Source organism: Ovis aries, chromosome 1 (genome assembly GCF_016772045.2).
Source record: "Ovis aries strain OAR_USU_Benz2616 breed Rambouillet chromosome 1, ARS-UI_Ramb_v3.0, whole genome shotgun sequence".
Lineage (NCBI taxonomy): Eukaryota > Metazoa > Chordata > Mammalia > Artiodactyla > Bovidae > Ovis > Ovis aries.
Genome location: NC_056054.1, coordinates 54,472,504 through 54,616,682, shown reverse-complemented (window position 1 = coordinate 54,616,682; position 144,179 = coordinate 54,472,504). Strand labels below are relative to the sequence as shown.

Genomic DNA, 144,179 nt, shown 5'->3' with positions numbered 1-144,179 from the left:
GCCACTCTTTCTATTAAGAAAATCACCAAATCATTAAATTTCAGAATTCTAGGATTCCTGCTATTATGTCATTCTCAAATCTTTCCTGTATCATCTTTATGTTTCTCTATAAACAAAAATGATGAGAGCTCTCATCATTCATCACCATTCATTAATTCAATAGACATTTTTAAGAGCCTACTAACATCCCTAAGAACTTAACTACATTTGGAGCTAAGGATAAAGGCAAGTAAAACAGTTCCTACCCTCAAGGAAAACATGGTCTATAGCAGTGGTCCCCATCCTTTTTGACAACAGGGACAAGTTTCCATGGACAACTTTTCCGTGAACTGGGTCATGGGATGATTTTAGGTTAATTCAAGTGCATTACATTTATTGTATACCTCATTTCTGGCAATGGTACCCCACTCCAGTACTCTTGCCTGGAAAATCCCATGGATGGAAGAGCCTGGTGGGCTGCAGTCCATGGGGTCGCTAAGAGTCGGACACGACTGAGCAACTTCTCTTTCAATTTTCACTTTCAACTTTCACGCACTGGAGAAGGAAATGGCAACCCACTCCAGTGTTCTTGCCTGGAGAATCCCAGGGATGGGGGAGCCTGGTGGGCTGCTGTCTATGGGGTCGCACAGAGTTGGACATGACTGAAGCGACACAGCAGCAGCAGCAGCAGGATATTCTGCCTTGACTTAGGGTTCGGGTTCAGGCTCCTATAAGAAACTAATGCCGCTGCTGTGTGACAGGACATGGAGCTCAGGCAATAATGTGAGCAATGGGGAGTGGCTCTAAATATAGATAAAGCTTCACTCACTCGCCCATCACTCATCTCCTGCTGTGCACTCCAGTTCCTAACAGGCCACAGACCAGTATCAGTCTGTGGGACCCAGGGGTTGGGAACCCCTAGTCTATAGTTCATGGTCCAGCAGAGGAGATAGTCTATAGCTTACATAATGAGGGAGATAGGTAAGTATTAAAGAGAATGCACTGATATAATCAAGCACCAAGACAGCCACTGAGTCTGAGGGAATCAGAGGAGGCTTCCAGGAGGAAGTGGTGAATCGCTGAATCCTGGAGAATGAGCAGGTTCTAGCCAGGAAAAGAAAACAAAGGGAATTCAGGGGAGCTTGTGTAAAGGCACAGAGGCAGGATGGGCCACAAGGTGGAGAACCACTATAAGAAATTCGGTTCAGTTGAAGCACAGAGTAGGGGAGAGGACAGACGGTGGTGAGAGACTGCATTACGGAAAGAATATCCCATCTTTACCCTCAATGAATGCTGACAAAAATTGATGACAAAAAGGCTATTCTTACCCTCCTCCTCCATCTCACAAAGAAACAAGCCCAGTGAGATTAAGTGACTTGCCAAGGGTTGTATATTTCACAAATGACTAAGATAAGATTTCAGTTTAGAGTTTCTAATTCCAGAGCCACAGCTCATCTGCTCAGCATGAACAGATTTTATACTATGCTAGGAATTAAAATTTGACCTGGGGGTGATGGGAGGCCAAGAATTTTGGAGAATGGCATGGTCTACTGTGCCTTTCAAAAGGATGGCCCAAGTTCCTGAGGGGAAGAAACAGGGCTACATATGAGATGGAACCACTACATACAGTTATGTGCGTTGTATCCTCTACAAGCTGGGAAGAGTCATGAAATGGCACCTTTGACATGGTGCAGCGCCTGACCTACACGGCCAGATTTAGTGCAGCTGCGAGTAAGGAGGCTAATAAGGTACTCCAGACATAAAATGTAGGAAGAGTTGAATTAGAAAAGGGCAGTGGCAGAAACAGGAAGGGTTCGTAACACAGAAAAATGATATCGAATCAACGGGAGTTGGCTTGTTGAATGAAGAAGGTGATGCCGAGAGAATAAACATAAAATGGCTTTATTTTATGTGAATCTTAAGTTGTAATCGCATTTTAGAATCCCGTTCCCTATTTAATTCTGAGTTAGATGTGGTTCTTTTTTTTTTAATTACTTTACAATATTGTGGTGGTTTTTGCCATACATTCACATGAATCAGCCATGGGCGTACATGTGTTCCCCATCCTGAACCTCCCTCCCACCTCCTGTGCTAGAAACTTGCACGAACTTGCACAAGATTTGGAAAGTGAAAGGAAGCTGCAGCCCTTATGCTCTGAAGGTCACCACAGTTAGAGGTAAGGTGAGGCAGACCCAGAAAGGTGGCAGACGCCAGTCTGCCCTCTTCCTCCTTCCCCACACTACAGCCTTCAGGGCCAGCTGTTCATCCTGTCTGCCTCCTCCGCTGACCAAAGGCTGGAATCCACAGAGGCTATATCTAGGAGCAGGTCCCAGCCTTGCACAGACTTCTACACGCGGCCCCTTACAGCAGACTCCCCTCAAGCTCTGACTTGACCATGCCACTGCTACCGAAGGAAGACTTAGTGACTCCCTGATTCAGCCACTCTCCTTTCTGCACCCCTCCTTTTCCAGCTTCAGTTTCTGGTCCCAGCAGGCTCTGCTGCAGCAATTTGAATAAACTGAGTCTTGTCTCCTGCTGTCCCTGACAGCACTATGGGGCCTCCATCCACTCATGAGAGGAAACGCAGTACTAATGCAAAGAAGTTTGGATCAGAGGAAAAGCATACCAGGGCCATGCCAGTCCTCCAGGAACTGCAGGCCCTGAGGCTGCCTAACCTCCCAAAGTGCCTTTGCAACCAGATGGACAGGAGAAGGACCTTGCCTTCATTCTGGAGACCCCTATCTAGAGATTAATACCCAGACAAATACCATGCCTAAAGGATATGCTGAAAATCCAAACTCCAGAAAAGTATGAAATTTCTCTTGGAACTGGGCCTCTGAATAATTTTCAAGTCAGGCTTTTCTAAGAAAAAGGTGCTTAAAGATCCAGTAAGCTTGGTTACTGGTGTTCTTAGCAGGATTTTCCATTCTCTTTCATTCTCAGTCTCTTTATTACAACTTAATCTTTTTAAATCCTATTTTGGATCATTTGAACTTCTCAGAAGTACTTTGGATTATTGGAATTACAGACTTCATTTTGAAATTGCTTTTCATGGCTCAAAAAGTCTTATTATAGTGGTGCCTTCTTTCATCCTGCTTTTTAAAGTCAAAGGTTCCTGGGGTATGCTCTTAGAAGAATTAAGTCAATTTTACTGAATTTTATCCCCTATCAGTTTTGGTTTCATTACCTTATTTGCCTCAGGGAGTTTAATAGTATAATTAAATAGGTTCTTTGGATATTACTTGCTTTATTCTACCTCATTTTAAAGCTTTTGGATTTTTTGGAAATCTAAGAACTTTCAGATAAGTTTGTGAATATTTTTTACACAACCAAGTTACAGAGTGACTTATTCAGATGTGGGTGATACTTGTTCAATATGTGAAGCTGAATTTCAGAAAAGTATTCTTCCCTTCTGTCAGCATATATTTTTTGAAGAGTGCATTACCTTATGGTTTTACAAAAAAAAGTATGTCCAGTGAACAAGACTGTGATTTTAGACAATAATCCCAAATGGAAAGATGGGGCTGACTCATCACACCTTCAAATATAATTAAGTATTATAAACTATTAAAACCAAAAAATACCAATTTCATTTGGTTACAGTCACTATTGCTAAAGGCATTAGGATGGATTTCAGTACTAAAAACTAAGAAAAGTATTTCCAAACATTTTTAGAACACTATAATAAGATTTAAGCATGTTTTAATTTTTTTAATTTAAATTAGTGAAAGAACACTGTTTTTGAAAATGTAATAGTCAACCTAATTTGTATGTCAACAATACTTCTTCAGTCCTAATTACTTGACCTATGATTGCCATGTAAAATTGTAAATATGTTTTCTTGTTAACTTTACCAAAATCAGCAACTGGATAGCTAACTAGAACTAATTGTTTTAGAGAAATTTGGGCCTTCTTTTCTGACACTGTTTTAGAATAATGAATATTTTTCATAATATTTTAAGATAGATTTCTATCCAAAATCTGAAATTTTTTAAAATTTTCATAAGCTATATGTTAAATGAAAGTTTCATATGCTATATTTTACCTAAAACCATTAGATTTTCTAAGTGCATGTTAATTTACTGAGGATGATATATTTTAATATTGTATTATTCTTTGTTATATGATTGGAAATCAGTAAGAATTAACCATTAAATTATCTCAAAACCTCAGTGTTAGTGCAAAGATTACATTATGATGTGGCTTCCACCCAAACCTGTTGTCCTCAAGGTAACCACCATCAAGCTGAAACACAAAGGCATAGGGGCAAGCAAGCAAATAAATAAACTTGAGAACAACATCTAGGCAAAACTTTGAATATAAATACTGGCAATTGGAACTGACTAGAAACTAACAGATCAAATACGTTTTAAATGTCTGGGTAAACTGTACTGCCAAATAAACATTATTTTAACCTGAAAAAACCTTTGGCTGTTGCCCCCCAAAACTGAGAACATGAAATGTGATCACTAAGCTGACAACAGCTTTTGCAGTCTGCTAAAGCTACAACTCATACCAAAATGGATCCTGCTGAATTCAATAAGAAAATTAAGAATCAATAACCTTGAGAAGAAAAATTCTTCTTTTTAAAGAAGTTTTTTTAAAAAGATTTTTAAAAAATTTTTAAACCTGCTTCTTTATGAAACTGTGTATATGCACGCATATACACACACGTGTGGTATGTTTCCAGATAATGAATGATATTCACACAACAAAACATAACTTGAAATGGTCTTCATTTAATGCCACATTTTTCAAGCTCCCTCTTTGTGGCAAATATCCTGCAAGGTGTCTATGACTGGAAGATAAATAAATGATTTACCAGGACATAGAATCACTCACAGACTAATACAATTGGTAGGCACATCGACAGCTTAACCAGGATACATGAGGGCACATGCTATTATAAAAATAGAACCCACCAGAACTACAAAGGTTTGGAAAGAATCAGGAGCAACTGAATTTCCCTAACCCAATAATGAAGATCATTCTTGATCAGACCCAATCTGCCTTTGAAGGCTGAAGCCTTACTACTTTTCTTCACACAATTACTTGCTCTCATACCCAAGCTCCACTTTTCCACTTCCATGCCTTGCCCTCTGCCTATGACCTATTGCTGGGCACCATTTAAAGTGCTACTAAAATTTCACCCATGAAATCATCTCTTGTGCCAGTGGGGTGGACTGTTCCCTCTCTGAGCTCTCATCAGCTCTCATTGCCTCTCAGGAAGTTACCGTTCTCTGCCATGTATCATAGCTGTTTTCTGACTTGCTGGTCTTTTCTATGGAGACTAAACTGTAAACCCCCTGAGAACCAGGAAACTTTCTAGTCATTTTTTATATTCCCAGTACCAGGTATGGCACTTTGTAGTACATAGTGGATGTTCAATAGGTATTTTCTGAATTTAGAATTTTAAAGCCACAACTCACTCCTTGAGGATGCTGACTCAGCACATATCAGTAGTCACTGTATGCTTTGGTCCAGAGCCTAAATGTTGGTTGATATATCATGTTTTCTCATGGGAGGAGGGCAACTTTGTAAGAGGATTCAGTGATAATGAACAAGAAAGTAAAAATAATGCTTACTTGTTTCACAAAAATTAAGAAATTTCAATAGACAGTAGTTTACTGGTTAGAAAAGATTGAAATCTCCAAGTTTTCTCTACTGTAAAGGCATCTTTTCTGGAAGAATCTCTATTAACTTTCAAAATATCATGGTCAGCATTTGCTCTTGAACAATCAGACAGAAGAAAATGGGCAACTGTCTCTCTTTTGAAATTCAATACCATTAGCAAATGCTACTGGAGTGAGGATAGGTAGGTGAGGAGAAAATATTGACTATAAGGTTCCCACAATAATGTCATAACAGAGCTAGAAGCTAAAGGTTTTAGTATGCACAAGTTTTTTTAACTGAGGTGAGCTTTAAGTTTTTGTTAACAAGAGCAGACAAGAAAGAAAATATAAATAAATCAATCCACGGATAACATCTCCATAAAGTATATGGATAGTAGAGAGATTTTTGTGGAAGTAGTCCCAATCTGTTGGGTTCTGGAGCCTGTTGACCACTGTAATTATTGTAAGGAGACATGAAACAGGCACAGAAAATCTTGCCTGTGGATATACCTCCCATACGTGCTACCATTTGACACAAACATGTAGACATTTCACTGATGAGTAACAGAATGTAAGACAGGTTGGAGGAGCCAGGTAGGCTGATCTAGCTTCTCACATGGGAAGAGCTGTCAGAGGCAGAGACGGGACTCTACTCACCACCATCATGGGTGCACATGATCAGTGCGAGTGATCGTGGCAGGAGCATGGGCTTTGAAAGCCTTGAGCAGAAAAGAGAGGTGACAGAGTCAGCACGGCATAGGCTTCATAGTGAACAATAGGATTGCTCACATCTTTGGAAACCTACCACATTCATAAAATTCTGTGTATGGTTATTTTTTTGTGGGAGATGGTTAAGGGGCTGAGCTTCTGGATTTGGCCCTGGGCTTATCTGAAATAGCAAAAAAAAAAAAAAAAAAAAACAGTGGGAGTAAAAGGAAGCATGAGGCATTAAAGAGGGGAAACTCAAGGAATCATGAGTAGCACTTTGCCTATTACAGATCCTGGAAATAGAGCTCAAGCCTAATTTAATCTGATCTTCAGGGGACCTCGAACAGTATCTGAGTTTCTTATATAAATTCACTTAAAAGTGTTCCTGAATTCTTAGAAGCATTTTGTCATTGTGTGTGTGTGTTTCCTCAATCCCAATTGATGGAATAATGCAGAAAAAAAGTTTTATATTAAAAAAAATCAATTTTCATACTACATGAGTTCAGAATTAGTACTTTCAGAGCATTGACCAGTTATGACTGGTATCAAGACAAACATGAATTTGTTAGCTTCATCAGAGAGGGAAGGCTGAACTGGATCCACTGCAGACTATGAAATGCCATGGAAGCCACAGTCTTTTCTACAAAACTAGAAAACTACAAAACATCACAAAACTAAACACACCCTGCCCCATGTTCTATGAACAAATAGGACTGTTGGTCACAAGGAAGGCCCAGAATGGATGTAAACGGTCCAGCTCAGTTCAGTTCATTTGCTCAGTCAGGTCCAACTCTTTGGGACCCCATGGACTGCAGCATGCCAGGCTTCCCTGTCCATCACCAACTCCCAGAGCTTATTCAAACTCATGTCCATCTAGTCAGTGATACCATCCAGCCACCTCATCCTCTGTCATCCACTTCTCCTCCCGCCTTCAGCCTCTCCCAGCATCGGGGTCTTTTTCAATGAGTCAGTTCTTCGCATCAGCTGGCCAAAGTGTTGGAGTTTCAGCTTTAGCCTCAGTCCTTCCAATGAATATTCAAGATTGATTTTCTTAAAGACTGACTGGTTTGATCTCCTTGCAGTCCAAGGGACTCTCAAGAGTTTTCTCCAAGACATGGTTCAAAAGCATCAATTCTTCAGTGCTTAGCTTTCTTTGTAGTCCAACTCTCACATCCATACATGAGTACTGGAAAAACCATAGCTTTGACTAGACGGACCTTTGTTAGCAAAGTAAATGGTCTAAGCTTTCATCAAAGCTTCTGCTTTCCTTTTCTGTTACTATTTCATTTAATCCTCACAACAACTTTACATGGAAGTTAATATTATTTTGATATTAAATATGGAGAAACTGAGGAAGAGAACAGACCAAGTTCACACAGTTAGTAAATAGCAGGACCAGAGTCCAAAACTATTTATATGACTGTGAAGCCTATGAGCATAATGATTAATAAGTCAATTAATCAACTACTTTTTGAGCATCTACACTGTATAAAGTACTAAAATAAGCATACTGTTAGCAAAGGCTACATACATTATTGTATTACTCAGCATTCTCCAAAGAAACATAACCAATAGGATATATGTATGTGTATATATTTATTATGAAAGTTGGCTCACAAGAAAACAGCGGCTGGTAAGTCCAAATCTGCAGTGTAGACTGGCAGGCTTGAGACCCAGGAGAAATGACGGTACATCTCTAGTCCCAAGGCCAGCAGGCACAGGCCCAGGAAAGCTGATGGTAGCTATGAAGTCCAAAGACAGTCTGCTAATGACTCTCTAACTTGGGTGAGGGGTGGCCTTTTTGTTCTGTTTAGGCCTTTAACTGATTGGATGATGCCCACTCACATTATAGAGGTCAATCTGCTTCACCCCACCCATTAAAATGTTAATCTCATCCGAAAACACCCTCACAGAAATGCCCAAAATATGTTTGACCAAATATTTGCATACCCTATGGCCCAGTCTCCCAATACAGGAGACCCGGGTTCGATCCCTAGGTCAGGAAGATCCCCTGGAGAAGGAAATGGCAACCCACTCTAGGATTCTTGCCTGGAAAATCCCATGGACAGAGAAGCCTGGTGGGCTACAGTCCACAGGGTCACAAAGAGTTGGACACGACTGAGTGACTTCACTTACTTACTTATGGCCCAGTCAAGTTGACACATAAAATTAATCATCACAATTATATTTAAAATGAGCCTCCCTCTCAAACTTTTTTTTATAGTAACTTTATAATTTATATACTTTACTAGTCTGGGATTTAATGCAAGTACTTTTTAGTCTCAAACACTTAAGAACCCACAATTCTCTTTATAGAAACTAGGGATATCATTTACATTTGTACCTCTTATTTTTAAACTCTAAATTAGATTTTTTTGTTTGTTCATTTGTTTGTTTTTACTCTATTTTGCTTTACAATACTGAATTGGTTTTGCTATACATTGACATGAATCAGCCATGGGTGTACATGAGTTTCCAATCCTGAACTCCCCTCTCACCTCCCACCCCATATCATCTCTCTGGATCATCCCCATGCACCAGCCCCAAGCATCCTGTATCCTGTATCGAACATAAACTGGATTTTAAGTGAAGATTTTTCAATTACTGTGTCCTCAGGAAACTTGTAAATATACTAAGACATAAGTCTGAAATTAATACTGTCAGGATTAAGCTCCTATCTAATAAAAACATTACTTAAATAAGTTTTTTTTTCCACATTTACCATATAGATAAAGATAGGAAAAAAAGTTCAGGGAAATGAGTACTGAGGAGGTACAATGTGAAAGTGAAAGTGAAATCACTTAGTCATGTCTGACTCTTTGCGACCCCATGGACTGTAGCCTACCAGGCTCCTCCATCCATGGAATTTTCCAAGCAAGAGTACTGGAGTGGGTTGTCATTTCCTTCTCCAAGCGATCTTCCCGACTCAGGGATCAAACCCAGGTCTCCCGCATTGCGGGCAGACGCTTTACAATATGAGCCACCAGGGAGGAGGCAGAAAAGTAAACTTAAATCAGGTGGCAAGAAATGTTACTAATAACAGAATTAAAAACAGCAGTTAATAGAACATCTGGTGAAAAAGAAAGCAAACTTTAGAATTATGAGACAAAATCTAGAACAATGAGTCCCTACTCTCCTGCTCAGAGCAAAGGATTAGTGCAAGAGTTAGGACTAGGTCTCAGTTTTTAGGCTCCCTGAGGGCAGGAATCACATCTTTGTGTACCCTACGTGTGGTAAAACACAGGCCTTACAATAACAATAATTGTTCAATAATTTTTTAAGTTAATAAATGGATATTTGAAGAAAAATAAGCTAGCAGAGGGAACAGAAAAAATAAGAAAGGCACGTAGGGACTTCCCTGGCAGTCCAGTGGTTAAGACTTCACACTCCCAATGCAGGTGGCACAGGTTTGATCCCTGGTCAGGGAACAAATATCCTATATGCCATGTGGGCAAAAACAAATAAATAAAAGGGATACGATGTGGTTTGGTTACAGCCCCACTAAATACACAGGCTGAGACTCCAAGACCTCTTTGGATCATCAAAATTGTAGGATTTACATGAGAGCGAGTTCCCAAGGCCTGCTGGGCTTGCTCAATTCAAGAAAACCCTTTCTTCCCTAGAGCAAGGCGTGCATGCTCAGTTGTTCCAGTTGTGTCCGACTGTGACCCTATGGACTGTAGCCTGCCATGCTCCTCAGGCCATGGGATTCTCCAGGCACCAGTACTGGAGCAATTGGACATATCAAAAATGAGCTACGTAAGAACTTTACTGCTTTCTTTTATTCATCCACCCACCTGGTTTCTTCTTTTTTTTTCTAAAAAGCTAGTTATTTTTCTAGGTTAATTAAGAAGAGTGTTCATTTGCAATTCTTTTCTGATATTTCTTTCTACCACCTTCAAATATTTGCAGTTTGCTTTTCATCTTGAAAAATCCTTTTTGAAGCACTCGTATCTAATCCCTGTGCCCTGTTAGAAATGCAAAGTCAGTTTCACTTTATGTGTAGCATTTTGGAAATTCTAATGCAATCACAAGTTGGACACTCCTTCAAAGCCCCAAGAATTCTTCCGCAAATACACAGATATAGAGATGCAGGCTTGATCCCTGGGTCAGGAAGATCCCCTGGAGAAGGAAATAACAATCCACTCCAATATTCTTACCTGGGAAATCCCATGGACAGAGGAATCTGGTCGGCTACAATCCACAGGGCTGCATAAAGTTGGACATGACTGAACAACTGAGATTTATTCATAGCATATATACAAATACATATACAGCAAGCCAAAAAGCTTTTCACTTCACAGAGTACATTTTGGGGGGAAGAAACTCAAAGTTTTATCATCAATATATGTAAAGCACCAATTAAATAAAGCTCATTTCATAGCTTTCAGAGCAAGAGCAGAATTCCTTGCCTAGGGTCCAGACTATTACATCTGAGAAAACTGCCTTAAGATTCTTCAAACTCCAACATCTCATCTACAAGAATTTGTTGTTGTTGTTCAGTCACTTGGTTGTGTCCCACTCTTTGTGACCCCATGGACTGCAGCTCTCCAGGCTTCCCTGTCCTTCACCAACTCCCAGAGCTTACTCAAACTCATGTCCATTGAGTTGATGATGCCACCCAACCATCTCATCCTCTGTCATCCACTTCTCCTCCTGCCTTCAATCTTTCCCAGCATCAGGGTCTTTTCCAATGAGTCAGCTGTTCCCATCAGGTGGCCAAAGTATTTGAGCTTCAAGCTCAGCATCAACTCTTCCAATGAATATTCAGGATTGATTACCTTTAGGATTGACTTGTTGGATCTCTTTACAGTTCAAGGGACTCTCAAGAGTCTTCTCCAACACCACAGTTCAAAAGCATCAACTCTTTGGTGCTCAGACTTCCTTATGGTCCAACTCTCACATCCATACATGACTACTGGAAAAACAATAGCTTTTACTAGATAGACCTTTGTTGGAAAAGTAATGTCTCTGCTTTTGAATATGCTGTCTAGGTTGGTCATAGCTTTTCTTCCAAGGAGCAAGCGTCTTTTAATTTCAAGGCTGCAGTCACCATCTGCAGTGACTTTGGAGCCCAGGAAAAAGTCTGTCACTATGGGTATTACTTCTCTGTCAAATGTGAACATCATGTCACAACACGTGTCCCTGGTGGTTGTGGTGCTCACAATGGGGTCTCTGTCCCACTGACATAAGGCCACTGTGTGATCCTTCAAGCTCAACTAAGGCCAACAGAGGCAGGTGTTTTATTACAACATTTCTCTATTTCTTTGTTTCAGCTTCATTTCAAAAGATGATTTCCTTTTACCCTGGAGTCCAAAACTTTGTTTAAATAAGGAGGTCATAGATGATTCATGCTTTACTACTTCCCAATACTCATTTCCACTAGTGAGTTACTTGATTATATCTAAGCCCTTTCATTTAACACTAGACAGAAATGCCCTTGATGAGATTTTCTGGAGAGTAATGTGCTCTTTGCCCGGGAAAGCTGGCTATTAAAAGTTATATCCTCCTTTAGCTTGGAAATTTTACCACTTATGTCTATGAGATAGAGCAAAGCATGAAACAAAATACAAGTGCCATCCTGGTAACCTTGATTTTCTGGGACCATTCAAATTTCACACATTAAAATATAGTATTAATGTCAACTAATAGAGGTTTGGTTAAATAAATTGCAATATATTAAACAATGGGCAACTGTACAGTCATTTAAAAGATGGGTAGAAGAATATGAAATGGAAAATATAGTACATGTTTAGGTTAGGAGCCAGATTATAAAATACTATTAGAGAATAATTTAATTTTGTAGAGAAAGGACTGAAAAATGTGCATCAACATAATTTTAATTATGTATTTGTGGTAAAATTATGCATGATTTTTATTTTTTCCTTGAACTTTTCCATATTCCTAACTTTTCTTTGGTACTTAAATAGATTTAAAGTGTTTAAATACAGTCACTATCATCCATTCAGCAAAAGATACCTAAAAAGCAAAAGTTGCTGTTTCCTATTAAATCAAGTTCAAGCCTCTTTTCCGTGATGTTTGAACTCATTCTTGCCCCTTCTTTCCAGTCAAATGTAAGACAATTTACTCCAAAACTTAGCAGGTGGAAACAGTTCACATTTTCAGCTCACAGTCTCCATAGGTCATGAGTCTGGGCACAGCTTATCTGACTCTCTGCTTCACGGTCTCTGAGTCAAGCAGTTGGCCCAGGATCCACAGGTTCAAATCGGGAAGGACTGACTTCCCAAGCTCACTCCATGGTTGCTGGAGCATTCAGCTTCTCACATGCTGTTGGACTAAAGACCTCAATTCCTTGCTGCCTGTGAGCCAGAAGTTTCTCTCATCTCCTGGCCACATGTGCCTCTCCCACTCAGCAGCTGTTCACCAAAGCATGACAGAAGACAACAGAGAGGATCTGTTAGCAACAGGGAAGTCACAGTATTTTTAACTCCATCTCAGAAGTCCCACCTAGAACTAACTCATGAAGCCCAGCCGACCCTCAAGGAGAAAATTGCACCAGGACATGAGTACCAATAGGTGGGATCCCTGGGAACCATCTTAGGAATGTGCCTACCACATCATCCTATCCAACTGGTCTTTTTGCAATTTCTCTGCTTTACCTTAGAAGTCTCTTTTATTTCCCTCAACTCCCTTCCTTCACAGTCTGTAAGTATATAAAAATAAATAGCAAAAGTCAAGTTTTTTTATTTCACACTTAAGTTTTTAGATAAAATAAAATCATATTTTTCTGATGATAAATTGATGGATTTTTTTGGAATATGTATGTCTTTAGGGGATTTTGTGTTCCCCTAATGTGAAATAGAAAAACTCTATCACCACATTATTTATAATACCTGCAAGCTATTTTTAAAATCTAAATTTTCACTGTATATAAACTATGATGTGAAGAGAGAAAATGTTAGTCACTCAGTTATGTCCAACTCTTTGGAACCCCATAAACTGTAGCCCACCAGGCTCCTCTGTCCATGGAATTCTCCAGGCAAGAATACTGGAGTGGGTAGCCATTCCCTGCTCCAGGGGATTTTCCGGATTCAGGGATTGAACCAGAGAATCCTACACTGCAGGCAGATTCTTTACTGTCTGGGAAGCCCATGTAAATTATGATATAGTCATCATTAATTAATAATAATATTAAAGTATTAAAATCATCTAGTAGAAGAACATTTAGAACATTGGAAATACTTGTATTGTTAATTTTTTTTAAATCAAGATCTAAAGCAATATAGAAAGTGCTATACAAACAGTATAATCACTATTTGTTAAAATATATAAGTAACACACAAGAATAATACTGGAAGTATGCACATCAAAATATTAAGAATTTATCTTTGGGTATTAAAATCTCAAGTGTTTTTTCCCCTTTACAACTTTCAGAACTGAATATTTTATTAATACATTATTATTATATTTATTAAATGTTTGTTATTATTTATAAATAATGTTTTCTTTCAGCAATGGAATATCTAAGATTAATGTCTATTACTAATATTTAATGTATACATGTGATCAATGTTATCCCAAAATTCCTAATGGAACCTTTAAATAATCCTTATAGTACTAAACAACTTTGAAATTCAAGTAATGTAAATGGATTTTAAAAGGTTTTAAAAATTCATAAAGTTACAGCGATCTTACTTAGTAAACAGAATATTATGTTAAGACAAAGAACAAGAGGGAAAATCAATACTCTAGGATTCTTCCAGATAAAATCTCTTTGGAGAAGAACATGGAGTATAACAGTTTTTGAAGAAATTAATTTTTTTCATGTAATTTTTGAGCAGCTATTATTGTGCAGGGAGATACTTTTATGGTTTTAAATTCAATTTGTTAGTTTGTAAACATAAGACCCAAGTTAGTATATAAAATTTTTTGTTTGCTGTATTAAATTATTTTAATGTGTCTAACAGTATTTTCTAATTAGTTCACTGAATTTATGTGTAAAGAAATTTTTAATAAATTTATTTATATTTAATTGAAGGATAATTGCTTTATCATATTGTGTTAAATTTTTGATAAAAGTTATTTGTTTTTGTGTTTTTGGTAAACCAGCCTTCTCCTATTTTTGTTACACTATGGGAAGCATGAAAAAAATTAAAAGAGAATGCCCCTCAACCATTAAACAGCCCCCGCTATATTCCAAATTAGGATCATCCACAGCTTCTGGCAGATAAAATTCATCTGACTAAAAACATTTTTTTTAATTTTTAAAGGACAAAACAGAAAATGAAGAAAAATTAAACCCAGGTTTCTCTTTTAATGTTTCTTCATTCTCTATTTTATCCTTTAAAATTAAAAAAAAATTTTAAACAGATGAATTTTATCTACCAAAAACTGTGGATGATCCAATTGATAAAGAGCCTCTTGATGAAAGTGAAAGAGAAGAGGGAAAATGTTGACTTTAAACTCAACATTCAGAAAACTAAGATCATGTCATCCAATCCCATTACTTCATGGCAAATAGATGGGGAAACAATGGAAACAGTGTCAGACTTTATTTTCTTGGGCTCCAAAATTACTGTGGATGGTGACTGCAGTCATGAAACTAAAAGACACTTGTTTCTTTGAAGAAAAGCTATGACCAACCTAGACAGCATATTCAAAAGCAGAGACATTACTTTGCCAACAAAGTTCTGTATAGTCAAAGCTATGGTTTTTCCGGTAGTCATGTATGGATGTGAAAGTTGGACTACAAAGAAAGCTAAGCACTGAAGAATTGATGCTTTTGAACTGTGGTGTTGGAGAAGACTCTGGAGAGTCCCTTGGACTGCAAGGAGCTCAAACCAGTCCATCCTAAAGGAAATCAGTCCTGAATATTCACTGGAAGGACTGATAAAACTCCAATACTTTGGCCACCTGATGTGAAGATCTGACTCACTGGAAAAGTCCCTGATGCTGGGAAAGATTGAAGGCAGGAGGAGAAGTGGATGACAGAGGATGAGATGGTTGGATGGCATCACTAACTCGATGGACATGAGTTTGAGTAAGATCCAGGAGTTGGTGATGGACAGGGAAGTCTGGCGTGTTGCAGTCCATGGGGTCGCAGAGTCAGATGTGATTGAGTGACTGAACTGAACTGATATATAGTGGTAACCAACACAATATTGCAAAGCAATTATCCTCCAACTAAAAAATAAATTAATTTAAATAAAAATTTAAAAATAGGAACCTCCCAAGCTTTCCAAAGGCAAATTTAGTCATGTGAAAGTGTCTAACAAATCTTCTTTCACAAATATACAAGCAAATCCTGCAGCTCAATTCCAGAAAAATAAACGACCCAATCAAAAAATGGGCCAAAGGACTAAATAGACATTTCTCCAAAGACATACGGATGGCTAACAAACACATGAAAAGATGCTCAACATCACTCATTATCAGAGAAATGCAAATCAAAACCACAATGAGGTACCATTTCACACCAGTCAGAATGGCTGCCATCCAAAAGTCTACAAGCAATAAATGCTGGAGAGGATGTGGAGAAAAGGGAACCCTCTTACACTGTTGGTGGGAATGCAAACTAGTACAGCCACTATGGAGAACAGTATGGAGATTCCTTAAAAAACTGGAAATAGAACTGCCATATGACCCAGCAATCCCACTGCTGGGCATACACACTGAGGAAACCAGAATTGAAAGAGACACGTGTACCCCAATGTTCATCGCAGCACTGTTTATAATAGCCAGGACATAGAAGCAACCTAGATGTCCATCAGTAGATGAATGGATAAGAAAGCTGTGGTACATATACACAATGGAGTATTACACAGCCATTAAAAAGAATACATTTGAATCAGTTTTAATGAGGTGGATGAAACTGGAGCAGATTATACAGAGTGAAGTAAGCCACAAAGAAAAACACCAATACAGTATACTAACACATATATATGGAATTTAGAAAGATGGTAACGATAACCCTGTGTGTGAGACAGCAAAAGAGACACTGATGTATAGAACAGTCTTTTGGACTCTGTGGGAGAAGAAGAGGGTGGGATGATTTGGGAGAATGGCATTGAAACATGTATAATATCATATATGAAATGAATCGCCAGTCCAGGTTCGATCCACGATACTGGATGCTTGGGGCTGGTGTACTGGGACGATCCAGAGGGATGGTATGGGGAGGGAGGAGGGAGAGGGGTTCAGGATGGGGAACACATGTATACCTGTGGAGGATTCATGTTGATGTATGGCAAAACCAATACAATATTGTAAAGTAATTAACCTCCAATTAAAATAAATAAATTTATATTTTAAAAATATATATTATCAATTTTATTATATCCTTCATGATTATATTTTGATGTAGTCAGTATTCTTTTACAGTAATGTTCCTTTTCCAAGTATAGAAATAATATATACTTCTCTCATTGTAGAGAATTTGGAAAACAGACAAAAGCGCAAAGGCAAAAACAAAAGTCATCCACAATTGTAATACCCAGATTTTACCACTGTTAATATATATATTAATTATTTTCCTTTATATACTTTGCTAACAAAATGGATCCTAAATGTAATATGTCTTTTCATTTCACTTAATATTATACATTTTCTCATGATAGTAAATGTTTTTAATAAAGCATTTCAATGACATTCCATCATGATGATCATCTTTGTATCCAAAACTCTGTTAAGGCGTTCAAAAATTTTATCAAGTTTTATATCAGTATTATGAAAATCCTATGGACGGAGGAGCCTGGTAGGCTGCAGTCCATGGGGTCGCTAAGAGTCAGACAAAACTGAGCGACTTCACTTTCACTTTTCACTTTCATGCACTGGAGAAGGAAATGGCAACCTACTCCAGTGTTCTTGCCTGGAGAATCCCAGGGACGGGGGAGCCTGGTGGGCTGCTGTCTATGGGGTCGCACAGAGTTGGACACAACTGATGTGACTTAGCAGCAGCATGCTACTATTTTAAATTAATTGATAAAATTTTAGCATTGTGTTTTTATGCTCTGCAACAGGTTCTATAAAATGGGATTTATCTTTTTCTAAAACTTGAAAAAAACTCACTTTTTCTAACTATTTGCATTAAGAGTCATTTGGGAGGTGATGAACTATTTAGATTTTCTACTTACATTAAATCAATTTAGGTAATATCTTCCAGAAAATTACATATTTTGTTGATGGTGGAAAGTCCTTCTCAACCAGGGAAGATTGTTGCTGAATATTATAGTTTTCCATATTCTTCAAGATTATTTAAATGGGAAGATATGAGAAGACAAATCAGGTACTTATAGCTCACTGCAATCATATACAAGAACCTCTCCACCAGCTTATAAAACTCAATGTCTAAAATACCATATGATACCATTTACATGTGGAATCTAAAATAGGACACAAATGAACTTTTCTATGAAACAGATGCAGACTCACAGACATAGAATAGACTTTGCCAAGGAGGAGGGGGCAAAAGGGGAGGGATAGGTTAGGAGTTTGTGATTACTAGAAGCTTTCTATGTATAAACTATCCATTAAAGTATAGAATGGATAAACAGCAAGGTCCTGTTTTATAGCACAGAGAACTATATTCAGTATCCTGTAATAAATCATAATGGAGAAGAAGATGAAAATATAAATGCTGTTGTTCAGTTGCTAAGTCATGTCCAACTCTTTGCAACCCTATGGACTGCAGCACACCAAGCGATGCTGTCCTTCACCATCTCCCATCCTGGAGTTTGCTCAAACTCATATCCATTGAGTCAGTGATGCCATCCAGCCATCTTATCCTGTCATATGTACAACTGAATCACTCTGCTGACTAACAAATCAATACAACATTGTAAATCAACTATACTTCAGTAAAATAATTTTTTTTTAAACTCAACATCTGTCTGAAAGTGTATCAACAACAATAATACATTTGTTAAATATTCACTCTGCTCCAGATAAAATGCTAAGTGTTTTAGGCTTCCCTGGTGGCTCAGAGGTTAAAGTGTCTGCCTGCAATGCGGGATACCCGGGTTTGATCCCTGGGTCAGGAAGATCCTCTGGAGAAGGAAATGGCAGCCCATTTCAGTATTCTTGCCTGGAGAATCCCATGGATGGAGGAGCCTGGTAGGCTACAGTTCATGGGGTCACGAAGAGTTGGACACGACTGAGCGACTTCACTTTCGCTTTAGGTATATACTTTAATCTAATCCTTAGTACAACCCCACAGCAAGTAGGTATTATTATTCCCATTTAAGAGATGAGGAAATGGAATGTTGGAGAAGTAATTTATCCAGGTTGTGGCCCTGGTCTAGCACTCAAGTCTGAATGACTCCAAGTCATTTCCTTAACCATTTTGGAATACATCTCCCATCATGAGCCACTTTTCCCTACTGTTCCTTTTGATATGTTTACATATATTAATTATTTCTCTCACTTATTACAAATGAAAGAATCTAACTGAAAAAGAAGGAAAAAGAATCTGACACTATTAGATGTATAAGGCTTTACCACCATGTAAGAGGGATAGGCGTAGAAAATTCCAGACTTTCCCCAGAATAGAAAATGTTATACATTTCTACAGCATTGTCTTGCCACAATGGAATTCTAAGTGCAAAGCTTGTTCTATGGTACATTAAATGATATCGCAATGATATTATCACTCAACAAGATATCTTAGAGTCAAGAGATTTGCTGAAGCATGAATTTCTCAGTATGTGGGTCATTTAAAACATTAATTATCTACAATTTTTAAAGCAAAAGTCAGAATACCTATTATGAGAATGGCCAAACTAGCATCACAACAATCAATGAGTCAGGGGTGGAATTATAGTAGCCAAAAGTCAATGACTAAAATAATTAGAGAATAAGCATTCAGTTAGATCAATTCTTAGCACAAATAAAGGAAAGTATCACTACCATTTAGCATCACTTGCATTAACAAAATCCAATTTGGAAAGTAAAAATGTAATTCATTGAGAAGATGCTTTGGCATGAACAACGGGGAGGCAAGAAAGCCATTTGCTCATTTAGATCAATTAGGAGCATCAGTTCAGTTCAGTTCAGTAGCTCAGTCGTGTCTGACTCTTTGCGACCCCATGAATCATGATTTGTCGGTGCCCATTGCAATGAAATCCCCTATAATAATGAAGTAAGCCTAATGAAAGTCCACTTTTATATAGGAACAAAGGATCTTTTTAAGGATAAGTAAGAAAATTGAAACATTTGATCACCCAACAAGTAAAATACAAATGAAACAAAAACACAGTGGATGGTTGCCCGCTCCCTGAGTCCCAGACTAAAAACAGCCCTGATATCCCATATCACCAATGAGAAATACAGAAAATGGAGTATACCAACAAGTTGCCTCCCACCACACACCTCAATAATTAATCTATGAAGCTCACTTTTGCTTCATATCTTCAAAAGGAAAATCCTATAATGTAGACAATGTTTTCTTAAGACAACAGGGTCTGCTTGGGTTGGTACTATTTTATTCTATGTCCAATATTTCACCAACTTTCACATAAATATCTGCAAAGATGCTCAGTTCAGTTCAGTCACTCAGTCGTGTCCGACTCTTTGCGACCCCATGAACCATAGCACGCCAGGCCTCCCTGTCCATCACCAACTCCCGCAGTTTACTCAGACTCACGTCCATCAAGTCAGTGATGCTATCCAGCCATCTCATCCTCTCTCGTCCCCTCTCCTCCTGCCCCTAATCCCTCGCAGCATCAGAGTCTTTTCCAATGAGTCAACTCTTCACATGAGGTGGCCAAAGTGCTGGAATTTCAGCTTCAGCATCATTCCCTCCAAAGAAATCTGATCTCCTTCAGAATGGACTGGTTGGAACTCCTTGCAGTCCAAGGGACTCTCAAGAGTCTTCTCCAACACCACAGTTCAAAAGCATCAATTCTTCTGCTCTCAGCTTTCTTCACAGTCCAACTCTCACATCCATACATGACTACTAGAAAAACCATAGCCTTGACTAGACGGACCTTTGTTGGCAAAGTAATGTCTCTGCTTTTGAATATGCTGTCTAGGTTGGTCATAGCTTTTCTTCCAAGGAGTAAGCATCTCTTAATTTCATAGCTGTAGTCTAGAGATTATGAAATCCTTATTATCAAAATAACATGAAGAATTTGGATATTCAAAATTAGATCAATGCTTACAGCAGGGCTTTTCAGTAGGTCTAGTAAAAGGAAATTTTCTAGAAGCCACTGATTCCTGCCAACTTCCATTTGCTTTAATATCTCCAATATTCTCTGTGAGCCTCTGTTGTACCATGACTAGTCATAAAACCCAGAGAAAACATTTTGAATTGATGGTGTTAATTTGTGATTCAACTGCTTCTTTTATGGGCAACTCTACCTCATACAGCAGCGGAAAATCATTCATACATACCCTGGACCTATATGATCTGTAAGAGAGCCATTCTATGTTATTATAATGAAAGGAAATTATTATAATTTCAACTCTAAACACTCTTATTTCTAACAAATGCTCTTTAATGACAGATGTTCAAGCTAATTTTAGAAAAGGCAGAGGAACCAGAGATCAAATTGCCAACATCCGCTGGATCATGGGAAAAAGCAAGAGAGTTCCAGAAAAACATCTATTTCTGCTTTATTGACTATGCCAAAGCCTCTGATTGTGTGGATCACAATAAACTGTGGAAAATTGTGAAAGAGATGGGAATACCAGACCACCTGACCTGCCTCTTGAGAAAACTATATGCAGGTCAGGAAGCAACAGTTAGAACTGGACATGGAACAACAGACTGGTTCCAAATAGGAAAAGAAGTTCATCAAGGCTGTATATTGTCACCCTGCTTATTTAACTTATATGCAGAGTACATCATGAGAAACGCTGGCCTGGAAGAAGCACAAGCTGGAATCAAGATTGCCAGGAGAAATATCAATAACCTCGGATATGCAGACGATACCACCCTTATGGCAGAAAGTGAAGAGGAACTAAAAACCCTCTTGATGAAGGTAAAAGAGGAGAGTGAAAAAGTTGGCTTAAAACTCAACATTCAGAAAACGAAGATCATGGCATCTGGTTCCATCACTTCATGGGAAATAGATGGGGAAACAGTGGAAACAGTGTCAGACTTTATTTTGGGGGGCTCCAAAATCACTGCCAATGGTGACTGCAGCCATGAAATTAAAAGATGCTTACTCCTTGCTAGAAAAGTTATGACCAACCTAGATAGCATATTGAAAAGTAGAGACATTACTTTGCCAACAAAGGTCCATCTAGTCAAGGCTATAGTTTTTCCAGTAGTCATGTATGGATGTGAGAGTTGGACTGTGAAGAAAGCAGAGCGCCAAAGAATTGATGCTTTTGAACTGTGGTGTTGGAGAAGACTCTTGAGAGTCCCTTGGACTGCAAGGAGAGCCAACCAGTCCATTCTAAAGGAGATCAGCCCCAGGTGTGCTTTGGAAGGAATGATGCTAAAGCTGAAACTCCAGTACTTTGGCCACCTTATGCAAAGAGCTGACTCATTGGAAAAGACTCTGATGCTGGGAGTGGTTGGGGGCAGGAGAAGAAGGGGATGACAGAGGATGAGATGGCTGGATGGCATCACTGACTCGATGGATGTGAGTTTGAGTGAACTCCGGGAGTTGGTGATGGACAGGGAGGCCTGGCGTGCTGCAATTCATGGGGTCGCAAAGAGTTGGACATGACTGAGCAACTGAACTGAACTGAACTGAACTGATGAGTCTCTCAAGTAACATCAGGTGTTAATAGAGCTAATATACAATAGGAAGGAAATATCCTATGATAAGCATAAAAGTCCTTGATGTACCTCAAATTTGTTGATAAATTATTCAAATGAGCAAAATATCAGAGAGAAGAAAAGACAGTTCAAGTAATAACTAGTGAAAGAGTAACATATGAATCAATGTTTGGCCAGAATTCTATCTCAATGGAAACAAGCTTTTTAGTGATGTGGGTCATCCCCGTGATATTCAGTATGAAGTCCAAAGAAGCTCAATTTGTTTTATTTATTCAGCCAAAGAACAAGTAAATTCACAATTAACTGTTTGCTTGAATCATATTTAAAAGTTTTGAAGTCATAGATGAGGTTTTAAAGTTTTAAATGTTCCTATTTAATTTTATGCTTGGTATGAAACCGGCTGTAATTTTCACAGGATATTAACCATAATTACTTCTGCAGCATATCAGCACTCAGTCATTTCTCTGCCTCTCGGGTCTAGAGGAATCTTGGTTGGTTCTGTAGAATTAGTCATCCCTCTGAATACTACCTGAAACTGCGTGATCTAATCCCCAAGAGTCAGAGGAGAAGCTATCTGGGTATCAAAGGCAGTTTAGTTGTCAAGGGGCTATGCTTAGTGGGATCTCTGATGAGCTCAAAATCTGTAGACAAGTTAGAATGGATACAACAAAAGTATAACAAATGCCTGATCTGCTATTCAGGTTCACATGGGGGAAGATAGACTCGAGGGAGAAGTCAAGGCAGGTAATGCCACATACTGGACGGCCAAGGTAATTGTATTAAATTGCCTAGTGAATTCTGCCATATTGGACTAGGAAGTGGTGGCGAGTTTCTAGTTAATGAAATAAGCATTAGATCACCTGGAGGAATCTTTCTGGAAGCTAATTATTTTTAAAGATTAAGCCAAGGTTATTAACAATGTTTATCAAGAAAATCAAAAAGAAGAGCCACAGACATATTCCTTGGACTTTTAGAATGATCACTCTTGAAAATGCCACCTCTATTTCAGTCAGTGTAACTTCCCACTCAGAATTTCTTTGCACCTCATTTCAATAGGAATTCAATAAACATGTCCAAATTACAAATGAATATGTAACCCCCTGGAAGGAACATGATTGATTTAATTTTTAAATCACCACAGGTACAAATTGTCTTACTTTCAGTTTAATATTGAGGGAAGCCTCACAAATATTCCCTACTCATCAACTCAAAAGTTAATATGTTGAAACTGACTACTCATGTATACAAAAGAACTGAGTAGGAAATATGTTCAGGGAATTTATAATCATCTCTATAAACTCATCCCTTTGGCATATAAATTAAGAATATGAGTCTACAAATAAGCCTTCTGAAGCAATATAACTACAAATTCATTTCTCAGAACTCAAGTATCTTAGTCTTAAAATGGTTAATGATAAGATTCCATGCTCCATGAAACTTCAATTGCTAATGACATTTTCAAACAGTAAATGGCATGCAGTGTATCTGATAACAAGCTGTTGCTTTTTTTAATTTGTTGCATCCTATTAAAAACAAGTCTGAAGAACACAGCAATCACTCCTTAATAGTTTACTGAAACATAAACAAATAATGACTCCAGAAGCAATATAACCAAAGCCCAAGTCAAAACAACTAAACCATGAAATCACTTCAACCCAAAGAAGCATTGAAGGATTTCTATGGCCAGTCCTTTTTCTCCAAACACAGGACCTTTCTTTCCTTAATCTTTTTTTTTCAGTCAAACTAGCAAGAAATTATTATGCCAGTGACTATAAAAAATCTGGACTTATTATTAATACTAATATTTTTAACCTAGAACTATTAAAATCCTTTAGCATATCGTTTCTAACCTAAAATCTGTTACTTTATACTTCTTGGCCTGACCTCTGTGTATGTGCTCCCTTACTCAGGCCAATAAGAGCAGTTAACTAGGTCTATAACCTTGTTCTCCTAGTTTTGATCCCCTCCACATCTTTCATCAGTTGAGTGATTCAGAACATTGCTCTGGTAAAGTATTAACAGAATCAATTTTGCAGAGAGTTCAGGACAAATTCAAAACTAGTTTCAAATACTATCTTTGCCACTAACCAAAATATGTGCCCTAGAGTAAGTTAAATTTTTTGTACCTGTCTCTTTATCTTTAAAATGGGGATAATCTTGACCTACCTTGGAGGAGGCTGAGGATTAGGTGAGGTGATACATTTCCTGCGGTTGGACACACAGTAGGCACTCAACATATATTTGTCGAAATTTCTCATCAATAATTACTTTTTTGTTGCTGTTTAATTACTAAGTTGTGTCTGGCTTTTGTGACTCCATGGACTGTAGCCCACCAGGCTTCTCTGTCCATGGAATTCTCCAGGCAAGAATACTGGAGTGGGTTGCTGTTTCCTTCTCCAGGGGATCTTCCCGACCCAGAGATCGAAACCTTATCTCCTGCACTGGCAGGCAGATTCTTTACCACTGAACCACCAGGAAAGTCCAATTACTTTTTTAGTGCTTGATATATATCAGGCTCCATGATGAGTGCTGGAGGTAAAACTATGAGAACGACATAAACAATCCCACCCCCAAGAAGCTGATATTCAAATAGGAAATACAGAATAAAAGCAAATTAAGAAAATAATCACAAATAACAATGTGTTGTGATGGAAACAAACTAGGGCTGAGATCAAGAATACAGAGAATAAGGGGAATGGAGAAAACCAAAGAAGACTTTTCCAAAGAACTGGCCTTTAACAACAGAAAGATGACAAGGACCAAGCTGTGCAAATAGGAGAAAGGATGTTCAAGGCAGAGAAAATAACAAGTGAAAAAGATCTGAGAAAGGTAAGAGCACAGAGGTCAAAAGAAAGTTCAGCATAGCCACAGCACAGAGCTGAGGGAGTCAGTGGGGCGGGCAGCGCTTTAGAGGGCACAGTAAGGAGCTTGAAAGGGAGTTCTGTCATCCTATTAACATGTCATTTGCCAGTGTCTCAGCAGGGGGTCATGTGCTACCTCAAGTCAGCCTCCTAAGTATAGAAGTAACCCCCCACATGTCACCAGGTGTTCAAGAGACCATTTCACTTTTCTAAGGCTTATGTATAATTTTTAAAAAAGAGTCTGGTTCAACACACGCATACAGGGGCTACACAAGCATTCAGACAATAACAGGGCTTCCAGGGTGACAGTGATGGGCTATAACTGGGTAGTAGTTACAGGTGTTCCCTTTTCTCAACCATTCATACACTTTCTGTATGTCCTACATGACATTTAAAAATAAAATTATTCTAGGGTAAAAAAAAGATGGTTAAGTCTCAAAAACATAACATTAAATGAAAAATATCAGTTGCAAAAGGGCACAGTCAGTGTGGTACAACTGGAGTTAATTGTAAGAACACAAATAGCAATGCTACATGTTGTTTATGGTCATATACATACACATTAAATTTATGAAAACTGGAAAAAAGAGCCTGGAAATAGGGCCATCAGAGTAATAAGCCAGATGTTCCAACTGATGAGGTAACACTCCTGCAGGACAACCAGCAATTCTGCTGACAGACAAAACCTTCACCAAACACTGATGATAGAAACAAATAGGGAGCGGTGCAGGGCTCTTGAGAACGAACGGCTTGGGTGCGGACTGGTATCCGGGGAGTGTGACTTGCAGGGTCAGCCATGGAGCCAGAGCAGATGCTGGAGGGACAGACGCAGGTTGCAGAAAATCCCCACTCTGAATATGGTCTCACAGACAATGTTGAGAGGATAGTAGAAAATGAGAAAATTAACGCAGAAAAGTCATCAAAACAGAAAGTGGATCTCCAGTCTTTGCCAACTCGTGCCTATCTGGATCAGACAGTTGTGCCTATCTTATTACAAGGACTTGCTGTACTTGCAAAGGAAAGACCACCAAATCCCACTGAATTTCTAGCATCATATCTTTTAAAAAACAAGGCACAGTTTGAAGATCGAAACTGACTTATTGGGAAGAACAGAAAAATTTGGTTTCTACTGTAGATTTACATGATTAAGAGGCAGCTTTAATTGCCATGATTCCCCCCTCCCCCCCTTTTTGGAAGAATAAGAACCTTCAGGACAACAGAACTTATTTCGAAGTTGCAGAAGAAGACATCATTTCCCTTATTGATTTAATCACAACTTATTTAATAAATGTATTCCGTGCAATTATTTTTCAGATTGTCTTTAACTTTGTTTTTAAAGTGACCTTCAAAATAAACTGTTGAAACATCAAAAAAAAAAAAAGAAAGAAACAAATAGGGGATGGGAAGAACTGGCTCTGTGAAGCCTGGTGCTCTCTGGTCAATGATTCAAGCTTCCTCACAGGTCTTGGGTGCTCAAATACCACTCCCCACTATGGGTCGTCTCCCTCTGTGCCATGATGAAAGATCAGGAATCTTTCAGAGAAATTTTGTTCCTGTTGGTCTAAACACTCCATCTAACCATAATTTGGCTGCAGGAAAACACAGTCCCATCCTCCTCTGTTTGGGCCCCTAAGACACTCCTCTCTCTCTGCCCTTCACACACACACGTGCACACACACACTTTAGCCCATAGCCTTTAGTCTACCCCTGTGAAATTTCTTCATTCCCCTCCCCGCTTTAGTCTACACCTGTGAAAGTTCTTTGTCTTACCTCTGTCCCCTAGTTCTTTCACAGTAGACTCTGTGAAACTTTTAGTAGAAGCTGAGTCATCCAAAAAGTAGTGCCCCTTCCTTCAAAGAAAGAAAAGAGCTTAATGTCAAACCTTTTCAGAGAAGAAAAAAAATGAGGTGCTGACACTTTCATTTTAAAGGAATCTGAACACTCATGTCCTGTTGTAAACCTCTTCAGAGCACCTTCATTACCAGTCAGCAAAGAGCCTGCTGGAGCAACCACGGAGAAATGATGTGTGGATAAAATAGGCGGCAGTGAAACTGGAAAGAAGTAGACATATTCAGTAAGTATTTTTTGGAATTGAAACGAATTGCTGCTGAATTTGACAAAGTAAAAGAGCAATGAGGTGAATTATGATGCCATTTTCTATCACAGAAAATTAAGGAAAGTAAGACTTTTAAGAAAAGTCTAATGTTTCATGCCAGACATGTTACGGTTTTGACACACTTGGTGGAGATGTCAAGGAACCAGTTGAATATCTGAGGGTAGAGCTCCAAGACAGGCCTATCCTGGTGATATTGATTTGGGGGTTGAAAATATAAAGATGTTTAAAGGCATAGGAACAGATGAGTCACCTAAGAAGAGGTAAAGGAGGGGAGAGGCCCAAGGCCTGAGGAACACCATGGGTGGAGGTCAGGTTCCCTGGTTGCTCAGCTGGTAAAGAATCCACCTTCAATGCAGGAGACTTCAGTTTAATCCTTGGGTTGGAAGATTCTTGGGCTTCCCTGGTGGCTCAGATGGTAAAGAATCCGCCTGCCATGCAGGAGACCTGGGTTCAGTCCCTGGGTTGGGAAGATCCCCTGGAGGAGGGCATGGCAACTCACTCCAGTATTCTTCCCTGGAGAATCCCCATGGACATATGAGCCTGGCGGGCCACAGTCCATGGGGTTGCAAAGAGTCAGACACGACTGTACAACTAAGCACAACACCACACATGCTAAAAACACAAAGGCCTAGACAATCACGTGTGTTATTCCCATCATTTATTTGGACAAAACTAAAGAATCTGGCATTTAAAACCCAAAGTTTTTGTTGTTTTCATCATAAAAACACTCATCACTTTTTTTCATTAAAAGTTTTTTGAGGAGTTCTATTTTGAATATAAGAAATATAAAGTTATGTTAGCTTCACAATTTATTTTTGATCAATACATGAAATTTTATACATTGTAAGTAGAAATACAGCAAATATTGTTTTTAAACAATATCAAATATAATTTTAAGTTCATATATTAATAGATTTCCAAGTTCAATTTCAAAAATACATCTTAAAGTATAAGATATGATTTTTATAAAAGGGAAAAAAATTTCTTTTCAAAAAAATAGAATATTTTACCTGTATATAGTCAATGCTGTATGCATGGCACAAACAGTTCAAAATATAGAATGTTTACCTAAAACTATCCTTCAGAATGTTTTTAATTTATTTTTTTCTATAGCTTGAAAATATTTATGACTGTACATAAGTGTCATGGAGATGTAAAGCCTTCAATGAAATAAAGATGTCATATTCAACTTTTGCTTGCCCTTCTAGCAGATAACAACCGTGAGTCATTTCTTGGAACTAGATTTTCAGGTAACAGGTAGGGACAGGCTGTGCCACTGGTACACTTCACAATCTTAGAAACATTTTATAATCATGATAAATTACTCTGATAGCTCTTTCAACCTGTGTCAAGAAGATAATAAAAGTGCATTTTACACAGAGCACTAATACTTGGGACTGTGAGTTGAATAGCATCTTCTATCTCTTTACTCACCCACAGCTTGAGTAAAATACTCATCTGTCCTTTTAATCTATTACTTCCTCCAGAATCACAGCATACTATTAGTATCCATATTTTTCAGCTGTATCACAGAGTGAAAGGGTAATCATATGATCATTCTTTTACATCTTTGGTGGATAATTGTGCTCTATTAGAAGAACCATTATTTTGAAAACACCATTTGCAGATGAAATTCATTTTGCTACTATGCTAAGGAGGCAGTAACTGAAGGAAACAGGAAGGCTCTCTCTGGACTTGATGGAGGTCTAGTAACAACAACGAGCTAAATAAAGTGTGCCTCACTTGGAAAATGTCTACCTATTAAAGGTGTGGGGGAATACTGCAAATTAAACATTATTTGGAAAAATTATCTCTATTTAGCTAAATATCTGTCACATTAGGCTATTGGCTATAGCAGCTCCAAAAAGAGGTTAACTGATTACTTTTATCATTGAATTCTTAAAGAGTTTCACATGGCATAATTATATAACTGTGTTTCTGAAACATCACAGAAACCCAAAATGTACTCATTTGTAATCATCAGAATGTGTAGACCTGGTCAGAGTGAAGCTATGCTCAAGAACCCAATGTTCAAACATCCTTTGATTTTCTCCACAAAAAAAAAAAAAAAAAAAAAAGGAGTGAGCTCTCAGTGGCCACTAAAAGGTGCTGTTTTGTGTAAAAGAAAAACAAGAATAAAATAAATAAATAAAACAAGAATCAAAATTTTAAGAAGAACAAAACAATCATCCTCCACCATGAAAAAAAAGTTCTTTGAGAAAAAACAACAGAGTTCTGAAAATGTTTAGTGGTCCCCAGAAACTCGGCACAGTTTAAAAAATGTCTGTGTCATTGTAACTGTAGCAGGTAGCCCCATCTTGTAGAATGTGAGACCTGAAAACCTGTCTTTTTAATGCACTGGGAATTTCACCAAAGGCACAAAAAGAGATATATTTTCAGGCAAGAGAACAAAAGGACATAAAGAAACTGACCTTGTTATCAGTTTAGAGGAGAGGTGAGACAGAACATTTCAAGGCAAAAATCGATTACTAAGAAAGCACCTATGCCCAGCTACGACCCTTACTGATAAATGCTCATCTAATGTTCACAAGCAAGTTACAGTTGCAATGGTACATGATTGTCAGTACCTTACACTTCAAACTTCTAGAGAGATCATGGTAAGGACAACCACTTTGTAAATGTGAGGTTCCATAAATCACAGGGAATTTGCACCACGTGTCAGCATTCATCCATAGCCAAAAGGGAAAGAGAACCAGACAGCATCAATAATAAACAATGCCTCATCATTTCAAATCTAACATCTAGTGCCAAAAAATTTGTTTTGTTTAAACTGAAATATTTCTGTGAACCTCCTAAGTCATCCGATAACTTTCTGATCTCAAAAAATATCAGCTCTTTTATAGTATGTTCTTCTACAAGAAATGGTGTTAAGAATTAACAGGTACGTGGGAACCTCCAAAAAAAATCACTAAACAAGTAGCAACAAATTACTACAGCCTGGGCTGGATCCTATTTCCAAATGATGGGCAAGGGCAGTAAGACAATCCACTTCCTATAAACTATTTTTGTTACATGTTAATGACAAACAGTTTCTGTGAAGGTTTCAGATCAATGAGATAAAGAATATCAACCTTAAAGAATTAAATGTATGTGAAAAAGAGGGTGGAAGGCAGTAAAACTGAAGTTGCACCAGAAAACAAGTTATCTAAGCATTAACCCAGCATGAAAAGGGAACTAGTTCTGATTTCCTAGAATATATCTCACACAGGTTATTATTTCCGATTACTACGGCAGCATGCAGCATTTTCCATCTAACACTTTAGAAAAATGCTTGGTCACACCATGCTCTGCCTTATTAAATGATCTATGTTGAAACCATTCATTTCCATTTCCCTTACATCTGTAAAATGTCAAGTAACAGTGATAAGACAGTCATTTACCCTCAATTTTCTCAGTAATGTAAGGTTTTAGAGAGAGTGCATTAGAACTCCAAAATAATAGAACATATTTTTCTCAACTTTCCCTTCCTCCTGCATTTTCACTTGGAGGAAATCTATTCTGATAGCATCTCCTTAAAAGTTTAGGAGACTTAAAAGTTTTGCTCTTTAACCACCCCCTAAAAATGTCCTCAAACACAGCTATTTTCTGAGTAAACATCTTTCAAAAGAAAAGCTCTACAAAGACTATAAAAAACTTTCTCTGGAATGCTTATAAAGGGTAACATAAGAGTAGGTATGAGTGGAAAATAAATAATGTTGTAAGAACTGCTAAAAAATTAAATATTAGTGTTTTCTAATGATAGGTTAGAAGATAGTTCCTCTTTTTCACCTTCTTCTACACATGCAAACACATTTACAACACAATAGATTTCAACAAGTTTAAGAATCAAGAAAGCAATTACAAAGAAGCAAAAAATAAAAGTTCATCAATCCTTGTTTTAATAAAGACAGAAAGTAGGCCATAGACTTTAATAGGTTGTAGGACTCTTCCTCCTCTTACTCAGCAGGTTTAAAAAAAAAAAATGTTACCAGACATCTAGGAGGCATAATTCACATTTCATGTTCTGAACCCATCCTGTTAAAACTAGTATAACAAAATGAAGACTCTATGAGGCAAACTATACTGCAATCCTAGTTTTTACTACATTAAGATCTTGCAAAAGAACTACAAAGCTATTGCAATCAACTTTTATGTGAAAAACAAAACACGGCTGTCAATGGGAAACAAAATTATCTATCTAGAAATACTCTCTAAAACTAACTTTTAAAAAGCTTTTGAATGAATATTAAAATTGGTTACATTTGAGGTAATTTATCTTAAGCATACTCCATATACAACTGCATTTAAAAAGCGCCCAGAAATCAAGACTATATTTCAGAAGAATGTATTCATACACATAAAACCAAGCCAGAGTCCATAACAGTGTCTGAAGGCAGATCTTACTTTTTTCTTAAGAAACAATGGTGCATTCTTCCAGAGTCGATCATTCACATCATAATCATTCTTGTTTGGCATCACCAATGACTCCCCAAACATCAAAGACAAATTCATCTGGGAACGCAAAGTCTCCAAGAGTTTCATCAAGTGCCACAGCAAATTCATCTGGATTACCTTTGTCCTTTCCAGCTTCAAACATTGTAGTAGCTATCAAAAATAATTTTTTAAAATTAATGATACATCATTAATGATACATTAATGATACAGCATCAGAGGGCTGAGAAAACGGGCAACAGGAAAAGCATTTTCCAAAAGTTACACAGATACATATATACATACTTCTAGCACAAATTAAAATAACATGCTATCATCACATATCAAGTTAGCAAAGATGTTTTAAACCATCTATCTTTGGCACCCAGGTTTGCAGTTGCTACCCCGACCTCTCCTCTGTCTTGAAGTCCATCAGATAGGAACTTCTGGTGTTCCTGTGGGTGGAGCAACAATTCCTGAAAGAAAACCCTGTGGTTAACCCAGAGAGGAAACCCAGAGTACTCCCTTCCTCACTTCCCCATAGTAACTAGCTCTTTCTGTCCCGTCTGCCAGTCCCCCACCTGCAACTATGAAAAAAAGACAAAGAATAACAGTTTGGAGAAATCAAGCTAGAGAGAAGCGGGGGGAATCTGTCTACTCATGGAACTGAGGTAGCTCTTTTTGAGTCCATTTCCAGGTTGGGTTAGAAAGTGAAGATGGTACCCTTGTTCTGTTTTTCTAATGAGTTGCCTGGACATATTTTATGTCTGGGAAACCAGCATCTTCAGGAGTAAACATTCCCATGAGACCTGCACCACCTGGCGGGGATCCCATAGGACTCAGCTGGCTTTTTGTAATTCCTCTAAAGCATTAGCTACCAGAAGAGACAGTGTGGATGCAATTTGGGACTTGGGTGAAAAACAGCTGGGTAAAGGGAAATACCAAAGCCCAGTTTTTCCCCTAGGCTAATATTTACATAAGTATACATATATATATACACACATATATATACATATATATATATGGTTGTGCTGGATCTTCATTGCTGCACACAGTCTTTCTCTAGTTGTATTAGCAGGGGCTACTCTTCATTATGGTGAGCAGGCTTCTCATTGCAGTGGTTTCTCTTGTTATAGAGCACGGACTCTAGGCACACGGGTTTCAGTAATTGCAGCATGCAAGCTCAGCAGCTACAGCTCATGGCCTTAGTTGCTCCATGGCACGTGGAATCTTTCCAGATCAGAGATCACCCTCATGTCCCCAGCATTGGCAGGTAGATTCTTATCTGCTATACCACCAGGGCAGTCCTCAGGTTAAGGTTAAACAAACCAAAGGTTATATGATTTCTATGAATGAGCCAAGAGGTTGGTCCTTCCAATTAAAATCCACTAGGTCTCTTAAGGACATTTAAGAACTGTTTTTCATCTCAAACATTTCAGTACTAACACGGGTAGGCTGGGGGAAGGAAAGAGATGTGGCCCATAGAGGAACACCATAATCAGAGCAGAAGTGGGATGTGGATGGGGTGACCTGGGGCAGGGGTCAAAGTCCTAATTAAGTAAGAAGGGCTTCCTCTTGGCTGGACAACCTGTTATAGGGTGGAGTCCAGGTGTGGTAAGGGGAGCATGGGGGAGGGGAGAGGAAGACAGCAGCCACACTGATGAGAGATTGGTTATATACATGGGCATGGATCACATAAGCATATAAACAATGAATAATGGGAAAGAAGTTTTGTCACTGTCAGAGAAAGATTAACAGGAAAAAGGAGAAAACTAGAATGAACCCTGCTAAATTAGAATTGTAGAGATCAGTGAAATACGTATTTTTAGAAAGAGATGAAAAACTATAGAGGTAAAGACATGAACACACACATTCCCCAATCCACTGGGAGGGCCCGGGAGAAGCGGCATCCCAATAGCAATGAGCAGACAAAACACCCAGATCTTGGTTGTTAAATATCATTCTCCACTAAAAAGAATCAGAGTTCCTCAGAGAAATGGCTGATTCCAGGGCTGGAGTAGGCAAAGTACAATATGAACCAAGAATATCTCCTCCAGAAACTAATGTCTCCCCAAAAATGGTAGGAACATGTGAAAAGACACAGAAATCAGAACGGAAGAATTCCCATTGACCCAATGAGGGACAATCTGAGCATCAGAATTAGTGATGGTCATAGATTATAATCCTATTGAACAAAACAGGAAACCAAGAATCCATAATGAAGTGATTGGTTGATTGACAAACAGATGGATGAAAGGTTGGTTGGTTGATTCACAAGGAACAGGATATTTACATAGCTTCAAAATATATCCTCACCAAATACTTATTATGAAGAGGATAACTTTCAGTGGAGAAGCTTAGCAGATACCACCTAAAGAAGTCATCAACATCATAAACAGAACAAATCGAAGTCTTGTGCCTCCAAGTAAAATATAATGAAAAGAACACATCACTACATTTGTGATATTTCTGCCAGAGGTGCAACCTGAATGCTATTATGAAAAAAGAATCCAAAACTGAGGCACATTTTACAAAATAACTGACTTGTACCCCACAAAAGTATGAAGGTCATAAAAATTAAGGCTGGGAAACTGTTCCAAATTGACACAAGGAAAAATAACACAGGATTTTGAAAGTGCTCTTTTGCTGTAATGAATATTAAGGTACTTGGTGAAATAAGAACAGGATGTGATTAGATGTTAGTAATGTATCAATGTTAATTTCATGACTTGGATAGTTAGTTATTTTAGGGTTAGATAGGAGAATACCTTTGTTTTATAGGAAATACACACTAAAGTATTTGGGGGCAATAGTATGTTGTTCATTTATTCTCAAATGGTTCAAGAGAAAAAAAAATTTGTACTGTATAACATTTCTATAAGTTTTGAGATTACCTCAAAAAATATTTTAAGCAATAAAAAGTGAGGGAACGTTGAATCTCTTCCCTTCATCATCCCCCTGTCTCTCACCTTGCCTCAGGCTTCAACCATGACCCCAAAGCTTCTCCATTTACCATTAATCTAGAAATACATACTTCAAAAGGGAAGGAGGTCCAGCTGCAGGCAGATCTGTTCCAACCCAAGGGCCCTGCCAAGTTTCTTAAAACTTTTATGTATTTTTAATGTGCGCCAAGGCTGGCCAGGATATAGTGAAGCAAACACTCAAATATACTGGTGTGGACCTTGGTATTAATAAATTTGGCTTTTGAGAAACAGTTTGACAAGTATCTACCTTTTAAAATGTTCACATCCTTTGATCTATTATTACTATTTCCACTTCTGAGAATCTGTATGTTTTCTTCCAGTTTTATTAAGATAAAATTGACATGCATTCCTGTACAGGTTTAAGGTACCAGCATAAAAATTTCACTTATATACATTATGAAATGATTACCACAATAAGTTTAGTGAACATCCATCATCTCACGTAGATACCAAAAAGTGTTTTTTTCCTTGTAATGAGAACTCTTAGGGTTTACCCTCTTAGCTTTCATAAACATCTTAGGACAGTCAGCACTTGTGCATTCCTAGTACTTATCTATCTTACAACTCAAAGCTTGTATCTTTTAACTACCCTAAGCCAATTCTCCCTCCTCTTACCCTCCACCTCTGGTGGCCACAAATCTGATCTTTTTCCACGAGCTTAGTTTTTGGTATTTGGTTTGTTTTCAGATTCCACACAAAAGTGAGGTCAGACAGCGTTTTTCTTTCTCTGACTTTTTTCACCTAGCATGTCTTCAAGTCTCATCCACGTTGTCACAAATGGCAGGATTTCCTTTCTATGGCTGAATAATGTTCCATTGTATATATACCTCAACTTCTTCATTCACCTGCCCATAGGTACTTAGGTCATTTCCTAAGTCTATTTTCTTAGACTGTTGTGAATAATGCTACTACAAACACAGGGTACAGATATCTCTTCAACACAGTATCTTCATTTTCTTCGCATAAGAGAATCTATACTTTTTTTTAAAAATCTTAAAAATAGAAAAAGAATTTAGCATTCATATTTTGTTTTAAAAAAAACCTAAGATACAGAATCTTTTTTTTATTTAATAAGACACAGGATCATGAAGTCACCTTTAGCATGATGAAATAAATTACATGAACTATTTTGAAGTAATTTTAAACAATGTTTATAACTTTGCAATAATGTGAGGAAATATTTTTGTTTTAATATTTACTGAAAAAGAAGTACAAAAATTTTATATTACAATCACACTGAATTTTTACAAAAATTTCTACATAGCATGGATAAAAAGAGAAGTGTACATTAAAACAATTGTAATAAAAATATTGTTAGAATCTAGGCAATTGCTATGAAGTACTATTTTAAAAGTCTTTTACCCATACTGTATGTTTGAAAATCACCATTATAAAATATTAGAGAGACATACACACAATGGAAGAAAATTTAAAATGCAGTAGATAAATCCAAATTGGAGAGAAAGTTTTTGACTTTTTTTTTTGTTGTTTTTTTTTTTTCAGCTATGGCCTCTTCGATGCAGTAAAACTATATGCATTCATGGGTACCAGCTGTATTTTAGAAATTATTTCCTATGCCACTGAGAAACACTCTAATGTCTATAAGGAATGCTGCTCTCAACAGTATCACAGTCAATAAAGGAGGAAAGCAGCCCTCAGAGTGCGTTTCCACACAGTGAGGACCAAGTGCTCAGGAAACAGACTCTCGATACTCCCTGTCCACCTGGCTGTGTCCCTTCACTCCTTAGGCAGTCTTGCCTTGGGTCTTAACCACAACACTAGCTTCACCCTGGCTGGCTGCAGAGAAGTCCCAAAGCTTTGCTTCATCTCTGATTTCTCTCACAAGTTTACAATATTCCTTTCTGAATAAGAAGTGCACAAGTCTTCTAGCTTGTGTTCTGTTAGCATCTCAACCAGCATGTCAAGAAACCGAATGACTTCTCTCTGAATGAACTGCTCCTCCTTCTGCTGCTACCAGTGTCGTTAACAGTGCGATCATTCTCCCGGTTACCTTTCTCCTCTTGCCTGGGTACCAAACACTGCCTCCCCTTGATTCTATTTCGGCAACCTCTCTAATCTTCACTCCATTCTCACTGCCACCATACTATTTCCTTTATATACATATACATATATGTACATATACATATCATATATATGCGTGTATATAATATATACATATATATAATAAATACACAAACACACACACATTGAAGGCTTGTTTTATTCCAGCCTGTGGGCTAAGGATTTAGCAAATAAAAATCTTCTTTTACCCTTGTGACAGTCCTAAAAGGTAGATGTCACCATCGCTTCCATCACAGTTTTCTGTTGCTGCTCAGTAAACCACCCCCAACCTTTGTGGCTTACGGTTCTGTGGGTTGACTGTGCTCAGCTGGGCGGTTCTCCCTTTGGGTCTCTCCTGTTGTTGCAGTCAACACCAGGAGCTGGAGTTATATGAAGCCTCATCTGGCTTCTTCACTGACATGTCTGCATCTCATCTGGAATGACTGGAACAGCTGGGGACTGGTGAGCATCTCTCTACCCTGCCTTTTGTTGAGGTTATACCATGCTATTTCTTTAATCTCTGGGTCTAGTCACAAACCATCTCTCAGAGGCATTAGATTTCTCTTCCTAAAGGACAGCTCTAATCCTTTTAGGTAATAAGACGAGAGGACCAGGAAGCTCCTCTCCACCTCTGGACTGTGTCATTCACATATATGAAAATATTCCTTTGGTCACAGGTACAATCTTAAAAACTCTACACCCTAGTCAGGCACTCTGATCCGAAGTACCCCCACCTCTCAAATGGCTTACTCCTTTGCACTAATGCTGTACCTTAGAAATCTGACAACTCAAAAAAACCATCTTTCCTCTCCTTCCTACCTTTGCCCAGGACAGCCTCCTCCTAATCCCAGGTCCATCATTAAACTCCTTTGTCTCCCTCAAGGCTCCTTCCTCCATGAAATTCTGGGTCCCCAACTGGTGGAAGTGATATCTGCGTCCCCTAAAGCCTTCTGCCTTCAAAGTGCTATCATACTTGAATATGTAAACATATTGCCTGAGATCTTGGCAAAACGCAGATACTGCTTCAGTAGTTCTGCAGTAAGGTCTGAGATTCTGCATTTCCGATGACCGCCAGGTAATGCCAGTCCATAGACCACACTTTGAGGAATAAGATCTTATAGAGCATATTTAACTTTGCTCTACATTGTCATTATTTTTGTCTACATATCACCCCTATTAAAAAAAGATAAACTCCCAATAGATCTTGAATACTTTAGTCAGTCTTTTATGCCCAGGGGAACTAGTTTGGAATCTTATATACAGTATGTGCTGGTAGATGGGTAGGTACAGAAAGAATCCTTGTAATTACATTTAAAGAATTTTTGCACCTGCACAGTTAGCATGCACTCAAGAAAGTCAGGCCCAGAACTCTGATCCTGTAGCCAGGATGTGAAAAAGCAGCCAAAACTTAAAATATTGCAAAAGTAGGGTTCAAGTTCAGAATTTTGTTTAGGCTACAATGCTAAATATTTCTCATAGGGCCTACAGACAGCCTTTATTGACAGTTAGCTGAAGATCATACTGACATATGGGAGATATACAATCTCTTTAAGGAAGAAATAAGATGTACACAAATAAAAGATATAAGGGGAAGGGGACATTCATTTACTTATGGCTGATTCATGCTGACATTTGGCAGAAACAAACACAATATTGTAAAACAATTATCCTCCAATTAAAAATACATAAATTTCATGCAAATCAAAACCACAATGAGGTACCACTTCACACCAGTCAGAATGGCTGCGATCCAAAAATCTGCAAGCAATAAATGCTGGAGAGGGTGTGGAGAAAACGGAACCCTCCTACACTGTTGGTGGGAATGCAAACTAGTACAGCCACTATGGAGAACAGTGTGGAGATTCCTTAAAAAATTGCAAATAGAACTACCTTATGACCCAGCAATCCCACTGCTGGGCATACACACCGAGGAAACCAGAATTGAAAGAGACACATGTACCCCAATGTTCATCGCAGCACTGTTTATAATAGCCAGGACATGGAAACAACCTAGATGTCCACCAGCAGATGAATGGATAAGAAAGCTGTGGTACATATACACAATGGAGTATTACTCAGCCGTAAAAAAGAATTCATTTGAATCCGTTCTGATGAGATGGATGAAACTGGAGCCGATTATACAGAGTGAAGTAAGCCAGAAAGAAAAACACCAATACAGTATACTAACACATATATACGGAATTTAGAAAGATGGCAATGACGACCATGTATGCAAGACAGCAAAAAAGACACAGATGTGTATAACGGACTTTTGGACTCAGAGGGAGAGGGAGAGGGTGGGATGATTTGGGAGAATGGCATTCTAACATGTATACTATCATGTAAGAATCGAATCGCCAGTCTATGTCTGACACAGGATACAGTACACTTGGGGCTGGTGCATGGGGATGACCCAGAGAGATGTTATGGGGAGGGGAGGTGGGAGGGGGCTTCATGTTTGGGAATGCATGTAAGAATTAAAGATTTTAAAATTAAAATAAATAAATAAATAAATTTCAATAAAGCAAAAAATAAAAGATATAAGGAAATCTATAGACCATTCAGAAGCAGAAAATAATGGTGCATATGGTTGATGCTCTTAAATGCTGGAGGAAACAATGACCAGGATCAGATGTTCGCTGATGGACACTGAATCAATCAGTCTCTCTCTCTTTCTCAGTCTCTCTCTCTCTCTCTCTCTCTCTCTCTCACACACACACAAGCTAAAAGAAACAACTTGATACATGGTTCTGGTACCTCAAGAAGTTCAGCAGCACTGTCTAGTGCACTGAGCTCAGGAACCTGGACCTGATCTACCCTGACTTGCAATCTCTGATTTGTGTTCCTTAGTCACAAAATGGAAAAAAAGAAAAAAGAAGATGGTTTAAAATGCCCAAACAACAACCTTAAAGTCCAAACTGTACAATCTCACTGTTGGCACAGCAGAAAGAAAACCTCCCGTCCTAAATACAGCCCCAGAGCTGGCCAGGCCCACTACATGTTTCTACCTTTACTACCACTACCATTATTACTAGTTGTTAGTTGTTACTAGTTGTTACTAGTTGTTAGTAATCATTGCTAAGAATGATAATAGCTATACCTACTATCCATGATGCGACAGAAACTTTATACATATTTAATGTAATGCCTTGGCAACCCAATAAGGTAGTTTTTTTTATCATACCCTTTTACAAAGACAAATAAATTATGGTTCAAAGTTTAATAATTTGCCCAATGGCTAAAGCTTCAAAAATGATATCAGGACTCTTACTCCCAGTGGATTCACTATTTTTGTGCCTCTTAACAGACATTCAGTCAGTAAACATTTACCAAGTATTTACTCTGGGAGAAGTACTGGGGTAGGAGCCGGGATTAAAACCTGAGCAAGTTATCTGCCTTCCATGAACCCCCGGTCTTGTAGAAGCAAGAAAAGTATCAATTAGGCAGCTTCATGGTTATGTTGGAAATATTGTATGTAATATAATGCCCCATAGATCTTTGCAAAACCTGTATTTTGCTATATATTTTAAAAGAAATTAAGAACAGAGCATGCTCTGAACAAATTATGAATTGTTTGCTAATTTTCATAAATTTGCTATATCTATAAATTATAAACACAGGTTTTAAATATGTTTTACAGGAGAAATAAGCTGTTATTATAAAAGATTGAATCTCTGATTTAAGAGAAAAGCAAAAGAAACTTTTTAAAAAGGAAGTACTTTTTAGAAAGTTTTATTACTTTAACATAGTGACAGCTACTAAAATGCTTTTAATCTATTAACTATATTATATCTGCAATATGTCACAATAATATTTAGCACCTGAATATAACCTAGCCAAAAAAAAAAAAAAAACCACTAAAATGCAGAATTTGTTATACCACATAAAGCAGTTAAGTGCTGACCTCTAGTGGCCTTACGGAGAATATCTTTATATTAATATCGCTACTGAATAATCTTTGCGTGCTAAGTCGCTTCAGTCGTATTCGACTCTTTCAGACCCTATGGACTTTAACCCGCCAGGCTCTTCTGTTCATGGGATTCTCCAGGCAAGTATACTGGAGTGGGTTGCCACGCCCTCCTTCAGAGGACCTTCCCAACCCAGGGATAGAACTCACGTCTCTTACATCTCCTACATCGGTAGGCAGGTTCTTTACTGCTAGCACCTGGGAAGCTGGGAAGTCTTGAGGAAAGTGAGGCAGTGAGCTATGGAAATATCAGGAGATGCATGTTAACTATGAGCCATGTAAATATCTGGAGATCTCTGGGAGAAAAGTGGTCCAGGAGGAAGTTCAAAGGCCCCACGAAGGATGCTAGCTAACATGTTCTGGTGGTGGTTTAGTCACTAAGTCGTGTGCGACTCTTGCAACCCCATGGAGTGTAGCCTGCCAGGCTCCTCTGTCCATGGAATTCTCCAGGCAAGAATACTGGAGTGGGTTGCCAGTCCCTTCTCCAGGGGATCTTCCCGACTCAGGGATCAAACCCAGGTCCCCCACTTTGTAGGCAGATACTTTACCAGCTGAGCCACCTGGAAATCAAACCTGAGTCTCCTGCATTGGCAGGCAGATTCTTTACCAACTGACCTATGAGGAACACCCTCAATAACCTTTACCTCATTATTAATTACAAACCTATTTTGGTGATATAGGTCAATTTATATTTTCCATTTTTAAATACTTAAATATAACTTTTAGATATGATACCACTGCAGGTGAAAAATCTTGGAATCAAAGTCCCAAAACTAAATCTCAGTGCTTAACTTGTTAGCTGATTTTGGACAAGTTACCAAATGTGTGAATCTGTCCTCAAATCTAGAAAATGGCACATAGCAGGATTTAGATAAAGGTAAGTGACCACTATTGTTAATTTTAACCATTAAGTCTATAACTGTGCCTCTATGTAAGGTCTCCAACACTTAGTTTCCCTAAGAGTTTCCGTAAATATCAACCCATTTCAAGCAACTTACATATGTGTCAAACATCAAAAAACAGAGCCAGCATAGAATGTTTAAGGAAAATCTATTTCCAAAATTTCTTTGGCTTTATCTGAGAAGGATGACTTTCTATAGTGTTCATTGCTTTGAATTCACTGAAAAAACAGAAAAGAATTCTAGGAAGAAATGTCATTATCTCTAAATAATATTATCATACACTTCTAAAAGAGCTTTAAAGATTTTACAGGGTTTCCCAGGTGGTGCTAGTGGTAAACAACCCGCCTGTCAATGCAGGAGACATAAGAGACATGGGTTCGATACCTGGGTGGGGAAGATCTCCAGCATGGCAACCCACTCCAGTATTCTTGCTTGGAGAATCCCATGGACAAAGGAGCCTGGCGGATTACAGTCCATAGGGTCACAAAGAGGCGGACATGACTGAACTGATGTAGCACATAAAAGATTTTACTGGAGAAAATTACTGAGAAACTATCATTCATATTTCCTTCTGACACATTTCTAGGTCTCTTTATAAATTAGAAATCCTAAAATTCTGAATTGCTGGAATGATCTCCAAACTCCTAAACTGGTATCATCAGAACCTACTGTAGTTCCATATACAATTTACACAACTGCCTTAAATAGTCATGAAGAAACTCGCATGACAACTTTCCTTTAAGTTAGGTCAATCCCATATAAGGTCTTAGAGGACTCACAATCTTCCAGAAACCATTTTCTCCAATGGATAACATTCCGAGGCAAGCCACATCAGCTGACATTGGGATGGTTGTAAAATAGATCACAACTTTACAACCAAATGAAGTACTATTCCCTTCCGAGTAGTAGAACACAGTGCTAGTTGCTCAGTCGTGTCTGACTCTTTATGACCCTGCCAGGATGTAGAGTGCCAGGCTCCTCTATCTGTGGAATTCTCCAGGCAAGAATACTGGAGTGGGCAACCATTCCCTTCTCCAGGGGACATTCCCCACCCCAGGGATCGAACCAGTCTTCTGCATTGCAAGTATTCTTTACTGACTGCATGGTTTACCAGCTGAGCCACCAGAGGAGCCCTTCGTAAACTCATTCAAATTATTTGCCATTTCCTAATGGAAAATACATACTAGTGCTTTTCTGAGGATAGTGTTTCAGGTTTTAGTCATTTTATTGCCATATTACTTCTTAAAATTTTTAACAAAAGCATATTAACAACTCCAAAATAACATGATATCAATGTAATTTGCATTAAGACTCAACATTTCTGAAAGCTAAGAAATACTTGGAATACAAACAAGTATATTCATTTGTCTGTTGAATCAGTGTCGCATTTGTGATTCATATTTCATGCTAATCAGATATGAATAATGAGAGAAATTCCTAATTTAACAATGGCTGACATTCTCCAAATAATTACTTTCCTTAAACTTTACCTCCCTAGGTGACTGATCACATTGCTAATCATGTATAATGATAATGACTTTTTATGTCATTGGAGAATTTGCTACAGATGATTAATTAACTTTATAAAGTGATTACTAGTTAATTTACAAGGAATTTGTGAGAGATGTTTAGTGCCCTGAATTTGTCAAAGTGAAAGAAAATTGATCCTTAAAGTAAGGATCTTACTTTAATTAAGGTTCTTTCTTAATTCATCTATAATTATTGTACCATTGCACAACACCCTTCCCTGTACACTTGTATATTTTAATAACAAAAGATTTATTGTTAAATATAATTTATTTAGCTATGCCAGTACTCTTGCCTGGAAAATCCCATGGATGGAGGAGCCTGGTAGGCTGCAGTCCATGGGGTCGCTAAGAGTCGGACACGACTGAGCGACTTCACTTTCACTTTTCACTTTCACACATTGGAGAAGGAAATGGCAACCCACTCCAGTGTTCTTGCCTGGAGAATCCCAGGAAAGGGGGAGCCTGGTGGGCTGCTGTCTCTGGGGTCGCACAGAGTCGGACACGACTGAAGTGACTTAGCAGCAGCAATATACACTTAAGTAGCAATAGGACCTATGCCCAAAATCAAGTTCTAAAGCTGAGCACTGCTTTAAGTTCTCATTTTTGAAAAGTGTGGTTCTCCTAAAGCTTATCAAGACCCAGCAACTGATACCCTAATGCCTGAATCTTACAATATTTATACAGTATACAATATGAAAACCTCTTAGTTGAATAGAGATATATTATTTTTCTAACATATACTACCTGAGTTTAAGTGGGCTTCCCTGATAGCTCAGTTGGAAAAGAATTGGCCTGCAATGCAGGAGACCCCTATTCAATTCCTGGGTCAAGAAGATCTGCTGGAGAAGGGATAGGCTACCCACTCCAGTATTCTTGGGCTTCCCTTGTGGCTCAGCTGGTAAAGAATCTGCCTGCAATGAGGGAGACCTGGGTTCAATCCCTGGGTTGGGAAGATCCCCTGGAGAAAGGAAAGGCTACCCACTCCAGCATTCTTGCCTGGAGAATTCCATGGACTATAGTCTCTGCGGTAGTAAAGCAGAGTTGGACGCGACTGAGCAACTTTTGCTTCACCTAAGTTTAAGAACATTGACATCTCTAAATCCCCTCTCATTGGCAACTTCATTTTATAACTGTTACAGGCCCACATCATTTATGCAAATCTCTATATTTTTCCAAACGCAAACAGGTTGGGAGAAATGTTTTTAAAGCACTTTCTTTCTATAAGGTCATCTCAGCTCTAACTTTGGGTCCATGTATAGCAGGGAGGTATTATATGCAAATTTTATATTTCTCTTTAAGGAACTAGAAAAGAGTACCCTTTTTTTAAAATTACATCATCTGTATAGCCAACATAAACTTTGTTTTTAAAGTTCAGACAGGCAGGGAAGAAATTAGGATAAACTCTATAAGAAAAGAGAAGATGAGTAGAAGTAGAAAAGGAAGAATGGGTTTTAAACATTCCTAGCTGATGCAGAGTAAAATACTTTACCTGGTAGCAAGTAAATCAAATATTCCAAGTCTTTGACTTTAAAACATTTATTAAATATCTGATACAAACACACTCATGCCGACACACGCAGATGCAGACAGGTAACAAACCCCACCACTATCATGCTCACTCACTATTTCCCCACCCAGCACCCACTTGCCCTTCTTAAAGGGAACTCTTAATTTATCATCTTGCTTCAACATGGGGAGGGGCCAGGACCTTCACAATCTCAGCCCTTCTACTTCAGAGTCTCTCTTCCACAGACAGAGGCTGTGACCCAGACCTAACCACTTCCTTGGTCTCTGTGACTGGTTCATTTGAGGCAATGAGACAATTCTGAGCATTCTGTTTGAATGACTTGGAAAAGGCCCTCCCCCTCCCCCCTTGTGCTTGCCACCAGGAGGATGTAGAGGGTGGAGCCATGACTGTCATTTTGGCTCCATGAGGGAAGGTCTGAAGCTGTTAGGGGACACCATGGAGACCTGAAATGAAGCCAGAATTGAGAGAAGAGAACCACATCCTGATGACAGCATAAGAACTCCAGATGTAACCATTTTTGAAGCAGGATTTACCTCTGAACTTTTCAGCCATAAGAACCAAGACAATTTCCCTCCTTTTCCCCTTAAACCAGTTGGAGATTTCTTGAGTTCGTTTCATTTGTTATTTGCAACTGATAGAGTCTTAATAGATAAGTCAAGACTGACATTCTAATGATGAAATAAGAAATGCACAGAATGCTCAAATGGCCTGGGTAGTCACACACCAAGTGTGTCTGCTTTCTTCATGTGATTCATTGTTCACAAGGTTTCAGTAATCTTATTAAATGGGTACAAATTCAATATTGTAATAAATATATAATTTATCCATTAAATCTGATGTATTACATACTTTACATATGTCATTTACAAAATTTTTCATACATATTTTTAAATATGTACATATTGTTAAATATGTCCTTACTGCAAAACTCAGACTTAAATTGAAGAAAACCACAAGATCATTCAGGAATGACCTAAATCAAATTCCTTACGATCATAAACAGGAAGTGACAAACAGATTCAAGAGATTAAATCTGATAGAGTGCCTGAAGAACTATGGATGGAAGATCATGACATTGTACAGGAGGCAGTGATCAAGACCATCTCCAAGGAAAGAAATGCAAAAATGCAAATGGTTGTCTGAGGAGGCCTTACAAATAGCTGAGAAAAGAAGAGAAGCAAAGACGAAGAAGCAAAGGAGAAAAGGAAAGATATACCTATTTGAATGCAGAGTTCCAAAGAAAAGCACAGAGAAATAAGAAAGCCCTCCTTAGTAATCAATGCAAAGAAATAGAAGAACACAATAGAATGGAAAAGACTGGAGATCTCTTCAAGAAAATTAGAGATACTAAGGGAATATTATTATGAACAACCTAGACAGCATATTAAAAAGCAGAGACATTACTTTGCCAACAAAGGTCCATCTAGTCAAAGCCATGGTTTTTCCAGTAGTCATGCATGGATGTGAGAGCTAAACTATAAAGAAAGCTGAGCACAGAAGAACTGATGCTTTTGAACTTTGGTGTTGGAGAAGACTCTTGAGAGTCCCTTGGACTGCAAGGAGATCCAACTAGTCCATCCTAAAGGAGATCAGTCCTGAATATTCATTGGAAGGACTAATGCTGAAGCTGAAACTCAATACTTTGGCCACCTGATGCAAAGAGCTGACTCGTTAGAAAAGACCCTGATGCTGGGAAAGATTGAGGGCAGGAAGAGAAGGGGACAACAGAGGATGAGATGGTTGGATGGCATCACCAACTCGATGGACATGGGTTTGGGTGGACTCCTGGAGTTGATGATGGACAGGGAGGCCTGGCATACTGAGGTTCATGGGGTCAGAAAGAGTCAGACACGACTGAGTGACTGAACTGAACTGAGCGACTAAACTGAACTGAAGGGAATATTTCATGCAAAAATGGGCACAATAAAGGATATAAATGGTATGGACCTAACAGAAGCAGAATATATTAAGAAAAGGTGGCAAGAATACACAGAAGAACTATACAAAAAAGATCTTCAGGATCCAGATAACCACAATGGTATGATCACTGGACTAGAGCCAGACATCCTGGAATGTGAAGTCATGTGGGCCTTAGGAAGCATTCACTATGAACAAAGCTAGTAGAGGTGATAAAATTCCAGTTGAGCTATTTCAGATCCTAAAAGAGGAGGCTGTGAAGTGCTGCACTCAATATGCCAGCAAATTTGGAAAACTCAGCAGTGGCCACAGGACTGGAAAAGGTCAGTTTTCATTCCAATCCCAGAGAAGGGCAATGCCAAAGAATATTCAAACTACTGCACAATAGTACTCATCTCACATGCTAGCAAAGTAATGTTCAAAATTCTCCAAGCCAAGTTTCAACAGTATGTGAACCATGAACTTCCAGATGTTCAAGTTAGATTTAGAAAAGGCAGAGGAAGCAGAGATCAAATGTCTGCTGGATCATTGAAAAGGCAAGAGAGTTCCAGGAAAACATCTACTTCTGCTTTATTGACTATGTCAAAGCCTTTGACTGTGTGGATCACAACAAACTGTGGAAAATTATTCAAGAGATGGGAATAGCAGACCACCTGACCTGCCTCCTTTACCAACTGAGCTATCAGGGAAGAAAAGGCAGAGGAACCAGAGATTAAATTGCCAACATCCACTGGATCATGGAAAAAGCAAGAGAGTTCCAGAAAAACATCTATTTCTGCTTTATTGACTATGCCAAAGCCTTTGACTGTGTGGATCACAATAAACTGTGGAAAATTCTGAGAGAGATGGGAATACCAGACCACCTGACCTGCCTGTTGAGAAATATGCATGCAGGTCAGGAAGCAACAGTTAGAACTGGACATGGAACAACAGACTGGTTCCAAATAGGAAAAGGAGTACGTCAAGGCTGTATATTGTCACCCTGCTTATTTAACTTCTATGCAGAGTACATCATGAGAAATGCTGGGCTGGAAGAAACACAAGCTGCAATCAAGATTGCCGGGAGAAATTTCAATAACCTCAGATATGCAGATGACACCACCCTTATGGCAGAAAGTGAAGAGGAACTAAAAAGCCTTTTGATGAAAGTGAAAGAGGAGAGTGAAAAAGTTGGCTTAAAGCTCAACATTCAGAAAACGAAGATCATGGCATCTAGTCCCATCACTTCATGGGAAATAGATGGGGAAACAGTGGAAACAGTGTCAGACTTTTTTTGGGGGGGCTCCAAAATCACTGCAGATGGTGATTGCAGCCATGAAATTAAAAGACTCTTACTCCTTGGAAGAAAAGTTATGACCAACCTAGACAGTATATTCAAAAGCAGAGACATTACTTTGCCAACTAAGGTCCGTCTAGTCAAGGCTATGGTTTTTCCTGTGGTCTTGTATGGATGTGAGAGTTGGACTGTGAAGAAGGCTGAGCGCCAAAGAATTGATGCTTTTGAACTGTGGTGTTGGAGAAGACTCTTGAGAGTCCCTTGGACTGCAAGGAGATCCAACCAGTCCATTCTGAAGGAGATCAGCCCTGGAATTTCTTTGGAAGGACTGATGCTGAAGCTGAAACTCCAGTACTTTGGCCACCTCATGAGAAGAGTTGACTCATTGGAAAAAACTCTGATGCTGGGAGGGATTGGGGGCAGGAAGAGAAGGGGACGACAGAGGATGAGATGGCTGGATGGCATCACGGACTCGATGGACATGAGTCTGAGTGAACTCCAGGAGTTGGTGATGGACAGGGAGGCATGGTGTACTGCGATTCATGGGGTCGCAAAGAGTCGCACACGACTGAATGACTGAACTGAACTGACCTGCCACCTGAGAAATCTGTATGCCGGTCAGGAAGCAACAGTTAGAACTGGACATGGAGCAAAAGACTGGTTCCAAATCAGGAAAGGAGTATGTCAAGGAGAATGTATATTGTCAGCCTGCTTATTTAACTTATATGCAGCGTACATCATTAGAAATGCTGGGCTGGATGAAGCACAAGCTAGAATCAAGATTGCCAGGAGAAATATCAATAATCTCAGAGACGCAGATGACACCACCTTTATGGCAGAAACCAAAGTAGAACTAAAGAGCCTCTTGATGAAAGTGAAAGAGGAGAGTAAAAAGTTGGCTTAAAGCTCAGCATTCAGAAAACTAAGATCATGACATCCAGTCCCATCACTTCATGGAAAACAGATGGGGAAACAATGGAAACAGTGAGAGACTTTATTTTCGGGGGCTCCAAAATCACTGCAGATGGTGACTTTGGCCGTAAAATTAAAAGATACTTGCTCTTTGGAAGAAAAGCTATGACCAAACTAGACAGCATATTAAAAAGCAGAGACATTACTTTGCCAACAAAGGCCTGTCTAGTCAAAGCTATGGTTTTTCCAGTAGTCATGTATGCATGTGAGATTTGGACTATGAAGAAAGCTGAGCACCGAACAATTTATGTTTTTGAAATGTGGTGCTGGAGAAGACTCTTAGAGTCCCTTGAACTGCAAGGAGAGCCAATCAGTCAATCCTAAAGGAATTCAGTCCTGAATAGTCATTGGAAGGACTGATGCTGAAGCTGAAACTCCAATACTTTGGCCACCTGATGCAAAGAACTGACTCATTGGAAAAGAACCCAATGCTGGGAAAGATTGAAGGCAAGAGGAGAAGGGGATGACAGAGGATGAGATGGTTGGATGGCATCACTGAGTCAATGGATATGAGTTTGAGTAAACTCCAAGAGTTGGTGATGGACAGGGAAGCCTGGCATGCTGCAGTCCATGGGGTCACAAAGAGTTGGACACGACTGAGCTACTGAACTGTACTCAACATATTGTAAATGATGACCACAGTAAATCAAGTTAACATCTATCATCATATGTATTATTTAAGTCCATAAAATAAAAAACAGCTTATGCAGGAAATATTAATAGATTAAAATCTGAAGTTTAAGAGAGCTATACAACAGACAACCCAATCAAAAAATGGTACAGAAGACCTAAATAGGCATTTCTCTAAAGAAGACAAACAGATGCCCAACAAGTACATGAAAAGATGCTTGACATCATTATCAGAGAAATGCAAATCAAATCTATAATGTAGTGACCCCACTCCAATCAGAACGGCCATCATCAAAAAGTTTACAGATAACAAATGCCAGGAAGGGTGTGAAGGAAATGGAACCCTTCTCTACTGTTGGTGAGAATGTAAACTGGTGCAGCCACTGCGGAAAATAATATGGAGGTTCCTTAAAAAACTAACAGTAGAGCTACCATATAACCCAGCAATCCGGAGGGGCAGTCCTAAGATGGCAGAGGAATAGGACTGGGAGACCACTTTGTCTGCAACAAAGTCATCGAAAGATCATTTGAATGCTGAGCAAATTCCACAAAACAACTTCTGAATGCTGGCAGAGGACACCAGGCACCCAGAAAGGCAGCCCGTTTTCTTCAAAAGGGGGTAGGACAACATATAAAAGATAAAAAGAGAGACAAAAGAGTTAGGGAGGGAGACCCGTCCCAGGGAGGGAGTCATAAATGAGGAGAAGTTTCCAAACATCAGGAAACCCTCTCACCGGCGGGTTTGTGGGGAGTTTTGGATTCTCAAAGGGCAACGTAACTGGGAGGAAAAAATAAATAAAACCCACAGATTACATGCCTAACCACAACTCCCAGCAGAGAAGTAGCCCAGATGCTCTCATCCCACCAGCAAGCGGGGGCTGAACAGGGAGTCTCCGGCTGCACTGCTTAGGGTAAGGACCGGGCCTGAATGCCCTGAGGACAATCTGAGGGAGCTAATGTAAGATAGCACCCCGAATTGTGGGATAGCCAGAGAGAGAGAAACAAAGAGAGAGAGTGAGAGAACCTTCCCGGGAAAAGCTCTAGCCTAAGGCACTGCCAGGCAGCTCACAGAACAAAGGACTGAGCAAATACCGGAGGAGAGCTAGCCCAGCCCATCCGCCACCAGAAGCAGAGAGGCAGGCAGGCGACAGCCTGAGCTGGAAAGGGGCAATCTTGGCCCCAGAGACGGCATCCTCTACCAAACTCCCAGTTGCTAACCAAGTCTTCCTGGAATTCAGGATGGTTGACATCCACCAGGACGGCTGCAGCCAGAGATCAGCTCCCCAGAGGAGACACACGGTGCTCCTGCTGCACACCCACGAAATCTAGCAGCTGGGATCGAGGAGGTGATAAGACACACCGCCCAGCTGGGGAGAGTGCACTCGCCAAGCACCTGGTCACCTGAACTGCTCCAACCTGGGAAGGGCACAAAATGCCTTTATGGAGTACCCAAGAACCTGAACCTAAGTGGTTTAGACCTAGGAAGTGCACGCAACCCAGGGCCTGCCTAAGACAGTTCCCCTGCAGAGCAACCTGGAGCCTGAGCAGTGTAGACCAGGAAAGCAAACACGCCATGAGCGGGGGCAAACCCAGTGTGGCCCAGACACTGAGAGCACTCCCCACACACACCAGTGATATTTGTTTGCAGTGTTCCCCTCTCCCCACAACACAAATAAACAAGTGAGCCTAAATAAGTGACCACCTTTGCCCCCTTGTGTCAGGGTGGAAATTAGACACTAAAGAGACTTGTAAACAGAAGAAGCCAAAATAAACAGAGGGAACCACTTTGGAAGTGACAGGTGCAATGGATTAAAACCCTGTAGTTAGCACTGACTCTATTGGAAGGGGCCTATAGACCTTGAGAAGTATAAGTTACAACAAGGAACTATCTGAAACTGAATTGACTCCATGCTGCCCACAACAGCGCCAGAGAAATTCCTAGATATATTTTACTATTATCATTTTTTTAATTTTTTTAATTTTTTTACTTTTAAGTCCCTTATTACTCCTTTAATTTTCATTTTTATAACCTACTATTACCTTGCAGGAAAAAAGACCCTATTTTTAAAGCAAATTTCTTATATATTTTTTATAATTTTTGTGATTTTTTTTCAATATTGTATTTTTTAGAATCTAACCTCTACTCTAGATTCTTAATCTTTGCTTTTTGGTATTTGTTATCAATTTTGTACCTTTAAGAATCCAATCCGCAGTACCCATTTTTACTTAGGAGTATGATTACTGGCTTGATTGCCCTCTCCCCCTTTAACTCTTCCTTTTCTCCCCCAGGTTATCTCTATCTCCTCCCTCCCCTTCTCTTCTCTACTTAACTCTGTGAATCTCTTTGGGTATTCTGGGCTGTGGAGAACACTTAGGAAACTGATTACTGGCTAGATCTGTCTCTCTCCTTTTGACTTCCCCTCTTCTCTTCTTAGCCACCTCTATCTCCTTCCTCCCTCTTCTCTTCTCGGTATAACTACATGAACCTCTGGGTGTTCCAGGCTGTGGTGCTCTCCACAGGGATTTGATTACTGTCTAGATTGCTCTCTCCCCTTTTGATTCCCCCTCTTCTCCTCCTGGTCACCTCTATCTCATTCCTCCCTCTTCTCTTCTCCATGTAACTCTGCAAACATCTCTGGGTGTCCCTCACTGTGGAAAATCTTTTCTCCATTAACCTAGATGTTTTATGACCTGTGCTGTATGGATGGAGAAGTCTTGAGGTTACTATAAGAATAAGACTGAAAGCCAGAGGCAGGAGGCTTAAATCCAAAACTTGAGAACACCAGAAAACTCCTGACTCCAGGGAACATTAATCAATAAGAGCTCATCCAAAAGCCTCCATACCTACACTGAAACCAAGCTCCACCCAAGAGCTAACAGGTTCCAGAACAAGACATACCACGCTAATTCTCCAGCAATGCAGGAACATAGCCCTGAGCTTAAATATACAGACTGCCCAAAGTCAAACCAAACCCATAGACACCTCAAAACTCACTACTGGACACTTCATTGCACTCCAGAGAGAAGCGATCCAGCTCCACCCACCAGAACACAGTCGCAAGCTTCCAGAACCAGGAAACCTTGACAAGCCACTCATCCAACCCCACCCACAGGGAGGAACCTCCACAATAAAGAAGAACCACAAACTTCCAGCATACAGAAAGGCCACACAAAACACAGCAATCTAAACAAGATGAAAAGGCAGAGAAATACTCAGCAAGTAAAGGAACATGATAAATGCCCCCAAACCAAACAAAAGAGGAAGAGATAGGGAGTCTACCTGAAAAAGAATTCAGAATAATGATAGTAAAAATGATCCAAAATCTTGAAAACAAAATGGAGTTACAGATAAATAGTCTGGAGACAAGGATTGAGAAGATGCAAGAAATGTTTAACAAGGACCTAGAAGAAACAAAAAAGAGTCAATCAATAATGAATAATGCAATAACTGAGATCAAAAACACTCTGGAGGGAACCAAAAGTAGAATAACTGAGGCAGAAGATAGGATAAGTGAGGTGGAAGATAGAATGGTGGAAATAAATGAAGCAGAGAGGAAAAAAGAAAAAAGAATTAAAATAAATGAGGACAACCTCAGAGACCTCTGGGATGATGTGAAACGCCCAACATTTGAATCATAGGAGTCCCAGAAAAAGAAGACAGATTACTGTACCCAGCAAGGATCTCATTCAAATATGAAGGAGAAAGCAAAAGCTTTAAAGACAAACAAAAGCTGAGAGAATTCAGCACCACCAAACCAGCTCTTCAACAAATGCTAAAGGACATTCTCGAGACAGGAAACACAGAAAAGGTGTATAAACTAGAACCCAAAACAACTAAGTAAATGGCAATGGGATCATACTTATCAATAATTACCTTAAACGTAAATGGGTTGAATGCCCCAACCAAAAGACAAAGACTGGCTGAATGGATACAAAAACAAGACCCCTATATATGCTGTCTACAAGAGACCCACCTCAAACCAAGGGAAACATACAGGCTGAAAGTGAAGGGCGGGAAAAAGATATTTCACGCAAATGGAGACCAAAAGAAAGCAGAACAGCAATATTCACATCAGATAAAATAGGCTTTGAAATAAAGGCCATGAAAAAAGACAAAGAAGGACACTACATAATGATCAAAGGATCAATCCAAGAAGAAGAGATAACAGTTATAAATATATATGCACCCAACATAGGAGCACTGCAATATGTAAGGCAAATGCTAACAAGTGTGAAAGGGGAAATTAACAGTAACACAATAATAGTCAGAGATTTTAATACCCCACTCACACCTATGGATAGATCAACTGAACAGAAAATTAGCAAGGAAACACAAAATTTAAATGATACAATGGACCAGTTAGACCTAATCGATATCTATAGGACATTTCACCCCAAAACAATGAATTTCACCTTTTTCTCAAGTGCACACAGAACCTTCTCCAGGATAGATCACATCTTTGGCCATAAATCTAGCCTTGGTAAATTTTTAAAAATTGAAATCATACAAAGCATCTTTTCTGATCACAATGCGGTAAGATTAAATGTCAACTACAGGAAAAAATATGTATATTAAAAATACCAACATATGGGATTCATGTTGATGTATGGCAAAACCAATACAATATTGCAAGGTAAAAAAACAATTTTTTTAATTTAACAAATAAGAATACCAAGATATGGAAGCTAAACAACACGCTTCTGAATAACCAACAAATCACAGAAGAAATTGAAAAGAAATCAAAATATGCATAGAAATGAATGAAAATGAAAACACAACAACCCAAAACCTATGGGACTCAGTAAAAGCAGAGCTAAGGGGAAGGTTCATAGCAATATAAGCTTACCTTAAGAAATAAGAGAAAAGTCAAATAAATAACCTAACTCTACACCTAAAGCAACTAGAAAAGGAAGAAATGAAGAACTGTAGGGTTAGTAGAAGGAAGAAATCATAAAATTTAGGGCAGAAATAAATGCAAAAGAAAGGAGACCATAGCAAAACTCAACAAAGCTAAATGCTGGTTCTTTGAGAAGATAAATAAAATAGACAGCCATTAGCCAAACTCATCAAGAAAATAAGGGAGAAGAATCAAATCAATAAAATTAGAAATGAAAATTGAGAAATCACAACAGTTCAATTCAGTTCAGTCGCTCAGTCGTGTCTGACTCTTTGTGACTCCATGAACCACAGCACACCAGCCCTCCCTGTTCATCACCACCTGCAGAGTCCACCCAAACTCATGTCCATCAAGTCGGTGATGCCATCCAAACATCTCATCCTCTGTCATCCCCTTCTCCTCCTGCCTTCAATCTTTCCCAGCATCAGCGTCTTTTCCAGTGAGGCAACCCTTCTCATCAAGTGGCCAAAGTATTGGAGTTTCAGCTTCAGCATCAGTCCTTCCAATGAACACCCAGGACTGATCTCCTTTAGGATGGACTGGTTGGATCTCCTTGCAGTCCAAGGGACTCTCATGAGTCTTCTCCAACACCACAGTTCAAAAGCATCAATTCTTCTATGCTCAGCTTTCTTTATAGTCCAACTCTCACATCTATACATAACCAATGGAAAAACCACAGCTTTGACTAGACAGACCTTTGTTGGCAATGTCTCTGCTTTTTAATATGCTGTCTAGGTTGGTCATAACTTTCCTCCCAAGGAGTAAATGTCTTTTAATTTCATGGCTGTAATCACCATCTGCAGTGATTTTGGAGTCCAGAAAAATAAAGGCAGCCTCTGTTTCCACTGTTTCCCCATCTATTTGCCATGAAGTGATGGGACCGGATGCCATGATCTTAGTTTTCTGAATGTTGATCTTTAAACCAACTTTTTCACTCTCCTCTTTCACTTTCATCAAGAGACAACACAGAAATACACAGGATCATAAGAGACTACTATCAGCAACTAATGGCAATAAAATGGAAAACTTGGAAGAAATAGACAAATTCTTAGAAAAGTGTAACTTTCCAAAACTGAACCAGGGAAAAATAGAAAATCTTAACAGACCCATCACAAGCATGGAAATCAAAACTGTAATCAGAAATCTTCCAGCAAACAAAAGCCCAGGCTTCACAGCTGAATTCTACCAAAAATTTAGAGAAGAGCTAACACCTATCCTACTCAAACTCTTCCAGAAAATTAAAGAGGAAGGTAAACTTCCAACCTCATTCTATGAGGCCACCATCACCCTAATACCAAAACCAGACAAAGATGCCTTGAAAAAAGAAAACTACAGGCCAATATCACTGATGAACATAGATGCAAAAATCCTTGACAGAATTCTAGCAAACGGAATCCAACAATATATTTAAAAGATCATACATCATGACCAAGTGGGCTTTATCCCAGGGATGCAAGGATTCTTTAATATCTGCAAATCAATCAATGTGATATACCACATTAACAAATGGAAAGATAAAAACCATATGATTATCTCAATAGATGCAGAGATAGCTTTTGACAAAATTCAACATCCATTTATGATTAAAAAAAAAAAAGTCCAGAAATCAGGCATAGAAGGAACATACCTCAATATAATAAAAGCCATATATGATAAACCCACAGCAAACATTATCCTCAATGGTGAAAAATTGAAAACATTTCCCCTAAAATCAGGAACAAGGCAAGGGTGCAGACTCTTACCACTACTATTCAACAGTTTTGGAAGTTTTAGCCACTGCACTCAGAGAAGAAAAAGAAATAAAAGGAATCCAAACTGGAAAAGAAGTAAAACTCTCACTGTTTGCAGATAACTTCATCCTCTACATAGAAAACCCTAAAGACTCCACAGAAAATTACTGGAGCTAATCAATGAACATAGTAAAGTTGCAAGATATAAAATTAACACCCAGAAATCCCTTGCATTCCTATACACTAACAATGAGAAAACAGAAGGAGAAATTAAGGAAATAATTCCATTCACCATTGTGTCGAAAAGAATGAAATACTTAGGAATAAATCTATCTAAAGACACAAAAGATCTATATATAGAAAACTATAAAACACTGATGAAAGAAATCAAAGATGACACAAATAGATGGAGAAATATACCAGGTTCATGGATTGAAAGACTCAATAAAGTGAAAATGAGCATACTACCCAAAGCAATCTATAGATTCAATGCAATCTCTATCAAGCTATCAATGGTATTTTTCAGAGAACGAGAACAAATAATCTCACAATTTGTATGGAAATACAAAAACTCTTAAATAACCAAAGCAATCTTGAGAAAGAAGAATGGAACTGGAGGAATAAACCTGCCTGACTCCAGGCTATACTACAAAGCCACAGTCATCAAGACAGTATGGTACTGGCACAAAGACAGAAATATAAATCAATGGAACAAAATAGAAAGCCCAGAGATAAATCCACACACCTATGGACACTTTATCTTCGACAAAGGAGGCAAGAATACACAATGGAGAAAAGACAATCTCTTTAACAATTGGTGCTGGGAAAACTGGTACCACTTGTAAAAGGATGAAACTAGAACACTTTCTAACACCGTACACAAAAATAAACTCAAAACGGATTAAAGAGCTAAACGTAAGACCAGAAACAATTAAAATCCTAGAGGAAAACATAGGCAAAGCACTTTCTGACATAAATCACAGCAGGATCCTCTATGACTCACCTCCCAGAGTAATGGAAATAAAAGCAAAAATAAACAAATGGGAGCTAGTTAAACTTAAAAGCTTTTGCACAACGAAGGAAACTATAAGCAAGTTGAAAAGACAGCCTTCAGAATGGGAGAGAATAATAGCAAATGAAGCAACTGACAAAGAATTAATCTCAAAAATATACAAGCAGCTCCTGCAGCTCAATTCAAGAAAAATAAACAACTCAATCAAAAAATGGGCCAAAGAACTAAACAGACATTTCTCTAAAGAAGACATACAGATGGCTAACAAACACAGGAAAAATGCTCAACATCACTCATTATCAGAGAAATGCAAATCAAAACCACAATGAGGTACCATCTCATGCTGGTCAGAATGGCTGCTATCAAAAAGTCTACAAACAATAAATGCTGGAGAGGGTGCGGAGAAAAGGGAACCCTCTTACACTGTTGGTGGGAATGCAAACTAGTACAGCCACTATGGAGAACAGTGTGGAGATTCCTTAAAAAACTGTAAATAGAACTGCCATATGACCCAGCAATCCCACTGCTGGGCATACACACCAAGGAAATCAGAACTGAAAGAGACACGTGTACCCCAATGTTCATCACAGCACTGTTTATAATAGCCAGGACATGGAAGCAACCTAGATGTCCGTCGGCAGATGAATGGATAAGAAAGCTGTGGTACAAATACACAATGGAATATTACTCAGCCATTAAAAAGAATGCATTTGAATCAGTTCTAATGAGGTGGATGAAACTGGAGCCTATTATACAGAGTGAAGTAAGTCAGAAAGAAAAACACCAATACAGTGTACTAACGCATATATATGGAATTTAGAAAGATGGTAATGATGACCCTATATGCAAGACAGCAAAAGAGACACAGATGTAAAGAACAGTCTTTTGGACTCTGTGGGAGAAGGCGAGTGTGGGATGATTTGAGGAATAGCATTGAAACATGTAAATTAACATATGTGAAACAGATCGCCAGTCCAGATTCAATGTATAAGACAGGGTGCTCAGGGCTGGTGCACTGGGATGACCCTGAGTGATAAGATGGGTAGGGAGGTGAGAGGGGGGGTTCAGGATGGGGAACACATGTACACCCATGGATGATTCATGCCAATGTATGGCAAAAATCACTACAATATTGTAAATTAATTAGCCTCCAATTAAAATAAATTAATTTAAAAATAATAAGAACCCAGCAATCAATCCCATTCTGGGCACATATCCAGAAAAGATGAAAACAAAACTCTTTAATTCAAGCAGATACATGCATCCCAGTGTTCATATCAACACTATTTACAATAGCCAAGACATGGAAGCAATCTAAGAGTCCACTGACAGATGAATGGATACAAAAGATGTGCTATGTATATATACATATACACAAACACACACACACAATGTAATACTACTCAGTCACAGAAAAGAATGGTATACTGCCATTTGTAGCAACGTGAGTGGAAGTAAGACAGATAAAGAAAAACATGCTAATACCTAGAGACTGGCAGATTGAGTGAAATAAGTCAAAGACAAGTATCATATGATATCACTTATAAGTGGACTCTAAAAAGTAATAGAAATGAACTAATATACAAAACAGAAACAGATTCAAAGACATAGACAACAAACTTACTGTTAGCAAAGAGGAAAGGGAGGGAGGGACAAATTAGATGTTTGGGATTATCAGATATGCACTACTATACATAAAACAGATAAACAACAGGGATTTACTGTAGAGCACAGTGAACTATATTCAATATCTTGTAATAACCTATAATGGAAAATAATCTAAAATATGTATCAATATATAACTGAATCACTCTGCTGTTCATCTAAAACACAATATTTTAAGATCAGCCCTACTTCAATTTTTCAAAAATAGTTAAACATTTTCCTGTAAAAAAAAAACCCTGAGGTTTAGAAAAGTAGACTTGGCTTTCAGGCTTCAAAACTAGTAAGGGATAAGGGCCAAGTGTTCTTTTTACTTTTATATATTATCTTCATTTTCATTATGGTTTTGATCACTCCACAAATACTTTTTACCTTGAAAAGTATATTTACTATAAATGTAAGCAAGACATAAATAAGCATTAAGTTCCATAAAATTAAGACATATAAGACTTTTTTAAATAGTATAATCTTACCTAAATCGATATCTCGAATTCCCATGTACAATTCAAGAAGATCATCAACCTTTCCAATCGCCTTTTCTTTGGTTTCAGAAGGCTTTATCAAAGAAAAAAGAAATAAGACATTTTTACATGCAATCTCTTGAATGTTGAGGCATACACAGGGGAAATCTGAAGTGGAGCCAGTTCCTGGTTGTGTACTTCAGCTAATTTTAATGGTAATATAGCTAGAATGTGCCCTGTAATTCAATACAAATCAATATAGTAAATACTTATTTTTAGTGTTTGTGGTTAAGTATTATAGATTCAAAGAAGAAAAACTAGGAATGGTATCTCCAAGTAGCTAGCAATCTAGAAGGGAGAGAGATGTGAAAATAAATAGCTATTTAACCACAAGGACAATTTGTAAAGGATGTCAAAGGCATGGAGGCATCACAGGGGCAATAAAATTTTTTATTAATTTATTTTTGGCTGTGCTGGGTCTTCTTTGCTGTGTGTGGGCTTCATTAGGTGAGGTTCAAGGGCTCAGTTGTTGCAGCTCACGAACCTTAGAATATCGGCTCAGTAGTTGCAACACTCAGGCTTTGTTGCCCCATGGCATGTGGGATCTCCCCAGAGCTGGGACAGAACCCAGGTCCCCTGCATAAGCAGGAAGATTCTTAACCACTGGACCACCAGGGAAGTCCCAGTGGAAGTAAATTTAAATCTCTAAGAGTCCAGGAAGACTTCAGAAAGGTGACTTAAGAACTGTGTTTTCAAAATTAACTGGTGTCAGATAAACCAGGACAGATAGAAGACAATAGAGACATGAAGTCTATGTGAGGTCACAGAGTCTGATAGAAAAGTACAGCAGGTTAAAGGGACTGCAAGATATCCCATGTGATGGGAAATAGAGTGCCAGACATGACTAGATCTCAAGGGGTCCTGTGTGCCTTGAAAAGGGCAGAGCTCACCCCAAGAGTAAAACATCCTGAACACATACATCTAATTATTTGTACAGTAGTTCCCCATCCTTATCTGTGGTTTTGCTTTCCTCCTCAGTTACCTCAGTCAACTGAGGTCCAAAAATATTAAATGGAAAACTCCAGAAATAAACAGTTCCTAAGTTTTGAATTGTGTGCCATTGAGTAATATGATAAAACCTCACACCATCTGCTCCATCCCAGAAACCCCAACCATCAACATCATTTGCTCCTAAGATCCAACCTTCCCCATCATCACAGCTAGATGATCCTCCTTCTGATCTAGAGTAAGAAGGCTAATGGTAGCCTAATGCTACATCACAATGCCTGTGTCATTCACCTCACTCCATCTCATCAAGCTGGCATTTTACCATCTCACATCAGCACAAGAACAGTGAGTCCAGTAAAATAAGATCTTTGACGAGAGAGACCACGTTCACACAGCTATATTATAGTACATTTTATACTTGCTCTATTTAACTATTAGTTGTCATCAACTTTTACTGTGCCCAATTTATAAATTAAACTTTATCATAGGTATATATGTTCAGGAAAAACAGTATACACAGGAGTCAGTACTATCCACAATTTCAGGCATCCATTGAGGGGTTTGGAATGTGTCTGCTGTGGATAAGAGGAGACTACTGTATGCATTCTTTATCAATTACATATATAATATGTGTATTAAGGGTACCAAAATATTTTTGTTCTTCCTATTTAGTAAAAGTTTCTATGAAAAAACATGATCACATATATTTTATTGTTCTTTAAAAATCTTGGTTTAATATTTGGTAAAGTCTGGTTCTGTGTTTATTTTAATATTTGGGTTTAAATGGCGTCAGAGCTGGAAAAAAAAACTGCCCAAAGATATTAAATGCACAACCATAGGTACAAACGTTGAATTCAAGATTCAGTTGCAAAAAATTCATAGTACTTTAAATACTGCCATAAATATAAGTTGTTTTATATTCTCAAAACTTATTTTAAAATACATTTAACTACACTAAAATTTTATTTTTATTTCCTTGAGGATATTATTACAACTTTCATGTACTTTTATTTATATTAACTAAGCCTTTAAAACAATGAGACAAGAGACATGATATATCACTCTTGACTTATTTACAATGTATTTTGAATAGTCTGTGTAAAGTGACAGGCTAGGCAAAGTAACTTAGGTATTTATCTTTGCATTTATCCAGATTCATTGCAGGTTATTGCAACAAATATCAGTACTCCTCACACAAAAATGGCCACCAAGATCTTACTATTCTAAACAGCTCTTGATTTCATCATCCCTCTTCCATTCACATTCTGATTGCCTGTGTTCAGTCCTAAATTTTTTTAATTGAGGTATAATTGACATATACTATTAGTTTTAGGTATACAACATAATGATTTTATATGTGTATATACTGTATAAAAAAATCACCACAGTAAGTCTAGTTATCCATCACTACACATAGTTTTCTCTTCCTTGTGATGAGAACTTTTAAGATCTAGTCTGTTAGCAACTTTCAAATATATAATACAGTATTACCAACAATAATCACCAAGCTGTGAGTCCACTCTCAGGACCTACTTATAACTGAAAGTTTGTACCTTCTGACCCCTTTCATCCATTTCACCCAGCCCACCTGCCCAACCCCCTGCCTCTGGCAACAACCAATCTGCTCTGTTTCTACACAAGGTGCGGTTTGTTTTGTTTGGAATGGGAGAAGGGGAGATAATAAAACTGAGGTCATCCAATATTTGTCTTTCTCTGACGTATTACACTATTGTTCAGGTCCATCCACATTCTACAAATGGCAGGATTTCCTTCTTTTGACTGAATAATACTCCCTTGTCTTTTCTTATGTGCAGAGGTTTCCTAATGGGTCTCCCCACCTGCAATCTTCACCCTCACAAATCTACCCTGTTCAACATTCCATCCCCTAGAACCAAGGGATTTTTCTAAAACACAAAACCAACTTGCTGCTCCCCTTGCAATTTTTAAATAGCCACCCCCCAACCCTTAGCATTATTTACAGACCTTTCATGCCCTGACCCAGGCCTCTATCTCCAGTCTCAACACCTCCTACCAGATACTTTTTCAGCAGCCACACTCCAGCCTCATCAACATTTACAAGATTCCCATATCTATTATCATTTCATGCCCAGAACACTCTTCTCTCCATCTGTGACTAACTCAACTATTTCTTATGGAGGCAACTCTCCCAATATCCCTCTTTACTGATTCCTAACTATAGCTCATCAGCTAGCCCCTTCCTTGTGACATTACAAAACATTCTGGTTTGTAACAGTTTATTTTCATGCCTCTTCCCTTTAAAGGAAAAACAAGGTTTTCAATCACCTTTGTGTTACCAGCACCTGGACTGTGCCTGTCTCAACAAACACACAGCAAGTAACTCATGCAAGTGGAGTATTGTTCAGTTTTCAGAATTTGTGCTAGGTGATGAGCTGCATGGTTTCAAATCTTTACTGTTTGAAATTAAATCATAGGTCATTTGTATCAAATTTAATATTAGTGCCAGACTAGTTTTTTTTCCCCCTTTATTATGAGCTATTTTAATTGCCTTATTTTAAGAAACATGCTATGCAAATAGGAAGAAAGATTTAGAGTTTATCTTAGAATGAATCTTTCCCACCTCCTCAGGCAGATCTTCAGTTATTCTTTTTCATTCCAGCGCCTGATACACAGCTGCTGCTCATAAATAAACAGATATGTGTGCCCACATGAACTGTTAGAAGACGGCCCCCCTCCTGAAGTGACATGGAGTTTTTCCTGCTGACTCCAGTTTCTATGCAAGCAGTTTGAAGGTCTGTGCTTTTCCCCTCCCAGCCTCCACTGCAGAGAACAGCTGGGACCCCCAGCTCCTTCCCACCAACATTTCACCCTCTTACAGATTCCTTTCTTCCACCTAGGTGTGTTCACTTGTTCAATGAACACTTACTGGCCTTCAGCAGTATGCCTGGCAGCATAAGGTAAAGACTCTGAAATGACCAGAAGTTACTGCCCTGGGTTTTTTCACAAACCTCATCACCTCTCAACTTTCAAAATGCTTCTGGCCCTCCCGGGCCTCTCCGCTGTCACCAGCCTCCATTTCAATCTACTCATTCACCCAAGAACAAGACACCCAACTCGGAATCTTCCTCTGGAGTCCCCAAAACTGACAACATCCTGGTGACTCCAGCGTTCAAGAAGACAACCTTGGCCTCGTGGTTCCTTAAGTATCTTCTCCAACAAACCATACCCATGACTGACCCTAACATAGTTCCCCACAAACTCTGGATCCTACGATAACAGCCTCCTTACCATTCATTATCTGTCTCACTCTTGTTCTTCAAGCAGCTGGGAGCCCTAGGACAGTATATACACACACAGACATGTCCCTCCCACCTCAGGCAGGCACTCTGGAGCTCAGAGGCCTGCCTATCTTGTCCTCCTCTACAGGAGAGCTTCATCACTGCTGTCTTTCTGTGGTGAGCAGGCCTGCCATTTGCCACTTTGAATCCTCACCACTGCTGCCCTCTTCTTCTGCTCTCCTTCCCTCCCTTCATCTCTTCTGGTGTTTTTCACTTAAATACTGACCTTCTCATAGACACAGTCAATCCGCAAAACCCTTCTTCCCATCAAGCATAAATGAATCACTCACTAATTCATTAAATTCAAAGATCTGAGCTCCTCTGAAGTGTCAGGCATTGTTCTAGGTGCTGGAGATATGGCAGTGATCAGGACAGATGAGAACAAGACAAGGGACAAAAAGGAAACAAAGATACAATGAGGCCCAACAGGTTCAGCACCTTAGAGAAAATAAAGGGCAAGGAATACTGGGCAGAAGGCAGGTGGCAGGAACTGCGATTATATTATGCTCAGAGGTTAGACAGGGTGGGACAAAGACAGAAATTGAAGGCAGCAAGGGAGTGAGCCATGCCCATAAGCGGGGAGAGCATCAGCCAGACATAACACCTCAATAGAGGTCTTGAGATGGGGATGTATTTAGAGTGTTTGTGGACAGTAAGGAGACTCAAGTGGCTGAAGCAGGGGGAGGCAGGAGGAGAGAGAGATGAGATCAGAGTAGAAACACACAGTCAGATCATGCTGGTCCCTCTGAGGATGTTAGCTTGCTACTCTGAGGGAACCCACTAGAGGATTTCTAACAGATTGTTCCAGAAAAGTAACACTCTCATTTGTATTTTCAAAAGATAAGCCTAGTTGCTGTGTGGGTAAAGAGGGTAAGAAGGCAAGGGAGAGAGAAAGCAGGAAGCAAGAGCTGGTGACCTCAATAGTTGACATGAGCTGTTGGTGCCTTGGGTCAGAGTGGGGGGTCAGAGGTGGGGAGAAGTTGGTCTCTCTGGTCTGCTGTGGAGGTGAATCCACCAGGATTTGCTGATGGAAGGGATGTGGGAGATGAAAGAGGAGACCAGATAATTATCAAATGCTTTGCCTGAGGAGACCAGTTTTCATGAACATCATCTTTCACTATCAAAATCTCAAATCTGTTTACTCCTACAGGTAGCTCAGTGACTTTTTCTTAGATCTCAGAGAGCTGTGGCTGATCTAAGTTTTTGAGGCAGTCCTCAAAACTGTATACTCTAGAAAAAATTGACTGTAGGTAGCTGAGGACTGCTATATCACAATCTCTCCTCACACACTTAGCTTCTGTATTTCCTTCTCAAATGCCTTCAATAAGATTAATATTGTCTAAGCAGACAATGAATTAAAGACCATGCCTTAATTAGGATACAAAGTGTTTTACTTAATCTTGTGATTTTACCTTTATTTTCAGCTCTGACAAACATGAATGTTCATGCATTTCCAAGCCAAATAGGGATTAAGTGAACCTAACATACCACTTCCTCCACGGTGGCAGGACCTTTCGATCTCAGACGAAGTGTCTCCCTTCCTGTACCAATCTTTCCTGTTGATGACTTTCCACCTTTTGATCTGGGCTCCATATCTATAAAAATACAATGGATAGGGAAAGGTACACATATTAAGAATTTCAACTGATGGCTATAAAAGCTAATGGAGTTTCTATCACAAATTTTTGTACAGTTATTGTGAAATTTTATAAAAGTTATGCCTCCTGATAGAATTTCCCAAAATAAACTCTCCTGTCATCCATTTTTCTCATACAAGAGTCTCTCAAATGATAGAAAGGTATGGGAGATCTGACTACAAAAAGAAAAGGGAATATGTGAAATGTGCTGATGGGAAAGACTGGAAGTTACAAGGAATAAAAATTAAAACAGTTGGTTTTATTGTAAGAGTAAAGAAGTCTATGTGGCATGAAGGCAGAGGCTGGTGTGCAGCTGGACTTCATCAAGGTCATGGAGAAGGGAAAGGGTTGTGTCTTGATAGAAGACAGGGATGGAGGCACCATTATTTGAGGACCTACCTTCTGACTGACACTTTAAATACAAAATCCCACTTAATTCTTACGCTAACCTAAGAGGCAACTTAGAGCCATCACTTTACAGAAAAGGAAATTGAACTCAGTAGTGACTGGAAGTGAAGTTTTAGTCATTCAGTTATGTCTGACTCTTTTCAACACCCTGGACTGCAGCCCGCCAGGCTCTTCTGTCCATGGAATTCTCTAGGCAACAATACTGGAGTGGGTTGCCACTTCCTTCTTCTGGGGATCTTTCCACCCAAGGATCAAACCTGGGTCTCACATTGCAGGCAGATTCTTTACCATCTGAGCCACTAGGGAAGAAACTGGACCTGGGATTCAAATCCAGGTCTTGCAACCCCAAAGTCTGTATGCTTTCCTCCACAACACTTCACCACCACACCTCTTAGAAGCACAAGGCATACATTCAGAGGTGGGTGGATGAGACAGGCAGGGTCCTCAGGAGGCTGGGAACAGGTTCCCAGGAAGGAAGTCCTCTCAGAAGGCAGGAGAGAACAGGGAGCATGATGGAGCAAGAGTTCACGATGGTGCTGCTCCTTTCTATGTATGTGTTTTAGTTTGGTTGCGTTTTTCCAACATGCCAAGAGTCATCCCTCAATATCAGACGGTAACATAAATGAATGAAAGGGTAGAATGGAAATGAAGGATGACTCCAAGGAGGTACCCTATCTAGGCCACTCCAGTGACTGCCTGCCCTATCAGAAAGTAGACACTGCACAGACAGATCTTCTGTTTGCAAAGAAAATGAATACTGTTTGGGGCCAGATTTTTAACTTTCAGCAATTAAATCAAACTGTAAAACAACACAGTGACAAAAATAAAAGATTGGTGGATCAGGTCCCAATCACAGACCACCAGTTTTGAACTCCTGTAGGTATCCCCCAGGTCCTCTTGACTGAGGACTCTGGAGCAGCAGTTTGGGGCAAGGATGGAGGTGGGGGTGGGAAGACACAGCAACCAGCCTGGGAGATAACTGAGCTCCGATGCGGAGTTGCAGGACAGGCTGTGGTGTGTGAGCGGGTAGTGAGATCTGTACAGAGCACTCGAGGACATCAGGTGGTCTGCACGAATGCATCCTTCCTTATAATCAAGGGTAATTTTCATCTTTAGGAAGCCCTGTTTCACTGTTGGGGATCTACTCCAAGGTGGGTAGGATTTTCATGTTAATTTTAACATGTATTTGAGGACAGAGTCACCAAAACATAGTTTTCCTCTGAGAGTGAAATTATTAAAAATAATAATTGAGGGACTTCCCTAGTGGTTCAGTGGTTAAGACTACACCTTACAATGCAGGGTGTGGGTTCAGTCCCTGGTTGGGGAGTTAAGATCTCACATGCCTTGTGGCCAAAAAGCCAGTGCATAAACAGAAGCAATATTGTAACAAATTCAATAAAGACTTCAAAAATGGTCCTTTTTTTTTTTAATTTTAATGATCATGTGATACCCAGGACAGTTCCCCTAACCCCAAACCTCTAAATGATAGCTAACAGAGCTCATGCTGATCATGACAGCTTGACAGATGCTCGGGAGACTAGAGCTGTATCAGCAAGCTTACAGCATCTGCCTGGGCAGTCACACTGTGTCCCATCGGAGGGAAGAAAATTAACAGGAGGAAAATGTTCACTCAGCATAGAGTTTCCAACAGAACACCCAAAGAAGAAGGTGCGGTCAGTCACCAGCACTGACCAGGATTTTGTACTGACCAGGCTGGAGTCATGTACAGAAGTATGGCCATCAAGACAGCCTCAACCTGAATGATACTAACCTCCAAGATAAACAACCTTACACACATCCACTGAGATTTCACCAAGCAACCTACTCCATATAATGTGTCTTCCCATGGAAGTGTCCTGCAGGGTGGGAAATGCTCAGTTAACACCTGTGTTTGGTCTACCACTACATACACATTTCTGGCTGCAAAGTAATACACAGGCATTCTGACTTATCAACAAGTCTTTTGTAAATTTGGTAAGCATGGTATATAACCCCAGAAAATTGCCCAAGTCTGGATACACTGGAGAAACTAAAGATTTCTGGGATGTATGAAGCTAAGGACCCAGGCCCTGGAATGCTGGAACTTCACAGAGGGATTGTCATCCAGGCTTGAGAAGTCAGCCAGCCTCCTTATGTCTCTATGCACCTGGCTCTCACCTGAAACACCAGTACCTAAAAGAGAAAATGTGATGTAGAGTGGAAGATTGTTTTCTATTTTTTAAAGCCATGGTCTTTCCAATAGTCATGTACGAATATGAGAGTTGGACCATAAAGAAGGTAGAGTGCCACAGAATTGATGTCTTCAAACATTGGTGCTGGAGAAGACTCTTGAGAGTCCCCTGGACTGCAAGGAGATCAAACCAGTCAATCCTAAGGGAAATCAACCCTGAATACTCATTGGAAGGACTGATGCTGAAGCCGAACCTCTAATACTTTGGCCACCAGATGCGAAGAGTCAACTCAATGGAAAAGACCCTGATGCTGGGAAAGATTGAGGGCAGAAGGAGAAGAGGGTGACAGAGGATAAGACAGTTGAATGGCATCGCCAACTCGGTGGATGTGAACTTGGGCAAACACCAGGAGATGGTGAGGGATAGGGAGGCCTGGCGTGCTGCAGTCCATGGGGTCACAAACAGTCAGACATGGCTTGGTGACTGAACAACAACAACTTTTTAAAGCAGCTTTAAGTGCACAACAAATTGAGAAGACAGAGCTCTCCCATACACGTCTTGCCCCAACATATGCAACACCTCCCCCATGATTAACACTCCCCACCACAGTGGTACATTCGTTACAATCAATGAAACTACACAGACACATCACATCACCTAAAGTTCAGTTTACATCATGGTTCACTCTTGCTGCTGCATATCCCGTGGGTTTGGAAGAATGAATAATGACATGGATTCATCATCACAGTATCGTACAGAGTAGTTTCATTGCCCTAAAAATTCTCTGTGCACTGCCTGTTCACCCCAGGTTTTTTTGTTTGTTTGTTTGTTTTTTCGAATCATTATGTTTGTCATCTTTGGCTCCAAAGTGTTATCTCAAAGCCAACCACTTGGTGGCACCAAAACAAAAGCTGAAATTTTAGTTCTGGCTTAGCGTCCCAAAAGGCAGTTTTTATGGCTGAAGAAACAGAAGCCATGTTCCTCTACCATCCTGATTCAGGGAAGTACATCAACCGGTTTATACATAAAACCAGGCAGGATGGTCCTGTTAGCCTGCAGGGGAAAGAAAAGTTTTGTTTTTTTAATGTTTGTAAATATTGTTAATCTGGCTTACTTCTAGGGCACTGGCCCATCTAAGCTTCTCAGACCACCCAGGCCGAGCCCTAAATCTGCCATTTCACTCCTCATGAATGGATGTGCTTAAGGCCTCTCTTGGGGATGAGCGACGGGAGGAATGCAGTTCACACAGGAGACGCTGGAAATCAGTCTGCAGCTCCAAGGATTCACTAGACTCCGGGCTCCCCCACCCCCACCCCATGTCACCCAGAGCACAGGACACTCACAGCTCAAGGGTGCACAGCAGGCTCCCACAGCTGAGATGGATGTCACCAGGAAGCAGACGTCTCAACTCCCAACCCTTTTGTGGCAATTGTGTCTATTACTCTAATTATGTAATTTAATTTAAAACTATATGAACTGATGAAAGAAGTGCAAAACAAAAGAGTTATTATTACTAGGAAAACTAGGTTAACTGCTTTGGAAAGACTCCATAAAGGCGAGTTGCGGGGGGGGGCGGCGGCGGGGGTAAAGGTGTGTGCAAGATGACACTAGGAGATTAGGAAAATATCTTTAAACTTCCAGCATTTCACATATCTGGGTTTTAGATATGAAACAGAACCCATAGATGTGTATTACCATTCTGATCACTAAAGAAAGACTTAATAGAACTCCAATTTGTGTCCTCTCAGAGTTTTTTACATCTGAAGAGTAGGGAAAGAATGAAGATTTATGTTTTCAATAAAATGCTTATACCTACTTGTAATTTTTTATGATACCATTTTAACTGGCATTGTCAGTAAACAGCCCGGCCCCTGCTACATCATGACATTTAGGGAGAGATGGGGGAATAGAGGAGATGTCTGTCTCTGGTCCCACCCTGAGCCCCAGGGCAAGAGGAGAGCTGACATCAGCCAAGGCCCACAGAGAACAAGCACACCAAGCTTAGCTCCCCAACCCACACACAGGGCGAGTGTGGGGAGGTGGGGCATTCTTCTGCTTTTGCACAGAACTACATCTTGTTCTGTTCCCTTAAGGGCCTGAATTGGCCTGGAGTACAATTCAGAGTAGGCTCAGAGCCCTGATGTCCCTAAGAGGAGGGTACGTACAGACACAGTTGTATCCAACAAGAGATGGACTTCATAATCAGAGACTCTGAGTTAAAACACAGCTACCCATTTACAAATTCTGTGAAGTTAGGAATAAGTTCTCATCTGTAGGGATTCCCTTATAGCTCAGTCAGTAAAGAATCTGCCTGCCATGCCGGAGACCCCAGGTTCAATTCTTGAGTCAGAAAGATCCCCCAAAAAGGGAATGGCTACCCACTCCAGTATTCTTGCCTGGGAAATCTCATGGACAGAGGAGCCTAGCAGGCTACGGTCCATGGGTTCAGAAGAGTCAGACACAACTTAGCATCTAAACCACCACACCTCATCTGCATGTGCACTGAGAACACCAGCTAGATAGAATGCTGTCTAACGCGTTCAGAGGGCTGCCGGGTGAAAGGTGCCACGCCCAGCGGTCCGACTCTCACACTGGGGCGGCTGCTGCTGCACTTGCTTCTGCTGACACATCCACCCTGGAAAGAGAGCCATCTGCTCTTCCCACACCCTCTCCCACAAAACCATTTGCATTGCTTTGCTCGGGACGAGAAACATGCTAAAGTCTCTCTTTGAATGTTCAGAAAGCTATCACTTCAAATACAAAGGTCTCCTTTTCATTCTATTTCCTGTAGAACTGTGATTTTTCTCCCTTCCATTTACAGAAGGGTACAAACAAAAGATGATCCACTACTCTACTCAGATTCTCCAAAGTGGCCCAACTGAATTTAAGCCAAGCCCCTCAGGGGAGCACGGAGCAGTGAGGGCCCTCCAGTGTCCATCTCACTGGACCCTCAATCCCCACTCAAAACATCTCTTGTTAGAGTTACATGACACCATGTGGTCAAGTGAGCAGACATATCAACACTCCATCCTGGAAGAGGAAATGTACAGCCTCTTCCTCTAACCACCTGTATAGGTGAACTAAGCTACTTTACCAGATTCACTAATGCATTTCTATAATTTCCAGCTCTGGAGTTACACAGCAACAAAACAGCAGCCAGATGGCAACTCAGGACTTGCAAGACTTTGCAAGTTGTATGTGCCAATGACCTTCAGCATTGCAGGCCCAGAAAGGCTTTTTTCCAGTGTTCCCAGAGCTGACCTGAGTCTTAGGGATTGACTCATATTAACCAGATTCACAAGAACAGATGTCATCACATCACTGTATTAATCATAGGGTCCAAGTGGGCTCCCGTGCTGCCCTCTCATGAGCCAGAAACTTCCTGGGCAAAATGTGTAAGCAAAGACCCAGCCATGAAGGTCCAAGACAGCAAGGCTAAGGGAGGAAAGAGAAGGCAGTGTGCCCCAGACCCCGGGTTCCAAGACTCTAAAAGCAAACAATGGACAGTTGATGTTTTAGAGTCCCTCCCAACTGCGTGACTCTCAGTTTATCAGGCCTCTACCCCTCTTGGGAATAAATCACTTGAAATTTTTTTCCTACTGGGTACCTAAGAAGTTTCAGTGAGCATGGCTGACACCGGGGAAAAGGACATGAGCACAGAGGATAATTCTTATGCGCCAAGGCTGTCAACAGGTAGCTCAGTGGCCCGTGGTCCCAGGCATATTTGCGGAGTGTGCAGTGTTTTCAGACTTTTTAAACTAATTGCCAACTTTTAAAAGTTGGTGATTTCTCATCAAAAATCAAAAGTTAAGTTTCTCTTGGAGGTTGACACATGCCTACAAAACAATAATAACTAGAGTTGACAACTTTACTTTGGGGTCTGCAGCTCTCTGCCCTCCTCTTCAGACACTTGGGCTTCCCTGGTGGCTCAGCTGGTAAAGAAACCATCTGCAATGCGGGAGACCTGGGTTCGACCTGTGCGTTGACAAGATCCCCTGGAGAAGGAAAAGGCTACCCACTCCAGTATTCTGGCCTGGGGGATTCCATGGGCTCTATAGTCCATGGGATCGCAAAGAGTCGGACACAACTGAGCAACTTTCAATTTCAATTTCAAATTTCATCAAGATATAGAGTTTCTCATTACATATGATTATGAAGCATTACTTGTCATTTCTTGTACTAGTGCCAGTCTTAGAGCACACTTTTATTTCAAGGGACTAAATATATACACATATATATATACTATAATTCATCTAGGGACAATAATATGGATCATCTGGGGAAGACAATTTGAAGGTAATGTTGGGACTTCTCAGGCAGTCTAGTGGTTAAGATTTCACCTTCCAATGAAGGAGGTATGGAATCAATCTCCACTATTGGTAAGATCCCACAAGCCTTGCAATAAAAAAACAAACAAAAGCAGGACTTCCCTGGTAGTCCAGCGGTTAAGAATCTGCCTGCCACTGCAAAGGACATGGGTTCAAGCTCTGGTCCAGGAAGATTCCACTGCTGCAGAGCAACTAAGCCAATGAGCCACAACTACTGAAGCCCACGTGCCTAGAGCCAGGGCTTCACAACAAGAGAAGTCACCACAATGAGAAGAGCGAACACCACAGCTAGAGAGTAGCCATCCCGAGCCACCTCGAAGACCTGCTGCAGCCAAAAATAAACAAATACAATTTTAAAGAACAATTTATTTAAAAAAAGAAGAAGAAGCAATATGGTAACAGATTCCATAAAGACTTTCAAAGACAGTCCACATCAAAAAAAAAAATCTTTAAAAAATAAAATAAAGGTGATTTTTTTTAACTGATCATTTAATATGTCCCAGGTACTAGAAATTCTCGCAGCTGGTTGCTCCCAGCTTCAGGAATGGGACACACAAATGGAACCTAATTGATCCTGTCTATCACAGTGATGGTTTCAGAGGTGGACACATGAACAAAGGTCAGTGAGAAAAAAATCTAAGGGCTTTTGCTAGAAATTCTGAGATAAGGACACTCTCCTTTTCTGTTCTGTGTGAATAAGGAAGCACATGGTCCCAGCCATTGCTGACCACCCACCTTGGGCCACCTTAAGATGACCTATAGATGATGAAGCTGATGCTTCAGGTGGCAGAACAGAAAGGAAGGACAATAAATGGGGTCCTGATCACATTGTATATGCCCTTACATAGAGCTTTGTTGATGCCAGCATCACCCATGGATGGTTAATTTATAAGATTTCCTTTTCTGCATTAGCCAGTTTGATAAGGTTTTCTACCATCCCCAACTGAAAGATACCTCCCAGATACAGAATTGTGTCTGAGCAATTAAGCAATCCTTCTAAAAAGACCTTCCAGGACTTCCCTGGTGGTCCAGTGGCTAAGACTCTGCACTCCCAATGCAGGGGGCCTAGGTTCAGTCCCTGGTTAAGGAACTAGATCCTGTATGCAACAAGTAAAACCCAGCACAGCAAGATAAATAAACTTTTGTAAAAATAAAAAGAACCTCCAATGCCTAAACTTATACAAATAGCACTGTCCATAAACAGCTCCTGTGCTCCGCTCTCTACCTCCACCCCTACCACACACACACACTCTCTCTCTGAATAGTTGACATAATATCTAGCTTTGCCCCAGAATTTAAAATTTTTAACTGTCCATTCCCTTTTTCTATGTGTCCTTCTTCTCCCCAACATTCCTCATATGTCTTTAGAATAGCAATGGGGTTGTTTTTGTTTTGATTCAGCTGGTAGGGTGCTGGTGCAGATAAGAAGGAAAAGGAGATAAGTGCATGCCACATACACAAGGTGGCTATTGGATCAAAGGGCTGGCAACACGTGATCCAACCCTCCGCACCCCACCTTCCCACAAAAAAAAGGCTAAAGAAAGTGACTTAACTGCTCCTCTGATGAGACTTAACAGTGTATGACAAGTGTCAGAAGGGAAATGCTATGCCAAAAATCATCTTGTTCTTTTAGATAAGGTGTCACTTGAGAAAAACTCAACCCTATTTTTCACAACTCCCTGAAATTACAGAATGCATCTCTGGGATAATTTTAATCCAGAGGGGACTGTGTTATAAAAAAAATATTATAAACCTCTAGACTCTAATATTAATACAAAGAATTTTAAAGGATGGCTAAAGTATTTTCATCCTTCTATACTTATTTTATCCACAGGATGATTTTATGGGAATTCAAAAACTGTTCACTTCTATTAGTGGTTTATTACACATCCTTTGACTACGTGGATCACAATAAACTGTGGAAAATTCTTCAAGAGATGGGAATACCAGACCACCTGACCTGCCTCTTGAGAAATCTGTATGCAGGTCAGGAAGCAACAGTTAGAACTGGACATGGAACAACAGACTGGTTCCAAATAGGAAAAGGAGTACGTCAAGGCTGTATATTGTCACCCTGCTTATTTAACTTCTATGCAGAGTACATCATGAGAAACACTGGACTGGAAGAAACACAAGCTGGAATCAAGATTGCCGGGAGAAATATCAATCACCTCAGATATGCAGATGACACCACCCTTATGGCAGAAAGTGAAAAGGAACTAAAAAGCCTCTTGATGAAAGTGAAAGTGGAGAGCGAAAATGTTGGCTTAAAGCTCAGCATTCAGAAAACGAAGATCATGGCATCCAGTCCCATCACTTCATGGGAAATAGTTGGGGAAACAGTGGAAATAGTGTCAGACTTTATTTTGGGGGGCTCCAAAAATCACTGCAGATGGTGATTGTAGCCATGAAATTAAAAGATGCTTACTCCTTGGAAAAAAGTTACGACCAACCTAGATAGCATATTCAAAAGCAGAGACATTACTTTGCCAACTAAGGTCCATCTAGTCAAGGCTATGGTTTTTCCTGTGGTCATGTCTGGATGTGAGAGTTGGACTGTGAAGAAGGCTAAGCACCGAAGAATTGATGCTTTTGAACTGTGGTGTTGGAGAAGACTCTTGAGAGTCCATTGGACTGCAAGGAAATCCAACCAGTCCATTCTGAAGGAGATCAGCCCTGGGAGTTCTTTGGAAGGAATGATGCTAAAGCTGAAACTCCAGTACTTGGGCCACCTCATGCGAAGAGTTGACTCATTGGAAAAGACTCTGATGCTGGGAGGGATTGGGGGCAGGAGGAAAAGGGGACGACAGAGGATGAGATGTCTGGATGGCATCACTGACTCAATGGACGTGAGTCTGAGTGAACTCCGGGAGTTGGTGATGGACAGGGAGGCCTGGCGTGCTGGGATTCGTGGGGTCGCAAAGAGTCGGACACGACTGAGTGAATGAACTGAACTGAACTGAACTGACATATATTTTTCCTCCAGGTTTTAAAAAGTTTAGTAGTTGCAAAAACAATTCCACCAATTTAAAAAGTCGATACAGTATAATCTACCACATTTCTAACATGGAACCACTTAAGATAATACTAAAGAAAACTTTCTAAAAAGAGTATATAGTTAAAAATTATAAAGCCTCTAAAAACAAAATAATTCTGTTTCTCCACTTCCTAGACTAGGAATCCTAGTCTTTTTTTTTTAATAACTGTTTTCTGGTTATAAAAGTTAATCGTTTATATTTAAAATGTGAAATATACAAGAAACCTAAAGGGAAAAGTCAGGCTTTCCAGATGGCACTAATGGTAAAGAATCTGCCTGCCAATGCAGGAGATCGAGATATGGGTTCGATCCCTGGATTGGGACGATTCCCTGGAGTAGGGAGTGGCAACCTACTGCAGTATTCTTGCTTGGAGAATCCCATGGACAGGGGAGACTAGGAGGCTACAGTCCATGGGGCCACAAGAGTCGCACGCAACTGAGCACATAAAAACAATTCATTCAAAACCCACCGTCTGAGTTAACTGTTAACAATTCAATATATATATACTGCAAGTCACTTTTCTTCTATGTTTAAATATAGTTTTTAAAAGGATATTACTGTACATTGTTTTGTAATTGCCTTTTCACTTAATCTATCAAACATTTTCCTATACATTAAGAGAACTGTTTCTCTGCTTAACTTTTTCTGAAGACACACTCTGACAATTCTGAGTGTAATTTGTCAGATCCATTTCCTACAACTATATGAGAACTCCCATTATACAAATACTGTTATTAATAGAATGTGCATTATTAGAAAAAGAGCAATTCTACCAATGTGACATTACCTTCACACTGTTATACCATATTAAGGAAGACATATCATATATTAGCATCAGTTTTGACCCCTTTGTCTATTGCTATTTTAATGACTAAGCCTACAAACAGCCAAGAACTATTATCTACCTTCCTTCTATTTGTGGTTGTCATTAATTTCAAAGGCTCCTTAAATGTTGTAGTTCTAAGAAATCAATCACTGTTTAGGGTAAGTGAACTGGGTAATACAGATGACAGTTTTTCCTATAATAGAATAATTTTACTTTTCATGGATTAAAAACATGAATACTTAATAAGTTTTCCTTAATGAGAGTTTATAGCTAGAATAGAAAAGACTGAATATTTAGCCTGGGTCTTTATCCAACTGGGGGCTTCCCTTGTGGCTCAGCTGGTAAAGAATCCACCTGCAATGTGGGAGACCTGGGTTCAATCCCTGGATTGGGAAGATCCCTTGGAGAAGGGAAAGGCTACCCACTTCAGTATTCTTGCCTGGAGAATTCCATGGACTGTATAGTCCGTAGGGTCACAAAGAGTTGGACACAACTGAGTGACTTTCACTTTATCCAGATGAGTCTTTACATGGAAAACACATTTATCAGCTACAACCAGCATTCATCTAACACATCCGCCACACCCCGCAAAAGAGAACTTGGCTCCTCATTTATCTTCTCCCGGAGTATCTTTGCGGTAAAAGCCAAAACCCAGGTCTATCTAGATATAAGAAGGGGAGAATAAACTCTGGGACATAAAGAGATGATTAAGCGGCCTGTTCCAGCCCCCAAATTTGACCTTAAATCTTTGCTCAAAAATACATGAGAGCATCACTGTCACATAAAAGGCAGTGTACCTAAAGTTAAACTTCTCTCCCTTTCTCCCAAAGCATTACTACATCCAACTGCCCCATTTCCAAATACCACTTTTATCACAGGCTCTGATAATCAAAACCTAGGGTCACATTTGTTTCTTCCAAACCCTTGTCTCCTCCCTCTTTTAGCTAAAGAGCATAATCCCACCTCCAACCCCCATTTATGCCTCTGCAATATTATTCAGTCAAATTCCTACTGCTGCCTCCAATCCCAGGCCCTATTATTTCCTCCTGGACTGCTGCAGCAGCCTCTGACATGGCATCTCCTCTAATCAAAGAGAGCCAACATTTCTCTTCCAGGCTCAATTCCCCAAAGGATTTCATTATTTCATTCTTTGGTTCTAATATCTCAATGATTCCCTGTTATCCTCTCCAACAAGCTCAGGCTCCCCACCTAGTTTCCAGACATGGCTAGAAACTTCTTAACATGGCTTGGAGCCGCTTTTGCAGCCTGATTTGCTGTAGTCCCTCCAAGACTAGGCTGTTTTCCACAGGAAGCCTTCCTTCCTTGTCTGTACTTCCCCTGCCATCTTATAAGGCCAAGTTCAACTGTAATCTTTTTCAACAATCTTCCTCACCTACTAATATCTTTACCCTTTCTTTGTCATTCAGTTGCTAAGGTATGTCCAGCTCTTTGCTCTAAAAGCTCTTAGTTTATTTAGTTCAGTTCAGTCACTCAGTCATGTCCAGCTCTTTGCGATCCCATGGGCTGCAGCACTCCAGGCTTCCCCATCTTTCACTATTTCTCAGAGTTTGCTCAAACTCTTGTCCATTGAGTTGATGGTGCCATCCAACCGTCTCATCCTCTGTTGCCCTCTTTCCTTTTGCCCTCAGTCTTTACCTGCACCAGGGTCTCTTCTAATGGGTGGGCTTTTTGCATCAGGTGGCCAAAATATTGGAGCTTCAGCACCAGTCCTTTCAATGAATATTCAGGGTTGATTTTCTTTAGGATTGACTGATTTGATCTCCTTGCAGTCCAAGCGACTCTCAAGAGTCTTCTCCAGCACCACAGTTCAAAAGCATCCATTCTTCAGTGCTCAGTCTTCTTTATGGTCCAACTTACATTCATACATGGATACTGGAAAAACCATAGCTTTGACTATACAAACCAACTTAAATCTCTGCAGTGGATTTAAATTTTTGCTCCACAATTCTGGAGAAAAGAATATCAGATGGAATCTGACTAGGAGCCCCTCACTTTACAATCTTGGTGAGAAACTGAGTCTTGGTTTTGCTTTGGAGTCTCCCCCTCTCAGGATCCAAAAGGCTGATGTGGTGCTCAGTCCAACACAGATGTGACCCTAAATCTCAAGGTCCAAGTCAATAGGTCCATGCCCAGGGCACAGACACTCTTTAACCTCAGACTGAAAGGAGACAGCTTTTACAGCTCTGAATTCCCTTTGCAACTCTATCAGGAGTTCTATCACCTCTCAAGGGGAGTGGCATGGGAATGAGATGCTGGTAATTTTGGAGTACTTACAGGAGAAAATGAACATATGTCCTTCTACTTCACCATCTTAGAGTTTCACACGCTAGCAAAGTAATGCTCAAAATTCTCCAAGCCAGGCTTCAACAGTATGTGAACTGTGAACTTCCAGATGCTCAAGCTGGATTTAGAAAAGGCAAAGGAACCAGAGATCAAACTGCCAACATCCACTGGGTCATCAAAAAAGCAAGAGAATTCCAGAAAAACATCTACTTCTGCTTTATTGATTACGCCAACGTCTTTGACTGTGTGGATCACAACAAACTGTAGAAAATTCTTAAACAGGGGAATATCAGACCACCTTACCCGCCTCCTGAGAAATCTGTATACAGGTCAAGAAGCAACAGTTAGAACTGGACATGGAAAAACAGACTGGTTCCAAACTGAGAAAGGAGTACATCAAGGCTGTATTTTGTCACCCTGCTTACTTAACTTATATGCAGAGTACATCATGAGAAATGCTGGGCTGGATGAAGCACAAGCTGGAATCAAGATTGCTGGGAGAACTACAAATAACCTCAGATATGCAAATGACACCACCCTTATGGCAGAAAATAAAGAAGAACTAAAGGGCCTCTTAATGAAAGTGAAAAAAGAAAGTGAAAATTTGGCTTAAAATTCAACATTCAGAAAACAAAGATCATGGCATCTGGTCCCATCACTTCATGGGAAATAGATGGGGAAACAATGTAAATAGTGACAGACTTTATTGTGGGGGGCTCCAAAATCACTGCAGATGGTGACTTCAGCCATGAAATTAAAAGATGTTTGCTCCTTGGAAGAAAAATTATGACCAACCTAGATAGTATATTAAAAAGCAGAGACATTACTTTGCCAAAAAACGTCAGTCTAGTCAAGGCTATGGTTTTTCCAGTAGTCATGTATGGATGTGAGAGTTGGACTATAAAGAAAGCTGAGCACTGAAGAATTGATGCTTTTGAACTGTTGTGTTGGAGAAGACTCTTGAGAGTTCCTTGGACTGCAAGGAAATCCAACCAGTCCATCCTAAAGGAAATCAGTCCTAAATATTCACTGAAGGACTGATGCTGAAGCTAAAACTCCAATACTTTGGCCACCTGATGTGACGAACTGACTCATTTGAAAAGGCCCTGGTGCCGGGAAAAATTGAAGTGGGGAGGAAAAGAGGATGACAGGAGATGGTTGGATGGCATCACTAACTCAATGGACATGAGTTTGAATAAGCTACAGGAGTTGGTGATGGACAAGCAAGCCTGGTGTGCTGTATTCCATGGAGTCGCAAAGAGTCAGACATGACTGAGCTACTGAACTCAACTGGGACACTGGTCTCTGATACTGTTGGGACATGCTAAAGCTATCTGTCCCATGGCTTATTCGTTTAAGGAAATTCTTTCCCAATCTTACCACATCTCCCAGTCTCCCTCACTCTCAGCCTCAGGACCATTCCCAATCTTGGACATATCAGCTCTCAGCCGAACTATGCTTTGTTTAAGTCTGTATTACAGCATATAAATCATATGGTTTGCATTATCTTCTAAGAAAGGGGCTTTTCTGGTGGCTCAGTCAGTCAAGAATCCAACTGCAATGCAGGAGACTCAGGTTCAGTCCCTGGGTTGAGAAGATTCCCTGGAGAAGGAAATGGCAACCCATTCCAATATTCTTACCTGGGAAATCCCATGGATAGAAGAGCCTGGTGGGCTAAAGTCCCTGGAGTGGCAAGTGTTGGACACAACTTAGCAACTAAACCACCACCATTAGCACCACTGTCTAACAGACAGTAACACATAATGTTAAGAACAGAAGCCTCAGGAGCAAACAGGAATGGAGTATTATACTTGCACAAAATGACCTCCAAGAGGTATTAAACTGCCCAAAGCTTCAGTTTACTTATCTGGAAAACCCTCATAGGAACAACACAAGGATTAAGTCAAGCCAGAATAGTAGAAATCCTAGTAGCAAGACTAACATTTATGTAGCACTGTATGTCAAGCATTATTGTGAGTGATTTATATATATTAACTCATTCAATCCCCACAACACTTTATGGATAAGTAAACAGACATAGGGGCTTCTGCAGTGGCTAAGGGGTAAAAGAACCCATCTCCAATGCAGAACGGAGAAGGCAATGGCACCCCACTCCAGTACTCTTGCCTGGAAAATCCCATGGATGGAGGAGCCTGGTGGGCTGTAGTCCCTGGGGTCGCTCAGAGTCGTACAGGACTGAGCGACTTCAATTTCACTTTTCACTTTCATGCATTGGAGAAGGAAATGGCAACCTACTCCAGTGTTCTTGCCTGGAGAATCCCAGGGACAGCAGAGCCTGGTGGGCTGCTGTCTATGGGGTCGCACAGAGTCGGACACAACTGAAGTGACTTAGCAGCAGCAGCGGCCAATGCAGGAGACTCGTATTCAATCACTGAGTTGGGAAAATCCCCTGGCGAAGGAAATGGCAACCCACTCAGTATTCTTGCCTGGAAAACTCTATGGACAGAGGAGCCTGGCAGGTCACAAAGAGTTGGACAAGACTGAGTGACTAACACTTTCACTTCACTTCAGACAGACATAGAAGGGAATAAGTAAGTAGTCCAAGATCAAATAAGAAGTAAGCAGATATAGGAATTTAACCCAAGCAGTCTGGCTCAGAATCTATGCTGTTATTCATTATACCATATTGCTTCTAATATGCTCTTATTCTTTACACCGTATTGCTTCAAATGGTAACTGTGACTGCTGTTGGTAGAATTGCTTGAGTGTTAATGTATTTGCCTCTTTATGTAAATTGCAAGCTCCTTGAGGAGAATAAAAACATGCTGACTCATCCATAACAAGTGTTATGGAGCTGGCTCTGGAGGCTCGTTGCAGGGTTAGAAGCCTACCTCCCTCCCTCACTAGCCAGCTCTAAAACCTTGGACAGATTGCCTAACCTTTTAGAATGGTTGTAAGGATTAAATTATTTCCAATTTAGAGAGTACTTAGGAAAGTGAATGGCAGCTATGACAATGACATACTGATATATTTCATTATTTGATATGAGATGTGATTTACCATCTGTCCTTCCAGGATACAGGAGAGGGCCAGAGCTTTCAACAAACACTTGCTAATCACCAACTCACCCACTTTGCTTTCCTTGCTTCACGTGGGCTCATTTTGTTGCTAAAATTACTCCTTACTTCCCTGGCAGTCCAGCGGTTAAGACTTCATGCTCCCAATGCAGGGGGCACAGATTCAATCTCTGGTCAGGGAACTAGATCCCCTAGGCTGCAACTAAATATCCCACATAATGCAACAAAGATCGAAGATCCCTCATATTGCAACTAAGAGCTGGAGCAGCCAAATAAATAAATAAATAGTTTTCAAAATAAAATAAAATCACTCCTTAAAGAAAGGGCTATATCTTCAAAATAACAGTAATACTAGCAGCTAACTTTTACCAAACACTTCTATGCAGCAGGGACTATTCTACGATTATTTTCATGTGTTTAATCATTTAATCCTCACAGCAGCCCAATGTTGTTGATGCTGTGATCTTTATTTTTGTGGAAGGAAACCAAAACACAGAAAGATTAATTCATCCAATGTCATATTAACACACAGCCCAGATGTGGCAGAGTCTATGGATTTAACTACTTACACTTTGATGCCCCTTTAGTAACATATTCCTTAGTACATATAAAAGTACCAAAAGCACTGTTGCTTGAATAATGTTCACTCGAAATACCATGAATAATAGAAATTATTTTTTAAATGTTTGAAGTGTCTATCTAAAAAGTCATAGAGTTTCCCTTAATAGCAAATAGACTTAGTCCTTGAAAATGAACACATCCGTTAGGCTGAATCACAAAGATGAGGTCCGAGTTTTCCAGCTGTGAATGACTCAAAGGACTCGGACGTACTTCACATACTGAACATCTTATTCTGATGGGCACACAGCACAGAAATGAGGTCTCTAAAAGAAGACAGAGCCCAGAGATATGTAACAAAATCTAACCTCAAAACAAAGACTATCAATGCTTTAGGAGGCAAACATTCTTTCAACTCCCTTTTTGTTTTTCAAAACACTTCACAGAAATATTTCAAACCTCCTTCCACAAACCTCTTTCCATAAGGGGCAACAATAACAAAGTAAAGAAATTCTTCAGGATAAGTGAAGTGGAGACTCATCTAAATAAAACTGAATCAAAGTCTCATAATATTTATTAAAGACCTCATAGGAAAATAAACTAGTTGAGCAAGTCTGATCCTAAAGCCAGTTAAATGGAAGAATGAATTTTCATAGCCTTGGGAAACCTAGGTTTATAGGGCAGACTCTGGAGGGTTGAGCTCATTGTGGAGACATGTTCCTTTTCACTGGCAAAAGAGGAAAGGAAGTGAGCTATGCCCTAAAAAAAAAAAAAATTACCACTAGAGACATTCCAGCCGCTACTTGATAAGGACTGGGAAGGCTGCCATCAACTCCTAGCTAGAAGGAAAAAAATTTGGATCTGAAAGCAGCTGACCAGGAGAAACCATGTTAGGTATGAATAAGATTTCCCATTAAATTGCAAGGTTTTAACAAGGGAGTCATTTAAACCAGTTGCTACTGTAATACAAAGTGAGAAATAAATAAATATACATATATATATATATTATAGTGTGTGTGCGTGCACATGCGTGCGCTTAGTCACTCAGTCATGTCTGACTCTTTGCAACCTTATGGACTGTAGCCCCCCAGGCTCCTCTGTCCATGGGGATTCTCCAGGAAAGAATACTGGAGTGGGTTGCTATGCCCTCCTCCAGGGGATCTTCTCAACCCAGGGACTGAACCCAGGTTTCCTGCATTGCAGGCGGATTCTTTACTGTCTGAGTCACCAGGGAAACCCAAGAATACTGGAGTGGGTAGCCTATCCCCTCTCCGGGAGATCTTCCCAACCCAGGGATCGAACTGGGGACTCCTGCATTGCAGGCCACCAGGGAAGCCCATATACATTATATCATGACCCATAAATACATACCTAACTGAAATACACATATATGCATATATGAAAAATTGAAACCAAAACACTTACCTTACTAGGCACAAAGCACTATGAAATTTCCAGTTCTATTCTATTTTGTGTTCTCAACACACTGGTTGAGACCTACTAGCTGAAAATAGTGATTTAAACCAGCAGAGGAGATTCTGAGGGTATGTTTTATAATAATAGCCATTATTCCTCCCTCAGAGTCCCACAGCCAAGTCAGGAAAACTGCAATGGCGCATCTGTTCTTGGGACAAGTGACTTGCTCCTGAGCACTTGGGTAAAGGCCAGCCAGACACTGGTTTCTCCATGTCCAGCCATTCCTCACTGTGCTGCCTCTTCTTTCTAGTCCTTAAATGCAGGGTTCGCCCACAGCTCTGGTCTTGTCATTTTTCTCTTATTTCTCTGAGTAACTGGATTTTATTTCCATGGCTTCAAATTACTCAGAAATCCCATCTGTAGGTCCCAATTCTAAATGCTCACCTACCTCTTACAGATTGCCAACTGAATTGCCCCACAGATTTCAAACTCTTAAGACTCAAAATTGCACTCTAAGTACAATCTCTTTTCCCTGTCTCCTCACCGAAATCTTTCTTTTCCAGTTTTCCTCCCCTCAAAGAATGGCAACACAGAATCCACAAATCTGTGAGTCACAATTTGCAACTTCTTTTCCTATATCTTTATATCCAATGGGTTACCAATTCTACGTTCTTAATATTCAATGGTGATTGGTGCTCCCATGCAGGGGCCCTGGGTTCGATCCCTGGTCAGGGAACTAGACCCCACACGCTACAACTAAATATCCCACTGGCACAATGAAGATGGAAGATCCTGCATTCTTCAACTACGACCTGGTGCAAACAAAAAATATTCAGTGGTATGCAGGTAAATGTTTAACAAGCAACCTTCCAAATTAAAAAAAAGTAAGAAGCAGCAGCCCTGACTTGCAGCACTTGCCTATTTCCATGATGTAAACACCCACCCAGGGCCAGTTTCAAGCAACCAACTTGATGCCACTGAACATGGAATTGAAACAGATGGGTATGAATGGTTCCAGCATACTACTGTCTATTCCAAGGAACCATTTCTTATCTCCACACCTACTGGTACTGCCTTAATTCAGGATTTCATCTTTCTTCTTCTCAACACTACAGTCTTTATTGATTTCCTGACGTCTAAATCATGCCCTACCTTCTGACACAGTCTCCAAAATACCTATCTAAAATCCAAGTCTCATTAAGGTTCTCCACTGCCTAACCCTCTAGTGGTTCTCCACTGCCCACTCTTTAGCTGCATTCATAAGGCCCTTAATGATTTGGTCACACTGACTCTTGAGCTTCTTCTCTTGGCACACCACCACTAGCACCTCTATTCTAATCACACCCCCAGACATCATATTCTGAGATACACAACACTGCTCTGTGATTCTGCACGTTGCTTATTCTAGTCCTACTTCCTAGGACAGCCTCGTCTAATTTGTTCTCTGAGTCAGCCTCTTGAGATTCAGCTCGAATTCCTTCTCCAGGAAGCTTCTCCTAAACTCCTTGGTTGGTTTAATGCATCCCATCTTTAAGACCTCCGGTACCTTCTGTCACTTCTAACATTCTTTATTGAAATTTTTTGTATCTATCTGTTCCTACTAAATATGAGTTTCTTGAAGGCAAGAACTGGTCTTATTTATGGATATACCAATTATGTAGTGTGGTAATGGAACACACAGGAGGCTCTCAATAAACAATGACTATTACCGCAGCAAACTTATACCCTAAGACCATTGTATGCTAATTACTCAATTATTTGTTAAATGAAAACATATCAGTATGTTCTTGCCATCTGCCCAGGGCCAAATAACTGCTAAGATGCCCTACCTGTACCTTCTATATTGTCAGGAAGTCCAAGATCCACTGCCATAGTAAAAGAACGTGCACTATATTGTCTTTTTTTTTTTTTTTTTTGCTTATTGGCCTCTGCACCTGTTTCGCAGCACTATCACAATGAAAAACCACATGGCTTAAACAACAAAGCTTGTTTTCTTACAGTTAAGGAAGCTAGAAGTCCGTTGCCAGGGTCACTTTCTTCTGAGGTCTGTCTCCTTGGCTTCCATTTGGCTGTCTTTATGTTCACATGGTATTCTCCCTCTATGCGCCTCCATGTCCAAATTTCCTCTTCTTATAAATACACCAGTCATATTGCACCAGGGGCCACTCTGATGACCTCATTTTAACTTAGTCACCGCACTAGAGATCCTATCTCCAAATATAATCACATTCTGAGGTACTGGAGACTAGGACTTCAACATACGAATATTAGGGGGACACAATTCCGTCCATAACAGCCTCCTAGACTGTGAGTGCCTCAAAAGGCAAGAGCTATACGTTAAGTCTTCTTTCTTAGTATCTGCCATGCCTAGCAGAGTACCTGGAACACAGCAGATTTTCAAATTATTTGTGGGATATATAAATGAAGGATCTTCCAGGAGTGCAGTCCAAATCTATGGAGTGAAGCCCCTTCCAAGTTTGGTGGCCAGCATCAAGAAGAGTCTTAGCCCTTCTCTGAAAGAGAGCTTGATATTGTCATGGTCTCCAGATGGCCATGTACCAAAGAGCCATTTATGCAGAACCCAACACTTAGTGGAATACTAAAATCCTTAAGACTGGACACCCAAAGCCAGTTGACAATATTCTGTTTCTCTCCAGACTCATTCTGATACGCTCAGACTGATAGCATCATGCATGGCTAGAATCAAAGTCAAGAGAAAACAAACACTTCTCTACCTAAAAGATGTATAACAGCTTAAAGAAATGGTTTAAAGGCATGGAAATCTGCCTTTTCCTACCCAAAAAGAAACTTCCTCCCCTTCACTGTTCACCTGTCAGTTAGGTAGCCTGCCTTCTCCACTATCAAGATGGACATATGACCTAATAAACTCCCCCTCCAAGAAATCTGAATCCTAATTGGAGTAACCTAAAGATACATGCTTTGGAGAAGGAAATGGCAACCCATTCCAAGGTTCTTGTCTGGAGAATCCCAGGGACAGGGGAGCCTGGTGGGCTGCCATCTCTGGGGTCGCACAGAGTCGGACATGACTGAAGCGACGCAGCAGCAGCAGCAGCAGCAGCAGCAGCATGAAGGGTTCCTGGTTCATACATCCCTGAAACAGGCTTGGTTCCTACCTTTCCAAGACTTGATTGAACTGTCTTTGTTTCTGAGACCGAACTGATAGTCTCTCCAAAAACTGACATTTCCTAACATTAGAAAGTGCTTATTGTATAGCTCTCAAAGAATCTGGACACATATACGGACCCCAGAAGTGGGGTGTTGGTAGTGGTGAATGTAAAATATGGAAATGGAGTGGGCAGCAAGGAGTCCCTCATCAACGGTTAAGAAGTTGTGCTCATCGTATCAGCTGTGTAAGCGCATAGCTGCCAGCTACATTATTCCCTCCTGTATTTTGGGACACAGTCCACATGCCTTCCCCGGCTAAATTGTTGGGAAGTTGGTAGGAAAACGTCAAGATAATGGAGTGTGTGGCTATTTCTGACAGCTTTTGGTAAAGTCCCAGAAATGACTTAGGTCATCTTAGCTGAAGCTATAAAATTCTGCCTTACCTATACTGGCCCTTTCTCCTGGTAGGAATCCAAGATGACAGAGAGTCAGAGAATCATGAAGAACTTTAAATGTGAATCAATCCATCAATGAAAATGCTAGAAAAACACAGGCGGGAAGGAAACATAGCAAAAGATAAGATTGGGATGGAGAAAATTGGGCCAAGACTTGTCCCCCAAGTACCTCCTGATGTATACTGCCTTCCTGGCAAAGAGCTAAGTGCTGGAAAAAGGTCACAGGATGAGGAACAAACGAATTGCCTTTATCCAAGAGGCAAAAAAGAAAGGCACCAAAATTAAGGGCTCAAAGCTAGGCAGAGAAACAAGTCCTATTCTAAAAGACCCCAGGCTAGAGCCCAGAGGCAAAGATCAATCAACAGAGTGGAAAATGCATATAGACCAGCAGATATAATTTGGGTTAAATTGAGTGACGCTACCTTTGAAACCTTGGAAAACAAAAACTTGTTACTGCTCCCAAATCAATCTCTAGGTACCTTAACCTTTATCACCAGAATGTGAGCTGCCAAAATAACGTAACCTCATTAGGAAAAACCTATTCATTGTCCTTTTCAAATTTGTCCATGGAATTCACATGAAGCAAAGACCAGGTTCGGCCATTGCAGGCATGTAAGTAAGTAAGTAAGTAAGTAAGGCAGTGAAGTACACCAACTATCTACACATGTGTCTCAAATATTGAAGGAAAACTCTAATCATGGAGCTGCTGCTGCTGCTAAGTCACTTCAGTCGTATCCGACTCTGTGCAACCCCACAGACAGCAGCCCACCAGGCTCCCCCGTCCCTGGGATACTCCAGGCAAGAACACTGGAGTGGGTTGCCATTTCCTTCTCCAATGCATGAAAGTGAAAAGTGAAAGTGAAGTTGCTCAGTCATATCTGACTCTTAGCGACCCCATGGACTGCAGCCTACCAGGCTCCTCCATCCCTGGGATTTTCCAGGCAAGAGTACTAGAGTGGGGTGCCATTGCCTTCTCCGAATCATGGAGCAGGAATAGCTAAATACAATGACCTCTGTAACATCCAAGACTATTATCAACCTAACATCCAACTTAAGGTGTATCAGCAACTCTCTACAAAAAACACAGGGACCACAAAATTTATATGCAGACAAGGAAAAATAGGAAGAGATTAACTCTGGAAAATAGATTGTGTGGTAGAGATAAATGTAGAAAGAAGCTATATTACTTGAATTGTTCTAAGAGAAAAACTTAGATTTACAAAGAACCTAAATCAAATACTATTTATCTCAAACTGCCTATGTCCTATCATTCTATATGCTATGATGTCTGGGAAGCTGGTTACTAAACAAAGCCATTTCAAAAGGAGCTGCTAACATTGTTTACAATAGCCAAGACATGGAAGCAACCTAAAAGTCCATCACCAGAGGAATGAATAAAGATGTGGTACATATATACAATGAAATATTACCCAACCATTAAAAAGAATGAAATAATGTCATTTGCAGCAACATGGATGGACCTAGAAATTGTCACACTTAGTGAAGTAAGTCAGATAAAGGGAAATTTCATATGACATCCCTTATATGTGGAATCTAAAAAGAAAGTATACAAATGAAGTTATTTACAAAACAAAAACAGACTTATAAAACAAAGTTATAATTGTCAGGGGAAAGGATTGGGGGCAGAAATAGTTAGGGAGTTTGGGATCAGCATGTACACAGTGCTGTATTTAAACTGGATAGCCAACAAGGACCTACTGTACAGCACAGAGAACTCTGCTCAATGTTATGTGGCAGACCAGATGTGAGAGGAGTTTGGGGGAGAATAGATACATGTATATGTATGGCTGAGTCCTGTTGCTGTCCACCTGAAACTATCACAACATTGTTAATTGGCTATACTCCAATACAAAATAAAAGGCTTTCTTAAATGAAAAATAAACGAAAAAAGGGAGCTGCTAGATGGAAATCTGAGTGCTGGCCCACCTTCCTCTGTGGTAAGTGAGCTCAGATGCTATAATACACCATAGAGAATCATGGTATCTGTAGCAGTAGTTCCTAGAATGGCCTCTCCAGGAGCAGCAAGGGCATAAGACATCCTTTTCTGACATCTTCTTGGAACTCTGTCTCCCACAAGCAAGGCCACCTATACCACATTTCTATTACATGGCACAGAATCACTTGGAAGCCAGAGACATTTTCAAATTTCATATGGCTAGGATCTGCCCCTTACTTGTTAAGGGTGGGGAAATATAATTGCCCAGACCTGCCACATTCTCTCATCACTGTCATTAACCACCCTGAGAAAGTAGACATTGGAAACAAACTATAAGGAATCTTTATGTTATGTGATAGACGAAAGAACCTAAGGTAGGTGGAGTCATGGATGAGTAAGGGCAGGCCTAGGATGATTCTGCTGAAGATATTTTAACACTGATGAACACTAGGGCATCATTTGGCTCATTAAAATAGTGCTGTGATTAAGGGTAGTGAGAGAGAGAGGCTGGCACATTTTCCTGTAGATGAGATGGCCCTGGGGGTTTGAACAACAGTTGGAACACAGCTGCCATGGCTAACACCAAGCAAGTACAGATGCCACACCAAAGCAGAAGCAGTTCCCTACCATTCCACGCTGCCAAGTTCAAAATGCCAGTGGAGGAAAAGTATTGAAGGAAGTCTTTAAAATAGACTAGATAGCTACTTTAAATACCAATTCTATGTGTAACTACAGTTTCTGCTACTGAGGTCCTTGAATGACAGTTACTACTGTTTCAAGAGCTCAGTCAAACATCTCCCTGTTCAGCAAGATCAATCAATGCAGTGTGCTGTTCTTCGAGCTTGGAACAAATTCATAGTCACTAAACATTAGACTTTATAACTCCAAATGCCCTTTTAAGAGAATGTTCTTCTAAGCAATTTTTTTCTCCTTTTATGTTTGTTTTCCTTGTAAGTACAGTTGTCTATCATTTCCCATGTTCTTAACTGATATTCAAAAGCACACGACACCATATCACAGTACTCATTTCCCTGAGAAAGATAAGCCAAAATGACTTACCGAAGGCCTTCTTAGGCTCTATTAATGTCAAGGTAAAGAGTTCCTCTTTTTTTAGTTCCTTTAACTTCTTAGCAACATCAAAGTGACGCCACCCAACGATATTTTCTCCATTGATAGCTTCAATGTGATCCCCCACACAGATTGTTTTAACTGAATCAATTATGCTGCCATCTTTAATTCTCTGAAAGAAAATTAAGGGTAATAATAAAAAATCGCAACATGTAACACTACTTTTCCAGCTCTTAAGACATTATGTATAATATATTGACTAAAACCCATCCATGCAGTTTAATGTTCAGTTAAAGACAGAGAAGACCAAACAACAAAGACAGGCATCCTGCTCCCAAACATTCCTTTTTATCATTCAGAATTCAGCTCCATCAGGTCACCAGCTCCTCTAGCAGCTTTTCCTGACAACTGCCAGCCATTCCTCCAAGATTAGGCAAGGTGCCTAATCTCATGCCTCTGTAGTACTTTCTGCTACATGTGCTGAGCTCGAAGCTAAGCACTTTACATTCATGATCTCATTTAACAACCTTTATGAGAGTCTCATGTCTTAGATCAGGAAGATCAAGCAACTTGCCAAGTTCAACAGACCACAGTGCAACTTTCCATTTTCTTGTCAGTCTCCACTTTCCCATGGACAGAGGAGCTTGAAGGGTTACAATCCATAGGCTGGCAAAAGGGTTGGACATGGCTTAGCAACTAAACAACAACAAACTCCACTACATATCCTTGGGGATAGAGACGCTCTTATTCACCATTGCATGTCCCATGCCTAGCACAATACCTACCGAAAATTGTTGAATCATTTCAACATGATACCCATTGTTACTGTTGTTGCTCAATCACTAAGGCACATTACATCAGAATAAAGCTTGAGCTTTTTCTATTGACTACATTCTTTAAACTTTAGTTACAAAGGCAAGACAAGAATTAGTACAACCTTAACCAAGAAAATTGATATGTAGTAGATAGGTGTAGTCACCACTGGGGAGCCAATGAGAAGGATTTTCATCTACATATCACTTTTTATTTATATAATTCAAGTGAGGAGAACTTAGGACCCAAGTAGAAACGTCAAATTGGTATTTCCTAACTCTATCATAGGTATGTGCGTGTGTGCTAAGTCACTTCAGTCCTGTTGACTCTTTATGACCCTGTGGACTGGAGCCCACCAGGCTCCTCTGTCCATGGGATTCTCCAGGCAAGAATACTGAAGCAGGTTACCATTCCCTCCTATCACAGGTATGAAAACAATACATCAATAGTGCAGACTTTCAAAATGAGATGTAAAACTCTCTAAGAAAATACTAAGAATTTCTGAAAGAATTTTAGGGGCAAGAACTTCCAGAAAACTCTGCACAGGTAACAACCCAGCAGAAGATATACAAATTCTTCAACAGCATTGAAGAACATGGCAAAATGCAGGCCACAATCTGCCTTGGGCATCATAAATCCTTTTTGAGAATGACCCAATAGAATTATTAGGGGCTGCTGTTATTGTGTAATAGATCTGTGTGTATTCTGCATTTTTATCAGTGGAATAACATCTTCTGAGTCAGTAGGGGATTGATCCTTGTGTCCAAGAGTTAAGAGAAAAACTGATCCCATGTACCCTAGCATCTCCATAATATTGTCACAAGAAAAAACAAGTTGTAGAATACTAACATAGGAAGGCTAGTCATTTTTAATTTTTAAACTTTATTACAATATACCAAGTCTTAAGTAGGTTTCTTTTTTATCACCCAATTTTAAGAACATGGCTATGTTCATTTTAATAACTGTTAAAATGCTTTATGCAAATGATACAATAATGCCAATTCAAGTGGAAATTATCATTACAAGTAATTAATTATAAAGCAAAAAACCTAGAAATTTCATAATCTGACAATATTTTTTTTTAGTAAATCCATATTCAACTTACAAGCTATAGAAACAAACAAGGGTAACCACAACACATGATACCACTCAGTACAACTGGAGTTTCTAAACTGTCATAGAAACATAAGTGAAACTAAAGACTAGAGCTTAAGAAACAAAGAAAAAATTAATATTTTGTCATCTAACCACTTCTAAGTCATCGGAGAATGTGAAAATCTATAACTCATTCTTAATTTTTATTCTAATTTATTTCTTGATACATTCTAAACCCATTTTTCCTTTGATGACCTACATTATACAAATTTCAGCTCCACATATTTTTCTTTTTTAAGACTTATTGTTGTTGTTTTATTTACAAAATAAGCATTATATAAAACTGAAAGGCTTTAAAGACAGCTATGAATCAAACCAGTAAATTAAAGGGCAGAGTAACAGAATATAGGGTAACCAGAGCCTATGAGTAGCCACAGGTAGCCAGATCAGTGTCCAGAGAGTGGAAAGACAATTACCAGAAGTCAGCAGGCAGCAAGGTAAGAATCCAGGTGAGCAAGAGAAAAATCAAAGCATAGGTAATCATCAGAACTAGCACATAAGAATCTGGGATGAAGAGAGAGGAAAAACAACATAAGAAACTTGGAGAAGGGTATCATAAGGTGAATCATATGTAGAAGCAAAGTGGGAGACACTGATGATATACTATATGGTATACCTGAACCCCAACTTCCTAAGTATAGAATAAAGAATGAGGTAGCAACTGAGACAAGCTTCTGTAATCTATTATACTTTAATAGTATAATACTAATATACTTTAACTTGATAGGGGTTAAAAATATTGCTAAAAGTGCTACTCAGGCATAAAGGACTTCAAAGAAAAAAGAGGTATTAATTCTATATTTATATTTACTGAGTCACTTAATATCATTCTCTATAACACTTGGAACTTTCTGTCACCAGGCTTTAGAGTTTGATGCTACAAAATGTAAAGACAACTTTAAATATTTTTTAGAAGATAAGATTTACAATATTATTAAACTTAGAAGTTCCCAAATATTTCAGATCATTATTATATTAACTTCTATCAATTCATCCCATATAATTACCAAACTCTATCTTCTCATCACTTATCAGAACTCTAGGATGGCACTCTACCATCCTCAAAGTCTCAAGCATTCATTCAAGGTTGTTTGAGCTGATCTTGCCCTCATGGTCAGCAACTTTGAGTCTCTGCTACTGACCCTCCAAATACTGTCCTCAAACCTTGTTCATAATAATAAACATTCAAATAAAAATTGTACATAGTTATTTCATTTCATCCTAATAAGCCTGGGAGGGAATGTTTAATAGTCCATTAGTGAATGAGGAACTCAAAGCACAACAATGAAACGGCTTAATCAAAGCAGCATAGCTGATAAGCAAGCAAACTGGGTTTCAAACAGAGGTAGTATAATTATAAGACATCATGCTCTTTCCTCAAAACACTCCCAATCAACACAAATCTCAAGACCACATGGCTGGTTAAGAAAGAAAGAAAAGTCAGATGAAGAATCCTAAGTCTTCTGACCTCAAGATTAGAGTTTGAGTTTGTAGTTATCCCAGATGACGTTATCTTATCACGTTGATAGTCATTTTACAACACGTAAGTGTATCAGATCAGCACACTGTACACCTTAAATTTACATGGGATAAAGCTAGAAAAAAAATGACCTATCATCTTTGAACTCTGATTCTTTTGTTAACAACTCCCACCCTCTTACTTTACTTTTTATTGCCTCTACAAGCTGGTCTTCATCTGTATCAAGGCCTCCAGATCTCAATGCTGCCTCTTTTCCCAGATCACCACTTCTCACTACTTACACTCTCACCATACATACCTCTTCTCAGAGATCCTAGCTTCCATCCCAGAACCCCCCACACCTCTGGACCTTGTACATGTCCAACCTTACTAATTATTAGTTCTGGATGGTTAAACAATCAAAATGTTAGAAATAAGTGAATACTGTATTTCTCAGAGGATTTTGTTAAAACGTGATTTAGTTCTAATAAAGCAAAAGTACCTCAAACCATGAAGATTTCTATATGAAGACATTCTGAAAATGACCATTCTGTGGTTATTTATAAGTTACTTTAATTCAAAGCCAATTAGATTTTCATGTATTAATTGCATGGTAAAGCCCTTATCTTTATTTTGAATCTAAAAGTATTTTCTTCACTTATACAAGGAATCGGCAAACAATGGTTCACAGGTCGAGTATGGTCTACAACTTGCTTTTATACAACCGATGAGTTACAAATGGTTTTACATTTTTTAGTGGTCAGGAAAAAATAAAATAATATCTATGACATGTGAAAATTATATAAAATTTGAATTATAGTGTCCATAAATGAGCTTTTACTGGAAGACATCTATGTTTATTGTTTAAGTATTGTATATAACTTTTTGTGCTACAATGTCAAGTTGAGTAGTTGCAACAAAGACTGTATGACCCTAAATTTTAAAGAAGCCTAAAATATTCACTATCTGACCCTTTATAGAAAATGTACCCCAACTCTAGTATTAAACTATTTTAGGAATTTGCAAAGCTGGTTGTAAATATACTCTGATTTTTCTGATTAAGTTATTTATACACTTTTTCCTATGAAATGTTAACACTTGGGTACAAAAGTTACAAATATGTAAGTCTGCTGTCTCTCCACCTGAAGAGGCTCACCTATGAGAACCATGCAGTACTATTTTTTTTCAATTTGTTTTTAATTGGAGGACAATTGTTTTACAATGTTGTATCGATTCCTGCCAAACAACATGAATCAGCCGTCAGTATACATATACCCCTCCCTCTTAGACCTCCCTCCCACCCCTCTCATCCAACCCCTCTAGTGTGAGCACCTTGCAGTACTATCAAATACATCTCTCTGCCATCAGACTCATCTCCTAATTATGTGATGATTTGCTGTTATTAAGATATTAGCTATTAATTATAGGTACTCTCAAACATTGCAGATGTATCATTAGTTTATACCCAAATAATCATATAAAGTAGGTGCTAATATTCCTATCTGAAAGAAGGCATACAATGATTTGTCTAAGGTGTCACCCAGCATGTAAATAAATGGTGGAAACAAGAGTGAAAACAGGCTTGATTCTAAAGCCCATGGTCCTGTGGGCCACAGTGCACTGCCTTCTTAATCAGGGACTCCTGCCTCCTTACCCTTGTCTGAATCCCCTTACATCCTCTTACGTCAACCTACTCTGACTTCCAACCACTGCTAAAAGCATATAAGTGCTCATTTCAGCAGCACATACACTAAAATTGGAACCATACAGAGAAGATTAGAATAGCCCCTGAACAAGGATGACATGCAAACTCTTGGAACATTCCACTTTTTCTGCTTATCTTGGCAAATCACACTGGAAGAGTGAGCCAGAAATTAATGAAATTACTTTAAGGAGTGGGGGAAATGAGTAATGGGAGTCAGGGAAGGAATGACATCTATGAATACAACTTTTATTATAGTTTTGACTTTTGAAATCATTTTATGTATTCAGAAAATTAAATCAATGTGAGAGGAAAAACTCAATTCAAAGAGAAGCAAATGGATTCAATAGTATTTCAAATGAATAAAAAGCATGGGGTGAAGGGAGGAAGAGCAAGTGAGAACCTATTCCACATAACTCCTGAAGAGAATACTTTGATCGTATACATGACTTACAGACAAAAAGGACATACAAACCTTAAAATCTTTTTAATCTTTTGGCCACACCACACGGCATGTGGGATCTTAGTTCTCCAACCAAGAATTGAATTCATGCAGTCTTAACCACTGGACCACCAGGGAAGTCCCTACAAATCCTGAACTCTTAATAGGTTTATTTTTCAGAGTACAAATACATAGCAATTCTGAAACTATTTTGTATGTATTACAGAACTAAGGAAATGAGTAAATATTTCAATAATTTTGAAAGTAAATATTTCATTTGGGAAGCCAAGGAAGAACACTGTGAGGCAGGATTAGAACTGGAGGTGTAATTATGAATTCACAATTTCTAAAATACATGTTTTTGAACCTCTTATATGGCACCTGAAAGGATCTAGAAACAGTAACACACTGGTAGCAATGAATGCATGCAACCAGCATTCAGATCTCGATTTTGAAATACCAGTTCTCACTGAAAACAAACAAGAGTTCCCTGAAGACATGGCTGATTTCCAGTCTGGAGAAAAGAAGATAAAAGATGAGTTTAGAACATCTTGTTGTACCAGAAAAGAAGAAACTACTCAATAAAATTATGGGAGGCAGGTCAAAAGGATACAGGAGCTGGCTGGGTGGGACTCCTGCAGATCAAACCTCAGGAAATTTGAGCATCAAAATAAACGATGGTAATGAACCCACTGAATGAGAAATCATGTGTCCTATACACACAATACATACAAAAAAATGTGTCCTCTACAAAAAATACATAACTACTAAGGACCTACTGTATCTACAGGGAACTCTACTCAATACTCTGTAATGACCTACATGGGAAAAGAATGTAAGAAAGAGTGGATAAATGTGTATGTATAACTGATTCATTTTGCTGTATAGCAGAAACTAGAACAATATTGTAAATCAACTGTACAGCAATAAAAATTAATTTTAAAAAATCATGTCTCCATTGCTAATAGGTGATTTTTTTAAATTAACAACCCACTTCAATATTCTCGCCTGAAAAATCCCATGGACAGAGGAGCTCCATGGGTCACAAAGGGTCAGACACAACTGAGCAATTAAGCATGTACCATATTGCTAATAGATAATTAATAAGTGGCATGCTTTATTAGAATGTTTTAAAGAAATATAGGAAATGATGGAATTATAAAAATCACCATTTTGCAAATGAGTCAGGCAAGACTCATCAATAGATGCTAAATCTGTGGGGTGCAAATAAGAGAACCAGATATAGACATAATCTCAAGGTATCTCCCCAAAAATTATTACAAAGGAAAACATCACTTTACAGTGAATAAGACTGGCAGACACTGAGTACACAAGGGACAAAAATTAACATCATGAATATTGAGACAAGCCAATAAAATGCACCTTCTGATATAATACCCTGAGGACACAACATCACTTATTTAATTTTCATGCCAAAAATGCATAATAACCTCTTTCACAACATGAAGAGACATCAGAAAAGTCCAAGTTGAGGGACATCCTATAAAAGGCTGAGGAATTGTTCTAGATTAAAGACCACTAAAAAAGACATGATAACTAAATAAAATACATGATCCTGGATTGGAATTATACCAGGAAAAATACATTATTAGGACAACTGATAAAACTGCAATATGAACATTAGATTAGTTTGAGAGTATTGTATCGCTATGAGATTTTCTGAATTTTATAGCTATACTGTAGGTATATTGAAGAGAATATCTTTGTTCTTAGAAACTACATTTTTGAGTTATTAAGAGATATATGTGCTTTCTGCTTATTCCTATGGCTCAGGAAAATTTACATACAGATATGAGTGGGTTCATATATATATACATGAAAGAGAATGAAGCAAATATGGCAAATGGCAAATTTTTTTTGAGTAAAGGGTATCATGTGAGTTCTTTGTATTATTACAACTTTAAAGAAGTTTGAAATCATCCCCCCTTAACTTTTAAAAAAACCACATCAACCTTTTACCCAGTATGATATTCATTTCTCTTCTAAGTTGAACTATAAGCCAGAGGTTTGGCTTAGACTCCACTTTCTCTCTGACACCATGTTCTCTGTCTCCACAGGGCTAGTGACTAGTACTCTGAGGCAGGCACATGTTTGAAGAGGCATAAAAAAATAGAAACACAGCTCTGGTCATCAGAGGCCAAGATCTAAAAAATCCATGCGTGTTTGCAAAACTTCCAAGCCTTTCCCTGCTGACATTAGAAAGGCATTGGACCATGTGCCTCATGTCCTGAGCTTCCCCCCAGATAATCCCACATGACTTTCCCAACTCACGGATTTTCCATTTGGTCACCCACTCAACCTTCAGCAGAGTCATATCTTTTGCAGAGCTAAAAATAGCTGTTCTATCAAGTGGGAAGTTAAATAAAGCACTATTTACAGTTAAGAGGATAATTTCCCTAAGGCTATTTTTTTTGAACGATGACGATGCAACAGCAAATCAAGGTTTGGACAAAATAAAAGTATGAAGAAACTTCATCAGTAATTCTTTGATCAGTAGTTAGGACTGCCAGCTCTGGAATCAGATAGCTTGGATTCAAATCCTGAATTTGTCTAGCTGCATAACTTTGGGCAAGCTGCTTAACCATCCCAAACCTGTTTCTATGTCTATAAAATAATAAGTTGATAATATAAAATAATAAGTTGATGAACCTCACAGACATGTTGAGCAAAAACCAGAAACAGTGGAGTAAGTAATATGTGATTTCACTTATATGAAGTTCAAGAATAAGCAAAACTATGGTGCTAGAGGTTAAACTAATGGCTACCTTTGTTGGGGAAGGGTATTGACAGAGAAGGAGAACAAGGGAGCCTTCTAGGTGGTAGAAATGAAATTTCCCTTGCTCTGGGTGGTGTTTACACAGATCTGTGAACATTCATTAAAGGTTTATATCTGTTACACCTCAACAAAAGAGTAATAAAGAGACTTCCCTGGTGGTCCAGGGGCTGACTCCATGCTCCCAAAGCAGGGGCCCCAGGTTAGATCTCCTCAAGGAACTAGATCCCACATGCTGTGACTAATAACCAGAGCAGCCAAATATTTTTTAAGTAATTAAAAAGGAAACATGGTATTGAATAGAATTGTTGTAAGCATTAAATGAGAAAATGTATGCAACTTGCCTGAGATGCATTCAATAATAGTCAGTGTTACAATTACTCATTACAGGGAATCCCCTGGCAGTCCAGTGGTTAGGACCCAGAACTTTCACTACAGGGACTCACAATTTGGGGGAATTAAGATCTCACAAGCCCTGTGCCTCCTCCAACCCCAGAAAAAAAAAAACTTATTATAATAATAAAATTGTTATTTAAGAGATGAATCTTTTTACCACTGTTCAGTTCTTAAAAGTTTTTCATACCATTTCAAACTTCCTTTTCTTGCCTTTGCAGTTTTATATTGCTCTTTGCATTTAGATAAAGTAATTACAGCTGACCCTTGAACAATGCAGGGGCTAGGGGTGCTGACCCTTTGTTCAATGGAAAGTCCCTGCACAAAATCCCACCATGTCAGCAGTTCCCCATATTCATAGTTCCACATCCACAGATTTAACCAACCTTAGACTGTTATAGTATAACATTTATTACTGAACAAAATCTGCATATAGATGAACCCAACAGTTCAAATGTGTTGTTCAAGAATCAACTGTACATAGTTTAGAAATTTTTAAACAGCCTTGTTTCAAATAGGTGGCCAAATAAATATGCACTTGGAAATAACACTAAATCAATGGAAATCAACATGGAAGTCACCAGATGATGAGCTTACAGATGTACAAGAGCCCATATGGATGAGTAGGCACCAGGGCCAGGCTTTCCTCTTCAGTAAATGCAAAATCCTAGAGGAAGTTTAAACTGAAGAGGAAAAAATTCAAGGAAAGGGTAAACAAAAGAATGGTGTCTTTGAAACAGTTTTTAAAGGAAACAGTATCACTCCATCCATTCTTAGTGAATTAGTTCTCACTCTAAAGATCATTTCAAACTTTCTTTGACCTGGTAAATTTTCTTAAGTGTTACCCTCAGATAAGTCACACAGTTGTTTTTGTTTTGTTTTGTTTTGTTTAAATACTTACCTTTATAAAAGCATAGCCAGTACCATTATCTGTAATAGTGAGACCAAGTGAATCCTCAGATTTATACACATTCACTTCTTTTTTGATCCCTTTTATGTGGGCAAATAGGAAATCTTCAAGACCTATTTGTGCTCCCAAGAGTTTTCCCATGTCAACTTTAGGTGTGTTTAAAGTGCAATATAAGATCTGCAAGAGAAAGAAATATTTTAAGTCAGTTTCCATCAGGAAAACATTCTGATCATTAGTTTACTCAATTAATACTTCAATCTACAATGTCAGTGAAATAGTCTTCAATTTACGATGCCAGCAGTTATATCATTAACATTCAGTTCAGTTCAGTCGGTAGGTGTTGCAAGAGGTAGGTGTTGCAAGAGGGCAGACACACTGAAACCATAATCACAGAAAACTAGTCAATCTAATCACCCTAGGACCACAGCCTTGTCTAACTCAATGAAACTAAGCCATGCCCTGTGAGCCCACCCAAGACGGACGGGCATGGTGGAGAGGTCTGACACAATGTGGTCCACTGGAGAAGGAATGGCAAACCACTTCAGTATTCTTGCCTTGAGAACCCCATGAATAGTATGAAAAGGCAAAATGATAGGATACTGAAAGAGGAAATCCCCAGGTCAGTAGATGCCCAATATGCTACTGGAGATCAGTGGAGAAATAACTCCAGAAAGAATGAAGGGATGGAGCCAAAGCAAAAGCAATACCCAGCTGTGGATGTGACTGGTGATAGAAGCAAGGTCCGATGCTGTAAAGAGCAATATTGCATAGGAACCTGGAATGTCAGGTCCATGAGTCAAGGCAAATTGGAAGTGGTCAAACAGGAGATGGCAAGAGTGAACGTCCACATTCTAGGAATCAGCAAACTAAAATGGACTGGAATGGGTGAATTTAACTCAGATGACCATTATATCTACTACTGCGGGCAGGAATCCCTCAGAAGAAATGGAGTAGCCATCATGGTCAACAGAAGAGTCCGAAATGCAGTACTTGAATGCAATCTCAAAAACAACAGAATGATCTGTGTTCGTTTCCAAGGCAAACCATTCAACATCACAGTAATCCAAGTCTATGCCCCAACCAGTAATGCTGAAGAAGCTGAAGTTGAACAGTTCTATGAAGACCTACAAGACCTTTTAGAACTAACACCCAAAAAAGATGTCCTTTTCATTATAGGGGACTGGAATGCAAAAGTAGGAAGTCAAGAAACACCTGGAGTAACAGGCAAATTTGGCCTTGGGATTCGGAATGAAGCAGGGCAAAGGCTAGTAGAGTTTTGCCAAGAAAATGCACTGGTCATAGCAAACACCCTCTTCCAACAACACAAGAGAAGACTACACATGGACATCATTAACATTAGGTAATATGAATTGCATGTTTCCTGAGGGCCAGGCTCTGTGTTGAGCAATTTATATCCATTATTATATTTAATTCTCACAACAGCTTTCTAAATACATTATCATCTTCGTATTACCAATAAGGAAATTGAGCCTTGGTGAGAGTAAGTTATTTGCCTAAGGTCACAAAGATAGTACTTGTCAGAGCCAGGATTCAAGATCAGTTCTCACCAACTTCAAAGAAGTTTACATTGCTTTGTTACCTGTTATTTACAATGCTGACATCAAAGGCCATGTTCCCAAAGGTCATGATATGCATAACACAGTGAAAATAGAGGCAATACTATTTTGGAAAACTCATAAGTTTTTTTTTTAAATAAGGAAAATTTTATTGATCTTGTATTTTTGTGCTTGAGAAAAGTAAATGGTGAATGAAATCATTTTTTTTTAAATTGTTTAAAACATGTCTAAAATGGACCTTGAAGACTAGTCCAATCCCTTGGCTCTAAAAATGGAGGAACTGAGGGCTGGAGAGGCTAATGCAACTTAGATACACAGGATGGTAGAAGCTGTGTGGAGGTTGTAAAGGGACTTCTTATATTTACCAAGTCTTTGTTTGACTTCATTTTCCTTCAAAAATACAATTTATTTTGCTAAAATCTACAATGCTACTCAAGCTTGCCAACCATAATTTCAGTAATTTTTAAGGCCCAACTACAAAATGGAAGAGAAGGAGGGTTAAGAATATGCCACTGGGGACTTTCCTCATGGTCCAGTGTCTAAGACTGTGATCCCAATGCAGGGGTCACAGGTTCGATTCCTGGTCAGGGAACTACCCATATGCTACAGCTTAGAGTTTGAACACCATAACTAAAGATCCCTCACATGTAACAAAGGTCAAAGATCCTGTGTGATACAACTAAGACTTGGTGCAGACAAATAAATAAATACATATTTTTTTAAAATTTAAAAAGCATGCCATTGGTTTAAAGATTAAGTTCAATAAATATTTACTGAGTATCTTTTGAGTACCAAGGACATTTTAATGCAGCTTTTTTATACCAAAATGATTAAGTGAAAAATTGTACCTTTTGTTATCAAGTAATACTTGCCATAGATATTGCCATTCCTGAGCCTTGCCTCAACTCTCAACTTCCAACCCTCTCTCTACCTCTCCGAGTTTCACACCATTTCTGATTTCCCTGCTTGAGCTTTAAACCATAAACACCCATAAACCTCTGGGAGCTCAAAAACTGTGCAATTACTACCTGTTAAATGGCTGTTTAAGCCCGATTAAAATATGTCTGAATTGGAACAGCTCTCCCTGCTCTACAGTTAGAGTTCCAGCAAGTTCATCAAAGACCTGATTAAATCCCAGAGGTACATGAAGGAAGCTAGTGATGAGGACAAGGAAGAGGCCACAGGGTACGAAGGATCAGTGCCTGCAAGCAAGAATTGCTGCCCTTGCCCTTTCCTTTTCTCACCCAGGTCTTTGGTGAGCTGTGCTAATAACTGCTGAGCCTTTAACATAACCCTTTGTGTCCCAGTGAGGACATAATACATTTGGCTTTGTAGTTACTCTTTGCAAATATTTGCTGGTGTTAAATTTTTATTATTCAAGATGGAGAGTGACAAGAAGTCATTTAGGATAATAATGGCCCCTATTTCTTACTCCAATTGTGAAGTCAGTAGTATTCATTAGTCCACTAACAAAAATGATTATTAATGGATGAAAAGGAGAAGTAGTATGCATAGAAAACAGCTTTTCTCACTTCCTTTCTCAAAATGATGGAAAGTGAGTAGAAAAGTTTTCTCCTAGTTCTTTTTCCAGTGAATCGTTAAATGGTGTTCATAGCAGATCCAACCACCACTAATAAAGCAACCTACTGAGTAGACAGGAAATAAAATGTTAAAACATAATGATGATAAAATAGGGTAGGGGAAGAAGCCCCCAAAAGGAAATCTCTAGTTGCTAAGCTGCATCCTTTCTTTCAATCTTTTCACGTACTTCACTGCAAAGCAAATACTAGATTTCCTGTTAGGTATAACCCTTCCCCATTATGCTTCCTCCAAGACAGAATTATGTTCCACTCTGGGCAGCCAGCAGTTGGCAGCCAAGGCATCAGGGTTTCTTTCCTGGAAGGAGTAAAGCCATGGAATGGAGTTCCACAGAAGGTTGTATTGAAAATCAGCAGAAATGTCATGGTCCCTGGGAGGTAGAGGAAGAGCCCTCTGTAGCAGCAGGTAACTGAAACTCTGTGGCTTTAGATTAGTCCCTCAAGGAAAGAAAAAACCCTATCACTCACATGCTCTCAATGCACAACTATCAGTGAATACATCTAATATGTCATAAAGGTCTAGAGAGTCAAAGACTCCTCATAGATACTGTATTTTGAACTGAAAAGTAAAAAAGTGATATATGACTCTCTAAATGCTGGAAAGTTCATGCTCATTCATCTACTCACAATCCTCTACTGGACAGGTGCTTTTTGCCAAGTTCTGCGGTGCATACTAGATGTACAAAGATGACTAGGACTAGCCCTCGTACACAAGAAACTCCCAGGCTAGGCAATGATCCACTGACATACAGTGGGGCAACATAATCCAGTTACAATATATTAAGAGTCTTAAAGATTAAAAAAAAAAAAAAAAGGAATCTCATACATATTGTGAACTTTCCTATCTCCATTCAGACATTTCCTTCAATCCAAAATCTAAAAAGCCTGCCACCCAGGCACCCACCCTATCCCCAGGCTTTTGTCTATTGAGACTCTGCAGGGATGTGACTACCTGGGTGGAATCACTCTTTCTACTTCTCTCACATCATTTAAATCTCGCACCTCATTTGAATGTCTGAGTCACCTTCCCTTCAAGTCCAATTGGTGTAACATGTATTTGTCACCCTGACTCAGAGATGAGACCTTAGTCATCTTTCTCTCTCCTATGAAGCTTAACACAGTGCCCTGCTCAGTTTATATCCTAATGGCATTTTCTACACATTCATTTACTTCATTTAATAAAACCAACCTGTGTACTAAGTTTTATTAACCTCACTTTGTGGATGAGAAAATTATGACTTTATCCAATTAGCACTATAATGTTTGATGTCAAAAGAAAGGGGAAAAAAATACAAGAAAAGAAAACACTGAAGCAGTTATAGAATCAATGCTCCTCTAAGAAATACTCACTTCCAGAGATATAGTAGATTAAAGTCAGGACAACATGGTACTTATCATTTTTTATACTCTCTGGTGAACAGATTAAATCAAAAGAAAGTAAAGTCAGAGTAAGGTTTATTTTATAAGGAAAATTATCCAACCATTAGAAATACCTTTCTGATGATTTTTATTGTAAAATGAAATCCTAAACATCTTCTGGGGTATCTATATTTGGTGTTTTATCAATACCATTGCCAATGTTCATAAGCTTGATGGAGTACTTATGACTATTTCACTTTCTAAAGCAGTACTACCCAATAGAAATGTAACACAAATGCCATAATTTTAAATTTTCTAAAAAAAATCACATCAACAAAAGACATAGGTGAAACTAATCTAATTTCCTCATATAACCCCATATATCCAAAATATCATTTCAACATCTAATCATTTATTTTTAAAATGAAATTGAGAGTTTACATTTTTAATAAGTTTTTAAGATCTGATGTATGTTTACCCTTTTGTGTCTGACTCTTTATGACCCCACAGACTGGGGCTCAGCAGGCTCCTCTGTCCATAGAATTCTCCAGGCAAGAATACTGGAATGGGTTGCAATTCCCTTCTCCAGGGGATCTTGACCTGAGGATCAAACCTGGGTCTCTTGCATCACAGTCAGATTCTTTACCATCTGAGCCACCAGGGAAGCCCCCTGAGCCACCAGGGAAATCCCTAATTTGGACTAGCCACATTTAAAGTACTCAATATCTATACTTGGCTAGCAGCTACCATTGAGCAGCTTTGTTCTAGAATCCCATGTCTTTAACAATTTTTTTTGTCTTTAATAATTTTATACTTTGTATTTTTCCCATCTCCATATATCTATACACGTTGTTCCCCTGGCCAAAAATACCATGGCTGACACTCGACTTCTAAATCTAGTCTATATTTATCAAAATCTTCCCCATCCAATAAAGTCTAGCTAAACAACATTTTCTAACAACACCCTAAGCTAATGCTATTACTTCATTTTCTATACACCTATCAAATTTTATATATTTCTTGTGGAACTTACCATGTGCTGCTTTGTAAACTTCTGGCAGGTAGGAATTCATCTTATTGTCATATTTGTCTTACTGCATGCCTGTCACTGATTTATAGCAGAGACAGCTTAAGGCAAGGAGAAAGGCACGGCCCTTTGGGGCCAGATGGAGAGCTTAAATTGTTATTGTGCTGGACATCAATATCTATATTACCCGTTCCCCTGCCCCTCAAGTTTCATTCCCCATTTTAAGCCATATGATAACTTGGGGACGAGTGACCCCATCCTCGGTTCCATCAGAAATGAATCATGATTAGGTTTAAATCAGTTAATGACTAATTCATAATCCAACTTAGGCCAGTTAGGTACAAAGAAGAGGGACTTTCCTGGTGGTCCAGTAGCTAAGACTCTATACTCCCAAGGCAGGCTGCCCGGGTTCGATGCCTGGTCACAGAACTAGATCTCACATGCTGCAACTGAAGATAGAAGATCCCATATGTCGAAACTAAGACTCAGGGCAGCCAAACAAATAAAATTATTTTAAAAAGATACAAGAAAGGACTTGTTAAGATTTCTGGGGAAGGAATCTTCTTTTCCACAGAAGCTCCTAGAAAGGTATCTCTCCCGCTCTGATGTGACTAACTGCAGCTGTCACTTCAACGTTAGAAGACTGACCCTGGGGACAAAGCTGACACATGCAGAAGGGTAGAGCCTCTAGACCCCATCTCACCTGAAGACATTCAGCAATGGACACTGGAAGCTGTTACCCCCTTCCCCTCCTAAGGTAATATTCAGATAGCAGGTATGAAGTGCTTCCCTGGTAGCTCAGTCAGGAAAGAACCTGCCTGTGGTGCAGGAGACCTGGCTATGACCCCTGGGTCAAGAAGATCCCCTGGAGAAGGAAATGGCAAAGCACTCCAGTATCCTTGCCTGGAAAATCCCATGGACAGAGGAGCCTGGTGGGTTGTAGTCCATGGGTTGCAAAGAGTTGGACATGACTGAGTGACTTCACTTTTATACCTTCTATGTGTTTTGGAGGAAAATTTACCTCCTCCGTTACAGACATAAGGCTCAAACTAGTAAAGCGGTGACATAGGAGTAAGCATGTGGCCCAATCCTGGCCAACAGGACATGGGAGGAAGTCCAGGAAGCTTCAGAGAAGTATTTTTTCATTCCTAAGAAGCAAACACAGTAAGACAACCATCCCCTCTCCTCTGTAGGTACCCTTACCTGTATGCGATCTAGGAACTTCCACCACCACCTTCCTACTAACTGAGGAAGAGATCAACACCAAGAAAGGCAAAGATTTGGAGTGAACCTAGGTCCTTGACATTGGTGAGTTGCTCTGATAATCAGCTCTGGCAACCACAATACCTCTTGTAAGAAAAACAAGTTGTCTTAGGCAGTTCAACTAGCTCTGTGCTACTGGTAGCTGAAAAAATCCTATCTGATACACAGTCCTATCCCAGAAGCCAATAATTTCACCAACCAATTCCGGGCTAACAGATTTCTAACTGATAGAATTATTATCCTTTGTGTCTTCATAACTCACAGGGGGCTTTTTTGTTTTGTTTTTGGCCTCACCACACCACTTGTAGGGTCTCAGTTTCCCAACCAGGGACTGAACCTGGGCCTAGGCACTGAAAGCACAGAATCCTAACCACTAGACTATCAGGAACTCCTTATAATTCACAGTTTAAAAGTTCTTTCTACTTATCTCATTTTATCCTTAAAAAAAAAAAGAGGCAACTCTGAGGTCTATGGTGAACTGTGTTTCCTTTAATGCATAGAAGTGTTATGTAATTGCTATGAATTGAAGTGTTATGCAATGAAATGCTAGGCATTGAAGTGTTATGCATTCCTATCCTATAATTTCATATCCTCTCAAAAGTTTCAGGCACAAAGTAAAGCCTTCCCCTTATTCCAATATCAGCAAAACAGCTATCTAGAAAGGAGCTATGTTATACTTGGAATGGTTATGAAAAAGAAAGAAAAAAATAGAAGTAAACAAAAGCAGGAAACAGTGGGTTAAGGGGTAAAAGACCCACGTCTAGTCCCAATTCTATACTCTCACGAGTTCAGTCATTTGACCTTCTTGGTCTTCATGGACATCCTGGCATTAGTAAAGCTTGGTCTACATCACACAGCTATTACTAAAACTCAGTAAGAGTATACATAAAAGTGCTTTTTAAACTAAAAATCGCTAAAGGTTATTATTAGTATTATCCCTGGAATACAGGTGCTCCTTGGATAATATTTACACCTACGCTTGACAGCTTCTTAAATTGCATTATTTTTCCTGAAAATTAGATTTGCTCCTTTTTAATGTCATAACCAGGATGGATTTCATTTTCTCCCATAAATTACAGTATCCTTTAACTTTTTTTGTTGAGTGTAACTTATGACCATTTTTTTAGCGTGCTTTTATATTTCAATTGCTATTTTTCAGTTCTTATCACATGGTTATGATTATTCACCCTAGAATCTCAATATGGCTAGGATGATAAGAGTCTGAACTACTGTATAGAGCCATTAATATAAAATAATATTACTTTTTCTCTGGTGGTGCCATTATATATTCCATAAGTATGCCTTGTGAATACATTTAAATAAATCATTTGCCATTAGTGTTTCAAAAGATATTCTGGCCCACAAACAGATTACAAATCTCTCCAAAAACACATCAGATTCATTTTCAAAACTCCAGGAAGTCCATTTCCAACTTTTTGTTTAATGCCTTCCTTAAACAGGAACTGAGTTGGCCCAAGATTCCACATGTTCCAAAATCTCTGGAAGAAATTATGGGCTTATATGGCTCGTATTACAGTATTCGGGAATGTGATTTTAAACATAAGCAAACTAAAACAGTTACCTCCTGTGATTATCTAAAATAACAGTGTTACCAAATACTTTAATACAACTACTTTCCTACATCTCAATCTACCAAGAACCTTGCTAACTCTTTATATTTTTCTAAAATAAGCACTATAGAAATATCAGCCAATGTCGTTACAGAAAATAAAGATGAGAAAGTACATAATAACACTAAACCTAGTAATTAACCATACTTTCATCCAGAGTTAATACCACCATCTTTGTACACAAGAAAACCACTTGGATTATGTTTTCTTTGTTAATGACTAAGGTTCTATCTGGGCTATTCTTGGATAGAACTATTTAGGCTATTATCTAAACCTCACAGACTTTTCCTCAAAAAGAGAAAAAAAAATACTATGTATTTCCATCTAGTCAATTGCCTTTAAAATAGCAGGAATTAAAAACAACCTGCCTGGAAAATCCAATGGACAGAGGAGCTTGGTAGGCTGCAGTCCATGGGGTCGCAAAGAGTGGGACACGACTGAGTGACTTCACTTTCACTTAAAAGCAACCTGAAACTAAGAATAACTATTGAGTAAAAAAGATAACCCACTTATCCTGAGTGCTTGAACGAAAGAAACTATAACCAAGCCAGAGTGGCAGAATTATATTACTGAAAACTCTTTCCAAAAACTGAGTGTCTTATTCTACATGATTCCCCAAAATATTTGGTAGATGTGTTGTATCAGGGAATTTCTAGAACTCAAACAATTCTTCAGTGACATTCATGACTCGGACACCTGCCCATCCCTCCGAGCTCTACACAGTTTGGAGACTGGCTCCCAGCTCTAGTAGACCACTGTAAAAGTGAAAGAACTGGGAAGATAAAGGTCTAGAAGAACAAAGTAAATAAAAATTAAGATCTCAGAAACACTAATTGATCACTTATATGTACCAGGCATTTCCACATACTACCTCATTTAATCCTATGACAATTCTATGTGAGAGGCATTACTACACCCATTTTTTACAGATGAGAACATAAATATTTAGAGAGATAAAAACAGTTTGTGATTAAGTAGTATTTGGTGCACATGTAACTTCAGCCCTGGTTATCCAACCCTAAGCTCTTTCCCCTACAATATTGCCTCTCTCATACCTAATATCTGCACAAAGAGATCCAAGTTACCAATCACTTCCTAAAGCATTAGCTCAGCTAATCCATTAGCTCAGTGCATCAGGTCATGAATGCAGGCATCACTACACTCTATGCAGAAGGAAAAAAAAGCTCAACACCCCTTATATGATTTGTCTAAGGTCACATAGCTAGTAAATGACAGAGTCAAAACTGGAATTCAGACTTTTGTGCTTTTTCTAAGCCATGATACCATAGCTGTGATGTAAATATAAATTCAACTTTAAACCTAAAACTCCTAGAAGGCAGAGACTAAAAAGTTTTTGCTCTACATGGAGCCAAATACACTGTTTGTTTAATAAACCACCCACTTCTTTAAAAGAGTTAAGGAACTTCCCTGATGGTCCAGTGGCTAAAACTCCATGCTCCCAATGCAGGGGGCTTGGGGTTAGATCCCTGGTCAAGGAATTAGATCCTACATGCTGCAACTAAGACCTGGTGCAGCCAAATAAATAAATATAGTTTTTAATTTTTTTTTTAATGAGTTAAGGTGGCTTACAAAAAGGAGCTTTTGTAATCGGACTTTAAAAATCAAATGTATTAAAAAATAAAATATCAATCAAAATATTGATATTAACCACCTAATATATTTGATTTATATCAAAATACTAATACAGGGAATTCCCTGGTGGTCCAGTGGCCAAGACTGCACTCTTCCAGTGCAGGGGGCCCAGGTTCAGTTCCTGGTCAGGGAACTGAGATTCTGCAGGCCACAACCAAAGATTCTGCATGCTACAACTAAGACCCAACACAGACAAATAATTTTTTTTTAATATTAATACATTGTTTGACTTAACATGTCATTTTAAATTATTTCTTCCAGTTAATTTTAAAACTGACCATAACCCAAGGAAATGAATAGAATTAAATAGATATTTAAGATCTGTTATTTTCCCAATATAACACATGTAATAAATTTCTAAAGATTTGTTTTTTTAATATATATCATTTTATAAATACAATACCTTTGCCTTCACCTTGACAATGGCTACAGTCATCTAGAAAAAAGTTTCAGTTTCTCAAAGATATAAAATTGGCAACAAGACAGATATTTAGAAACCTGATACTGTATGCTCTATTTTAGACCTTCATAAGGATATTGTACAAAGCCCTGCCTCGAACTATGTAGAACTTTCTATAAATGATTCACTTCTAAATTAGCTGTCCTGGGTCAGCAGTGGCGTCTTAAATAAAAGGTGATTCATCCTTTGTACCGTTCTTTCCCTGGTACAATCACTGTTTTTCCCCATTTTTTTTTAATGGACAAAATAATGTGACAAAAATAACTTTATTCCCTACCCCCCAGAAAAGGAAAATCAAGTCACATGTTTTAATCTATGAAATGACTTCCCAGAGTAACCAAAAGAACATTTTCCTTTGTTAATGAAATCTAATCAAAGCAACTATGTTATCAAAGAAAGTAAAAATCTCAAACCAATTCTTGAAACATATGAAAAGGTTAAAAGAACAGCGATAGGTTTTAGTCTTGCCTTTGTGGATATTACATAGACACTAACACAATGAGTAAGATAAATCAAACATGGGTAGCCATATATATCCATCCTCTTCCACAATATGCTTCAGGTCAGAGGAGACATCTGAGCTTTAGCCTAGTATAATAATGCTGCAAGGTTACATGCCAATTTGAAAGGCATCATAAATCACCAATATTCCCCATGTCAGGCGCTGTCTCAAATTTTCCAGGTTTCTAAACCACTTATCCTCTTAAAAGTTTCCTCTTGTTTGACACTTAAGATGCAACAGAACCTCAAAAGGGAAGGAGAAACTATAACGAGATGTTTTACATCCACGAATGTAGCAGTTTTGAGACATTAAATTATAATTATTAGTAAAGAGACCTATGACTAACTTTCCAGTTTACTAAATATACAAACATGAACTATTTTTTTTAAAAAAATAGCTATTTGATCCCCAACGGGTCCTTAAACAAAATTTTGAAATTTGTTTGGCAAAATGCTCATGTATTACCACATTCATATTAACCAGGAAGTAGACTTGTAACACTTACAATGAAATATCTATGAGGTATGTGATATTTCAAAACCACCCAAGGGAATTAATTCCCTGACAGTCCAGTGGTTAGGACTCTGTATGTTCACTGCTGAGGGCCCAGGTTCAATTGCTGGTCAGGGGACTAAAATAAAAGACCACAAGCCCAGCAGCATGGCCAAACAAAAACAGAACAAAAACCCATCCAAATAAATCATGGAAAACTGGAAAGCAAGCATGGGGAGCCACCAGGGGTCAAAAGAGAGTGATGAGGGGATGTGATCCTGACAGAAAGAGATGAGCGCTTTATGAAGAAAATGGGCCATGCAAGAAACTGTAAACATCTTGAGAGAGAGAAAGATTGCAATTGATTTTTATTCTAAACTAGGACACCTGAAAGACATTAGAAAAATATACTGCAGAGTGACAGGGCAAGAGGAGGCAAAGGAAAATGTACTATGGGGCTCCCTCGATGAGAGGTGACTAAGGGCTGGGGTGAGGGAGTGGAGGCAACTTACTGACCACCCTAGACCTTAGTCATTAGAAGGCTTGAGATGCGCAGAAAACCTCACCCATGGGTAGGGCCGGTGAGACTCAAGGGAGAGTGTGTGAAGATTCTTCTAGGCTTGGGTTGCTCAATTTTGAGCCACCTCCCACCCCAGGGGTAGAGAGCGCCAAGAAGAGAGACTGGGAAGACATGGAGAGGAGCTGCCAGGAATAGAATCCTGTCATAGCATCGGAGACACTTAGTCACAACCCCAGCTAGAGCCTCTCACCTTTGCTCCAGAGTTGTTTATGACCCGCTCCCACCCCGCCCCCTCACGAAGCAACTTCTTCCCACCCTCAGCTGGCCAACATTCCTGCCCTTCCTGCCCGTGGGACTCCCGGGACTGGGGCAGAGGGAGGAGTTAGAGAAGAGGGGAGGAGGACCCCGCAGGGCCAGGAAGCTTCCCGAAGAAGCTGGCAGGCTGCTGCAGGGTTCCGTCCTCAACTCCCAGGAATGTGTCACCAAGCCAGAGGCAGGACAGGCAGTACCAGAGTCTCCTGGCTTCAAGCTTAGTGCTGACACGGTACCTTCACTATCTGCTTCTATTTTTATCCCTACAACCTCCTCTCCCCGCTCCGCCCCCAAATGCCTACCATTCAAAACCTTCCTTACCGCCCAGGAAACTGGCTTGACTTGTGGGTGCTTAATTAGCAAATGTACAATAAACTTTCTCATGTCACCTTTTTTTTTTTTTTCCTTTTCTATAATTAGAGGGACTCTGAGTCCTAGTTTACCCCTGTTGTCCCAGAGTAATTATTAATATCTTCCTTTTCACTCTGTGAAGTGTCTGGGTAGGAAATATAAGTTCCCTGGCCATCTATTTATAATACTTCTTCTATTAAGCTGATCAAATAAGCAGGCTTCCTTTTCAGGATGATAAGACCAGACAACATGAGATAAAAGGAAAAACATGATTTGCATGTTGAAGTAAAGTAATGGTAGAGTTCTTCCTCTATCCTTTAGCACCAAAGAAATCTTACCCAGAAGCTGGGTAAGAAGCTTCTTGGAAGTCAGTGTCCATGATTGAAGCACAATTAAGATCCTATGAGTCTTAACAAGTGTGGGGAGAGTTGAAAATGAGCTCTAAGTGTTCTGTGGGAAAACAGAGTAGAATAATTTAGAATTCCACGCTGAGGAAAATTCTGTCACAGGTATGTCTAGAGATATGACAAAAAGAAATATGGGTATTCCTACAGAGTTATTTTTGGCTCAAGAGAAATAAGCATTGATAATACAATGCAAAATAATTCTGAATAAATTAATATATTTAATATTTCAAGTTTAACTGAGATTTTTGTTGACTGAAATAGTTTACTAGATTTACACTAAACTTTATTGAAGAAGCCCTTCTCAGAGTCCACGTTAGTTACCGTAACATAGAATTCCACACTGAGATAGCTTAGTTTAAGGATCATGTATAGAGACAAACTTTTAAATTTGCTTTCCACACTTTCTGGGATTAGGCAAAAAGTAGGAGAATGAAATTGTACATGTCTAGAATAGAAAAATTAAAAGGGAAAAATTACAAAAGATTAGTCAAAAATTGCCTAAAAAGCATCTTTTTTGAGGAAAAGAAGGAATGAGAACTAACATATATTGAATCATTGTTCTCGATACCTAATATGCTATGTCATTCAGTTCTAACAACACTCCTATAAGGCAGGCATTATTTGTATATTTTCCAGGTTCGATTCCATTACTCAGTTTCCCAGGTGAGAAAATTGAAGCTCCTCAAGTGGCATCTCTAGGCACCAAACTCAGGGCACACCATCCTACCCAGAAAGCACCTCCCCATTAGACTGACCTAAAGCATTGCTGTCATGCCACCCTGACTATCACAGGATCCTACAAGCCTGTGAAATAGCCACAGCAGATATGTAGCTTTAAGCTATTGCAAAAGCTTGGAATCTCACAAATTAACCATCCATGTTTCACTCCGTATAATTACAATCCTATAAGACTGATCCTAAAACTAAAAATGTAAAACAGGAGGATTTTTCTGTTTTTCCCTTCCTGTTGCTTTCCCATTTTGCCCACCGCCCCCTCCTTTACTGCCTAGCTTCACCACACAGAGCAAGTGCTTAACCTCAAGCAAACTGGCATAAAGCAATGTTGCCAGTGGGTGGTTGTGAATTGACAGTGGAGAACTGTTTGAAATGTTGTGGGAGCTTTTTTGGTTGTGACAATGATTATGTGACACCACTGGCCCTGGGAGAGGTAGAGGATGAGTTAAGGATGCTGCATGAACTCTAACCTCAGAGAGGTTCAGCTCAGTGAAGAGCTGTTTGGCATTCTGCATGATTTTCTCTCTCTCTCTTTTTTTTTTTTTTTTCCTTTTTGGCTGTGCTGAATCTTAGTTGCATGCAGGATCTAGTTCCCTGACCAGGGATTGAACCTGGGCCCCCTGCATTGGGAGTACAGAGTCTTAGCTACTGGACCACCAGGGAAGTCCCCTGCATGATTTTCAAATGTCCTACTAGAGATTCATGTCAGGAAGAGAATATATACATAATGATTAAAACCTAGATCCTCTGTGTTACAGATAAAGTAGGCTTTGTTATGAGTTTTCCTGGACTGCAATCACCACGTAAACCAAGGAAAGCCTTTCTGATTTGCATAGAACCTTATCAAGAGTTGTTCATCATCTCAGAAAGTCAAGTCACGGACAGCAGTGTTGTCCATATTATTTGAATTTAACATAAAACATATCAGCTGCTCCTATTATTGTTACATTATATAGTTCTATGAATATCTACAAATATTTAGAGAGCAAAAGATAACATAGAATCAAAATATTCATGTCTTATTCCTATTGTTCTATTCTTTTTAAATTTATATTTATTAGCTATTAAGTGTAGATACAAGCAACTGACTGCTTCATTATGTCTTCTAATACAGTTTCCCCAAGTATTTGCATTGAAATCCATATTTGTTTCTAGTACTACTGTTAAGGAATATATTAATTTTTAAAGTTTTATATACATAGGTAGATGTTATTGTTTAAATATTTATTTCAGGATAAGTAAAAGTGATGCCACAAAATATTTGTTATTACAGGGGAACTTTGGGTCCAGTAAGGTTAAGAACTACTTGTATAAAGGAAAGAGCATGAGCTGGGAGTTTGACAAACATACGATAAAAGATATCTCTTTGGACTACATGATTTGAGCAGTTTATTTTTGTTCTGAGCTACAATTGCCTCACCTATCAAACACAGTCATTTCTGGGGGTGCTGTTAAGAACTGCTTTTTCAGACAAAATAGCACAGGTTAAGTAGTAATGATAGGTGTTCAACAGTAACTCCCTTAATGCTCAAGCTGTGCTTCCCTCCCCCACTTACCTTTACAAAAAGGCAGGAAAATTAAGATAGGAAGCAGGAAGCATAAAGAATACGAAAGGAGAAAGGGAGTAACAAATCATGACCAGTACCTAATACTTAACTATACCCAGAACACATTGTTAGTATCAGATGTGAGAAGGTTCAAGTTACATTCTGGCCCTAGATCATGAAGAACAGGTTGTTAACGCCAATCACACAAACACTACTACTTAATACACTATATGGCTAAGCAAATTGTTCCAAGAATGGATGCAGAATTATCATTTCTTCAATCTTGTTACTGTGTATCCCTTGAAGACCACTTAAAGTTAACACTGTAACTTAAGAACCTGTTACTTTTACAGACTGAAATATAGATCCTAGATTTTAGCCTTTTTTTTTTAAGGTTGGAACTTTTCCTCTACTGTGCTTTGATTATCTCCACGGAGATTTTCATACAATAGCAGATGCACTTTCTGGAGTGCTAGTGTTCTTGAGCCTCTTAGCCACTACTAACTGGAGCCAAATACATCCCTAAAAGGCAAATAGTCTATCACTGACAAGATCTAAGATCCTTTCTACCCTTTCACTTATCTGTAGAAGCCATAGGACCTCCCTGGTATTAGCCATGTCCAACGGCACCCCACTCCAGCACTCTTGCCTGGAAAATCCCATGGACGGAGGAGCCTGGTGGGCTGCAGTCCATGAGGTCGCTAAGTCGGACACGAGCGAGCGACTTCACTTTCACTTTTCACTTTCATGCATTAGAGAAGGAAATGGCAACCCACTCCAGTGTTCTTGCCTGGAGAATCCCAGGGACGAGGGAGCCTGGTGGGCTACCGTCTACGGGGTTGCAGAGAGTCGGACACGACTGAAGTGACTTAGCAGCAGCAGCAAGCTTCAACTTCCTACTCCACATTTTAATCACCAAAACTTCAGAGTACTCAGTATACCCCAAACAGAAAAGCTGGAGTTTCTAAGACAGTAAGAAAAGAAAGCAGTTTTTGGATCACAATACAGAGAAACAGTGACAGTCATCCATTCTCAGTTGGCTTCCTCTTTTCTTCACCTCAGCAAGTATCTAGCCCAAAAGTACTTATCAGTTGCTTTATTGAATAAATAGTTTCAAGGAACACCTTTAGATGTACACCCAAATTCACAGAAGCATTAATTACAATTGCCAAAAATGTAAACAACCTAAATGTGAATAGATAAAGGTGATGTGGTATGTACATACAGTGGAACACTACTCAGCCATAAAGAATAAAATTTTGCCACTTCAGCAACATGGATAGACCTGGAGGGTATCACACTACATGAAACAAGTCAGACAGAAAAAAAAGAAATGCTATATGATATCACCTATATGTGGACTCTAAAAAAAGTACAATAAACTAGTTAGTAAAGAAAAGAAAAAAAAAGAACAGGCTCACAGATATAGAGGACAAACTAGTAGTTACCTGTAGAGAGAGGGAAGGAGGGAGAGAAAGATAGGGATAGGGGATTAAGAGATACAAACTACTATATATAAAAAATAATCTATAAGGATACATTGTAAAACACCAGGAAGATAGCCAATATTTTATAATAACTAAAAATGGAACATACCTTAAAAATTGTGAATCACTGTGTTGTATACCTGAAACATAATGCTGTGTATCAACCATACTTCAATTTTTTAAAAAAATGAATACCTCTGGTTGTGTCAGGTGATAGGGGTTTATCATAAGGAGACACAGGGAAGCAAAAGTACAGGAAACATTTTCAGAAGACAGGCTTCTTAGAAATTAGTAAAAATTGGCTCATTGCCATTAAAGACACAATGTCAGCTCTCCTGACATGAGTGACACCCTGATGGCCCTCTGCGACCCTGACATGAGTGACACTCTGATGGCCCTCTGTGACCCTGAAGAGACGGCAGGGACTCCTGTCATCCCCAGGCTTCAGTGTTAGGTCCGCTTTTTTGCTTCTGCTACTACCAACTGTACAGAACAGATATATTGTATGCTCCTAATTTGGTTAAAAGTAGAAAGGAGGTTTACATCCACATAGATATGCATTTACTTTCACACATATACTTATAAATTCACAAATTTTATTTTTCTATAAAGATGGTCAAAAAAATGGCCAAGCCAGATGCTTCTGGGGAAAGAGAACTAGGGAACTATGGTTCCCACTTACCCTCCTCCCCCAAAAAATGTGGATACCCTTTCCACTAAGTACATATATTATTTTTTCAATTAAATTAAAAATTGGTTTTAAATAACATTTACTATGTAGCTCCACTGTGGACTTCTGCTTCAGAGAGTTAGTTCTACTTGGAGATTTAGTGAATGAATAAAACAAAACCACAGAAACCATTTTCCTTTGGTGGCCTTTGACCAAACACAGATATGCTCATTAAGTGCTGCTGCTGCCGCTAAGTTGCTTCAGTTGTGTCCGACTCTGTGTGACCACGTAGACAGCAGCCCACCAGGCTCCCCCGTCCCTGGGATTCTCCAGGCAAGAACACTGGAATGGGTTGCCATTTCCTTCTCCAATGCATGAAAGTGAAAAGTGAAAGGGAAGTCGCTCAGTCTTGTTCGACTCTTAGCGACCCCATGGACTGCAGCCTACCAGGCTCCTCCGTCCATGGGATTCTCCAGGCAAGAGTACTGGAGTGGGGTGCCATTGCCTTCTCTGGCTCATTAACTAAGAGCCAACAAATGGAAGGGAAGGTAGCTTGTAATTAATAACACTGAAGAGGAGGTAAAGAGATGAGACAGGCTGGATTAGGAATATATCTTATATATTGATTATAGCTCTCATGTTTATATCTAAAAAGTTTTGAGGTAACTACAAAAGAACTTGTGTGATACCACAATCCCAAGTATCTAAGAAACATATTTGATGTCACAAAAGCAGAAAATGTCTTAGCTCCTAAAATTTTATTTGAATTCATATTACTGTACCTTACTGAATCATATACATGGCATTCTATTTCCCAAGATTTTTATTGAATTTAAAACACTTCATCTTGGTTACCGAAGAGGGAAGATAGGGGAAGGGAAAGGGATAAATTAGGAGTTTGGGTTTAACATACGCATACTACTATATATAAAATAATTAATAAGAACCTATGTATAGCATAGGGAATTCTATTCAATACTTTGTGATAACCTATATGGGAAAATAATCTGAAAAAGAAAAGATATATATACACATATAACCAAATTGGGCTTGCCAGGTGGCACAGCAGTTAAGAATCCACCTGCCAATACAGAAGATGCAAGAGACGCAGATTTGATTCCTGGATGAGGAAGATCCCCTGAAGTGGGAAATGGCAACCCACTCCAGTATTCTAGCCTGGAAAATTCCATGGACAGGGGAGCTTGGTGGGCTACAGTCCATAGGGTTGCAAAGAGTCGCGCACAACTGAGCATGCATGTACACACTCCTCTTTAAAAAACCTTGCCTCTGTCTCCTGTTGGCAGAGCACTCCGTAACCCCTTCTCATTTTTGCTGCTGCCCAAATCAATTTTTGTTCAAATATACTCAATTTTAATAAGGCTCAGTGTATCTTTTAACAGCGTAAATGGGGAAAGAATCACGGAAATGTTTCCAGGTAAAGGGAAGAACAATAGATAAAAGTCAGAGAACTAAGAATAGTCTCATGTTCTGTACAAGCCGTGGAAGATATCCGCAACGCCCCTAAATCAAGAAGTCTCGGGCTACATATTCTCCGCAGTGTCCTCTCCAACAGTACTCCTTATCTGCTGTTCACCTGCCTTTGTACCACAGGACCTACACTGGACCAGAGACGAGCACTGATCCACAGGCCACCTTTGCCCCACCCGTCCTGTACCCTGACTCACCAACAGAAACTCATTCTCAAGCAGCTCAGGTTTGAGACAGAGTGGAACACAAATACAGAGGCCAAAACTCAAAGACACAAAGAGGAGGCAATAAGGGCCTTAAAGGAGCAAAATCAAAGGACAAGAGAAGAGTCAAGAACAGAGTAAGAGGGACTTCCTGCTGGCTCAGTGGATAAGAATGTGCCTGCCAAAGTGGGAGACATGTGTTTGACCCCTGGTCCAGGAAGATTCCACATGCCGCAGGGCAACTAAGCTTGTGCACCACAACTGAGCCCCCTCACCTCAACTATGAAGCCGGAGTGCTACAACTACTGAAGCCCACGCACCTAGAGCCTGTGCTCAGTCACAAGAGAAGCCACTGCGATGAGAAGTCCTCACACCACAACTAAGAGTAGCCCACACGCGCCACAACTAGAGAAAGCCTGTGCAAAGCAACAAAGACCCCGCACGGCCAAAACAGATAAAAAGTAGACAGATAAATAAAATTTTAAAATGAAAGAGTAAGAAGTGGGGTGAGAGTGGCCGAGAGGGAAGGTAAAGGACTTGCTCTTGGCTTCCCAGAGTCTAAAGTTACTGCTTTCACCCGGACAAGCATGAGTGATATTCCAGCAGTCTACGGAACTGGACAGTCCAGCTACAGAGGTGATTCTGGGCTTCCTCACCTCCCTGTATGTCCTAACAAATACATACACATTGTCCAAGGTAACCTGAGTGTGTCCATCTCTTACCACCTGCAAGAGACTCCCACATGCATTCAGGATGTCTGGAGGGGTGGGAGCAGGGGAGGGATGGTAAAGGGGCCACCATCTGTCAATGAGGTAGCAGAGGCTTGGGGAGGGGTTCAGACTTGATTCTACAGTTGTTTACACACCTACTTCAGAGGATCTCCAGAACACAGAGCAACAATCTTAAACCCATTTCTTATCCTCCTCATAGCAATGAGGTCTATAGGACAGTCTGGTGAGAGTAACATCCCACTTCTCAAAATGAGTTACAGCTCTTGGCGGGGGGCGGGGTTGTTTCTTTGTTTTTGCTTGCATTCTTCATATAAAGCCAAGGCTGATGCTCAATAGGCATAGTGAGCACACATAATGATTGTAGTATATTTAGAACTTCTCAGATAGTACTGTGCAGTTCCAGAAAATACCATCCTATTTGACTTAAACCAAACTTTATGAAGAAAACACAGCAAATGAATAGTCAGTTGTGTTTCAACTTGATAAAACACCAGCCAGGGATCATTCCTCTGCTGAAAAACACTTGAGTTATTCTTATTGCCTACAGAATAAAACCTATACAGCTTTAAGGACATTTATAAGCTCACTACTGTCTACATCTTCAGCTTCATCTCCTACTGGATTCATCATCTAATTTTTAAAATTTTTATTGGGGTGCAGTTGATGTACAATGTTGTGTTAGTTTCAGGTGTACAGCAAAATGAATCTCTTCGACATATACATATGTCTTCCATCATCGACTTTTATTTATTAAACTTTAATGGAGCATCTAAGCCATCTAGCAACGCTGAAAATGAGATTTTAAGAAAAAAAAAAAAAATCCTCCCAGCCCTCAGTAAGAGATAGGGAAGTAACTAAATTCAATGTGCTAATGCTATGTTAAAAGATGCAGTTGTGGGTATTAAACATGGCTAGGTTGACAGATTCACAAAGAAGGCTTCTTCAAGGAGGTGACGGTTGAGACTCGAGAGGTGAGTAAGAGATATCAGAACAAAAAAGTGAGAACATCAAGAGAAAAGGCACAGAGGACTTAAACAGTTAAACATTCTGGACTAAAAAGGTTGTTAGGACATGAGACTTAAGAACGCACAAGGCAGGACTCTAGACAGGCAGGCCAGACTAGAAAACATTTGGCTGGCAGGGGTTATTTGTAAGTGCCCTGGTCTGAATGTTTATCTTCCCTCCCCTAAAATTCAAACATTGAAATCCTAGTGTCAATAGGTGGGGTTTTTGGGTGTTGCTCAAATTGTGAGGGTGGAGCTCTCTCATAAATGGGATTAGTGCCTGATCACAGAGGCTCCAGAGAGATCCTTAGCCCTTTTCACCAAGTGAGGACACAGAAATGAGGTGCTGGGGATGAACTAGGAAACTGAGCCTGCAGAGGTGACTACGCTGGCACCTGATTCCCATCCTCCAGAAGCGTGAGTAGTAAGCTTTTGTTTTTTATAAGCTACCCAGTTGGTGTTACTTTTTTATAGCAGCCTGAAAGGAATAAGACAGTAACGGGAGCCCTGTAGTTTTTTGAGACTGGTATGATCAGAGCATCAATATTAAAATAGAGGATGGGTGTGGGACAGTTCCTGGCAGTCCAGTGGTTAAGACCCCCACTTCCTGTGCAGGGGCAATGGTTCGATGCCTGGTCAGGGGACTAAGGTCCTACACACTGTGTGGCATGACCAAAAAACTTTTAAAAGAAAAAAAAATAAAGGATGGGTGGAATCAGGGAAATCATATTCAGGGTGCCCCTTTAGAATCTGGGTTGTAATAGGCCACTGTCAATGCCTTCCAGTCAAAAGCCACCAGGAATTCTCATTTCTAGTTTATTGTCCCTTGCCACAAAGGAGACAGCACACCATGGAGAACTGTGGGGAGAGTCTGAGTAGGAGGGTATTAGAAAAGATTTGGGCTTGTGTCAGGTGATGTTAGGGCAGCTTGGACTTGCTGTCAGGAAGTAGGGCCAAATCTATGACTCAATATCCTAGTAAACATACTCAGTTCAGTTCAGTTCAGTTCAGTCGCTCAATCGTGTCTGACTCTTTGCGACCCCATGAATCACAGCACGCCAGGCCTCCCTGTCCATCACCATCTCCCGGAGTTCACTCAGACTCACATCCATCGAGTCCGTGATGCCATCCAGCCATACAAGGTGGGAAAAGCTGTCAAAAGTAAAGCTGTGGTTGGTAAAAGCAGCTTCAGTCAATTATACTAGTCAAGGCAAGGGGATGTCTGACTATTTTTGTGGTATGGACAATGTTTGCATTTTTGTCTCTGTTCAGACATGATTACAGAGTAGTCTTATTTCTGTCTGACCCATCACAGTCACAGAATGGTCCCTTCTGATCCTGATGTTCTGTGAAATTATCATGTCCAACATGAAACCATCACGACCTGCCTGCGAGTGTCAGGTCAGCTCCCAGATGTCAGGAGCTGACTTTCTCTTTCTCACACTCTTTCTGCTCAGTCTTGTTGGGATTGCTTCATAATCCTCAGATCTCAATGATAAAGTACACACCAAACTCCCAATTCCTTCATTTACCTGTGTTTTTACTGTTTTTCCTAGGAGAGCAGTATACAAGTCAATGAGCCCCATTTTGTTCTATCTTTCTAGATTTCTCATATGGGAACCAGAAAGACACTGTTCAACTTGCCAGTTATCTGCATTGCTGGGAAATGATCAAGTTTGCATCACTGTTCACAGTCTCCAGAAAGTGCCACGATGACAGAATATTGACTTCCATAGGGGCTCAGGGCTGGCGTCAGCAAGTTGAGAAAAGCAAGCAGTTTCAGTTTCTGGAAGCTGACAGCACCCCATACACTGTAACTTACTTAGGAAGCATTCTACTTACAAACAGAGATTCCAGCTTTGCAATTTCTGGAATTTGTGGACATGTAAACATTGGATCCAAGTCATTTTTACTTAGCTTCTCAGTCTTCATATTTCACCCTTAGGCTTCCCTGGTGGCTCAGAGGTTAAAGCGTCTGCCTCTAATGCGGGAGACCTGGGTTCGATCCCTGGGTCCGATCCCTGGGTCAGGAAGATCCTCTGGCGAAGGAAATGGCAACCCACTTCAGTATTCTTGCCTCGAGAATCCCATGGATGGAGGAGCCTGATGGGCTACAGTCCACAGGGTCGCAAAGAGTCGCACTGAGCGACTTAACTCAGTCTTCATATTTCACCCTCTTACTACTCCCTAGTCAAGATACGAGTGATGCTCCTCATGCCTAACCCCCTCAAAGGCTAGTTTCTTTCCTCACACTATAGTATTAAAAAAAAAATTAGCACATACATAAGATACCAGTATTGTAATCAGCACTAAAGCTTTATGCTAAAGATTCAGGATTTTAAATACCGTATTTTCATGAAGAATCTTTTATTCAACATATTTTGAACTCCAACTATATTTCAGGTACAATTCTAGGCCCTTGTGGGCTGTATCAGAAAACAAAATAGACAAAATTCTTTGTGGAGCTTATACTGTAGTATATGGGAAAGGAAAAAGACAAATTAAATATACATAGGATGTTAGTATCAACGGAGGAAATTAAGTGCTGAAGGGAACAGGAGGTGCTATAATTTAGGAGTTTTGGTCCCTTTTTTTTAGGGGCGCTGTAATTTTAAATGAAACGATCAGTACCAGACTCAGTGAGAAGGCGATGTTAGAGCCAACTTAAGGAAGAGCATTCTGGGAATTCTCTGGTGGTCCACTGGTTAGGACTCTGAGCTTTCACTGCTGAGGGTGCAGGTTTGATCCTGGTCAAGGAACTAGGATCCCTCAAACTGGGTGGTATCTGGCCAAGAAAACAAAAACAGAAGAGCATTCTGCTAAGGAGGGATAGATTCTGGGAAAGAGGCAAAAGCCCTAAGGCTCTAGAGTTCAAGGACTAGCCAGGAGGCCATGCTGGCTGGAGCATAAAGAGCAATGATGACAGAGTGGCCCCAAGGCGTGTAACCATCATTGGATGTTGACTTTTGCTCCAAGTAAGATGAGGAGCTATCAGTCTTGATCAGAGAAATGAGATATGAAATGTTATCTCACTGGAGATAGCAAATTTTGAGTTTTGTTATTAAGGAGAAATGGGGTAACAGTGTGAGGTATGGGAGCAGGTGACAAGAAAAAGTTCTTCATTTTTTAAGACAAATAGCATGATTGCATATTGAATATACAGCTTGAAATTAAAAATCACAATTTTTGCCTTTTCTGCTTCCCAAGTACATTGTTGTATTTGACTGCTTTAAGTATTGAGAGACAAGGGGCTGTATTTGCTTGACCCATTCAATCGACAAATTACTTAGTATTATACATCACATACAAACTAATATAACTAAATCAAAGTTAATCATTTCAGAAATCTTTAGAGGTTTCAGTTTCTGGATATGTAAAGCATTTGACAAAATTTATTTCTGAATAGCTTTCAAATTCACTCTTTTCCTACAATCTTTCCACATAATAGAGAATTAAGAAAACACATCAAGACACAAACTGCTTCTCAAACAATTACAGTGGTTCAGATAATCAAAATGCCTTTCAACACGTTTTATGACCACAGCTCAAGAGTGTAGTGACCAACTCAAATGAATCCTGAATATTTTAAAAGATGGTGTTAAACTTTTTGTAAGAGTGTCCCCGTATTTATGAGTTAACTGTTCTTTTAGATGAGATTTTCTTTTTTCTCTTTACTGAATTGCTCATTTAGCTGTTTAGAAAAATGATATCAGCTGTAAGATTTTTTTTTTTTTTGCATAATTGGCCATCTGTTTCAAGGTAATGATTACAGACTGCACCCTGCAAGCAGCCCATAGCTTTCGTTAGCTTCCTCCTTCAGGAACCAGGAAATAGGTGAAATCCATAATTATCAGATTCACAACAGCCTCTTTCTGAGGCAGTAAGTATTTTTGTGGTTGAGTCTGAGGCTTTACTTGAAAAGATCATTTGTTTACAAAAGAAGTTTTGCTGGTTTGTATTTGGAATCCAAATGAAGTTACTGAGAATCCCATGGCGGCTATGTAGTGAACTTGGAACCAGGAAACATTTCGAATCCCAACTCCACCCCCATGTCAGTCCCGTGACTCTAGGCAAGCTGCTTGGCTTCTCAGAGCCTCACTTAGCTCAATGGCAAAATGAAAATAATCTTGCCTCAGTGCGATGGCAAGGATGGGATGACCACCATGTAGACTTACATGCCTGGCACAGCCAGGAGCACATTATAGACTCCCAGTAAATCCACCTGGATCTGCTACACCTGCCATCAGGTCAGGCCAAAGCCTTCCCTTTCTTCCTTAGCAGAGAAAGTACAAATCTTCAGACAGTGCTATTTGTATCCTTAGAGCCATAGAGAAAAGGCAGGACTTCTGAGATAATCATATAAAAGGGAGAAATTCTTTGGGAGGTTTTCCTCCCCACTGACATCTTAAGTTTATACCACTATTCCTCTTGCTGGGAGGATGGGATAACAAATGGATCTCACTGATGTGCATTTTATTGTAATAAATTACTTGTTTCAAAAGTAACTATTGAGGACTTTCCTGATGGTCCAGAGGTTAAGAATTCACCTGCCAATGCAGGAGACATGAATTCCATCCCTGTTCCAGAAAGATCCCACATGCCACAGGGCAACTAAACTTATGTGCTGCAATTATTGAGCCCATGCACTGCAACTACTGAAGCCCATAGCTTGAGCCCATGCCCTGCAACAAGAGAAGCCACCAGAATGAGAAGCCCATGCACCACAACCAGAGAAAGTCGTGCAGCAATGAAGACCCAGCACAGTCAAAAATTAATTATTTTTAAAAGTAACTATCAAAATACTTTGACATATACTATGATGGTACATATAGTTTATCCTGAATATACTTAACTCTTTTTAATCCAAATGGAAAACCTGCATTAACGTTGTTTATATACATAAACATACTAACATATGGGGCTTCCCTGGTAGCTCAGATGCAAGGCAGGAGACCCAGATTCAATCCCTGTGTCAGGAAGGTCCTCTGGAGAAGGAAATGGCAACCCACTCCAGTATTCTTGCCTGGGAAATCCCATGGACAGAGGAGCCTAGCAAGCTACAGCCCATGGGGTCACAAAGAGTCAGACACAACTTAATGACAAAACAACAACATACTAAGATATATGCCTAGGGTTACAAAAATTTATGAACTTTGATAAAACACATCAAAATACCCACTGTTTGTCTTGAAATTCTAATGCAAGTCAGCGCATTGGAAACCAAAAATGCTGAACATGGTTGTCAAGAGACACTCTGGAAAACGTGGGAAGCAATATAACCTCATGGAATTTGGAGCCAGGAAAAACCCTGATTTTAGAGACTTCCCTGGAGGTCCAGTAGTTGATTTCACGTTTCTGCTGCAGCAGGTATGGGTTCAATCCCTGGTCAGGAAACTAAGATCCTACATGCCTTGAAGGGCAGCCAAAAAAACAACCTCACAAACACATGTAATTTGTGTTTGTGAAACACAAATTTTAAAAATTTTCTAAACCTCAAAGCATAAGTTTTCTATCTACGAAGCTGAGCTAATAATAATACTTCTCAGGTATTAAGTGGATTGAGTAAAGTCATGCATCTTGAGCTCAAAATAATAACACATTATGATGATGAAGACTTAATGCAAAGTAAATAAATCTGGAGTCCCTAGTTACAGGAGAGAAGTTTAAAGTTGTCAATTAAGAATTGACAGGCTCACTTAGCTTAGAAACCAGAAGATCCAAGTTTAAATGGCCCAGCCTTTTTGTTACTAGTTATGTGACCATGGCCAAAGGCCAGTCACATCTTACCTCAGCCTCCTCATTTAATTGTTAAGTATGAACGATATTATTAATAGTTACTATATATAAAGCACTGCCCATATGCCAACGCAATCTGATGTTTATCTATGCGCTCCAGTCTTCACAATAACCCTTCAAGGTAGAGGCTCTTACCTCTATTTTACAAATGGCTGAAATTGAGAGAAATTAAATTTGTTCAAAGCCACCCAGCTAGTAACTGGTAGAACCTGGATCCACAGCCTGGTTATCAGTCTCCAAATCCTGTACTTAACTATCCAAATGACCTACCTCTCCTAGAGAAAATCAAAGAACATTACTCCTGCAAGAGTACTTTGTGAACTGAAACATCACAGAATGGGCTTGTGATTTGCTTGTCCCTCAGTGCCTGGGAACCCTGAAAGGTTAGCTTCAATCTCTCTTTCATCTCATCTTGGAATTTTGTCTTTACCTCGATTTCACTTGAGCCGATCTGATAAACAACATTAAAGGACAGACAGCCCAAGACAGTTCTATGTACTCCCAAGAATTCAGGGCAACAAAATGTTAGTTGCTCAGTTCGTGTCTAACTCTTTGCGACCCCAAGGACCGTAGCCCGTCAGGCTCCTCTGTCCATGGAATTCTCCAGGCAAGAATACTGGAGTGAGTAACCACTCCCTTCTCCAGGGGATCTTTGCCCCCCAGGGATGAACCAGGATCTCCTCCCTAAGCAATGAGGGAAGCCTTCAGGGCTTCAAGACCTTGTGCTTCTCCTTGAAATGTGGACAAAATACTTTCTTGGACTAACTTCTCACACCTGCATTTGCAGTTAGCTTAAGTATAAAAAGTCACATAAATGTCTCCTGAAACTAGCTATAACAAACTCCAGTTCCTGGCACACATGCCATCAATCTAATTAAGGCAAATTTCAGTCCCCTTTCAAGGATACGGTGTCAAATGTAAAGCTCACCCCTCTGAAATTTCTGTCAACTAGTCCCATGCAGTTCAGTATAACTTTCTTAGTTTTCCACCCTTGGAATAATAATCTTCTTGGAAACACCAAAGTGTTGGTGCTGGACATGACATATGACGGACAAAGTGGGGCTCAGTTTGGCATCACCCGGAAGGCATCACCTAGTTTGGCATCACCTAGCCCCTCAATCCTGGAGATCCTCAGCGTGGCCATCTCAGCCCGGCAGAGGAAGCAGGAGGGCAAGGTCCAGATAAAGTGAAGGGTGTTAATTTACCAACCAGATCTCAACGCTGGAAAGCCGCTGAAGCTGCTGAATCTGGGGCTACTAGAGCCTATTTATTTGCATGAGGAAGAAAGGTCGTCCCGGGTTTCCCAGAAGCCAGATTGAGCCTGGAGAACGTGACTGTCTCCGGTCCTGGGATAGCTGTTTTCCCTTCCCAGTAAAACCCTCTCGCTCCCCCTGCGGCGCTCACGAGGGACCCCCATCCCTTTTCCGACCTCCGAATCGGGGAAGCGCAGCCGGAGCCAATTTTAGCCTGCGCAGTAGGGGTGGGAGATGCTGAGCTTCAGCGCGCGGCGCTTACCTCGGACGGAGGGATCTCAAACACGCCCGCGATTTTGTCATAGAGCTCCTGGATACTGGAGAAATTCTCCACTCTGCCCGTGGCGCTTCCGTGGGCCAGCTGCGTGTGGAAAACCAGCCTGCGAGCGGGCGCCGGAGGGCTGGGCACAGTGCGGACAGCCGCATCCGTATGCTCGCCCTCCACCAGTCGGGAGGTCTCCTTGGTGTTGAATTTCTTTTTTCTCCGCAGCCCCAGGGGCATCTTGCCTGGCCGAGGGCGGCGGCCTACCTGCGCTGCCAGCGGGCTGCTGCCTCCTTGGCCGGCCCCCTGGACTTTGTGCCCAGCGGCCCGCCCGCTCGAGGCAGGTGCAACCTGGGCTGAGCCAATAGCAGAGGCCCTTCGGCCGGGCCCGTCTGGTCAGGGGCCCCTCCTCCACTGGGAGGAGCTGCACCTGCAGGCGAAGCGGCCACCAGCTCTCTGGAGGGATCTGCGAGAAGAAAAGTTGGACCTCAGCATAGGGAATGTTGCCTGCCTTTCCACTTCTACAAAGATCAAGCTATCAGCCTCTGCTGCTGACCCTACCCCTACCCGGTGCCCTGAGGGGAATTCAGGATGCCGAAAACAAGGAAGCATTCTGTGCTTTGGAGAGTGTCCCTAGATAGTTAAGATGCATATCTTAAGGAATAATTTCAGTGAACCCAGACTCTTTCATCTTCCCTTACAGAGGAAAATTCTACAGTCATTAACTTGAAATGTGTTCTTTGTGATTAGCAGTAATCTTTTGATATACCAGTACATGTTTTTATCCAACAGAAACACTCATATATCCTGGCTCCTCCCTTACCTCTTCTCAGCAGTTTCTCAGAGCTATCTGAGAGGCTGTCTCCTCAGCTAGAGTAGGGTCCTCAAGTAAAAGTTAACTCAAAACTTTTAGGTTGTGCATGTTCTTCAGTTGATAACCCACTGCCTCATCTCATCTCCTAGCTTCTTATCCCTCTTTAAAAAATAAAAAGAGTTGGCTCAATTTCTATAAAAGCCTTAGGATGCTGATTCTACAGAGCACCACATCTTAGGATACAAACATAATGGCCCTTCTGGTGACAGTCACAAATGTGTGGTAGGTGCTCACATGTTTGCGGCCAGGCCACATGCTTTCATGTCTGTACACAGAGAATAAGAATTTAAGTGGAAGACAATCTCCATCTTTTTTCTCTGTACCATTAGAGAAGGCAATGGCAACCCACTCTAGTACTCTTGCCTGGAAACTCCCATCGACGGAAGAGCCTGGTAGGCTGCAGTTCACAAGGTCACTAAGAGTCGGACACGACTGAGCGACTTCACTTTCACTTTTCACTTTCATGCATTGAAGAAGGAAATGACAACCCACTCCAGCATTCTTGCCTGGAGAATGCCAGGGATGGGGGAGCCTGGTGGGCTGCTGTCTATGGGGTCGCACAGAGTTGGACATGACTGACGTGACTTAGCAGCAGCAGCAGGATATACCCTGCAAGGCAGAATTGGAAGGAAAAGTTTTGAGATTAGTACCACATTAGATTCATAGTCACATACCCTCAGCTGAGCCCTCAACAACTCTCAGTAATCCTTGTTACTTTTTCTTGGGTACCTTTCTCTCCCAATCGTTCAGCACTCTACCTAAGTGATTTCTCCACCTCTGCCCTCCTTGGTCTCTGCAGACAACCCTGTCTCATTCTACAGAGGAAACTGAGGCCATTCAATGTGACTCCTGAACTTCCTCAATTCCCAACCCCTTGTCTGTAACTCCACTCACCTCCTTTCTCCAAACTCTGAAGAAATCTCTTCTTTTTTCTTGACCCTTGTTCTGATCTCTTCATTCCTCAAGGGTCTCTATGCTTAAGCTACCAGCTGACTCTTGTCTTTCTCCTCCCCACTTGGTGCCACCCACTGATGGTCAAAAGCCCAAATATTTTACATTGTTTTCAAGTCCTCCACACCTCCACCTCTGCAGTCACCTCTACATTTTCACAACCAAGCAAAACAGCCTTAAATTATGAGCTGCATTTCCTCAATTCCTCTTTGCTCTTAGACTCTCTGTGATCAGACTTTACCCCTACATGTCACTGAAATTGCTCTTATTACAGTCAGCATTTAGTCATCAGATACGATGAACACTTTCCGGTCTTTATCTTACTTCAACTTTTGGAGTATCTGACTGCATTGACCACCTTTATTCTTCAATCATGCCTCTGTTTTGGATTCTGTCTACTGAAATAAAAATGTACAACATGGGAGTTCTGAGTTTCTGTTTTATTTGGAGATTTACTAAGGACTGAAGAGCACCGAAGAATTGATGCTTTCAAAGTGTGGTCCTGGAGAAGATTCTCATGAGCCCAGCAGGACAGCAAGGAGGTCTAACCAGTTAATCCTAAAGGAAATCAGCCCTGAATATTCATTGCAAGGACTGATGCTGAAACTGAAACTTCAATACTTTGGCCACTTCAATACTTTTCGATACCCTGATATGGCTGACTCATTGTAAAAGACCCTGACCCGGGGAAGTTTGAGGGCAAGAAGAGAAACAGGTGACAGAGGATGAGATGGTTGGATGACATCATCAATTCAATGGACAAGAGTCTGAGTAAACTCCAGAGGATAGTGAAGGACAGGGAAGCCTGTCATGCTGCAGTTCATGCGGAGACGAAATGTCAGACACGACTTAGTGACTGAGCAACAACGATAGCCCAGTGCGTGCAGTGTGAAAGCTGAACCATGAAGAAGACTGAGTGCAGAAGATCTGATGCCTTCGAACAGTGGAGAAGACTTTTGAGAGTCCCTCGGACTGCAAGGAGGTCAGACCAGCCAATCCTAAGGGAAATCAACCCTGAATCCTCCTTGGAAGAGCTTATGCTGAAGCTGAAACTCCAGTACTTTGGTAACCTGATGCGAAGAGTTGACTCACTGGAAAAGACCCCGGTGCTAGGAAAAGTTAAAGGCAAAAGGAGAATAGGGCAGCAGAGGATGAGGTAGGTAGATAGCATCACTGACTCAATGGATATGAATTTGAGCAAACTCTGGGAGATAATGGAAGACAGAGGAGCCTGGTGTGCTGCAATCCATGGGGTCACAAAGAGTCAAACATGAGTTAGTGACTGAACAACAACATAGCCCAAGAGACAGCCTCTTAGATAGCCTGAAGAACTGCTCAGATAAGGGGGGAGGTCAGTGTGTATGTGGTTGTGGCAAAGGGGGTAGGTACATGCAAGCAAGCACACATCTCAGTAGAAGGTTGCTGCTAGTCATGCGGAACCTTCATTAATGGTTTTAGTGCTTTTCTAAGTGTGGGAGGATGCAAGAACCCAGGTTTATTAAAAAATTTCCTCTCAAAATATTTGACTATCTGAAGCTTTGTTCTACCAGTGTTCTCAAAGTCTTGCTCTTAATCTGTATCCTGACCTCCTTTCAGGGTGTGTTAAAGGTCAGCAGCTGCAGTGGCTAATAACTCAGTTCTAGTTGTGATATCTACAAATTGGTATGAACTCCTCTCTTCTTGAAATCTCTAAGATATCTTGAAATTCGTGTACTTGTCAGGAGGTGCCCTTCATTATTCACCTGATAAGGCTGCTGGGAACCTAAAAGTTTCCAATTTCTGGAGGGATCAGGTAGAGAGAAAAGACAAATGTTTCAATTCTGCTTATAAGGATTGTTTTTTGTTGTAGTCGTTAAGCCCTGTCTGATTCTTTGTGACCTGATGGACTGTAGCCTGCCAGACTCCTCTGTCCATGGGATTTTCCAGGAAAGAATACTGGAGTGGGTTGCCATTCCTTCTCCAGGGGATCTTCCCAACCCAGGGATCAAACCCATGTCTCCTACATTGGCATTCTTTACCACTGAGCCAACTGGGAAGCCCCTTCTTTTCCCTTAACAAAACACATTTTCACTCCTTATATCTTTTACTGAAAATACAACTTCTACTTTTCTTGCATACTGAAATGTTTCCCTTATTATTTGTAGTAGCTTTAATACATATTTTAATTAGAATTCTCAACTCTTGAAAATCAATTTCTAGTGAAAACTAAGAAGTAAGCACTTAGGAACTTTTATAGTATCATTCTATACATGGGCAAAATTTTAAATATTATTCATACTGTTTAAAAACATGGGCTTTCTTATAGAAAATGTCCCAGTGTTGCACCAAACATATTTATTAATAGTCCTAAATATCTTTAATTTCTCTGTAAAAGAAACCCAGTGTTCAGTAATTAATGTCTCAGTATCTTATTTTATTTGAGAATGACCTAGTCAATAAACTTTCATCATTTAACTTAATTTAGTAAAACTTTAAAATTTTAAGTTTCCAAAATCTGAAGAAGCTATTTTTAAGTAAATATGCCTAAAACATAATTACTCCTAAAGAGTTTACCTAAATATTCTTATCTTATTTACATTTAATTTACTTATAAACAATTTTATCATACCAAGTGATTTTTTCTTCCTTATAAATTTTTCTCCAGATATAATAAGGTCTTATTTGACTTTTAGTAAACCTAGGTACAATCATACTATTATACTTAATGTTGATAGCTCTAAAGATATGTCTGTATTAAACCAACAAACTTAAACTAACTTTAATAACAAATATTAATTTAATACTGAATATTTCCCAGTTCATATGAACCTGAAATTCATTTGGGTTGGTTTCTTTTATATTTCTCAGAATTTATGTAAGCACTTAATTTTTGTTAAATCAACTAAATAGAGCTCATTTCCAAGTTAATTTTGGTTATACCATCTGGAAGTAGAGACATAACATATCTCTAACATATATACAGACATATATACATCCATGTAGACACAGAGATCTCACAATTTGATTTTAAAACTTAGCTATGAATCAAGTATTACAATATAAAACTCACTAGTTTATAAATAAAAATTGGAATACATTAAGTTTACTCACCTGAATTTTGAAAGGCCTTTCCCTTCTCTTTTTTCTCAGTCTCAGGAGTTGGAGATGGTCTAGGGTAAGAGATGAGTTCTTAAGAGCCCTGGTAGAATATACACATCTCAAGACACAAAAAGAGAAATGCAAGTTTCTCCTAGAAGGACTTGTTCTCTTTGGATCAGGATTGTGAAAAGACATTTCATCAAGCTGGCTTTTTTTAAACTTAACTGTGTAAGCAATAAAAGAGCCCATTTTGACCATTTGAGGGGACAAAATTTCCTTTAATTCTCAATTAAGTTGGTACTTGTAAATATAAGTTTTGTATAACCTGACTTGAGTGTTGGTTGGAGGCTGGCTTTCTGACAAGCCTCATTTAGGAAAGATGTTAGGCCAGTAACCCACCTAGTCAACTAGACCACTCAGTGTCTTCTTGAGAAAATTCCAGCATCTTTCAAATGGAGAGCCTGTTCTATACCTCTAAACAAAACTTTGGTTCATCAACCAATAATTGGAAGATCTAAGAACCAAAAGAGCTTACTCCAATTTGTCTGGACACACCAAGGAGGTAGACATGCACTAGGGGCCCTGTTGGTACAAAGACTCCAGCTCCACACAGAATTCAGGTAGGAGAGGAGTCTGCTCGAGGTCCCTGGTGTCAGTGCTCAGTTGCTTCAGTTGTGTCTGACTCTTTGTGACCCTATGGACTGTAGCCCGCCAGGCTCTTCTGTCTGTGGAATTTTTCAGGCAAGAACACTGCAGTGGGTTGCCATGCCTTCCTCCAGCGGATCTTCCCCCCTCTGCACCCACCCAGGGTTCAAACCTGCCTCTCTTACATCTCCTGCGTTGGCAGGCAGGTTCTTTACCACTAGCTCCACCTGGAAAGTCCCTGGTTCCCTTAGTGGTCACCAAAACTATCAACTGAAATTAAAATACTGAATGTGAGAGCTCTGAGTTTCAGTTTTATTGAGAGATGTAGGGCTATAAACCAGGAGACAGCCTCTTGGAGGGCTCTGAGGAACTGCTTAGAAGAGGTAAGGGAGGAGGTCAGGGTATATGTGATTTTAGCAAAGGGAGTACATACAAGCAGGCACACATCTCAGTAGAAGGTTGCTGCTAGTCATGAGGATCAGATACCTTCATTAATGGTTTTGGTGCTTGTTCAAGTGTGGAAAGATGCAAGAATCCAGGTTCATAGAAAATTCTCCTGAAAATACTTAACTATCTGAACGCTTGTTCTGCCAATATGTGCCAAAGCACACATACCTCACCCTGACCTCCTGTCAGGATGCGTTAAAGGTTAGCAGCTGCAGTGACTAAAAACTCAATTCTTGTAGAGCCGAATGGTGATCAGCCTTCATTAGCTGCCAACTTCATGAGTTGGGGTACCTCTCCTGTCTTTGCTAAGTGCTACCCTCCAGAAACTGTGTTCTGTGAGGCATTTTTTTTGGCCATCTTGTCTTCCATACTCTTCCTGATTGACCACTTCTAGTCTTCTGGTTTCAGTAGATGTTGTTGACCTCCAAATTTGTATCTGCAGTTCAATCGAGCAGAAAGAGAATATACTGTAGGAAACTAAAATTGAGATTGTACAAACTCATCCTTTCTCCTGAAAATATCGTTTCTCCTGATTTCACTAATCATGATCACATACTCTGTGGCCTAAACCAGACATATTTGAGTCATCATACCAAGCTTTTTCCTTTTCCCTAACCTCTTAGATCAATTCAGGCCTGAAATTTTCTGTTTTTCAAATTGAGGTTCATGTGTACATACATACTCAGTCATGTCCAACTCTTTGCAACCCCATGGACTGTAGTCCCTAGGCTCCTCTGTCCATGGGATTCTCCAGGCAAGAATACTGGAGTAGGTTGCCATGCCCTCCTCCAGGGAATCTTCCAAACCCAGGGATCAAACCCACATCTCTTATGTCTCCTCCATTGGCAAGAGGGTTCTTTACCACTATCACCACCTGGAAAAGCCCAATATTACCCTTAGACCTGAGGAAAAGATATAGACTCCATAGGTTCAAGGGGTATGGTCACCCAGAACTCATGCCCTCCCTTCTAGAACATGCTCTGGATACCCAGGTGGGCCCAAGTCTGGTTCCAAAAACTGCACAGTTTTTTCCCAGGGTCAAGGCAGGCCCACACCTGATGTGCACAAAGATATGCCTGGGTGGGGTGGGGGTTGGGGGCGGTGGCCCAGGAGCTGCTCTTTGCACACTATGAGGTGGGGGAAGGGGAGGAGCACAGAGCAGAGCTTCAGAGGAATAGAATGGGGTAGGCTTCAGGGATAGACCTGTTTCTCCCCATGTCCCACTACACTCCTCTATGTAACTGGGAACCTCAAATATTGAACCTGACCTTTCAGATCATGATGAGATGGATGAAACTGGAGCCGATTATACAGAGTAAAGTAAGCCAGAAAGAAAAACACCAATACAGTATACTAACACATGTATATGGAATTTAGAAAGATGACAATGACGACCCTGTATGCAAGACAGCAAAAAAGACACAAATGTGTATAATGGACTTTTGGACTCAGAGGGAGAGGGAGAGGGTGGGATGATTTGGGAGAATGGCATTCTAACATGTATACTATCATGTAAGAATTGAATCGCCAGTCTATGTCTGACACAGGATACAGCATGCTTGGGGCTGGTGCATGGGGATGACCCAGAGAGATGTTATGGGGAGGGGAGGTGGGAGGGGGGTTCATGTTTGGGAACGCATGTAAGAATTAAAGATTTTTAAATTAAAGAAAAAAAAACCTGAAAAAAAAATGTATTGGTCACAATAGGAAGCTAGAACATACATTATTTGACCATTTGTTTTTAAGCAATTATTTTTCAGTAGTTAGGATATGGTATCTGGTCCTCCATGTCCCACATATATGCCTACCCTGACCTCATTTTCCTCCCCAGGTCACTGGACCAAGCTCTACCATGAACCAAACCAGATGCCAGAGGAGAAAGGAAGTCTCTGTTGATATTGTCAACATTGCAGATGTCTCCAGGAAAAATTGGAAAAAATGAAAGTTGGGTCTAGAGAGGCTGGAATACCAGCCCACTTAACCCCATCTATTGTACCAGAAATAGTTCTATGCAGAGTCACTTATTTTAATCACTCAAGAACTGTATTCAAAACTGAAAATATTAATTAGTTGGCATATAAGCCCTTGATGACTCTTCAGTTTTGAACTTGCGTATATGCTCACTTTTTTCTTGTATGGGAAATTGTCTACCTAACCACGTAGTTTCTTGAGGGTAGAAAACACGTTTCATATTCCGTTTTGGTATCCTCTCCAGATTTTCACGTACCTTTGTATATGTAATATATATCAGTAAATATGACTGGCTATAATAAACTGATCTTTGTTCCTATCTAAGATAAATGATTATCTACAACTAATCAAAAATATTGTATTTGCTTTATATCTAGGCTTACATTTCAACTTAGGTTATCAATCTGTATCTCCACTCAGTAGCATTTATATGTTTCTAGCCCAAGAATGAATGAGTCACAAAAAAAAATTCTAGGATTAAATTAATATAAACTTACATGTCTGCCAAAAGCAATAATATTACCTTGTTTAAAAGAAAAGGTGTAGTCATCAAATGAATCATAAGACAAATTTACTAACTTGTTTTTGTTTTTCCCAGGAAATATAACCTCTACTTGCATGTAACATTAGGAATTCTGAAGAAACACACACTGCCCACCAAAACACACACTGCCCAACCTCCTCAACACCCTTCCCTTCCCCGACCCCAGTTGTATATGTATCCAATAAGCAAATACTTGGGAGAAAATAAACGCAGGATTTGTTAAACCATATGCAGTTTTCCCTGGAACTAAAGATAGTGTGTTTTATAGTTGCATGGCAACAATGAACAACTGAAGATGACAAGCAGGCACAGAAATAACCCTTATTTAGCTGAAATCCAGATAAATCCTTGTAGGAATAATTGGAAATAGAGAACTAGAAAGTGGGAAGAAGAAAAGAAGGCAAAGTAATACAGTGGGATGAATAAAGTTAATAATAAGTAGATGTTCACTGAGCACCCACTGTGTGCCTGGCATAGTGTCCACTATATTACACACATCATCTCATCCATGGACACTTAGAGAAAATCCTCTGGGTTGGAATCCAACTTACTCTGCATCTCCAAGGTTATGGTAAATAAAAGAGTAAAGAAACAAAAATGATGTGAACAGTAAACTAAATTAACATAAGTCCTTCTATAATAATATAAATATTAAAAAGCTGTGTAGGATTTAGAAAGTCTCATTCAGAAGTCACATATTTTAATCATTCAAGAACTATATTCAAAACTGAAAATAGTAGTTAGTTGGCATATAAGCCCTTGATGACTCCTCAGAGGTGGCCAAATAATTTCCTTTACACAGAATCCAAAATAGTATTTAGAACAAAGACTGTTTAGAGTAACAAATATTTTTAATGAAAACAATAACTAAGTAACCTTTGAATGTGAGCATGTCAAGACATAGCAAAGGCAAAACAAGTAATTTTTCTTAGGAAAAATTATCTCATGTAAGAGTAGAAATTCTGGAGCAGTTATATGTCAAAAATATGAAATCTGAGGTTGGTCTACTATCCATTTGCTGGGGGGAAAGGTAACAGATTGTAAGCACCTGATAGTCATTAGTGGTGATGAGATAATTGTCCCCAACTGTTCCATGTGTAATTTGAAATGCATGCAAATAACAGGTTCTCATACATGGCCAAATATTTTTCATACTGTTCCTCAATCTTACTGGAAAAATTACAGTAGTAAATGTTATCCAGAAATATTTTGCCATGCTTATGATTAAAATTAGAATACTGAACTTACCCAGAAAGCTTTAAAACTATAATTTTATCTGGTAGTTCGATTTTTGGCTCCCCTAGTGGCTCAGCAGTAAACAATCCACCTGCCAGGCAGGAGATGTGGGTTTGATCCCTGGATTGGGAATATCCCCCAAAGAAGGAAGTGGCAATTTACTCCAATATTCTTGCCTGGAGAATCCCATGGACAGAGGAACTTGGTGTGCTACAGTCCATGGGTTACAAAGAGTCAGACATAATTTCAAGACTGAGCATGCACACACACATGCTATTAAACAGAAATGATATGGTGATACTGGGGTCAAGTAAAGACTAGTTAGGAAAAAACACAAGCCTGAATCTGCACAGTATTGCTGGCACCGGCCAGAAATGGAAAGCTAATTCATGACGTTCCACTTTGTGTGGCCCTGAAACACTTCTTGAAGGGAAATCCCCTCAGTGGGCAGAAATTTAGGCTGCTCATTTGATTGTCCACTTTGCATGGAGAGAAAAATGCCCTGGTATCTACTTAGGCCACATTCTCCTGGATAGTCTTCAGTTCAGTTCACTCACTGTCGTGTCCAGCTCTTTGCAACTCCATGGACTGCAGCAAACCAGGCTTCCCTGTCCACCAACAACTCCCGGAGGTTACTCAAACCAATGTCCATCGAGTCGGTGATGTCCATCTAATAATCTCATCCTCTGTTGTCCCCTTCTCCTCCTGCTTGCAATCTTTCCCAGCAACAGGGTCTTTTCCAATGAGTCAGTTCTTCCCATGAGGTGGCCAAAGTACCAGAGCTTCCTTCAGCTTTAGCATCAGTTCTTCCAATGAATATTCAGGACTGATTTCCTTTAGGATGGACTGGTTGGATCTCCTTGCAGTCCAAGGGACTCTCAAGAGTCTTCTCCAACACCACGGTTCAAAAGCATCAATTCTTCAGCACTCAATTTTCTGGATGCTCCAACTCTCACATCCATACATGACTACTAGAAAAAACTTAGCCTTGACTAGACAGACCATTGTTGGCAAAGTAATGTCTCTGCTTTTTAATATGCTGTATACGTCAGTCATAGCTTTTCTTCCCAGGAGCAAGCATCTTTTAATTTCATGACTGCAGTCACCATCTGCACTGATTTTGGAGCCCAAGAAAATAGTCTGTCACTGTTTCCCCATCTATTTACCATGAAGTGATTGGACCAGATGCCATGTTCTTAGTTTTTGAATACTGAGTTTGTTTGTTTGTTTGTTTGTTTTTGAATACTGAGTTTTAAGCCAGCTTTTTCACTCCGCTGTTTCACTTTCATCAAGAGGCTCTTTAGTTCCTCTTCGATTTCTGCCATAAGGGTGGTGTCATCTGCATATCTGGGGTAATTGATATTTCTCCTAGCAATCTTGATTCCAGTTTGTGCTTCATCCAGCCAGGCATTTCATATGATGTACTCTGCATATAAGTTAAAATATACAGGATGAAAATATATAGCCTTGACATACTCCTTTCCCGATTTGGAACCAATCTGTTGTTCCATGTCCAGTTCTAATTGTTGCTTCTTGACTCTCATACAGATTTCTCAGGAGGCAGGTCATGTGGTCTTGTATTCCCATCTCTTGAAGAATTTTCCACAGTTTGTTGTGATCCACACAGTCAAAGGCTTTGGTGTAGTCAATAAACCAGAAGTAGATGTTTTTCTGGAATGCTCTTGCATTTTTGATGATCCAATGGATGTTGGCAATTTGATCTCTGGTTTCTCTGCCTTTTCTAAAACCAGCTTGAACATCTGGAATTTCACAGTTCATGTACTGTTGAAGCCTGGCTTGGAGAATTTTGAGCATTACTTTGCTAGCATGTGAGATGAATGCAATTGTGTGGTAGTTTGAGCATTTTTTGGCATTGCCTTTCTTTGGGATTGGAATGAAAATTGACCTTTTCCAGTCCTGTGGCCACTGCTGCGTTTTCCAAATTTGCTGGCATATTGAGTGCAGCACTTTCACAGCATCATCTTTTAGGATTTGAAATAGCACAACTGGAATTCCATCACCTCCACTAGCTTTGTTTGTAGTGATGCTTCCTAAGGCCCACTTGACTTCGCGTTCCAGGATGTCTGGCTCTAGGTGTGTGATCACCCCATCATGGTTATCTGGGTCATGAAGATCTTTTTTGTATAGTTCTTCTGTGTATTCTTGCCACCTCTTCTTAATATCTTCTGCTTCTGTTAGGCCCATATCCTTGCTCTCCTTTATTGTGCACATATTGCATGAAATGTTCCCTTGGTATCTCTAATTTTCTTGAAGAGATCTCTAGTCTTTCCATTCTTGTTTTCCTCTACTTCTTTGCATTGGTCACTGAGGAAGGCTGTCTTACCTCTCCTTGCTATTCTTTGGAACTCTGCATTCAAATGGGTACATCTTTCCTTTCCTCCTTTGCCTTTTGCTTCTCTTCTTTACTCAGCTATTTGTAAGGCCTCCTCAGACAACCATTTTGCCTTTTTGTATTTCTTTTTCTTGGGGATGGTCTTGATCACTGCCTCTTGTCACGAACCTCTTCTCATGATCGCTGTCATGAACCTCCATCCATAGTTCTTACTCCAGGCCTTCTGCCTATCAGATCTAATCCTTTAAATCTATTTGTCACATCCACTGTATAATCATAAGGGATTTGATTTAGGTCATACCTGAATGGTCGAGTGGTTTTCCCTACTTTCTTCAATTTAATTCTGAATTTGGCAATAAGGAGCTCATGATCTGAGCCACAGTCAACTCCTGCTCTTGTTTTTGCTGACTGTATAGAGCCTCTCCATCTTTGGCTGCAAAGAATATAATCAATCTGATTTTGGTATTGACCACCTGGTGATGTCCTTGTGTAGAGTCTTCTCTTGTGATGTTGGAAGAGGGTTTGCTATGACCAGTGTGTTCTCTTGGCAAAACTTTGTTAGCCTTTGACCTGCTTCATTTTGTACTCCAAGGCCAAATTTGCCTGTTACTCCAGGTATCTCTTGACTTCCTACTTTTGCATTCCTGCCCCCTACAATGAAAAGGACATCTTTTGGGGGTATTTGTTCTAGAAGGTCTTATAGGTCTTCATAGAACCATTCAACTTTAGCTTCTTCAGCATTACTGGTTGGGGCATAGACTTGGATTACTGTGATACTGAATAATTTGCCTTGGAAACCAACAGAGATTATTCTGTTGTTTTTGAGATTGTATCCAAGTACTTCATTTCAGACTCTTTTGTGTGACTATGATGACTACTCCAATTCTTCTAAGGGATTCTTGCCCACAGTAGTAGATATAATGGTCATCTGAATTAAATTCACCCATTCCAGTCCATCTTAGTTTGCTGATTCCTAAAATGTTGATGTTCACTCCTGCCATCTCCTGTTTGACCACTTCCAATTTGCCTTGATTCATGGACCTTGACTGAGGACTCATGCATCCTCAAACAGATAATTGAGAATAATTTTTAAACATCAAGGTCTTTTCTCCTAATGGTTTACACTCTGTTTATCAGTAGCTGACATGCAGGTGCATTGTTTGATATATTAAAATTATCTTTATTAATAAATATAGTCTCTTCAGCAGAAAAAATTCTTTGAAAAGACTTAATTGGGGAAATAATGTAAGGTCAATTGGTATAGAAACATTGAAACCAAGAGTAAAATATAAATTGCTTCTACCATAAAATACTTATGTTTTTTAAAACTTTTGATGTAAATCTTTTCTGTACTTTTATTTTTATTTTCAAAAAGTAAGAATTTAAAATTCCAAAAATGTGCCTAAATTTTATCTCCTATATATGAAATCAGCAGCCTAAGAGCTATAGAACCATATGTCCTTTAAATTCTTCATTTGTAAAACTTCAGCCAAATATAAATTTTTAACTTACTCTAATTTAAAATGTATTGGTAAACTTTTCTTTTAATATCATCCTGTCCATAGCTAGTATTCTTTATATAATTATCTTATTCTGTTAGGAAGAAATAAATATTCTCCATTTACAAACAGGCAAAACAAGCCTGAAAAGAAATTTGATTGAGACTCTATAGCCTGAAAGCCAGGATCAGAAGTCAACACCTTGACATTTTCTAGTTCCATTTTCTTTTCTTGACATTGTCTTCTGCCTCTTGGGTATGAATTAGGAAACATTATATCAGCACTGTTTGAAAATTAGGTTATAAATCTTAAATGTATTTTTCTTCTTTTCAGAAAAGGTTCCTGTGTTTCAGGACTTTTATAATTATTACTCCTTTTTCCTTAAATGCTCTCCTACCAGGTCTTGGACAGCTGCCCCCTTTGCATCATTGAGGTGTGAGTACAAATGTCACTCTTCACAAAGAGGCATTCTTTGGTGGCACTGTTCTTTATTTACCAGTCAGTTTCTATCCCACTTTTTTTTTTCCTTAATGCTTATCAACATCCAAAAAATACATTATTTTAAAATGTTTTTATTTTTAGCTTCCATGATTAGAACATAAGGTCTTTAGTGATGGGACTGTATCCTTCATGTCTGCAACAGTGATGTACATACCACATGCTCAGTAAAGACTTGTCTAATAACTAAATGGCTTTTTAAAATAAAATGATAAATGAATTTTATTTTGGTACTTTGAAAATTTTTAAATGAAAACAATATGTTCTAATAAAAAATAAATTTTAAAAATAAATAAATAAAAATAAAATTTAGAGAATTTGAAAGCAACAGTATATAAACAATAAACTCCTTAGAAATCATGAATTTGAATTTTTTTTAAAAAAGGTAAGCATGTGCTCCAGCTCAGACTGAGCTGGGGCTCCAGACACAGTGCTCACTGGATGCTCCCATCCTGCAACCTCCTTCCTCCTGCTCCCCCTGCCCACCCCTCCTCCCCTCGCTCCTTTCCTCCAGCTCAAGTTCCCTGTTGCCTGAACCCAGAGCTGAAATCTGATGGAACCACCGCAATGTTTGCTTCTAGATTCCTGGTTTCCCAGAAGATGAAATACCCAAGGCAGCACTGCTGATCAACCAAGGTAAGGATGGTCTGTTGAATAAATGATACTGTGACAACTGGTTGAAAGTGAAAAGTAAATGTGTTAGTCCAGGCTCCTCTGTCCCTGGGATTCTCTAGGCAAGAATACTGGAGAGGGTAGCCATTCCCTTCTCCAGGGGATCTTCCTAGAGATCCCTCTTTGCAGGCAGATTCTTTACTGTATGAGCCAGCAAGGAATATTCAGGTAGAAATAATGAAACTGGAGGCCTGCCTCATACCATACAGAAAAAGTACTTCTAGGTAGATTAATATTTTTAAAACGTTGAAAACTTTTTAAAAAATATTAAGATCTTTTGGACTTCAGGGTAGGTAAAGATTTCTGAAGACACAAAAAGTCCAGATTATACAAGAAGTGATTGAGAAACTAGATTACACTAAAAATTAAGAGTTTCTATTCACCAAATAATGCCATGAAGAAAACCCAGAAGACAAACCACAACCTTGAAAGACATATTTGCAAACACATTTAATCAACGAGCTTCTCTGGTGGCTCAGATGGTAAAGTGTCTGCCTGCAATAAGGAAGACCCGGGTTCGATCCTGGGGTTGGGAAGATCTCCTGGAGAAGGAAACGGCAACCCACTCCAGTACTCTTGCCTGGAGAATCCCACGGACGGAGGAGCCTGGTAGGCTACAGTCCATGTGTCGCAAAGAGTCGGACACGACAGAGCAACTTCACTTTCACTTTTTAATTAATATACAGAATATACAGAACTACAGTAAGAAAACAGAAATAACCCAATAAAAAATGAAAAAGTCAGGGACAGTCATTTCATTTCACCAAAGAGAGACCACCACTGAGCAGTAAGCAGGTGAGAAGCTGCTCACTCATCAGTAGTCAAGGAAATGCAAAAGAACAGGATGAGATGCTGTTTTTACATTCAGTTTAAAAGAGCTCTGACAATATGATTTTAACTACTTTGGAGAACAGAAATTATCATGTGAACTTGGACACATCCTAAGATATGTCTTTTCTCTTCAGGGTATTTACCCTAAAGAAATTTCTGCACATGTGTGCCCAGGGCAGTGGACAAGGATTTTCTCAGCAGTGTTGTACAAGGTAAGCAAGACCCAAAGACAACCCAAATATCCATCTTTGGTAGGTGGTGTGTGCTTATACAGTGGAATAGTATTCTGAAATAAAAACGAACTCCAGTTCCAGGAAATGAAACGGATAAATCTCAAAGAAATGTTGCTGCTGCTGCTAAGTTGCTTCATTCATGTCCGACTCTATGTGACCACATAGAGGGCAGCCCACCAGGCTCCTCCATCCATGGGATTTTCCAGGCAAGCGTACTGGAGTGGGGTGCCATCGCCTTCTCCGCAAAGACATGTTAAGCGACAGAAAAACACAGAAGGAAATATGAATCTCACCATGGAACACTGAAAAACATACAAACCAACTATATTGTTAGGAATACAGAAGAAAGTATACCAAAAGCCAGAAAAAGATTATTGTAAAATCAGGTCACTGGTTACCTGTAAGGGAGGGAAGAGGTTAGTGCTGGAAAGGGTACACAGGGTGCTTTGGGGTCCTAGAAATGTTCTAATAATTTTTTTTGGCTTGCTGGTATAAGGGATCTTAGTTCCCTAACCAGAGATTGAACCCACACCTGCTACAGTGGAAGCACAGAGTCTTAACCACTGGACCACCATGGAAGTCTCCAGTGTTCTAATTCTTGACTTGGGAGGAAAAACAAGCTAGATTCTGTGTGCGCTAAAGGATAGCACACTGCTCACATTTCCTGGAGGAGACTTAGGTAGCCACACCTAGTTGTAAGGGAGGCTGGCTTTGTAGTCTAGCTGTCTGTGTCCACTGCTCTCACCCTCAGGTCCAGAACAGCACCTGACAT

General features: G+C 39.7%; 2 protein-coding genes, 1 long non-coding RNA gene, 2 other non-coding genes and 1 pseudogene across 5 annotated transcripts; 4 read left to right on the top strand and 2 right to left on the bottom strand.

Moving 5' to 3' along the window:
- Nucleotides 1–1,664: 1,664 nt before the first annotated feature.
- LOC114116362 (E3 ubiquitin-protein ligase RNFT1-like) lies at nucleotides 1,665–3,529 on the top strand (annotated as a pseudogene).
- A 22,036-nt stretch (nucleotides 3,530–25,565) lies between these two features.
- On the top strand, nucleotides 25,566–26,151 carry LOC105614727 (protein dpy-30 homolog). Its single transcript, XM_027964666.3, has one exon. It carries the CDS (start codon nucleotides 25,645–25,647, stop codon nucleotides 25,942–25,944), a length of 300 nt encoding a protein of 99 aa, XP_027820467.1. The 5' UTR covers nucleotides 25,566–25,644; the 3' UTR covers nucleotides 25,945–26,151.
- Nucleotides 26,152–27,605: 1,454 nt separating this feature from the next.
- GIPC2 (GIPC PDZ domain containing family member 2) lies at nucleotides 27,606–127,892 on the bottom strand. Its single transcript, XM_004002102.6, has 6 exons — nucleotides 127,576–127,892; nucleotides 99,239–99,424; nucleotides 89,571–89,751; nucleotides 64,738–64,844; nucleotides 58,937–59,018; nucleotides 27,606–31,569 (listed from the first exon to the last, which is right to left on the bottom strand). Exons 1-6 carry the CDS (start codon nucleotides 127,813–127,815, stop codon nucleotides 31,424–31,426), a joined length of 942 nt encoding a protein of 313 aa, XP_004002151.1. The 5' UTR covers nucleotides 127,816–127,892; the 3' UTR covers nucleotides 27,606–31,423.
- Nucleotides 94,733–94,839, top strand: LOC114111140 (U6 spliceosomal RNA). The gene has a single exon (XR_003587245.1). It is a non-coding gene; the product is annotated as a U6 spliceosomal RNA (small nuclear RNA).
- TRNAG-CCC (transfer RNA glycine (anticodon CCC)) lies at nucleotides 113,725–113,797 on the bottom strand. Its single transcript has one exon. It is a non-coding gene; the product is annotated as a tRNA-Gly (tRNA).
- LOC132659322 (uncharacterized) lies at nucleotides 120,565–124,769 on the top strand. Its single transcript, XR_009599624.1, has 2 exons — nucleotides 120,565–120,681; nucleotides 121,869–124,769. It is a non-coding gene; the product is annotated as an uncharacterized LOC132659322 (long non-coding RNA).
- Nucleotides 127,893–144,179: the final 16,287 nt, after the last annotated feature.

Bases quoted from the DNA above. Each gene is read 5' to 3' on its own strand.
- LOC105614727 (XM_027964666.3), top strand. From the start codon at position 25,645: ATGGAGCCAGAGCAGATGCTGGAGGGACAGACGCAGGTTGCAGAAAAT.
- GIPC2 (XM_004002102.6), bottom strand. From the start codon at position 127,815: ATGCCCCTGGGGCTGCGGAGAAAAAAGAAATTCAACACCAAGGAGACC. The intron at 89,752-99,238 runs GTAAGTATTTAA...ATTTTCTTTCAG, and splicing joins CTGGCTATGCTTTTATAAAG to AGAATTAAAGATGGCAGCAT. The intron at 31,570-58,936 runs GTAAGATTATAC...TATTTTTGATAG, and splicing joins AATTCGAGATATCGATTTAG to CTACTACAATGTTTGAAGCT.